Raw genomic sequence first — 134,456 nt, forward strand, 5'->3', positions numbered from 1 at the left:
TCGAGTGCTTCTCAATTCCGGCGAGTATGCACGTATATGTACGTTCGTTGTTCATTATTTTCACGCAAAAAAAAAAAAAAAGGAAAAAAAAAAAAAAAAAAGAAAGAAAGGAAAAGAACGAACGCCGTGTTTAAGTCTATTTAAACGTTCGATCGTTCCTCATTTTCATTCCATTTTACTCGCTAATTCCAAAGTTGTTTCAACGTTTGTCGAATTTTTTTATATACACAAAAGATGGAGTGGAGTATGACACGGATAGAAATTCCATTACTCGTGGAATTAATGATGAAATAATAAAGTGAAGCTTGTATTGTTTCGTAGCGAGATTTTACTATTTTATATTATAATTAATTCCAAATAATTGTTCAATAATTCTATTAACAATATTCCACAATGATAATAGAATATACTACGATATTTTATTGATATTGATATTCTATTTATTTAAAAAAAAAAAATTCCCTCGCTAGGGAACAATAAAAAAATCATACGATGTGTAAAAATGAAAATTACAGTTAAAAAGAGATTTTCATTAGATTGAACATTTACGAATAATCTTTTGAAACTTGAAACAACTCTTTCCCTCGTACTTCAGCATTTGGAGAAACATACATTAACAAAATTAAACAAAACAAAATTAAAATTATGCCACTATGGGTGGTGTACGATCTCCCACGAAACATTTCATCGAAATTCGACTGAAGTTCGTCGAATTCGGTCATTTCACGTTACGCGAACGAAATTCATTCAAAAATTGTCTTTCCGGCTTTTCGTTGTTGCTCGTCACTTTTCTCCCGGAGTTTCGCGTGCCACGCTCCAGCGCGAAAGTACGAGCCCAAAAACGCGAGAGCAAAGCCGCATAAATTTCGCCGGCCGGCTCCATTACGCCTGGCAAATGACCGCGCGACAAGCATTCCCGTATTTTACGCGCGATACGGGAAGCGCAAAGAAACACACCGGTCCACGACATTTGCATATTTCGTTCCCTAATATTACGTTGTGTCTTGTTCACGTCCGGCAGAATGACCATCTCTTGTTCCCCCGCGCTTCGAGAGAGATTTCGCCTGTTTGTTTTACCCGACTGATGCGCCTACAACGGAAAGAAACGGGGGACAAACGGTTGCGAATAATTCAACGCTTTAACTAAATACCCATGTTGAATAATTTGAATTGAAATAAACTAGCTGAAACAATTTTTCGAAAAATTAACATTTCTTAAATTCTTAAATCTCTACTCTCACCATTATTTGAAGCAGTTTTTTAAACCAGTATTTTGTGGAATTTTCATTTATTATTATTTGCTTCTCGATAGCTGTTATAAAAAAAAATTTTGCATTCGTTTTAAGAGTTGATTTCGAATTGAATTACAGCATGAACAAGAAACAGGTTTGTGTTATGCATAAATTACCGATGCGCAAAATTTTATAATTCTTTTTAATTAATTATATTTAAAAGAGAATTGTGATTGTAATGTTCTCGGAACTGTAACAGGAAGGATAGAGAGTGTTTCAAACTTTTTTTTTTTTTTTTGTCAAAAGAGAGCAAAACAAACGTGCAGAATTTCTTAATTCCCACTTTGGAATTTATAACGCGCCTGGGAACAGATTTATCACCATGTGATTTAAGTTTGCATCGAGATGAAAATTGGAATAAATAATCAGACATTCATCTTTCTTTTAGAAAAAAAGTGATACGCTCTAAATATATCGAATATTGCCCACGAATATTTCTACAAATATATCATAATGCGAACATTTTTATTTCATTGGTAATTTAATTTGGTAATTTTCAAAAATTAAACAGCCTTCGCAGTATTCAAGAAATCCAATCTGAACAAATGAATAATCACGATCCCTCGCGATTCTCGCTGAATATATTCAACCAACGACGAAACGGACATCGAGCCAAATACTCTGCGCGACAGGTGAAACGTTGAAATAATAATCGAGGCCATATTTCCACTGGCCGGTGGTCTGACCAAAGATTTACTCGCGCAACAACGAACAGACACCGGTCGTTGTTTGCTGGCGAAACAAAAGGCGAACAGTTTCAGAAGGACGTTCGTTCGGTTAATCCGATTACAGGAAGGATCGACCGGGGCACTCCTTGACTCCGTTGCGAAACACCGTCATTTATCGCCGAACGAACGCTTTACGTCACTTCCACCCACCTTTCCAGACAGACGGTTGCAAGGCCGTGGACCGGACACCGACGTCGGCCCGTTACAAAATCCGTTTTAATAATGCGGTTCCGTTTACGCGCCAGCCGAAGGAAAGTGAGTGACTCGACTTGTGGAGCGGCACAACGGTCCAGAGAGAGAGAGAGAGAGAGAGAGAGAGAGAGAGAGTTGTTGGATCAGTCGATCAATTTCGGTTGCATGAATCTTCATGTTTGCTTGGTAAATAATTCGAAAACACATCGTGGGGCTTAACTCTTGGAGCACTTGGCCCTCAACTGAGCAGTCTATGTAGATGATGCTCATTACTGTCAAAGTAGAGACAATTATGTCTCTACTCTATTTAATGTATAATATTCAAATAGAGACAAGAATATGGATTGAATGTAAGTAGAGACTTGATCACAATGAATTGTTTATAATATTGTTTATTATATTATGTATAATTATAATAGTATTTATAATTTTATTTATAACTACAAAAATACGAATAATAAACTTTTATGGGATATTATAATAATAGATTTTTATGGGAAACTCGAGGATGCGTGAAATATGTTACAGTATATTGAATATTTGAAAGAGTAGAGAGTATACAGAATACATTCGAGACATTTACGGTAACATTTATTATAATATAGGATAGTATAATTAGCATAGTATAATTAGTATAGTATAATTTCCATTTAGATGTAGAATATTTGATGACAGTCAGAAATATCAAAATCCATGCGAAAGACAAGCTGAATGTAAATGGAAATAATACGTACATCGAGGCTATTCCTTGATGAATCATTTCTAAAACACAAGAGTGATAAAAAAAGTTCCCACGTTATCAACAGATGCTGCAAATATCCAAAGAATGAATATTCGAAACGAATATACTTTATTGTAAAAAAGTTAAGAAAGAAAAAACGAGACTTTAATACCTGACCAAATGATTGATTCAACATTTCCAATAATGAAATTAAATTTTCATTGGTATCACCTAAAATCAAAACGTTGATGAGAGTGAGTGCTCAGACTGGATAAACATTTTTCAGCAGACATGCTCGCCCATGGTTCTCTTCGAGGGTTGAGCGACACGTCGACGATTTTACTTTCCAGGGAATTCGCGGTCGCGAGCTGAGAGCTCTACAAGGGGTCTAGGTTAGAGGGAAAAGCGTGATAAAGTGGGTGACGGATTTAAACTAGACACGAATACGTAATAAATGGGTTAATGGCACTTTCAGACATCGATCGTCGACGAGACGACGCTGTTCCTGTTTTAAGGCGATGGGATGGGTGGTGAAATTGTGTGTCAAGCAGCGAGGGAATCGGTCGTTGAAGATTTGGGATGTGCGATCGAATCGAGTTAAAGCGAGATCATCGTAGCGGTGGTGTGAAACCAGTAAACGCAAGTGTAAAAATACCTATTGGGAGTTTTTTCAATGAAAAATTTTCTCTCCTTCAATATAACAATCACAATGCTCCCCTTGTTTTTTTAGTATTTGTTAAAGTATTTTAACTATATTCGTAAAAGTATTTTAACTTTCAATTAAAAGATATTTGTGGATTCTTCCTATTTTGTTCTTTTTTTAGAAAATTGACAATGTCGATCTCTAAACTTGTGCATACAATATTTAATCATTAAACTGATTAAATAGATAAACAAGAATGTCATTTATATGCTATAAGATAAGATAACAAAATTTATAAAGATAATAAGATAACATATGTGTACGTACGTATGGATATATAAATATATAAATATATAAATATATATTGAATAAAATAAGAATTTACGTATGTATTTTAAAATTAAATACAACTATTCTTTTCTAGAAGAGAGATCTTCCTACCTTAAACTCCTACCTTAACTTTTATATATATATAGTATAAAATAAGAATTTACGTATGTATTTTAAAAATAAATACAACTATTCTCTTCTGGAAGAGAAATTTTCCTATCTTAAACTCTCCCTGTAAGAGATCTGCCAAATTCTTTCCTTTTAATCCTGTCTCTCCTCCAATTATAGTTCTATATTATCCTTTTGTTAATTCTCGTTTACAATAAATCCAGCGAACTATTAATAATAATTAGTAATAATTTTTCTCTCAAATTTATCAAATGTAGCCGTTATTGGGAATTTCAATGAAAGAAAAGTCTACAATTCCTCTCTCCAGACATTTCAAAATTTCAATAAACAAGAGTCTGCTGCACTTGCGAGTCCATCGTCTCGGAAACGATAAAATACTATATCCATATATAATCCAGAGATGCAAACACGCTTCTTTTCTCTCTCTCTCTCTCTCTCTCTCGATCGATGAACGTATGTACGTGCTCATGCTCGAACTCGACCAGAGAACTATCCGCCTATCGACACGATCTACTTGACAAAGGCAGAGTCGTTGCGAGTCCACGAAGATCGTCATCAACGAGATCGGTTTCCCGTGTTCTCTTCCCGTCGCGACGATACAAAGCATACACGCGTGCATGAGGCGGTCGCGTTTGGCCGAACAGATCGATAACGAGCGAAGCGTCTCGGCGCAAGACGTCGGGGAGGAAAGGTTACGGGTACGGAAATAATTCAATGATGTCCGGCAGGTCGCGTCCGCCGGTAGCAGCTAGATAAATCAAAGTGACTGGCGGTGATACCTTGAAGAAGATCCCCAGGTAGTATCTCTTCTCGCCGAGCTTCAACAACGGCATCGTCCATCTTGACGCGGCCAGGCTGCTGCTGTGCTCGTCCACGCAGTTCGGGCAGTCATCTGCGGAAACAATGGGCAAACATAAGCGTGAATCTTGACTCTTGGACAAACGAAACGTGATCACAAGAATACAGCACACTCTATTCAGATAACTGTAGACACTTAAGCCCGAGAAACTGATCGAATTTCGCATAATGAGCCGTGTTCGACAATTGACTGTAGATTGGTGGATAATAGCAATTGCTTGCCATTTAATGAGTGAGTAATTATAATTGTTCGAGCTATAGGAAACTAATTGTTGTTACAGAGAGTAATTTTTGGTAAAAGAAGTCGGAATTTTCTTTTTAACTTTGTTTTATTTAAAGTACCTCGCTTCGTTCAAATAGGAAATTTACTTGCACTTTCTTTTCGTACAAAATTTTCAAAGTACGTACGTTTTTATTAAACTATGTAACTTCGAAAGAATTTTTTTTGTCATCCATGATTCCCAAAATCATTATTTTTATTTAAAATATTTTTCGAAACAATGCAAACTTTTGTCTTAAATTCTATTGTTATAATAAATTCAATTGTAATCTTAATTCTTTTAAATAAATTTATTATTATTTAAAATTCCTTTTAATCCATTAAATCAATTTCTCGTATTATAATTAATTTTTGACTCGTCTTTACTGCTTTATTACACTGTCAAAGGCTGATCGGAATATGGAATGCTCCATTTCTGCGATTGCGAGCAACATTCTCACGTTCCTTTACAATTGAAATGATCAGATTATAAATGCATTTGCGAGAAATTTAGAGACGCGAGGATAAATATAAATCTAAAATGCAATAATCTAATCTTCACGCTCGTGAGACTGAAAACCGACGATCTAAAAATAAACCACGTTGTCGAAAAATAAACGAGTCACTTTCCATCCGCGACGGTTAACAAACAAGTTTACCAGTATTTACCATCTCAACTTCTCTCCTTTCTGGCGTTCCACTTAATTCACGTAACAGATTTCTCTGTCGATCGGCGCGGCGTCGCGAGGTTACAGGCGTTTCGTAGAGAACGACGACGTTCAAATCAACTTGCTTCACGTTTACGTAATACCGGGGAGTCGATGCTCGTCCGGTATGGTCGTCGGCGACGCGTAACGCGAACAGTTCGAGGAAAAACCGGCGGGCGAAAATTCTCTGTTGTTAAAAGGACGATCGTCGACGCTCGCCAGTTTTTCGGCCCGCTCGCTTTAACGAGCCATTATATCGCGGCGTAATTCCCGCTAAAGGCGAAAGTTTTAATGTACCCAACGATAAAACACGCCTACGGAAATGAGGAACTTAATGGGGAACTTCGGGATTATATAGACTGTAAAATGAACGTGATTCCGGCGGCGGCAGTCTCGCGTCGGTAAATAACACCGCCCCGAGCCCCTTCGCTGGATTCAATCGGGAATACGGCGTTGGCGAAACAACCAGAGAAAATAGTCACGCTCGTGAAATTTTGATCAGTTTGCTGATTAATTAGGTATTTCTCCAGTTCCTGCGCTGGGTTTTTTCCGCCTAGATTTGCGACAGCGAGCAGTATCTTTCGTCGCCGCGCGGAAATTAGTAAAGTTGAATGAAGTTACTCAACTAACTCGGATAGGAAATAGTTGCCGCCCTTGTGGACGAAATTTCTTGTAAGCGATACTGCGTTAAATAATTGTGGATATATTTAAAAGGTGTTGTTAGGTTATAATTTATATTCACTTACGTTTGAAAAATTGAAAAATTAAAATGAAATTGTTAAAATTCACAGCGTTCAATTTTATATCTCTTATATTCGCCGGATTAAAATAATTTAATTCGAATTCAGCGTCGCGAATCACTTATGACATGAAAATACCAAAAAAGTTTCGGGAGTGATATATTCTTTCTAGAATAAAGATGCAGTACACATATTTTCTGGCCTTATTTAGCATCCCAAAGATTTCAAAGAAGAAAAAGAATTTATTTATTTCGCTGTTATTTCTCTCTTTTTTCGAGAGGAACTGGTTTTAAGGGCGGTCTCGTTAACAAAAGAGAGGCGAACTTTTTAATTAGCACGGAGATACGAAGTTAATTAGTCGAGGCAATTAGGATAAGATAAAGACGCCGAATGTCTTCTTTAGAATTTTAAATCGCGCTGTTACGGTAGCGAGGGAAAATAATTATACGACCAGGAAGATTTACTCGTTACGAAAAATAAAGAAAAATAATTCCACCTGCAGGAATTTATACCCAATTTATAGAGAGAAAGAGAAAGAGAAAGAGAAAGAGAGAGAGAGAGAGAGAGAGAGAGAGAGAGAGAGGACAAGAAGAAATAAAAGAGGTTATGTAGTTTGTTTCACGTAATCTCGACGACAAATTTTCAGTGGCAGTTGTAATCGATCGAAATAAATTTCTCTCTTGGATCCTCTTCGAGGTTCTCCTACGTAATATCTCTTTATTAACGTTTAATGTTATGTAAATAACACGGTAAATTCACTCCTTCATTTTTCTTCCGTTCCTTCTACGTTTCGAGACATGCAGATTGCATGTCAAAATTATTACGGGAAGTATTCAAATGAGGGTTGACCTGATTCAATAAGTAAAGAAGAAGAATAAAAAAAAAAAAAGAAAAATTTCGTATTGTGAATAATTCGGAATGAATTGCGATCACACGAAGGAAAGAATTATTCTCATCAAAGTTCAATAGCTTTTCTGTAATTTAATTAAATATGAATAAACGTCAATATTAATACAATGATATTAATTCAAGTTTATTAATTCAAGTAACGAGTATTCAAGTATACAAAATATATTTATTAATTCGAGTATTATTTCAAGCAATATTAACTAAAAATTAATTTGAATTTGTTCACTATCTCCCTAGGAGACAATTTACGATTCCAAAGTAATTTTAAATTTTTAGATTTTATATTCACACCACAGTTAACATTCTTTATTATTCTTTCAATATTAATTTCTAGTATTCGTTTTAAGTTTAACATCCATCCTCAACATATCTCGCCATGTTTCAAGAATAAATTGACAATAACGTATAATATTGAAAATTTGAATTTAATTCGAGTTAAAGAGATTGTGCAGTGAAATGTATAAAGTAAATACACCGAACTGCGCAATTTCTTTTCTTTCCGAAATCCATAGAACTCTCCTGTCAAGCTGCTACTGCTACCTCATCCGCTACAGTCCACCACCAAAAAACGTCCGAATATTTCACAAAGACTCCTGGTCGCAAGAAACGGGTCGCGTGTCAGAGTGTCATAAGCGAAAAATCCAATTTCGGTAACGAGATCACGACGACGTCCATCGACCTAATGAATTCGCCGTGGCGGACGGACATTTCCAAATTCCCAAGGGGAGGGCGGAGAGGGACAGGAAGTCTCTTAGGGTCCGTAAGACAATTTCTCAACGAGAAGGTCGCCATGCATTTTAACAAGATCCCGCTCGATTCCGCCGCCGGTTGTACACGATCGAGCCGCTCATTAACCTTTCAGTTATCCTCTATCCGGCCCACCGTCGCGATTAATCCATCCAGCAGGAACTGCTTGGTAATTCCAAAATTCTCATCTTGGTCGGAACGAACAAAGAGAGGCCGATCGAACGTAATCAAGCAGCGTAAAATGGAGAAAAATCGACCAAAATCTCGTGTCTCGTGTACACGTGGTAAACGATGAAAAATTGTCAATACTTTCGAATGTTATACCTTCGTAAAGAAAAAAAGGAAATTGAAAAACAATTCAACTGTATGGTCTCGTTTTAAAGCACGAAACTTCTCTTACAGCGTCGCGTTCTTTTTTGAAAACGTTTTTACTACATTCTAAAAGAAATAGTACCGTTTCTCTCGAAAGTTTTGCAGATTTAAACCGAAAGAATTTTCTTTCTATTCTACGATCTCGAAGATCGAAGTCTTTTACACAGATCCCTCAAAGTTTGTCGTGTAATTTTCTTTTTTTCGCCAAGTCACAAGCTTCTGTAGGAGTTTAAAGAATCCGCAATTCATGCAATGTGAATTTCTGAGGACACTGGGACATCGAGCAAACATCTTGAAGGAATTGATCATGCCGAAAATGGCCTTTGATTGGTTCGTTGGTTTCTTGAAATTATTGAGAAATTATCAAGTAAACAGTTGTAGAAAAGAGTAATCTTCGATATTATTACTGTCGGAAATTCTGAAATTCTGAAATTTTTTTCTCAACCACAGTTTACTATAACGACGGGAGAGGATGAGAAAACTCAGCCCCCTTCTGTCGGGGAACTTAGACCCGAGCGTGATGTTCCTTGGCCCCTGCCGCTGAGAAAAGACACACAACGAGACGAGCAAAACCCGTTCTCGGTTTCGTCGACGGACTAATTAGGACGGTCGTTCTGCATATTTTAATAATCGCTTCGTTAATCGTCGTGCCGCGGCCCGCGACGTCCCGGAATACGTCTCCTGGCATTAATTATTCAACGGATCTCTTATAGGCACCAACTGTCTCTCATTCCCTCTGCCATTTCTCTTTTCTTCCCATTTTCTTTTTTTCTTTTTCCTTTTTTTGTTTCCTTCGACTTGGCGCGAAAACGCCTCCCCGGGGAGTCGTCTGCTTCCGCGGACTCTCCATAAAAATATGTAGCAAAGACGGGGCTGATAGAGGGAAGCTATTTAGCGAGACAATTTTTTTAAAAGGAAGGTCAAAAGGCCGAGGCTCGTTAGCGGTCGCTTAAAGCGGTTTTCCTAAGGATTCGCCCGTGCGATGGATGCTCGACTGTTTGATTAACATTACTTTAACGCGTTTGGTGTCGATGGTGTGAAACACTTTGGTTACTTTTGTCGAGCATCTTTGTCGTATCTTGACGTGTCAAGGTTGTAGATTTCTGAGATCAGTTTCTTTACCACGTGGGCATCTACGTGTCCCAGATTAATGTGTAAATTAGAATTGGAAATTCGTGATACCGCAACGTTATTTTAACTTTTATTTCATTGTTTATTAAAATATTTATTACATTTTAATAATCAAAAATATTGATTACATTTCAGTATTTCGCAATAAATAATATTATATTTTTAATATCGAGCGTTCATGGATCGTTCATTAATTTAACGTTTTCAGTCTCATTCAAGCAAGCTTTCTGTTCTTCCTCGTTTCTTAGAAACTTCAAACAATTATTAAACAGAAATTTCATTATTCATTACAGTGCTTTCAGTGGGTAATGGGTCGTTGTTATTCTGCACAGAAAGGTTTAAAAGGTTTTACTTTAAAAATTTCAAAAAGATTTTACCGCTGAGATGGAAGGTTCCGATACAAGAATTTGAAATAATTTTCTGTTCAATAATTACAGAGGAGAATTTGAATTGACTGAACGTCAATGGAAAAAAAGATATGAGAGATTTTAATTTCTCTCTTCTGCGCTGCAGCAATAAATTCAAAGTGTCACAATGGATCCTTGGATGCTTAATCGCTTTTGGAATTTCGTTTGAAAGATTTATTGGAATTAAAAACGACAGTATCTCACATGGACGGTTTCCGATGGAAAGATTCTGCAACAAATATTTGACCGACATTTGGCGCACCGTAATTGATCAAGTAAATATCGATTGTACGTAGTTTCCCGTTTTCATGTCCTGAATCTCCGATTTTTGATTGAATCGTCGGCGGAAACTACATTCTATCGTGCAGCAGTTGTTAACGCAATATCAAATGAAATTCTATTCTACACGAGACGCGTGTGTGTCCGAGAAACGTAACAAATACAGAAACAGCGGGGTCTTGAAGCGCCTTCAGGAGAATTAACGAGAACACCCGGCGCGATCATCTACGGAGAAATCGTGCTTCTGTCCACGTTTCACGTGGCCAATACACGACTCGCCTCTTCGACATAAAGTGAAATACGTGATGTGAAACAAGCTTGCGTCCCTCTCGCCGGGTTTGCGATCTTCACCGGCGAGGCATAATGGAATCGAGTATACGACCGGTGAAAATATTCGATACGCGTTACGTGAAGGGAAAATACCGCCGTAAAGTGGCGTAACGGGAAAACGAGGAAAAGTGAGAGGAGCCGGGGAGGTGGGGAGGGATGATTGCGTGATGCTCCAGGAAGATCGACTTCGAGGAGAAGGAAGAAAGTCTACGATGCACCCGCTGAGGAAGGGAACATTTTTAAGGAATTTCTATTATGCAAATGGCTCGACACGCGATAACAATGTCAATCTGTTCTTTCCCCCCCCCCCTTTCTTCTCTTCTTTCTTTCCGAAATTTATAATTCAAAATGAATCTGGAAGAATTCAATTCGGCGTTCAACGAATTTTCAATTTTCCTTCTTTTTCACTTTTTAATGAATTTGGATAGAAATTATATTGTCGGAATGAAAGCAATGGTAATAATTTACAAAGTAATGATAATAATGGTAATAATTTATAAAATTATGCAAAATTGTATGTTCGTTATAATATAACTAGTAATTGTATATCGTAATATACCAATTGTATAAATTATCGACTGTACTGCGAGGATGAAAACATCACTGATTTGTTATGAAATGAAACAAGTAGAAAATGATGTACTTGTCAATAAAATTGCTATAATTTGACAAAATTGGTATAATACAATACACACATGATAGTATATTATGTCAACTATATATTAATTATTGATTATACAAATATAAATAAAATATTGTCCTGATTATACGTGGCACAGAATATACTTCAGAATAAATTACTGTTACCAACTACTGGCAAAAAATATAATATAATTCTTATCGTAAACTTCCTTTTTTGTTCCCTATAAATAAAATTCCACCACAGATTTTGAAATAAAATATTGATCTAAAATTAACAATATTGTCAAACGAAACATTTCCAAATCACTTGTTTGTTCAAATTAAATTATCAATTTAATCCCGCCATTTCAAAGATATTTCTCTGCAACCTGCCACGGTCTTCAACTTCAATAAAAAAATAGAACCTATTGATTCGAATAAGGCCTAAGCTTTTTTCAAATCAAGCCTTAATAACGCTGTGTTTGAAAAAGGTATTTAAAAAACAACGTTCCCATCATTATTTCATATGCGATCAACAATCGGAACAATAAAAATTCTAGATTGTAATTAACGAAGCGCCAGTCAGGACAAAATCGTGGGATTTCGGTAGCTGGATGGTCGCGTTGTTTCGCACAATGCAGAATTCACGATACGCCAGATCGAAATCCATCGCATGAATTTACAAATCCACGGTCGGCCATTACCAAACATTAAAAGCAGCGTCGAACGTGTTTCCCTTTGTTGATCGAATTACGATGATCCACGGGAACAAAACGTCATATCGGCGACCGATTGAAGATATCGTTTTCCTTCTCCGTTTTTGATCTGCCAGTGACGCATCAGACATGGAAACTGGAAATTTTAACCATCTCCTGTCAAAGCGAATATTTACCAAAAGAAATTTGATATTCAAAGAACTATAAAATCAGTTGCTTCAACATAATATTTATTTTACGAAGAAAAACAAATGCTGTGTTAAAACATTTTTCGAAGATATTGACAATGATGAAACATCAAGACACATTATTGTACAAATATTTCCGATGATTACAAATTACAAATTGAGATCAATTTTGAGATAAAGTATACAAGCCATACGTAAACACAGGACGTAAATAAATTCTTGATAATATATTACTGATTTATGTTTGTCATGTATTACCACATAATCGAGATAACAGAATTTAATTAATACAGTTAATTCCATTTTAATTTTCATCCGTGAAAAGGTATCGCTTCATTGTTAAGGCGTGTAAGGAATTCATCTCGGCGGTAGATGGATAAGAAAATTTTCATTCATTAAAAGCTGAGAGATAACGTGCAAGACGTAACGCGTTAACGTCGCCATCGCGAGAATTACGCAACGCTAAATTTAGTTCAACTTTTGTCCGAGACAATGTTTCATAAAGTTTAAAGAAAGATCTAGAATTTAATGCTTCAACGAGGCAGACTTTGTTGGAGTGAGAATATAAGTTGAGAACACTTTGATCCTTTAACTTTAAGGACGGCGAGTTAACCTGTTATAGAATTTTAATGATCCAACGATTAACTAAATCATCGTCACTAGTTGAAGCAAGAAATAATAATAAACAATTTATTCTGATTCAGAATAATTTAATCCTTTAACCAGGGACGACAAGTTAACTTGTTGTAGAATTTCAAAGATCCAACGATTGATTTATCCATTGTCCCAAGAAGGATTGACATACTATGATAATTGCAAGAAATATAACAAACGATTTATTCAGATATAACAATGCAGATGAAAACGATGAAAACCAGTAATCAGTGAGAATATTTTAATCCTTTAATCAGACGACGACGAGTTAACTCGTCGAACTTCAAAGATATTCCAATGCTTCAACGATGACTTTCGTCTTTAATTAACCCTCGCGCAGCCGACACCGGGTCACCGTTGACCCAGAACTTGAGCCTAGCGAAAATCCAGATAGGGCAATGATAATAATATATGCCAAATGTTTACGATTTATATGCAAAGAATATGCAACAAAACACAATAACGTTGTATGTACGCAGTGCGCATAAATAAAAAGTATGTTGATAAAATTTCACATTTTTTAAACAAACTCCTCTCCTCCTCATATTATAAACATTATCAGATAACATCTTTCTGTACCAAACAGTTAGGTGCAAAGCAAGTATAGTAAAAATTCAGCCACGGGTCAAGAGTGACCCGGTGTCGGCTATTAAAGAATTGATACACTGTGACAACTACTACAAATTAATAATCCCCGACGAAACTGCTGCTTACGAGCGAGTAACTTATCGACGTAAATTTGTTCGAACGCGGTGCACGTTAATTAGAAACGGTTGCCCGATTATCGAGCAGCTATGTTTGTTGTTAAACGTCGGTATCTTCGCGTGTAACGTGATCATTAACGGTGTTAATACCACCGGAATCTCCGGATAATTGTCGTAATTAATGAACACGTTACAAAAGTTGGTCCGATGCCTCGGCGATCGGAACGATCGTTGGATCGTCCACGTTGGATTCCAACCTGCCTGTTAGCTATTTTGGAACGCGTCCAATCGGCCGGCCTATAATTTTATGAGCAATAATCAACCTAATTTACCGTTGATTACAGCGGGAGACGCGCGGGTGCCCGCGCTCGATAATTGGCTCGCGTTAAAAATCGCGATCGCGTCAATCGATCGTATTAACGACGACGGCGTTGATTTACGAAGTGAAAGCGGCCGTGATTATTAATCAACAGCGCATAACGGGCGGTAACCGTTTAGCGTTTAGTCGCACGTCCCATGTAATTCTACCGAAATTAGTTTAATTGCAGTTTAATTATAAGCGGCACGATAACGGAAGAAGCCCGGACGTTGGAAAGAAACTCAAACGCGCTCCATCGTGCTCGATGGGGGTGAAAGGGGGACACGAGGGATGTTTCGCATGACGGCGTAGAATCTCTGGAATTCGGGAAACGCCGGGAACTTTGGTGCCTCGAACCTTTCTAGACTCCAGACTGTTCTCCAAGTTCAACACGAACGTTGCCAGACGTTGTCAGAAAGTTGCCAGCGTCACGAAGTTGTAGACAATGGTCTTCAAGGCAAAATCACATGACGATCGGAACACATTTTCCCATCTGTATTATAGGGATACGATTGATAAGCTGGAGGAGGGAACACTGATAGAAGGGTGAGGGATGGAACATTGATAGAAGTTCGCTGTAATGCAACTTGTAGCTTGTTGCGGGTGCCTCGTATCGCGTCGAGTGATCGAAGACGTCCGGAGACGAAACAATTCTGGTTCAATTGAACCGGTGAACGAGAGAAAGCCGTAGGATCGCTTCATGGGAATGGAAAAGGCAGGTTTCCATCTGACGTTAAAGGAGCCGGAATTGAGTTACGGAATTGAGACGCAGAGAAACGTACGTAAGCGGTGTCACGTTCCTCTGTGAACGTTTCAGCATGTATACGTCGTCGTCCAGTCGCAAAACGTGAAAATGAAAATCTATCTGTCTACGGGCTTGCTCTGGATCGATAAACTGTCCTGCAAAATTATTCTGCGATGAAGCAATCCTTGTTGATTTGGAAAATTTGAGAAATTCTGCAGAATACTTCAGAACGTGACAATAAATCTAAAAATAAGGAGACACGTATGTGATAATTGATTATTATTATTTGTGAATTAAAATAATTTGTTTGTGAGCGAAAATTTGAGAAATTCTATAGTAGAACGTAAAGATAATTTTATGTAAATTCTAAAAATAAGGGAACACAGTCTTAAACATTACGTACGAAATTATTGTGAACAAAAATAATGTTTGTGAGTGAAAATATTTTAGACAATAAGATAGTTCTTTGTAAATTCTGAAGGTAAGAAAAATTGTGTGATAATTGATTGTTGTGAGTGAAATATTGTGAAATAAAATTTTAGAATAGAATAATATAATGACAATAAAATACATATAACAAAATAATACATTCTAATATAAAACAATTGTATTTAAAGTAAAATAAAATTCTACGTGAGTGAAAATTTGAGATACTCCGTACAAAATTGTATTACAAATTTGAAAGACAACAAAAACCTTCTTACTCTATGTGTTGATTCACTTACAACAATCAATTATCACAGATTGAAAACAAATTCAAGCGCACAAGTAAATATACAGCTTGCCTTCAAATCAATATTTACGATTCACATGACGAATTAATTCATCACCGCCACGACTACCATCTTAGAATGTAACGAACGAAACTCAGTTTATGTCGAGGCTCGACAAAGAAACTTCACAAGGAATTAAATAATACCGATTTACGCGGGTTTAATCGCAGGTCTCCGATAGAATGGTATTACATTAACCCGACCGCAGCTCAATTCCCCGTTCCTTTAACTTTCACCGAATATTTGCTTTTTCGATGCGGCAACGTCGTATCATTTCCACGCCAATTCACGAAAGATATCAGAAACGACGACCAGCGCTAAATAAGTAGGAGAAATCCGTCCCGTATTTCAACACCATAATCCTCTTGCGAAACGAGAGGCATTTCACAAATTGTTAGTTGAAGTTGAAATCAACGAACTATTTCACGTTGTAAAATCAACGCGGATAAGAAGAATCTCGCGTTTGAAACGCATTTATCACGACCGTGTTTCCTTTCGTTTCCGTCAAACGCTTCAGAGTTGTGTAACAGCGCGGCGAATTTCGCTCTGTTTCTTGATGAACAGTCGCGATACAACTAGCTGGTTGTGAGTTGACGAAGAAACACCAGCTGGCTTAACTGGCAAAAGTCGAGTTCGCCGTGGTGGTATTTATCCAGCTGTTTATCTCGATTCTTCGCGAGGCTAGCACGCCAGAGGACGCGCAAAATTGTGTTCTGACGACCACCGCTGGAAACGCTGCGGAAGATGGCGCAGACTTTTTACACGCGGCTCGAAAATCCGCTCGACGAGATCATTGAAGAAACTCGGAGAACGACGTTCAAAGTTACGGCCTTCCGAAAAAAAACCTCTTTACAGGAAAAAAACCTGCCTTTGTGCAACTTGGGACGATGTTTAAGTTTTGGCAGAATGGTGGAAACAGTGAGAATCATCGCGAGATGTACGCGTGGTTTACGAAAGAGTTAATTAACTGTTTAACTCAAACAGACGTTTATGAGTCAAGTGTTTAAATTAATGTAATCTTTCAAGTCATTCCTTGCGCTCGTGAAATTGTTGTGTCTAGCTTTGATGAATGAAAGTATAATTAAATTAATATTAACTGTGATTGAATTAAATATTAATATTAACATAAAAATATAATATTATTTGAATATAATCAATAATATAATATTAATTTGGAAACACGGTCGATAATGATTCGAAGAAAGGAAATAAATGTATATATTTTTATAACATTAAATAAATAAATATATATATATATAATATAATATATAATATATATATTAATATTTATTTAGAATTGAACATATATAGCTTTCTCAAATCATAATATAATTTTCAATTATTATTTCGATCAACTCAGAAAATCATACTCTAAACAGATTACACGCGATAAAGTCTTGGTTAATCGAGCAGATCAAGGAACAAAATAGTTTGGATAATGGATGTTCACTAGCTCTCCTAATTAGCTCAGATAATAGGAGCTGGGCCCTCTGGCTCAACTGAACTAACATCATTAGTGAAATTTTACGAGACACGTAATCTTAGTTTACCAATATTAATAGACGTCAATAGTACGTCTGACGATTTGCAATTAATTGTACAAATTATCTGATTCATCGTACTCGACGAGAAAGTTAGGGAACTGTAAAAGAAAATTGAGTCACGAAAGTTTGCAAATATCTTTAAATATTTTACTAATTTATTTACTTGTCAGCTGAAACTGTGAAAAATTGGAAAAATGACGCTATCTGTTTACTGGAATAGAAATAAATCGGAAGGAATGATTACGAAATCTAATGTACATTTGTTACAAGTATATTAAAGTATATCTTTGTTACACTATTAATCAGAATAAGATTCATTTTACTCTATAACAAGATTTCGTTCTCCATTTATCCGTATAGCACTTGAAAAAAAAAGGTTTCAGATACGGTTTAATTTTAATTAAAAAATTAATTAAAATTCGCAAAACGGTAAACACGTTTCTCTGTTTTAAATATTTGGGACGCAGATGCATCTGACTGTATATCCGTTGCAGGAACACGCGTTCGCACAACTGAAATTACGTTGAACCACGGTGGATAATGAACGCTCGGAATATGAATTCGTACATCCGAAACCGAGTATTAACTTGTTCGTACAAACAAAGTGCGGATAAACGATATTCTAGCGTGTAACTCCGCGCGCTTGAGAAATGCCTGCAATTACCGAACTATTCAAAACACGTTGCATTATCCGCGAAAGTAGTGATTTCAACGCGACTTAGAGCACAGCGACTTAGAGACAGCAGTTTATTCTTATCCTCGATCTTTCACGAGCGGCTCGCAAACACGTCGTTTCTCTCGTCGTTTCTTTCGTGTCATCGGTGACCCTCGGTTTGTTCCTCAAAGGAAGTTTAATTATCCCGTCTCGAGCGAAAGGTCGTCGAGGTTTGACGCACGGTGGCGCCTGCCTCGAAGGAAAGGACAGAGAAAGTTTCAAAACCGGTTGACGCTGATCCCGTCAATGAAAAAAGAAAAGAAAAAAAAAAGAAATGCGAAAAAATAAAAGGAAGTCGCACGAGCCGAGTGCCCGATTATTTCAAGCTTTCCTTTCCGGTATCGCGATGACGGAAAAGATGACACTGCATTCAGTAATTTTCATGGAATCTTGAGTAATTCTCACGAAAAGAATTGAGCAACTGATCTTAACACTGGCAGTGAAGTTCCAGCAAATGTAGAAATTCGGAAGAAATTGAAAGAAATTGAAGAAACGTTTGTTGACGATTCATGTCACTGATTAAACTGATTTTTGAAGAAGCAGAAACGTAAGTACATACACAAATATATCCAAAATATTCAAAGTAGAGACATATATTACAATTGTTAGTCGATGGAAAAAAACGTTTCTATTTAAATTTCATTTCTTCAGTCGTGCACATAAAAATACAAAAATGCAAAGAGAAACCCGCAATGTAAATGTCCCTCTTTTATATTAATATAACTGTTCTCTGTCATCAATCTTCGAGTAGTATCGCAAGATCATGACTGCAGTAATTTATATTACGTCACAATTGGCGATAAAATTAAATCAAATGAGAAATTCGAAAATTAAGCGAAACCGAAGTTTCTGTCATTTCCAATAATATCAGTCAGAGATTAAAGATCGCATTTTTCTTGTAATCGGGACCGAGAGACAAACCCTTATCGCGAAGCATTTGCAAAATTTGCCACGGAGGATGTCGCAAAATTAATATCACCGACGTAACGCCTCTTCTGAGAATCGATATATCGTTCGAGGTTGCTGGTTATTTTGCCTAGTTCTTCCATCGCTCTGTTCGTTTTCCAACCGTCAGTGCTACGCCGGCGACGTATTTTCCGTGACGTTTGCCGTGCAACGCGCGCCAGAGGGCCAACATTCTGCTCGGCGAAGCGTACCAGGCATACTAGATGCCAGAATGGGAATGCAAAGTCTCCGGGGACGCTCCACGAGGACCCGTGAAATGATATCGAGTTCGAGATACAACTTGAACGGATCGTGTCCCCGATAAACACGTGTCTTCTGCTCGCCGTGTCGGCGCTCGTCGATGATATCTCGAGTTTACCGCGGGAAATAAATCGATCCGTGGCAGGCAAAGAGGAACTGCCCGCCTGGTATAACCCTCTGATGAATTACGACTCCCCTCGCTTTCTTTCCTTTCTTTCAGTTTTATTTTTCAAGAGTGAAAGCGGACGGACGGTTTAATGGAAAATGTATTATAACGGCCACCGGGGAATGTTCGGGGTAAAAAATGTAGTTTGATGGTTTTTTTATGTGTTTGTTCCGCTTGACTCCGAGAGAGAAAGAGAGAGAGAGAGAGAAAAAGGGGGAGGGGAAATGGAAGTTGATGGTGGCTGTACAGATGTGCGGCAGCAAGGTAGTTAGGTGCTTCATTTTGCGTGGCAAAGTTGTATTGTACGAGCTGATTTAGGATGATGAACGCGGGAGTTAGTGGCAGTTGTTTTGGAGAAGTTTGATTCTTGCGGACGTGTACTGATTGGAGTGTGAAGCAGTGGTTCCGTAGCGAGTCGGACAGTCGACTGTCGAGTGTCTGGTTGACTTAATAAATCTTTGATCTGTCGACAATTGATTCTTGTCGATCGTTGATTGAGTGAAATTGTTGTGTGAAATAGCCGATGTGTTCGGAGACACATGTTTCGAACAAGTTAATAACGAATGAGGCAGAAAAGAAAGAATATGATGGAAAATAAAGAATTAAATTGCTATTACAGACATATACATTAAGTTTTCAATATAAATACTCATTAGAATTGAATTTCTATCATTCATTGTCCCTGTCTTTCGCTTGACATTCTCAATGAAACGAGAGGGAATTGAGCAAAGAGAATGAAGAAGTGAAACTAAAGCGTTTGTTTCTGTGACGTCTCGTCCTAATTGTCGATTCTCGTGTAAAAGAACGTCTCGCGACTCTCTACCCATTTTAAAAGTCATCAGAACTTGAACGAAAACATTCTAAGGAGTTGTAACTTGTTGAACTCATTCTTCGTTTAAAACTTCGTGCAACAGATTGAAACAAACATTTTAACAGAATTGAATTTCAATCCTGACGAAAAAAAGAATTTAGTTTCGAAAAGAACATTATAAATATTCATGCGAGAAATGGGAACTTCGTTTCAGAAGGAAAATCATAAATATTCATAGGTGAGAAGTAAGTTAGTATATTGAGATTATTAAACGGTTGAGAAACAGATTATCATGTTTAACAGATATTTAAAAAAAATTCCAAACTCTGGACAACGTCAAAGGGATTTCAATTCGTTTACGTTTGAAATTTTTCAGTAGATCATCCTGTAGGTACACAGACGTGCGAGCTGTTATATGGAATCCCTCAGTAGAATAGGTCGATCAACCAGTGCATACAGACGCTGTTGCATCTTTAAGGAATAAAATTTCACTTCAATCGATAGTTTCATCTCGTGTGTCATGTAATTAATTCTCAAATTCTCGTATGATAATTAAACTGCAATTCTATATTGTGTCCTTTTTAATTCTATTCTGCGAATAGAATTAAAGGAAATAAAGCCTGGACAGAAATTTGTTTTCGTTACTAAAATGCACTACTTTCGATATTTTATATATTTTTGTATGCATTCATTGCATTTTTGTATCCTCAATATTAAAATTGTCTCCGAATATTAAAATTGACCTACAAACAATTTACGTTCAATTATTAACATTTAGTATATTTCGTTTTAGTTTGTGGCCCGCATTCTTCTATGATAGAAATTAGGGGAAAAAATTAAGCAAAATCGAACGTTTCTAAGATAGATAATTTGTCTTTAAATGTAACATGCAATTGAGAAGTGAAATTTCATATAAAATGCAGTCTAATGATAAGATTATCTGAGAGTAACGAAATAATAGAGGGAGAATCTTGGAGTAATGCAGATGGAATTCAATAAGAAAGGATCAAAGAGCTGTGTAATCCGAGATTACGATATTTCAGTCGGAAATAAGCATGCACAATCATGCGCACGTGCCTCGAACTTTCCTCCGAGGCGTGAAATCCCAGTTACGAACGTTGGTTCGCAACTTTTCTCCCACCAAGCCCGAGATCATCGTCTGAAAGTGATTTATCGACGTCGTGGGAACAGCATAGATCTTCGTTATCTTCCAAAACCATATTTGCTCGACGATGTAAATGATCCATTTACAAAACGAACCATCGTTTTTCTATTCTTATAATATTATTTCATAATATCCATAGAATCTCCCGGACGTTAATTTTACAAATAATCTCATTCAATTGACTTAATTACGTAAATAATTATATAAATGATAATTATCTACATTATGTAGATAGAATAGATCTCGTTTAGAAAATTATATTCCTTTTTATTTAATTAGACTGCAGATTTTTATACACATTTGTGGAATATTTTTTTAAAAATTATTCCAATCTTTATTTAACTGAACATTTTTATTACCGATTTTTATACATTTATGGAATGTTCGAAGATGCATAAATTCTACTTTCTTACTTATATTAATAAAACTATAAAAACGTTCTTTTATATTTAGGCTAGGTATTTTAAAAACTAACAAAATAAATAACTGTTGCATCTTTACACCAATCAATTATATTCGATTGTAATAACGTTCCGTGTTTTGAACCTAACCCATCGTGTAGCTATAATTTAATTTGACAGGACTACCTGTCATTACTGTTACTGAAGTCACAACATATCGTTTTCAGTGTGCGTGCTCGTCAACTTCGTTTAGCTTCGAGCCACAATTAGTTTCGCAAATGAAACACGACACAGCACAAAATCCGCAACTGGCAGGCTATGTCCTCGAACGATTTTCTAGCAGAAACAAAAGAAACATCTCTATAATTCATTCCTTTTGAAAGAATGAACGGGAAATGACGCAAACGAAAATGCTTGAAACGATCGGAGAAAGGAATTAATTGACCGAAAAGTACCTCGTATCTCGTTCAAACGTTACCTAACGCTGAATTTACGTATATTATTATTTACGAAGCGCGCAACCACGAAAGTATGGCACCAATGCGTTGGATATTCCTTCGAAACCACGATCAGCTGCAGATTTACAGATGCAAAGTATTATACGTACGTGTAATTAACGCAAACACTGTGAACTCACGTGTTTTCAAAACTTTCGGTGACTTTTGCATAAAAATCGGCAATAAAAATTTCCAATTAAATAGAAATTGGAATAATTTTCAAAAATATTCTACCATCGCTGGGATAACATCGATTCAGAGTTCGATCGAATTTTAATAGACTCCACTTGCAGAACGATGTGTCTCATTGACATCGCGAAAGTACTTCCTTCGTACGATTAAAATTGCCGTACGTTCGCTGCTTCGTGACTCCTCGCCGGATAAAATATTGATGAGCTTTTAAGAGGGACTGCAAAGTGAAGTTGGAAATTATTAACGTCGAAAAAGCTGCAGCCCCGTATTCCTGTTTTCTGCGCGTATATTTTACATGATTACACGCCAACCGTGTGCGTATAAAAGCTTCGAAGAGGAGAGAACGAGGATAAAATATTCGATGCATGCTTGCTTCGCGTTCCGATATATATATATATTCGCGCGCCTACCATTATCCCTCGAGGCATGAAATTCGAAAATGTACATCGAAAATTCAAGGACTCCTACCCCGACGCATTTGTCCCAGCTATTCTGCATTCTCGTCGTCGTTCGGATCCGGCTCATTAAGAAATTACTCTTCTGGAGCGTAACGTCGGCAAGGAGTTTCGCAAGGAAACTCTTTGCCATGTGACTGGCTAATACGCGGATCGCGTTAGGAGATAATCAAGATGAGAACGATCAAACGATTAAACGAAAGAACTCGATCGATTCTTCATTAACTCTTTACTACTTGGATAGAATCAGATTATAGAGATTACAGAGTAAACAAAGTTGGAGAAATGTAATGGATAAAAGAAATTGTAGAGATATACACTCCAGCTTGGAAGTCCTTGGAAAATTTTTTCATTTTTGATCAGTCAATATTTTTATCGTAGATTAAGATTGTTTTCTGCGTGTTTTAAAATAAATTGTTGATATATTGATACAAATATTTTATTGTTAATGTATTACTTTTGAAATTAATTATTTGTATCAATATTTCCAGCAACTGGCAAAATGCCGCAGGAAATTAATTCCAAACCACTTCTTCTAGCATTTAGCAATGAGCTGATAATTTGCTTTTCGCGTACCGGTACATTCACTTCTATTTTTCATGTGACTTTTCTGCTCTTTTGCCTTCCTTTTCTATTATTGTTAATTTTTCTACGTAAAAAAAAATATTTACGTACTACATCACGTGTACTATGTTTCGCAACTAACGCGAATGATATGAAGGAGCATGTGGAAATAATCCATGGAAGACTATCGAATCCCCAAAAATTCTAATCGTAATAATTATAATTCCACATGAATAATTATTTACATCACTTGAATAATATTTCGCAATTGAACATGCGAAGTATAAACAATGAGAAAATAATCTAGACTAATCGAACCTCTAATTACGAAACTTCTGCATACTTGACCAATATAAGAAAAGCTCGATACTATTATTCCGATACACTTGTAATACGCGACTTGCTCAAAAAAAAAAAAAAAACTGTCAAAGTTTTTTCAATATATTGTCGATATCTGATCGGTATTTAAGCGGAAGAATTCAAGCAGCGTCAACTCGCCATTTGTCGCAGTCTAATTTTCAAATTAATCGTCTGAAGCGTGACGAGCGTTCACCGGGAGACTCTGGCGCGATACGGAGTCAAAGGACAGACGATCGAGCAAAGGGGAAATTTGATAAACGAAGGAGAGATGGGAACGTGGCTGTTAAGGACGTGCAGGACAAAAAGGGAAGAGGGAAACGCGAAAACGGGGGAGAAAGAGGCGTGCACAGGTGAGCGTTTCCGCTTCGTGAGCTAAATCGTGTGCACAAAGTGCGGTATGCCATGACTATCACCTGCGTGTTGTGTCACGTAATCTAGCAAGTTACGAAATTCGATGATGTAACGTTACTGCGACGCGAATTTCGAGGCAAAGAAGCGATTAAATAGTACCCTTCGTTAATGCTTACCTTGGATTTAGTATCGTCTTTCGAAATGCACAAGGTTCGTTGGACGAGAGAAAATGATTGGAAGAAATTAATATAACGCGGTGACAAAATAGTCAACGCCACGACAATTATGACTTGATATTTTCGAAAGGGAATTTTTTGGGGGATATTAGCATACTTGTACTACTCGTATGATGCTTATTATCCTTCTGTTAAATATAGATATATCTTTACACTGTTTCAAACAGGATATAGGGAAGTATACTGATTTTACATTTCATCTTCGGAATGCCGAATTTTTACTATCATTCGAACATATTTCTAAACGTAATGTAATATAAAAGTTATTAAATACAAAGTATAAAGGCATTTGGACCAAATTGAACAGTGGAAAATCCATTTATGTGAACCGCTTTTATTTGAATTAAATTCCAATCAATACCCGGTTAAATGAACTCTCGCCACTTATTTGAACCGTTATATATTACAAACGATTATACTAAAATCGTTGTCAGAGATGAGAACCAGTGAACTCCAATTGTGTAGACCATTCAACCCTCGACGAAAGTTCTTAATTAAAAATGGCGTTCTACAATGAATACAAGAAAGTATCAACAGTTATGATGAAAAATCAGAATTAAGAGTTAAAACACCGTACATGTGACAAATAAGTGAACAAGAAACGATAGTGGCAAAGTACTCTATATGTTCAATGACGCAAAATATAACATGTACATATTTTCTGTCGCCATGGTACGAAGACAATCAGAGTCGAAAGAGTTACCTAAAAAAAAAAGAAAAAGAAAAACACGATCGACGTACGAGTAACGTCAATGATCCAGCGTAATAACTTGGCAATGAGGAGACGAAGTGCACTCGGCAGTTTGCTACGACTGAATCAGAGGCTAACGACGTTACGCTCGAAATGTTGACGCCGGCCGACGTCGTCGAGTCGTTGCACCCGAGCATAATTCTACTGTTCGTCGAATCGAAACCGCGCAGTTCGCTCGATAGTAATTCTTCCTCTCCCCCTCCCGTTGCGAACCCCAGTTTCCTAATACCGTCAAACTAGTGTTCTTTGCTCACAATGGCTTCATTAATCTTTTTCAGTGTCCCGCTATCGCGAACCGTGATTTATGCCCTCCTGCAGTATGCTTTTCCTTTTCTCTCTCTCTCTCTCTCTCGCGCGAGTGCTTCGTAATCGTTCGAGAACCGAGCGGAAGTAACGAGCGAGAAAACGGGAAAGGAAACGGCCAGAAGAAACTCAGGGCAAATGGTGAATCGATCGGGAAACTCGATTTCGAATGCATCCGGCGGGTTCCGTTTGTTCCTAGCGAGCGAACCTCCGGCTAACGGGGGAAAATGCACGTTAATTGAACATTGCTGGGAAATCACGTACGATCGAAACGGAAACTTTCGGAGAATGTCGGAACGTACGTAAGTTCCCAAGTACAGGTCGCGGAATCCTACGCGCGTTGAGTTGCCTTTGAACGTTATTAATCAATTTCCCAGTTGAAATTCAACTTCAACGACGATAGAAACGTGTTTGATATTTTCATTGCGTGTCACGCGACTGACGTTCTCAACTATCGTGTTTTTTTGGTTGTTCGGCCGGTATGATAGCGTGGCGACGAATGACGTTTGTCGAATTTAAGAAACCTATGGAGCATTGCATATTGCGTGGAGAATTGCGCGCAATAATTTCTAGTCTCGGTGTTTCTACTGGCATTGGTCGTGCGCCGAATAATTGATAAATTTCAACCAAATTTACCCAACTTAATTAACAATGAAATTGCAAAATCGAAGGTCAAATATATTCAAGTTATGTCGTGTCATAAGTTTCGTGACAGCTAAAAATATACAAAATATTCGAGAAAAATTGTCTGTTTCTCACAAAAACGTGAATTTATATGGACAACTAAGAATGCGAAATATCGACATTTACAAAATTTACTACCTTTACTAACATAACTAAGAATGTTCTATAGACGATGTAGCGACCTGAAAATTCGCAGATCACTTGAACACCACAATGTTTTCTTATTTTAAATCGAAGACAGCGACAGAAATGATTCATTATTATCAAAGTAACCCTGAACTGGTCTATTCTGACAACCAAGAGATCGAGATCGATATCGGCAACATGAAATCGCCTTTACAAACCTGATAGTTACGAGAAACAAGATCGAACGAAAGGAATTCACCTCGGGCTACGTCCACGATTCATGTGCTAGTTCAATGAACATAGCTTCCAAGGTCAGTGAAGTGTTCGCGATCATGGCCGGCGAAAGGTGTCGACTCGAGGATGTGTCAAGGACGAAAGAGAATCGAAAAAAAGATTATTGGACTAAGGTTAGGTTAGGTTTAGGTTTGGCTGTTTAACCTAAGAATAGAATACACGATGTTTGAATAATCTGTAGGAATAACTTTTATTTTGCGAAAGAAGATTATTTACTCGGAATTGTCACGTAAAATAATAGTGTTAAAGAAAAATTTTCCGAATAAAAATTTAATATGTAATAAAGTGACGCTTATTCTCCAATTCTTTTTTTTTTTTTTTTTTAACCAAAGAACCACCCTCGAGATTTTTGAGAAAAGAAACAAGAAATCCATTGACTGGTCGGTACATCTTGATTTGATATTGTAGGAAATAGGATAATTTCTTTCACTGTTTTTCTAATCAAGATTCCACCGCGTTTGGAGTTAGAAAACTCTCGCATTTAGTTGTCGTTGTTGCTTTCTAGAAATTGGTGCGCGAACGTCCAGCCGCGATTTGAAATTTATCTGTTTTGTACGGGGATAGCCGCTAGAACGTAAATTACGATCTAGAAAATAGGGCGAATGTGTCATGAACCACGGGAAAAGTTTAATCGGTTATCGGCCGAGTTGCGGGGCGAATTTTTCACCGTGAAACGCTACGAGCAATCTTTCTGATTCAAATCAGCAGCTGTTTTGAAACAAACAAACTGCCTGGTGAAATATCGTTGGCCGATCGAGAAAAGTTGATCTCGATAATAGCGGTTTCGTTACATCGATCATCGTGCTGCGAAATGTTTCTATCACTCGCGATATTATCGCTGTTTATATCATATCGACAGTCTGTGGATAACGTCGTTCATTTTGTCTTGTGAACTTGTAAATCAGTTTGACGTGCGAATATCAGAAATGACGTTTCTCCTTTACTCATTTCAAATTAGTCAGTGATCACGGAAATAAAGAGAATGAGAAAGAAAATTTCCGATATCCACTTCCAAATTTCAAATTTACCACAAATTCATTGTAAATTTACTTCTAAATTCATTGTAAATTTAAATTTGGAAGTGGACGTTACTGTAGATAATTTTCGTTTCAGGTGAAAATCGACTTTATTACACAAATACTTTCAAAATAATTATAAATCTGGAAACTTCGTTCGAGGCAAACGGCACTTCGGTTTTCTTTTCTTTTCTCTTTGATATTTTGAAATCATCAAACACCAAATTATTGTTAACAAAGAGCATCATACAGCCCTGAGGCTGCAATAATGGCCATTTTCTAACTTCGAAACCGAGACACTGAGAACGAAAATGAATTGGCCAACATCTTTCTCGAAAATACCTCACCAAACATCAAACTATTTATTGCCAAACGCTTGATTCTCTTTAATACTTTAAACGACAAATTGCTCAGTTCGAAATTTGCTAAAGATCATCTCGCTCTCGTTCTCACTCGTCACGATTGGCCCGCTCGAGGAAAAAGGTCGCTCGTCGAGATGAAACGATTCGAGAAACAACGTCGAATACCGAACGTCTTCGAATAACGTTCCCTCGCGCAGAAAGCACTGAGCAACGACGTATATGAGCACCGGCTATGAGCACGGGACACTCGCGTATCACCGGGGTGAAATTAATCACGGAGAAATGGGTCGAGCTTATCTCCAGAACAGTCGGAGACACGTACCGTTCAGTCTCCCGGGGACAGCTTCCAAGGATCCCACGAACAGCAACGGAACGAACAGTAACAGCAACGACATCGTGTCCTCGATCTCTTCGACTCGTCGTTTCCGGCTAGATTTACCCTCGCCGGACCATAAGTCCCGATCCAGCAGTCCTCCGGTCGCTTCTGAACAAGATGGGCCACATGTAATCCGCAAGATCCGCCTATCTGTCTCGCGGCACGGTGTCACGATCGACGCGTAACGCGCGTGCAAAACACAACGATCGGGGATCGGCACGCTCGATGTTGCGGCTCCCGCTGCCAGAAAGTGAATGGAGAACTCGCACGTGCGTTCCGTTCCGTGGCAGCCTGTTCGCCGTGTTACCGAGCGAACTCGTGGTTCTACTGCGTGGAATGTCGCGGGCATCGGCGATCGGCCGATTCCAGCCGATTTTCCCCGTCGTTTCGCGCCGCGTTGGCTCTCCTTCGACGCTCGATAACTCGCCAGCTATTCGACGAACGCCAGCTTTCCAGTCGCGCGGTACCGATCCGCTGGCCGATCTCGATCTCCGCCGAGGGAGAAATTCACGGATCGAAGCGATTCGGTGAGTCACGCAGAAATGAATTAGAAGTTAGTCGGCGCGAGTCGAGTTTTGCGATGTATGTATGATCGGATAGAGAAGGGGAAGAATTTTCTTTATCGTAGATGTGGGAATTGGATAAAAGAGCTGAGATTGACTGTTGATAGAGTTGGATATATTGAAAGAAATGGATAGAGGATTTTTTTTCTTAATTATTATCGTGGAAAAGACACACTAAAGAAAGATCTTAAAATAATAATATATTATTATATTGATTATATATTATATTAATAATATATTATTATTATTAATAATATATTATTATACATTGAGAAATAATGATAATATATAAATGGCGATGTTAGAGAAATCTTTTTGTGTTACAAGTGCGAAGGAGATGCAGAGTTGAAGGTCTTAAACTATCGATTAGCGATTTCTGGTGAGTCACAGTATTAGATATTAACAGAGATTTAATGACGTTAGTATAGATGGATAGATACGTTAGAAAGTGTGAAGAAATTATAGGTAACTTTTTTGACTCATCACTGGTGAGTCAAAATTTGCTGTCATTGCTATACCATGACATAAATGGCGAAATGTTAGAGAAATTGGAAAAAAATTCGTTTCTCTCCGACATCATGCAACGAATGTTTCCTAGAAATGAGATGGTATAGTTTCGATCTTGATAATTCCCTTCGTATCTCGAAATTCTACCATAGAAAGCTGATTCTATAGGAGAAATTCAAGATGCCAAGTTACGCCGACCCCGATACATAGAAGTAGTTACGAATCAATTGGCGAATTATGGTAATAGAAGCAGAACAGGAAAGTCTTTAAGCTCGGAAGCTTACCATTTGCTCGAAATCAATTGGCCGCTCAATACTATTGAACAGCGATCCTTGCTATTCAATTACATTATCACTTCATCCCTTGTCTTTTCACTCTATTGTCTCGATCCGCAGACAGGATCACTATTGGTCAATGGATTTCGAACAATCGCCAGCTTAGCCAACGGTATCGGTGACTGTGTCGGAGTACTTCAACTTGGTATAAAGCAAACTTCATAGCGACAAAACACACTTCGTCTCGAAACGAATTTTCCAAAAATTCACATAAACATAATAATTTGCAGAACGCCTCTGTTAAAAAAAGAAGAGACGCGGAAGCGCTGTATCCTTTCCAAAGAAATTCGACAAAATTAATTTAACCTCTTGCGCTGGAACGACGTGACGCGCACGTCGAGAATTTCTTGTTACAAAATTGTAACATTCTCTCAGCTCGAGTATATTCAAGTAAAACAAAATAGGCAAAACAAATAATAAATTTTATTACTTCTCGATCATTTCTATCCAACGATATCACGCCGACGAGTTAAAAAAGAAAGCGTACGAATTATATCGTATACGCCTTGGTCACTCGTTATGGTCCGCAATCAGTTGCCCAGCGCAAGTGGTTAGAGTTAACAATATAACTCCTGCAGAAACGCTTGAAACAAGAAATTCTTCAGAAGTACTTACGCGTTGCAATGTTAATGTTACTAAATACGCTGATCCTTTCGTCAGCCTTTTCCTTCAAAGAACTACTCTCAACAGATACCATCTCTCTAAAACCCCTTGCAATCTTCTTAATACAAATAAACGTTCCCACTCCCTTCTCTCGAGGAGATATTTTCAACAACGAACCTCTCCCAGCGAAATCTCTCCACCGAAACCAAAAAGTTAGTCCGCGCGGGCAAACCTCAGTGTTACAAAGCTTGAGCAGCGAGCGACTAGTAAAAGCAGGCGGCCGTCGCTTCGGACAACGAGCGAGCGTGGAACGAGAGGATTTTCGGATACCTCAGTTAGCGGAGAAGGCACAAGAGCCAGCTGTGGTAAAGCCCGTTGGCCAAACAACGACGAACTGAACGGCAACCGGCGTCTACGTTCGCTTTTCAATCGGATTCCACGACGGACGGCCTTCACCGGTCGCCGCTGGTCTCGAGATGGGCGCGAGACCACCACCACGGATTACCATGGGAGAAATGGGTGCCCGCGTGCCGGACGATGGTACGTGTCGTAAAGCAACCGATCGAGGGTCCTCCATACCTCGAAGGAATTTCAAAGCGGAGCTCTATCCGCGTCGAACGTCCGGACGAAGTCGAGGACGAAAGGAGACCGCCAGCTGTCTGCGAACAATAGCAGCCGGACATCGTTTCGAGCCGAAACAGGCTCTTCGCGGGGGCGTGAAAACGGATCCAAGTGAAAGGAAGCATTTGCGTCAGCGAATATCCAGGCGACGGAGATTGTTTTAATATTTCTTCGTACGTTTCTTCTCTTTCGTGTAGGTTTGAAGTCGCATCGATTGATCGAGGTCATTAGCGACTAGGTACTTATATGGTGGTATTCATATTCTGTGGTATACATGTTAAGAATTGGAGTGTTTACCTCGGATGATTTTTGGAAAGTCAGAACGGTGGTCGGGTTAATCCTATGGAGTATTCTCTGTTCGAAATTTGTGAATTCATATAAGAGATGTCTTTTTTTTAGAGATTTCTAGATTTGATTGAATGCGAAAGTGAAATTTTTCTTACACGTAGAGATACTGTTTTTTAATACTTTCTTCTGAATAGTTTGTTACATTACTTGATATAAAATACTAATAGGAGTTTCATTCGAAAAGAGCCTTGGCATCCTAAGACCATTCTTGCGCTCAACAATACCATTTTTGTTGACGATTTCTTTTGATGAAAATTTCGTGAAATTTTGTTCTAAATTATTGTACAAATTGTAATACAACATTGATTCTTGAATAATAACGTTTAGCTTCGAGGATAATTTGGAAATTGTACGAATAATTTTTGGAGTTGATTGAAATTTTAGACGATCGTCGTTAAGTGACATCGAGAATTTTCAATGGGCGTTCCTTGCAACTGTTCTGAGTTATCGTATAAATTAAATATTTATATTTATATATAATATACTCACGTAAATTTAATTTCATAAACCTAATTTTATATATTTACGTCAATGCTTTCTTTTTTTTTGTATAATAAATCTTAATACGCAAGCTACACGAAAGTCAAAGTGATCAAGAGTCAATTGGGGTTAATTGCTCGATGTTTTTCTAAATTACATACCAATTACACGTTCTGATATTAAATACGAGAAACCTTTAAGAAATGAAAATGATTAGTCTCAATTGAATGATGATCAGTTCAATGGAGACTGATTTCAAATTTATGAGATAGAAATTTATAAGCGGTGGAAAGTGAGAACTAATTTTAAAACGAGCAAACGAGACGAGGCGTGGAAAAGAATTTCATTAAAATCCCTAGCGTGAAAATTTCTTTTTCTTAGACATCGTTGAAATCTAAGAAGAAAAAGCCACGTTGGATTATGCAAAAACAGGTCTGACGAAGTTTCCAGAAAAGTGTCTTTGAATCGTAAGACATATTATGTTTACTTGAAAAGCCTTGTCTCGAAACCCCAGTTATACTTTCTTTCGTACCTTATGTACTAATTACCAGTAATTTCCCAAAATTCGTTCACAACGAGTGGACTGCTCTCTCAATTTATAATTGAATATTTTAAATCTCACATTAGCACAATTAAATATTTCACAGTCGAATTTACAATTGAACGTCTGATATATTTTAAAACTGGTTCCTTTTGCTTGCTCCAAAAATAATGCAGCCGACAAAGATCATAAATATTCTACGAGAACTAAAATTTTCAACGAGAGGAACGAAACAGGATCGGTTCGTAATCTTCATCATCTCACATTGCCCAATATTTGTCGTTCGCGTGATCGCAAAAGAATCACGAGAAAAGTGTCTAATAAGGTTGTACCATTTTTGCACGAGATCCAGCTTGCAACTTGCTCGCAACTTCCTCCTCGGTCTCTGAACTTCGAAATTTCACGAAATCCCTCGCTCGAACGAACTTGATACGCGATACCGCGTCCCCGGCATCACAGTTTCCGCACATTCGCCGGAAGATCCTCGGCTAACGTCTACGGTGAACTTTGGGGGAGAGGAGGAGGAACCGCGGCAACGAGAATTCGAGTCAGTTTTCCGAGTAGTCGTGGCTCGTACGCCGCGAAATTACTCGTTCGCGTGCGATCGTTCGAGCGCGAACGATTCCGCGGTCTGCGGAAGGATCGACGGCTGTGATATTACAATATGTTAAAGCGCCACGTCCTGGAAAACTCTCTTTCTCTCTTTCCCCTGTTAATCCCACCGTGTAACGACAGCGAGAATCCGCGGCGCGAGTCGTGCGTAACAACTTTCGAAATTGCTCGACAAGCTGTCCCCGCGGCTCTCAAGTTCAGTCGCCGTGTGTTAAGAAGTTGGAGCACGGTTAAGCCGAACGAAACGTCAAGTACAACGTTGGAGTCTCGTAGACACACGTCTGTTGATCGATTGTTCTCGAAACGAACTGGTTCGGATGGTCGATCGTTTGTTAACTAGAGAAATGATCGATCCGTACGTAATTTTTGTTAGAGACTTTGTAGACGTGAAACATTTCTCAGTGTATTTTCAGAGATTCAAATGACTTCTCCAGATACTTTTACTTTAACGTCTCTGATGGAAATTTTATGCTCGGGTCAGTTGTTTTCATGATCATTGTCGGTGGACGTTTCAACTCGTGTTATTTATGTCGTACATGGTGAACGAGAAACGAGGCTGCACGAATTTCTTATTCAGACAAATGTTACGAACTTGTTGTAGAATAGAAATTTAAGTCGTCTACAGGTGAATAATTTTGTCGATAATTTCTGGATACAAAACAAGTTTTATGTGTATGTATATTACGTATATACATTATATAAAATATTTTAAAACTTTATTGACACTGGCAATGAACTACAATTGTCACGATTATATCAATTCGAGAATTTTTATAGGAATTATGAAATACTTAATAAAAAATTAACGTGCAAGATGAACAGCCATCTTAAACATATAACAAGTGTAATTAATTACAGTTTAAATATTTTTAAGATATTTGCAAAGCATACGTCTGTATCAAACATCTTGTAATTTCTACGTATATATTTTTCGTGTAATTTGTATTATTTGTACAATCATAACAGTCACGTCTCGTTACGCTATCAATGAAATCTCAAAACTTATATAACACGCGGTTCGTTCATAAAAAAATGTTTCTACAAATGAGAAACTGCGAGTCGCATAGAAATGAGAAACTACATAACGAGAAATTGATAAACATCTTAACATTATAAATGAGACACACAAAAATGTTTTCCTCTACAAAGGAGAAGCTGTAAAATTCTATTGTACGAGTGACACGATTAAATGAAAAGGTCTTTAAAAAAAAAAAAATCTTCAGAATTATAAACGTCGCGAATTAGAATTTAAAATGCTCGCGATATACGAATCCTTTGCATTGTTAAAAGGGGTAAGCACTATATTACGGCCCCGGCTTATTAAAATATCTGGCACGCGTATACGTATACGTATGTACGCTCGTGCAAGCCGAGCCTGACTTGAAATTTTTTAATAAAAGCACCTGCCTCGTAAACGAAAGAAAACACGCCTAGCCTTTTACACTCAACTCGTTGCGTTACATATATAACCAACAAATGTCCAAATATGAAACATTCTGGGACAACGTGGAGCAAGTATCCAACGGTCATAAAAAAGCAGACCAAGCAACAACCTAAATTCGTCAGAGAGGAAGAAAGAAAAGATACTAACTAAAGGCTTTCATAAAGGAACCACTCTTTCATCCGTATACAAAAATATGAATACGAATAATTCTTCAAAACTCTGTTCAAAACGCTGTTCGTTTCTTTACAAAATTCCTTTGGAGTCCAAAAGACCGGGTAAAATTCAAAATTCCTTTCTTCATTCATCAATTCTATTATTCATTTGTTCTTTTCGAGCGATATCTTTTTGAAATCGAAATTCTTTTTCTACGACTGAGAGAATTACAAACGTGAAAGGTCGAGGGTGTCTCTTTAATCTTCACGGGGGTCATTCACCTCGCGCGAATTTCGTTTTGATATTACCACGTGTAATACCATCACACTGTCTGTGATGATACAATATTATTATTGCAATGCTATATGATATTATTATTCGAGGCCATTGTAAACAGCAGTTTCTTTACTCTTCCTACTCGTATTGATCATAGTACCCAATATTAATACAAACTGCAATAATATTGATAGTAACAACAGTAAAACATTTGATTATCCAACTCACACAATTAATTTTGAGAACGTGTGAAAAAGCGTCGGATTAAATTAACTGGGCAACTGATTGCGGACCATAACGAGTGACCGAACCGTATACAATAATTCGTCGCTTTCTTTTCGAACTCTCTCGTCGACGTGATAATCACTGGATAGAAATTATCGAGAAGTAACAAATTTATTACTCGTTTTGCCCATTTTGTTTCACTTAAATATACTTAAATATACTGAGCAAATGTCACAATTTTGGAGCAAAAAGTTGCGTGGCACGTCATTTCGGCGCAAGAGGTTAAATCGAAAGATTAGTTAAATTAAAGATGAATTTAATTGCTCAATAGCCAACGCCAATCCAAAAGGAAACTCTCTCTCTCTCTCTCTCTCTCTCTCTCTCTCTCTCTCTCTCTCTCGCTAAACAAAACCAGCTTGCCAATTGGTTTCTCCAAGAATATCCCGTACGGGATACCAATCGATTGTTTCTCGGAAGGTACGCGACAGAAACATCCGGGATGGAAGTGGCTGACGTATCTGAAGCGTGACGAAGCGTTTCGTTGGAAAATGGAGCGGAGGGGCTGCGAACTTCGTCGCAGCAACGATATTTACAGATCGTTTCGAGTCGCGCGCGCTTGCGACGAGCAAATACACGAGTATCGACGCGCTCGCCGCGCGCACGAATTATTCATGAGAGAGATTTCTAGCGAGATTATTCGACGACGTTCGACGCTCGAGTTTCGTGAATCGATTGAGAATCCAATTCCCCGCGCGCTTTCGATCGGGACACGACGAGGCGTCACCGTGCCAATACAATAAATCACCCCCGCCAATATCACAGAAACGTCGAAATAAAATACGAGACGGCCGGGCTGAGACTGATGCGCGCATTGTCCCGCGTTTGGCCTCGAAGCGCGCGAGCGACGATCGATCGACAACGCGCTCGTAACGGCGCGAAATCCTTGTTCGAGCGTCGTTCGCACGCAGGCTGCGAAAAGACCGATCGCGAGTGGCGATTGTTCGCATCTTTCGCGAGTCGAATAAATAACCCGGTTGATTGCGACTCGTACCGTCGATTGTTAAGATTTGTCGCGCCCGGCCGAATCCGCGACTGCGATCGATACGAAACGTGAACGATTCGCTCGTTCGTTCGTTCTTCGCGATTAAATTGTCTCGCGTGCGCGCGATCATCCGACCGGAGAACGTTCGCATGTTAACGCGACGTAACGATCGATTATCCCCTGACGGTACTTTCATCGGCAGCAACTAAATTTCGTTGAATATTTGCGAAGTGTAGATTATTTGCGAAGGAATAGTTAGTAACTGTGAATCTGCAGTGACGAGAGAAACAGTGTCTGACTAGAGACAAAGAATAGGTAAATGAATATAAAGAAGAGAAAATAGCGAAGGAATAAAATTGACCGAGTTGCGGAAAGTTTTTGAATGAATATGGATGAAACGTTTTTTTTTACTTTATACTTCTCAAATTATTTATTAGAGTTAATATTAATTTATATTAATTAATATTGGAACTAATAGTAATATTATGTAGAAATTCTGAAAGGATCAATTTTATAGAAAATAAACACATTTCTCGCTTAACTTGTTCAAATATTATACTGTGCGTGTAAATAATATCAGAAATAAAAAACTTAATTACTCAAGAGAAATTCATAAGATTTATATATATATATATATGAATGAAACGTTTTTTTTATATTTCTCAAATTATTTATTAGATTAATATCAGATTTATATTAATTAATATTAGAACTAATAGTAATATTAGAAATTCTGAAGGAAACGCAGGAGCAATTCTAGATAATAAATACATTTCTCGCTTAACTTGCTCAAATATTATACTGTGCGTATAAATAATATCAGAAATAAAAAACTTAATTACTAATCAAGAGGAATATATATATATGAAGAAATTGCACATTTCCTGATTTTAATCGACCGTGCACGTTGCTCGAAGAAAATTACTCGCACAACAGAGAATTTCTACGTATGTACGTTCCACTTCCTCTTGTAACGAAATCATTTCACAGAGATTGGCGTGCAGTGTACGATACCCCGATGTCGTCAGAACGGAAACTATGCACAAGATAATTAGGGAACCTGAGAAAGGCGCGACTGACATTAGCCAACGAACATTGCCCCGTTGGTAAATCGACAGACACGGACACTGACTAATGGAAAAGCGCGTTATTGAACGTTACAATCGAGATGGAAAAGTAGATCTTCGAACGTTATTCTGTGATTTGCTCAGGATCTAGTTTCCGACGCTACAGTATAGTTGCAGCAAGTTGCTAGATTTATACACGCCGTCGCGGAACTGAACCGAGCGATCATTCACAACTTTAGAAAAAAAAAAAAAAAAAAAAACGGGAAAAAAAGCGCAAATTAAACTGCATCGCGAATGCAACTCTGATTTCGTTTCGGAAACAAGACTCGACATCGAGGGAAGCAATAAATTAACCTCGTTCCCCATCCCTATTTCATAATCGTGATTATTCGACCGACACGGTATCTCTTCAAACTTCCACGCCGCAACAGAATTTCATGCAACTTTTCCAAATGTGAAATATCATTTTCGTTATGTGTTACAACTTTCGTGAAATCGCAAGTCTGTTACGAGGCAAGCCACGGTCCGCGAAGTTTTCACAGAGGGTGAAACTCTCGCTGAGAAAACAAAGATAACTTTTTCTTACTGTATCACGTTATTTATTTATTACTTTTTGTCACGTTTGTGTTAAATTGTTGCATCGAAATACGGGAAAACTCTTGATAAATATTCCCAATGTTTTTTCGTTCAAATTCGAAACTTTATCGAAACTTCTACTTTCCCTCCTCTTCTTTAATACGAAACTTTTTATCGAACGAATAAATTCTATTTTCTGTTACATCGTCCGAGTGGGTCATTTTAATTGGAAGAAAGAATTGAAATACAGAGAATTCATGTTAAATATTTAAACATTCATAGATTTAGAGTTATACCAAAACTGTTACTATTTCTTTTTCTTTCTTAGTACCAAAATTTTTCTTTCTTTCTTCCTTTTTTCTTTTTTCTTTTTTTTTTTTTTGATATAAAACTTTTATTGAGCAAAGATATTTCCTATTATATCGTTCCAGTAAATTATTTTAAATGGAAGAAAAAAAGAAGACATATATGAGTACTCGCGAAATATTTAAACATTCTCCATTCAAATTTATCAGGTCTTCTACTACTTGCAAAACTATGACCGAATAAACACACGTACAATCTATCATATTGTTCGATTAAGTTATCGCAAATGCAAACAGAAAATTCAATTGTAACGAGCGAAGGAAACGAAACAAAATAAATTGTTGGACAAATGCAAGAAAAATATTTTGATCCAACATTTCGCCTTTCAACCACAAACAAACGAAACAAATTGTCATAAATGCAAGAACGAAGTTCGATCAAATATATTTCAACTTCTTCTCCCCACTAAAATTTAAAGTTAAACTCGCAAGAGTCACATTTGCAGTGAGATTCGAATGCAAACGAACGAATGTGAATTACCAGATTACTCGTGACTCACTGGCAGCTCGATACTTTTTACGACTCGATAAATTCTGTATTCGTTCGTACGGAAATTATTAACCGGACAAAGTGAAGAAACTGTTCCCTGTTTCTTTCTCGATTTCGACATATTAATCCCTTTGGCTATTACAAATCATGTTTTCATAGATCGATGTCAATGAGATGATTATTTACTTGATTTATTTACGTGCACAGCGATCAACAGAATGAAGCGGCTGAATTCTTTCGCAACGCCTTTTACCAGTGAACACACGTCGCAGGAATGTAGGCCTCGGTCAGACTGTCAGGATCAGGTCAGCGTGATTTGAAAACAAATTCCAGAGGACTGGAAGTAGGCAGCGACGAAAAGAAGAGTGCCCGCCAATTTGTTTTTCTAAAATATAGATTCCAGCTGAAATCCTCTGTCTCCTTTGTCTGTTTATTCGAGAACCAGCAGCTTCTCTGCATACAAATGTACATTTCGTACTACAGTCGTCAAAATTTGGCAGACGAAAGCTTGGATTTATGAGTATGATTTAAGATAAAAGTATTTCATGTAGTTCACTTGAAATAAATATCAATCAAATTTCGATTCATCGATATTGGTCGATAGGCTCTGATCATAACACGGTGTTGATATTACTAATTGGATTAATTCGAATCTCTGCTCGATTACTTCTGAATTGCTTCTTTTGACGTCATTTCTTTTCGAAACGATACAACATATCGTTGCTGACTTTTATGTCACTTAGACATAATATCGAAATTCTAAACTTGAAAAACGTGAAAAAGCTGCTTGGTCACGGCCTCGAGTCAAGGACTTGGCTTTCAAAATTAAATTCCGAATGACCGAAATCATTCCGCGTGTAGCAATCGAATTGAAAATGATTACGAAACGAATCATAGATTTACTGAAGAACCTTTGAAGAATCTCCTCGCTGTGCTAATGCGAGGTAAAGTAAACATACTTTTGAAACTCTTCACCACGCATCAGCAAGAAAAAGAGGGAAAGGAAATTCGTCTTTGACGCTTGCGTCATCATCGCCTTTCAATTTCCCTCGTTATTTCCATATATGATAATTTAACATTTGCTAACATCATCTCTGATCGTTTCACCACCAACGCCTCATAAATCGCTCGTCATACACTCTACTTCCTTAAATGCCAACCTCCAATGTGCTCAACATTATCACGCTATCACGCCGCCATCAAAATGCACGAGTTCTATGAAAATTAATGAGTCACACAGATAACTTGTACTTTCATTGAATATTGGACAGAATGATGTATACAGGCTGACTTTCGGAACTTGAATCGGAACTTAAATGTCACGAGTGTTTGTTGGTTTTGAAAGGTTATAAACAGATTTTTGGATTTTTATTTCTGTTTATGAAAAATACGCAGGATACGTAAGATGAAAGGCACTTGCATACTATCTTGAAAGTTTTAGAACAGAAGAAGTTACGTTTGTTTTCAAATAGAAGAAGATATTGATAATATCTCATGCAACAAATTAGTACCGATTTTAATATATTAACGTTAAAGCTGCCGGCGATTGAAATACAAAATTTTTGATTGAGAAACGTTGAAGTAAAAAAAAAATAGAAAAGATTTATAATACAACAAATTACACAAGCTTTTATAATGATTTAAAAATCATTTAAATCTCTAGAAATATACCTGTTTTATACCTGAAATGAAATTTCTAATGTTCTAAATTTCTAAAATTATAAATTGGCCATTTTGGTCACTTTGGTCGTTTTAATATTAATATTATTATAAAACACGCGTGAATTTTCAATATACCAAATATTAAAACTAAGTGTCCTAACTTAGCGAATGATAAAAATATTACAAATTTTTGAGAGAAAGAGAGAGAGTTCTAAGCTAGAATTCATCGCATAAAACAGCGACAAAGTAATCGACAACATTCCATACAAGAGTAATCAATAACGAATTCTTAGAATACAGGGGGGAAAGATTCGCTCGCCTCTCGAGCAGCCTTTTTATTTGGTCCTCCTTAATGGTCCTGCTTATGCAGTTTCCACGCATGGACACACGCTTGTATGCACGTGCACCGGCGGCGCGTGTCACGTGCAGCAGCATGCACGCCGTGAGGAGGTACGAGAAAATGAAAGTTAAGATTCCACGGTGGCTCGTTTCGTAACCAGGGTCACGCTTAGAAAGGAACGCAAGACGTACAGCCCACCGGCTGTTTACGAGCTCTAAAATGGTACGTGGCCAACGCGAGAGAAGATGCTAATCAACTGTTAATTATTGTACGTATTGTTGTTGGTGTAACAATAATCGGGAAAGCAGAAATGTGTACAGAGGAGCAAATTTAAATGTCAAAACTTTAGGAGCATGTAGAGAATATACTAACGATTAAAAAAAAAGTCCCTTAGATATCTGCTCGTCTCTGCTCCATTTTGGAGAAAATCGCGAAAAAGGGAACAAAGATTTCGTTTTCGTTTTTCCTGCTTTCTTCGTACTCATATTTATTTATATATTTATTAATTATTTTATCATTTATATTATCGTCTATTTAATGTATCTAATTATGGTGTTCAGAATGCTAGTCTTTCGCAGTAATGCGAACATTACAACATTTCAGTGCTCTGACATTGACAGCTAGACATTGTTTCAATGATGTTTGATATACCAAACTACGGTTTGGTCTCTCATGGGTAGATCGACATTGAACAAACTTACTGAATAAGTGAGAGAATGAAATTTTGCTTCCTTCTCCCGCGATTAAAGGACTTTCTTTCTCTAGTTTATCGACTTTCTACACATTCCCGACATTTCTGGCATTTAAATTCGCGACACCCTGCATATAATTAATAATACAAATAATAATCAATAATAACATATAAACAATAATTTTCTACAGAAATATCTAAATGAATTGTACTATTGTACCGTGCTGTAAAATATGAAATAAATATATATTAGGTATATTTACTGGGAATGAAAAGATAACAATAACTCTTTGGTTGCATTAAGATCGCTAAACTCTCTCTCGAAACTCTCACTCTCACCTGCTCGCTTTCGACGGCCATTTTTCCCTGCACACGCTCGCTCGTTACTGACATTTTTAGAAAACATTCCAACACATCCAAACATACCAAATCTTGATAATTCGTTGAGGTAACAATTTTCGTTGAACGTGAAATGATTCATGGATCAACGGCTATTAAGTACAATCGTTGGATCACGTCTATCGGGTGTATTTAATCATACGTTGTATTTTAAATTATCCGCAATAGAGATTAGTACCAAAATTCAATTAAAAAATTAAATTGAAAACTCTACATCTACTATCATTTAATTTGAAATTGTTTCAGTCGCTCCATCTGTTGAAATATGATTATTTATCTGACATGCTTCATATCGATTCATTCAGAATCAGTCGGAATATTAAGATGCATCCAGGGAAATTCACGAAAATTTCTTTTCTAGAATATAGGAAATTCTCTTGTACATTCTTGCATTCACGTCCAAGTTTCAGATACTAAATTCAACCTCACGCCCCACGTTACAACATTCACGACTGAGTCACTTTTCACTGAAATATTTATCGCTTCGATCCAATCATTTTCCATTCATTCGACGAAAATTCTGCCTATCTCCAAATGTGGACGGTCCTTCAAAAACCAAAGATATTCACACCGAGATAGCAAGCCATTGCTTGATCATACTATTCATACGAGTAAAAGTCCTTTAACTTGATCCACGCTCGGAGACTCGGTATCTAAGACACCGGTCTGCCTAGAAAGCCTTTCGAATGAGTTCATTAGCAGGCTCCAGACGAAATTCATCTCCCCTTTCTTTCTTTTCCTTTTGTCCTTCGTTAGATCATTGTGCCGCTGGTTGAAATTTTAGTGGAATTAGTTACGAAATCGAGAAATTTTGTTTTAAAAGAACATAATTTGTACGTAATCTCATATTGTCAAAGGAAAGCGATATTTAAGTGTCCTTTTTCAATTCTCTAAGAAGTCACATTCTGTCGTCATACTTTACGAAGAATATATCTGAGCGAGATTTACAAACAAAATTAAAAACCGAATGTTTTAGAGAACCCATTTTATTCTAATCCCATCTTCCTTTATAAATCAAATCATAGTCAAATTATAGTCATCAGCAATTTGTAGAAGATTTAAAGATACAAAATTATGCAGAATATATTCTAATTACAGCCAAGTGTATTCTATTCTTGTATTTTTTCAAAAATATGAATTTGTTTAGTTAATGATGAAACTCTAATTATTCACAAAAAAGCTTGATTTTCTTTTCGACCAAACCTCTCCACAAAATATACCTAAATTCCTTCCTTCCTCCTGAAGTATAAAACGTCAAAAACTCCAATTTAAAAGAAAGAGAATCCCCCTAGAAAATTTCCTCAAATATTCCAAAACTTGACTGACTGATCTTTCAACAAAATTCCTCCGCAAAATATAAAACTCCTCCAGTATCAAAATCTCCTAATTTCACTGTCAGAAATTTACGACACTCTAATTGCGAGGAAGGATTTTTACAGAGAATTTCTCAAAATATTCCACCTCTCGACTTCCAAATCTCCCCGCAAAATCTGAACTCTCTCTTTCTCTCGGCGATTTCCACTTCGATTGATGCATACGCTTCGCTGCAAAGCGTTCGAGAACTTGTCAAAATTCGCGACAACCGGATGGTTTTATCGTTCGGCGTATTCGGAGGACGTATTTCTAAAATCTTCGTCGCTGGAGTCGTCGTTCAATCGATCGGAAAATCCAGGATCCTCGGATTACGAGCTCGCGATCTTGACAAGGACGAGACGCAGCAGTCGAAACAGCGCGCGACACGCTCGCCGATTCAAGGTTGTACAACTCGAACGGCCGTGGCGAGAGCAGCGCCATGGAAATTTCAATCGTTTCGCTGTTTAAATATGAAATGAAAGTCGTCCAGTTTCTGGTGACATGGCGGCTGTTGAGCTGGACGTCGCTCGAAAAAACGAAATCGAGCGGAATAATTGAAGTGTGACGAAATCACGCTTGCGTCTGACTGCGTCGAACTTGCATCGCGTGCAATTGCGATGTCGTATGGAGCCAATGAACTCCAAGTATGGAGAAAAGAAGACTTCAGAGCGAAAGAGAGAGGCTCTGGACCATAGATTGTTAATTGGATCTAGCTGTACAGTACATCGAAAAATACACACACGTATTTTAATAATTTGTTGGAGGTTTAATGCAAGATTATTCAAATATCACCTTAGATCCTAAAAACAGTATATTATACCTATTCTACAATATATATACATTAGATACACTACATATATATGTATATAAGATACTTATATATATAAAATAGATACTATATATAAAGATGTACAAAACAGTTTATACATTTATTCCCATTTTACTACGATTTTACTACGAAGCGCAAGATTAGGCATATAATAATGAGATAAAATAAGATTTGTGATAAATATAAATCCAATGTACAAATAAAATAAATGAAAATATGTAAATAAGTAAATGAATAGAAGAAAAAAAATCAATCAAGTTTAATGGAGATGTAGGTAAATTTTCGAAGGAATTGAATTTTTATAATTAGACTGGAGATATTTATGCAATACAATAAGTACATATTGAACCGAGTATTATATATAAATATTTTTTGCTCGATTAAAGGAATAAAGTCTATGTAAAAGTGTAGTTCACCCATTAAATATTGTAACAGGTTTACATTCCATTTTTAATCATTTAGTTGTATGAAAGTTTTGTGTAACATCACTATGAAGATCTATATATTTTATTATTGCATATTAATTAAATCAGTCGAGATTAAAATAATCTAGAATAACATATATATTACAAATGTCTAACAATAACTTTCGTTCCTAAACTTTACTCGAAATTTCAGCCAAATGTTCAATAAAACTTTGATAATTTATTAAAGTGTATTTACTATTGATGATAAAAATTTCCTAATATGAGATTATATTGATACAAAAGGATCCAACATCTTTAGAAAAGATTCGACAAATTTTGAAGTTCAAATAATTATTTAAAAAAAAAAAGCAATCCAATTTAACTACTCTCACCACAGAAGTGAAAAATTTTAATCCCCCGCTTGCGAAAGTCCTTAAAACAGAATTGCGTTTGCGAGTCGAAGCATTAATTGCAAAGCCAAAGGATCAAAGAAAGCCAATTATCTTGAAATTCTCGACTTCACGGGAGATTCGTTTCAAAATTTATTGCATTCACATTTCGCAAAATGTCGCGCCTCTGAAAATGTCAACGATCACGTTCTCGAGTTCTCGAGTTCTTCGAACGGGTAGATTCGTCACTCTCGCCGTATCTTGATTAATTTGTTGTTTCCACCCAGCGTTTCGTAATTAAACAATAACTCAACGTCTTAACGACGTGAGAAAGGTAGAAACGGAGCATTTACGTGACGACCGTGACGTACCAAGCCACAATTGAATGCAACACGGTGTTTACGTCATTTCTAACAATTAGCGCTTCTTCATTAAATTCAAGCGTCTCTCTTAGACCAGCCGGGGCGAAGACAAACGTGCCACTTCCCTCTCGGAACAAATGAAAACACACACAGAATATAATTCACCAGGGCACTCGTCCCATTGTTCCGCAAGTGAAAACTCGTCGAAAGAAATGTTACACGCACGTACAGTGTTGAATGACCACGGTGGAACAAAAAATGAAGTATCACGCGACTTTATTTGTAAATAATGCGTTTATAAATTTATCATATTACATATAGTAAGTATTAAATTTAGAAAAAATAAATTTTTTGATTATTGAAATTTTAAATGTATTAAATTTAATTATATATATAATAAATTTATTGTTAACTCGATATATTTGAATGTAAAAAAAAATCAATCAAGTTTCATGGAAGTTTAGGTAAATTTTCGAAGGAACTGATATTTATATGTATACTATAATATTATATATTTATATATATATATTAAATTTAAAAAAATTAAATTTTTTAATGATCAAAATTTTAAATGTACTAAATTTAATTAATACATATAATAGATTTATTGTTAACTCGATACACATTTGAATGTAGAATTTTTAATCTTTCGGTTGTTTATTAAAAATTTTAAACGTGGAAATTTAGAAATTAGATATTATACCAAAGATCTTTCACACGACGAATTTGCGGGCGTACGCTTCAATGTCGGAAATGTAGCTTGTAATATTTTTAATACTTCTTCTTTGGAATCATCTTGCAGTTTAATGAACAAATTTTACGTAACTCGAAGAAGGGGAAAAAATCCATTTAATGCACAGAATTTTATATAACTACCGCTAGATAATTTTTTACATCGATCTTTTGCGATTTGTTAAATATTGCAAGTCCATTGTAATTATTGTATTAGCAAAAAATCGAAGTTGTATAAAGTATTTAGGAATATATAAGATACATGAAATACCTAAAATATCTGTTTAAAATAGTTTTACAGCTAGTTCTCGTTTTTTTTTTTTTTTTTTTTTTTTTAAATTCCATTCATATAAATATGAATGTGCATAAATCCACGCACGCGTAAAAATAACGACGATTATAAAACCACAAATTAAATAAAATCACAATCATAATGCTGTCTGTCTAATTAGGCAGTAGACTGCGTATGCGTAAAAAGTACCCAATGCAGGCAATATATAAAATATTCAAAGTATCACTATATTTGCCTTATTATATTTGGCATATAAAATAATTATCTGTGTAGGTTTCATTTCATCAATCATCTTCATAGAAATATAAAATTGCATATAAAATAGTCTGTCAATTGCCTTCACTTCGTAGGATTTTTAATATTTCATTTACAACCGACGTATGTAACTTCTGTAATAAAATTCTAATAATGTGTCTTCGACGACGAAATATATTGATTTACGTTAGGAAAATTCTACGAGACAAAAATAGCTATTGATCTTAGCTCTCTTAGAACGTTTATCGACACAGAGTGCCTGGTTCCTCTCGGTCCTTTCGGGAAATTAGGGTCAATCGATTTTCCTAATTAAAATTATTGACGTCCCGTGTCACGGCTGCCGTGTACCCGGAAGCGAAAATATCGATATTCAATTTAATAATCGACCCATTAATGAACTATGCCTCGCTTCTTGTTATCGTCGATCAAATTTCCCAGCGACGATCGGTTATTGACAGTTAATTAACCGATTCGTACCAAGAGTTTCACGATCTTCAGCGATATCGACGACGCGATCTTCGACGATAATCTAGAAACGTCGTTCAAGTCTAATCCAGATGGCTTTTTCATTCCCACTCGAAGACAGACATCGAACGGAATGATAGGAAAAAATCTGGCTCGTGTTTTCAAAGATAAATGTCAATTGCACGTTAATTAATCAGAGATAAATGTTCATTACGAGTAGTATTTCTTCTTGCCATTAAAAAGACTTCCTTTACGTTTAACCTTTTACATTTGAAAACTTTTCTATATTTAAAATTTTTTAAATTCTATATTTAACCTTTCAATTATTCTACTATTCGTAACTAAAGAGGAAAATATATTTACAAATGTTATTGATTTTGCTAACAATTATTTATTTTAAAATTTAATTGAAGAATATTAATTATAAATATATTCGTATTGTAACAGGGACTATCAAACGATTTAAGGTATAAGATTTTTTTAGAAAAAAAATGTCACTACGTTGGTGCTTGCAAACTCTTGATTACAACGTAGACATCAAGGTAACAGAAATTGATTATGGCAAGCTTTTAAAGTATGGTTTTTTTTTTAAATATCTACATGTTTTTCTAAACGAAGTTGGCAATTAGGAGAATGTGGACGTTCACAGTATTAAAAAAACTCACTTCATCAGCGCAGTTTTGTAAAGTAGATTTAGGCCATTATATTTTCGAAATAATCGATTATAAAAAGCTATGTATTTAATCTTGTGTAAAAAAACATTTTTTATTTTCTTTCTGAAACAGCTGCCATTTCTTGAATTGAGAAATCCCTCCTGAGTTTGAAATAACATTACATGTGTTTAAAAAGAAGAAAATATGTATAAAATAGTATAAAAATAATATGTAATATATACATTATATTTCCACATTTTTATCAAATAGAAGTATTGACAAAAAGCAATGAACAGACGATTATTGTTATTAACACTGACGTTGAATGTTAAAATTTTAATAAACCATGGAAACATAAAACACAAAGAATTTAAAATTTTCTTTACAATAGCCTGAACTTTCATTATCACTGCCATGTATCAAATTCATCATATGTACAAACCTCCGTGTACCAAAACTATCATACTCAAACCCATTCACACTATACCGAAACCTATCTCAAACTACCTTCGTTCTCTGTTCAAGATCAAAGGTTCAAAATAAAGCAAACACGAGCAAACACTTACACGAACGTTGCAGGCGAAGCGATATCGCGCGAAACAGCATGGTCTACGTATCGGCCATCGAACAGGGTACTAGTCACGAAGTGACTTTCTCCAAAGTGGACCGGCCTTGGCAGAGTGAGCTGGACAACACTTCGCGATACATTTCTCTCGATCGAACGCGTGCACACTGCCGGCTCGTGGCCGGTTCAATTACAACGAAACCTGCCGTCTTACGTAAACGTTCGTTACGAGTTGTAAACTGTAGCTTTCACGAACGATTGGAAATTCCGATGGCGGCGGCTACGGTTCTCCACCAGCTCGTCACTCGGTGATCTCGACCTCAGGCAACCTGACGCCAATTAAGTCAAATATAATTAATCAAGGGACGCGAAACTGCTGCCGAGGCCCGACAAACTTCTTCGATCGTCGCCGATAATTCGATTCTACGCCCGAGTCCAATCTTGTATCGATTTCTCGCGCGCTTGTAAATCCACGTATCTACACCCTGTATCTACTTTCTACTAGAGTATCTTTGAATTCAAACGAATTCTATAGTTGTCTTGTGAGTACTGGTTTCAAGCTGCTAACGACCAATTATAATTTAATTTAACTCGTTGAGCGTACAATCTCGTGATTGTTAATAAAATAATTGATTTAAATTATTGGAAGTTTAAACATGTATAATGTATCGAGTACATATGTCAGAAAGCATCTTAAAATTAATAACAAAAGAGCAGAGGGATTTCCTTTTGTTACAGGTAATTTTATAATCGATAATAAAATAATTGGTTTATTTGTTATACGTTGGAAGTTTAAACATGTATAATGTATCGAGTCTATATGTCAGAAAGCATCTTAAAATTAATAACAAAAGAGCAGAGGAATTTCCTTTTGTTACAGGTAATTTTATAATCGATAATAAAATAATTGGTTTATTTGTTATACGTTGGAAGTTTAAACATGAATAATGTATCGAGTCTATATGTCAGAAAGCATCTTAAAATTAATAACGAAGGAGCAGAAGGATTTCCTTTTGTTACAGATAATTTTATAATCGATAATAAAATAATTGGTTTATTTGTTATACGTTGGAAGTTTAAACATGTATAATGTATCGAGTCTATATGTCAGAAAGCATCTTAAAATTAATAACAAAAGAGCAGAGGGATTTCCTTTTGTTACAGATAATTTTATAATCGATAATAAAATAATTGGTTTATTTGTTATACGTTGGAAGTTTAAACATGTATAATGTATCGAGTCTATATGTCAGAAAGCATCTTAAAATTAATAACAAAAGAGCAAAGGGATTTCCTTTTGTTACAGATAATTTTATAATCGATAATTAAATAATCGTTTATTTGTTACACGTTTGAAAGGGATAAAGATTACAATATATCGAATAAATGTGTCAAAAGATACAAGTATGGTTAAAGATTTTTCATTTGTTACATACATCTCGTTTAGTGTTAAGCTGTTAGACTTTCGACAATTTTGAACTGTCAAAGAACTATCGTAGAATCTAGCTAGAAGACGTAACGATGAAAAAATATCAAGCGACTCTTTGGAATTTATTCGTAGTGTCAATGGTAAGCTAAAAAAGTTGACAACATAAAGTATCATATTTAAATAATAAGTAAAATTAAAATATAAAACTTGATTGATTGAAAAGAAATTTTAAACGAAGAATTACAAGCGTATGTGCGATCTTCGATAAATTAATAAAAGAGTAAATTAATGAAAAAGTAATTTAAAATAATAAATAGATTGAAATTTAATTTTCTCTTCGCGTAAGGGACATTGAAAAATCTGCAAATTATGTGTAATAAAATTCTCGTTGAAACTATATTATTTAACCTGATACTAATGATTCTGTAATAACAATAGTAATGATTCTATAGTAATAGCGTGTGTTAATAATAATTGGCAAAATTTCTGTCATAATAATCAACTGATTGTTGAAAAAAAGTTTCAACGAAAAGAAATTAAACGGTCGAGTGTTTGAATTAGGTCAACGGCGATTCAAATTCTTGGAAAACGGCGATTCTTTAGATTTCGCGGGAGTTCGAGCAGAACCAAGCAGGATTGTAAAAAAACGTATGTCGATAAAAATGACAGTGAAACCGTAAAAGAACATGTGGAAGCGAGGCTATCGAAATTTGGAAGTACAATGAGACCGGTATATTGCCACAGCGGTGAAGACATTTGCTGTCGACTTCTTCTAGCGTGAGCGAAAACCGTTTGAAAGTTTATAGCTTCCAGAAGTCTTGCTCTACGCAACTTTCGCAATTTACAACAAATAATTTTCAACCCATTAAATTCAACGTACGAGAATTCCAATGGACGATCGTACGTTTCGACTTCGATCTGTTTTCGAAGTAACAATTTTCCGAGGCACGCTACGAATCCCTGCTACAAAATTTATCAATAATTTTATAATCCTCACATCTCGTTCCAATCTGTGATTTTTCTATATTTCCGGCGAAATTACTAAAAATTCCATATACTCTTTACATTAGTATCTTTAATCTCGTTTTAACCTCGTTTTCACTACGTTTTAAATTCCGCGAGATTTATCAAGATTTTAGGATCATCGCATAATCGTCACCCGGTATCTTTCACATTTTTCTATATTTCCATCGAAATTGCTAAAGTTCTACACTCTTTTTGTTAGTAATCTCTCTCCAAAGTAAGACTATTTTCACTATTTTCGTTCTCATTTCACGTTCAAAATTTCAAATTTATCAAGATTTAATATCTGCATCATCGTTTATTATATATCCATCGAAATTGCTAAAATTCTATTTCACATTCGGTACAAGTGTCTTTAAACTTTTTCCACGCTAGAGCTAGAGATTGCTTTCAGCACTCATTTCCTAAACTATTTCCATCGAAATGATCAAAATTCTATAATCGTTATATTTTTTCAATTATTTTAAATTATTTTTAAATCAAGTACTTTATTTTGGTATCCCATATACCCACTATTTTCAGTGAAATTATCAAAATTCTATTCCTGATCCTTCGTCATCGTTTGACCGAGAATACTGCGAGTATTTTACATTTCCAAACTATTCCCATCGGAGTCGCGAAAAATTCCACGATCTTCATATTTCTGGCGTTTTACTTTCTTCCCGAAGCTTTCGAAAGTTTCAATCCTTCCATTTACAGTCCCTCAATCCTTACGTTTCAAAACCACAATCCTTTGGTTTCACAGTGAACCTCGAAGCCACTCCGGAAGATTTTCGAAATCGTCAAATTTCTCCCTCGTCGAATTTACCTAGGAAAGTTCGGCGACGATACGCGCGTTTTTTCGTCGTTTCCGAAAGTTTCGTTTCCACTACAACTTCCGAGTATTAAACGCGAGGGATGTTTAATTAAGGGACAGAATTCGAGGCAACGGGGCAGAGTGGAAGCCCTGTCTTCGAAGCATAATGCCGAGAGAAAGCGGGTCCTCCTCGAGGAGGCTCGATCTACAGGCTTGCAGACTCGGAAACGATAGCGCAATAATGCCTCGTTCTGTCTCCAGCTGCTTATCAACGTCGTGCAGATCCTCATAACCTTCCGCCCCGGTCTTCCAAGAACGCTCGGCTCTCCTCGAAACACCGTGTAATAGCTCGCTCTTAACACAGGTGTTGGCTGTTCTCTCTGAGAGATCGCCAAGAGGATCTCTGTCGATCACTGCGACGATCGTGAAAAATCGGAAAAAGCGGACACACTCGGAAGACGATTATTTGGCAGGAAAGATTTAGCGACGAAAGTGTATGAACGTATTAGCATTACGTCACAGAAAATATATACAGGGTGTTCTAGTGGGAATTGAGTGGAAAAGGTAAATCGAATAAATAAAAGATAAATTATTTTTCACTCACAAAGCTCGGTTTGAGAAGAAGAAAATGACGTTTGCGAGAATTAATTAAAATAACTTGAATCCGATGAATTCTGAATTCTGATCAGGAACAAATAATCAACTCTGTTGTATATGTTTCACGTTTAATTTGTGAAAACTTTGCCAAAATTTTTCTCCTTCTATATAATTACTTTTGAAGTAACAAACTATCTAATTGCAAGTTGATAAGGTATAAATAAGGAGAAAGTTCTGTCTAATAAAAAATGGAACGTCCTCAAAAATCTCTCTGAAACACTGATGAAATTATTTAACAATTAATAAGTAGCGCTGTTGAAAATGTCCAATGTTTATCTGATAATATTTATCTCGTTTAAAATTTTTCTTCCTCGTGTAATTACTTTTTTATTAATTTATTCTTGGACTTAAAAATTTCTTCTGTCTACTTGTCATCTGAATGGAAAATACGTTAGCTGCTATTGACATACTGTCGATGTCGTAATTATTTAACAACAAATAATCCACGCTAACTCGTGCGTCGTATTTTTACATTTATCCAGTCGAAAGGAGAGGAACAGAAAAGGAGAAACGGCGAACGTGCAAAAATTTGCAACAGTGGAAAAAAATAGTGTCCGTGCGATAAAGTCGCAAGGCTGACACGGACAGGCTCATTCTACTTCGTGCCCGATAGCCACGTTCAGTTTTTCTTCGCGAACGAAGATAAAATTTTTATAAGCGCGCGCCGGTTTTTGTTGGTTTTCCGGCTAGGCAAACGTTGAATGCAGCTACCAGTTGCAGGTTTTAGCCAGACGTCGGTGAAAGCGAACGTTTTTTCGTGATTTTTCAGCGATCGGCGCGAGCTTGGACGTTGCTTTTTTTCTTCTTTCCTTTTTTTTTTTTTTTCCAGCGATGCTGATTTCACTCCTGGGAAGAGGAACAGATATAAATGCGAAGAGATTGTAAATTTAAACGCGTAATCGAGGAACGCGTGGTTCGTTGAGTCGATCAAATTCGGAGAAAAGATTTCTAATGGCGTGTTCTATCGAGTGGTGAGGTTTCTGCGCAGTTTCTTTCAATTAACTACGTTATGGAAATATTTTTCTGGATAGAGCGCGCATCGGGTTGGAATTTTTATAGTCTTTGTAGAACTTTTGATCTTTGGCTGTATTTTGAGGATAAAATGTCTCGATTTCTTTGTTTTCCATTGATATCATTAAAATATCGTAGTCGTATGTTTAACCAATTACCATTTACCGAAACTTGAGTATTTCGCGTATATACTTTGAAACTATTTCCATCGGAATATTTTTATACGATATTCAATCATTGATTCGTTACTACAGCCTCCGTGTTTTCGACTTTTTTAAGAAACTTCGATGCACTGAAACGTCGAAAAAAATTTAATAAATTGAATATCAAGACGTTGCTATAATTCGAAATTAAAATTAACATTCTCACGTGCATTCTCGTTGCAACGAGGAAGTGGGTCGAAATTATCGAGCAGTAAAATGCGTGAAACGTAGAATTACATTACGAGTATCAATAGGAAACAAATAATTTTGTTAAATTCACTTGCAGTACAAATATCACAGCATGAACGAAACAGAGAAAAAAATCTTTTCTCGGAAAAGAAAGATGCCAATGGCCAAGAGAACACAGGACGATATCATTCGCAAGAATTGCAAAGTATCTGGTTGGCAAAATGGTCCCGGCGGACGTCGTCGAAATGGAAGAAGTTGAAATATATTCGGAGGGGGAAAAAAAAGAGTAGACAGGGAGAGTGCACGAGGAAGCTGCGTTACCCTAAACAAACTCCAGGCACGTTGCGTAACAAAATTTCCATACTTTGGTTACAGTTCAGCCGGAGGAGAGGGGCGGAAGTAGTCGAGCCGCGAAACTACGCGGGAAAACTCGCAACATTGCCACCGCCTTTGGAAATATCGAAATGCTCTCACGCGAACAAAGAACCAAGCCGAAACGGGTGAAATACGAATCTAACCGGGGGAAAGAATGGCTTTATCATTACGTTTCGTTGAAACGAGGCTTTCGAGAGAGTGCTCCCCCAGCGAGAAACGTGTCGCCTCTCTCTTTCTCTCTCTCGTTTTCCGCTTCTTCGAATTTTTTTACCAACGAGCTTCTAAGCGAGCGTGCCCGGAATTTTACGCGAATTTTCTTTCTCCCACCTGCACCGCGAAAGTTCTCTGTCCGAGCTAACGAAACTCGAAGTAATCATCGGAGTTTTTAGAAGAACGGGCAGTTGGCCGAACGTTCGAAAAAACCGGAAGCAAGTTCCAAGGAAAGTAGTCGCAATTTTCTTTAAATTTAATCTCTACCGAAGTTTTAATTAAACTCACTCGAAGAGAGAGAGGGAGGGGGGGGGGCAATTAAAATTTGGGAGGCTCAAAAGAAATAAAACCAGAGTTACTTTTCACTGATTATTATTAATTTTAGAAGCTCGAAGGAACTTTTGTGAACTGGTAGTTGAATGTCATATTTAAAATTTAATCGAAGTATATATATATATCTCTTTTTTTTTTTAAATTGCTAAAATTCTACACTTTTGGTAAGTGTCTTTAAACTTTTTCCACGCTAGAGCTAGAGATTGCTTTCAGTACTCGTTTTCTGAACTATTCCCATCGAAATGATCAAAATTCTATAATCGTTATATTTTTTAAATCAAGTACTTCATTTTGATATCCTATATACCCAAACTATTTCAGTGAAATATTATCAAAATTCTATTCCTGAACTGAGAATGCTGCGAGTATTTTACATTTCCGAACTATTTCCATCGAACTTTTGTGAACTCGTAGTTGATCCAATATCATAGTTAATCCAAGTATCTGTCTAATTTTTTTTTCAATTTTGTTTCTTTTTTAATCTACAGGTCCGACAGGTGTGATTAAATTGTTTCTCGCAAAAGAAACACTCGTTTCAAATGATGCAAATTAATATTAAGGTTAAAAATTTTGAAAAAACGATATTTGTAACACTATTACACTTTCCAATTTATATTGAAATTGATCAATGTCTTTCCAACCGACTCAATCATTCACGTTCACGCTCGACTCGACGTTTCGTTTAAGAAACAAAAATCTCAAATTATAAATTTCACGATTGCAACGATACAATTGTTTTCAAAGTCGAAGCATTTCTCGCGAAGCGAACATCTAACGATATTCTTACATTTCCTAATCGACGTACCAATTACTGGCATACATTCTCGTTATAGTTAGTCGAGCCGATGGAACGTTGAGCACACTTAACCGAAAACAGAGGATACGCTAATGGAAGCGATAGGGATCACTGTGCGCAACACTTGCGCATTCGCATGAATTATCATCGGGAGAAACGCATCGAGTGCGACGAAGACGGAGCAACAGTCGAAATTATGTTACTCGTGCATAGGCGCACGAGTGCAAAAAGCGCAATTAAGAACGGATCTGGCTGCCGTGTTCCTTGTTTTGCCGTCTGCCGCTCGTAAAATCCGAGTTAACTGCCAGACGTAAATACCAGCCGCTATAAATCGCGAGTCTCGCATTCTAGAATCGCCGATAGAACGAACGTTGTACCAACGGGGCTGGCATAGAACCCGATTCGTGATAGTTCGATTCTGTTTCGCACCACTCCCGGCTTTTCACTGCCATCAATGGAATCTATTGTTCGGTGTGAATATAGCTCTCTGGTTTCCCGAAGGTGTCGAAGAAGCTGTGAATTTGATGGATCGCTGCGAGCGAGTTTCCTTGGAACTATTTCATTTCGTTGGAACGATCACGGATTACGAATTATCCTCGCGAGTAAATTGCGAGAAGCTCCAAGATGCAGAAATGATCTCGAAGTAATTGGACAACGTGCAAAAATATAAAAGGAGAGTAGCGATTGTGAAAATTGTTGAAAAGGAGAGTAGTCGAAGAGAGAGAGACACGTAGAAGAAACGATTCTCTTGTTCAAATGCCAGTTCTTTAATCGCGTACGAGAGAATTTCAAAACTCGCAGTCTAGTAATTACTGAATGAAAAGTCCGAATTACTTCCGAGGTATGTAAATGTGATTTTCACCATTGTATTTTAATTTTTTTTTCAGGTTGAAGCGACAAAGTCATTAACAACTATAATTATCGATCATCTTTGTTACAATAAGTGTAAGAAATTTGTAAACAGCGTAAGAAAGGTATGAAATAAAAGATTATTATTGATTTGCAAATAGAAATATAATTATTTTTACGTAATAATTTTCTTTCAATTTTTTTTTTCTTTTTTTTAGAAGAGAAATTCGCGAAACTTTTGGACGATTCAAACGGATTTCAAAAATCGAAAGTTCACTCGCACGTCATACGAATATAATAATGTTACAATATTAAAAATGATTTCTGTCACTTTCCACTCGACAAACGAGATAATACTTTGCACGGTGTCAATACCCAACAGAGAAGGTGGCAATGTCGACCGTTAGCAATCATGAAAATTGTAAAATACGCGCGCGAATTAACAATTTTATTTAGCCGCGATAAACACCGAAACTTTGTCGTAATAACCGAGGCATTTCAACGGGGGGACATAGATGTATTCAGCCAGAGCAGCGACTTTGTGGCGCAACGTTCTCGCTAATACAAAGTGTCGTAATTTTAATAATAACGCGTCAGTTCCGCGGGTCTTTGTGCACGGCGTGAGCCGCGCTAATTTTCAACAGGCAAACCCCTAATTATAGCCGGCGCCGTTTAAATTCCGCGATTACGGCGCAAAAGCGACAATGCATCCTAGCCTGGTGAAACGGCTTAATTAGCGTTTATAGCGGCCCGTGGAAATTTCAGCCCCTCTCTCTGAAATCGTACGAACTGATTAAAAGTTCGAAATCCGGCCTCGGCCGGATGTCAAGAACTCACCCCCTAAGGGTGGACGCTTCGGAGCGAAGCTCGTCAACTGGCAATCGAGCAATCGAATCGCTGCCCGCTTCGCAACCACGTAATTTAAATCGTGCGTTTATTACAAAAATTTGAATCTACATAATTTATGGACGATTATCGAAGCTTCTTTTCCTAGTTCAATAATTTTAGCTTCAGTTATACGTAAATTAGAAAATTATGGAATTTTAATTCTTTCAAATATATATATATATATATATATATATACACATATATATAATAAATTTAATAATAATATTTAAAATAAATTTAAACACACATACACACACATACACACACACACACACACATATGTTTAAATTTATTAATTTTTAATTTTAAATTCTATATTTATTTGATGATAATTGATTTATTTGTAAAAGAATTGTAAAAGAATTCTTAAGAATAATGTGTATGTCAATTAGCTATTTTTTTGTTCGTAGAGGAATTATATATTATTTAAGATACGTTTGATGTAATACATAATAAAATATTGAATATAATCTACATATATATACAAAATCTAGTATATTACGGATAATAAGGTATTAAAGTGGTCAATTGGATTTGAAAGCATTAAATATTATATTTCTGAAAATTACGAAATCAGAAATTGTAAGAATTGAAAGGACAGTTTCAAATATTATGAAATTAAAAATTGAACATTAGGAACATTAACATTATAAATATTAATATTACAACACGAAAAATTTAACGTTATAAATATTGATGTTATAACATCAAAAATTACAACGTTTTCGATATAAAATAAATCACGGAAATGTTATCAGTCATACACTCTGAACATACACTTTGAATTTAAAAAATTTTTAAATTCTAAGAACTTTATCAACGATAACATACAGATTGTTTTCTTTAACTGGAAATGTACAATCGAAAAGAAAAACAAAATGTATAAAAGTTGTTCAATGCCTAAGGAGATCATCAGATGGAATAAATAATTTTTCAGTCACACGTCAAAGTGTTTAAATTTCCTTTATTCGTGCTACGATAGCATTTGATACGATTCCGCGTAATATAATATCACAAACAAGGTCCAAGGAAGTCAGATCAGCACACACGTCTGTTCATATTCTTTCATTTGAAATATTCCATATTAAATATTCCGCGTACAGAAATAATATCGTAACTAATTCATAAACTCTTGTTATAACAGGTAAACTCCTTCATAGATGTAATTTACATAATTTACGACGTTATACTTCGTGGAACCACATCAATCGTTAAATTTCATTTTATCCGTCGTGAGACGTTAAATAAAATAAAACGCCCTTCTATTTCATGGGAATAAAGTTTAATTAACCATCGATAAGAATTTTAAGAATTTTCCGCGCAAGGAAAATAACATGAATCATTCGCTCGTGCAGACTGCACGTCCGGATATTCGAAGCGCAACAGGAACTTAACGAGCGTGCATATTCAATCGTAGCCTGACTACGAGTTGCCTAGCGCGGCACCGTTTTGCACTAAATAATTCGCCCGGGCATTTACAATGCCCAGGGGATTAACCGTGGAAATAGAAACTCGGTCGAACGTACGAAACGATCGGAATATCGGCGAACGAATTTCATTGCGTCGCGTTTGGATAAATAATCGGTTGTCACGGGTCGTTGTAGCGCCAGCGTTCGATCTCGGCAACTGCCCGGTCGGCCAAAGCTCTGCACGCTTTCATCAGCAAGTCGGCGAATGTAAGAACGACAAACGCGAGATTTCTATCTCAATATCGCACGCGGAAGCCTGTAAACAGCCGGTCAACGAATTTCACCTCGTTCCATTTCCTTTCTCCTTTTCCACGTCTCTCTCTCTCTCTCTCTTTCTTTCTCTCTTTCTCTCTTCTTTTCCCTCGGTCTGAACCTCGAAAACTCGCAAGGTACGTTCATTTCCTCGAAGAACGCCGAAGAAAACCTTCTTCAACTTTCGAGATCTCAAGTATTTTGGAAACCCTTCGCAATCTCGGACTTCTTCACCGAGGAACTTCTTACTTCTCGGTTTCGAAGCCCTGTTGACGGAAAGGGTAACCACCGGCGAAACGTTTCTGTTACCTCGTCGTAGACAAAAATCACGTTCAACTCGGTTACGATCAGATTACTTTTCTTTTTTTTTTTTTTTCGAGAGTGGGGATTTTTCAATCGATTGCCTTCCTCTCGTCGTTTCACAAAACTGAACGTCGTAGAACGTTCGTGGTTTTTTTTTTTAATTGCAACACGTGGGATATCTCGTTTCTTCTTCTCTCTTTATTGTATTTTCATCTCTTTCTTTTTAATTACGTTATAATTAAAAAGAACGAGTAAAATTACTCTCGTCATTTCTGGTTCCATCTGGTTTGTACAACAGACTCGGTTCTGTATAAAATTTGCTTCGTTGAACGTGCTTTATAACGGTCGATGAAAGCACAGTTGAAAACAGTGAAGAGAAAGTCAAAATTAAAAGGTACATTCATAAATAAGACTCATGTTACATTTGTATTATCATTTCGTTCCTTTCCTTTTTATATTTCTCCTCTTTCTATTGCATCCCTACCTTCTTCTTTTTTTAATTACGTTATAATTAACTCTCGACATTTCTGGTTCCATCTGGTTTGCACGACAGGCACGATTTGTGTGACAAAGTTTACGTTGACAAAGAGTCGAAGAAGATATTCGAAAAAGTCAGAAAGATACATTCATATATGAGAATTACATTATATTCATATTATTATTACACGTTATATTTGAGAATTATATTTATAATTATATTATATTATATTTATAATATAATAATATATTATATTATATTTATAACATAATAATATATTATATTATATTTGTATTTATAATTATATGAGAGGCACATGTATAAATTTTACATACGAGAATTACGTACGAACGAAGCTATTACTGAAAGAGAATAAAAATAGTTTCTTCTCCGTAGCACAACGCACAAAACCGTTTTGTCAGAACCATTTGCTACAAACCGTCCGAGTTTGAAAAGAGTTGAGCATATCCCAGCGAAATATCACGGAGCGCATAGCAAACGAAACAGCACAGCGCCGTGATAAAAAAAAAAAAATTTCTTCGTACCGGCGATAATCAAACAGACTAATACGATTAAATCTGATCGAACGCGCTGTCGTCGAAATATCTCTCGCAGTGTAAATTGGATCAGACGACGAACGATATATTGGGACAACAGAAAATGGCTATAATTTGGGACAGGTGAATGGCGAACGAGCGCATCGGAGCGCATTATGCGCCCGAATGGACAATTATTAATCCCTGCCAAGTGTCGAGGAAACGACGAAACGATATGGTAGCTCTGCCAGCCTGACAGGTGATGAGCAGATATCGGCTCTATTCGCAATTTCATCGCTATTTTATGCGATCGGATTGCCCGCGGCGGTGTGCGTGCCTCGTGCATCGCTAAATGTAATTCAACTGACTCGCGAAATTACGCCGTTGCTTCGTAAATGGCCGTACCGGTTACGGAAATGCATCTTCAGTGAAGTTATTTATTTACTGGCTGCTCGTTTCGTGGTTATTTACGCCGATTCTTATATTAACGCCGGTGCACGAGCCGACAATGGTGTGCAAAAACGAGCGAAGAAACGCGAGGGAGAGACAAAGAACAAGCTGCACGAGAGTGTATTAAATCTTGCCCATTTTTCACTTTTCTGTATTATTTCACTGCCGATATATATCATAACGGATGAGTCGACGAAATTCTTGTTGTATGCATCATGGAATAATTGTCTTTTGAAGTGCAGTGACCTTTTCTATTTTTTAACAAGTTTTTCTACAGTCTTTATTTGAAGCTTTTATAAATTTTTGCTTAAAACTTTTATAATTCCTTCCTCGAGCTTTCTGATAAAACTATAATATTATACGTCAATTTGGTCTGGCATATTTCGCTCGGAATTATTTCTTTTTTCTTTTTTCGTCAACACAAAATGGTAAAAGATTAATACAATGACAAATTTGTGAATTCTTTTACGAACAACAAATGGACTAAATCTTGAGGTTCAGTAAGATTAACGAATCCTGTTAAATAACCACGTATAAAAATGTTCGATTTCAGTTCATCGTGACCTTATTTTCTCTAGTTTTATTACAACAACTATGTCACAATTATATCCAAAGCAACAAGCAAGATTGAATAGTTAGATTATAGAATAATTCTATATATTTTGGTGACGTATTTTGTTATCCAGTCTGAATATTATTTGATAATATATGCTCTGGTGGCTCATTTCGCAGTTATCAAAAATGTCAAAAATATATGTTAGAGAAATAGGTGTCGCAGAATCCCATTTATATATCTGTACTTATTTGTTGCAAAATAATATAATATTCTGTAAGAAAAATGTGTCAAATTGACACAGGGGATGAATGAGAATTAAAGATATCTTGATAAAACTCGGAGGTAACAATTTTAATACCTCTACGTTAAATTATTTATACTATTATCTCCAAAGTAATTCATGCAGAATGTATGTAAAATTTCAAATGTAGAAATCTAAATTAGATTACAATTATATTAAAATTAATTTGTAGCTCGAACTGCAGTGCATCGCGGGAGTTAAAAATTAAATTACACATTGAAAATGTTCTTCACGTGGTACGAAAAATATTTTTTGAAACTTTCGACATTAATTTTCGCAATCGTGACGATCTCGACGGAGAAATATTCTCGCGAATATTGGAAAATAGACAAGAAAGAAGGAACGAAATGAAACCTTCGTACGAGACGAAAGCAAAGGATGAAATTTTACCGAAACGAATGGAAATTACATAATATAACGTTACGAATTCACGAAACCATATTGTTCCACATACTGTTCTGTTACTCTATATTACAACTGGGACCTGTCAAAAATTTTCAAAACTATTCGATTTCATTCCTGTCACTTTGATCGAACAATAAGCAACATATCAAATATGTCAACGAGGCACAACAATGAAAACACATTGTCGTTGATGGCGTCGATCGAGATGAAGTTTCGTGGTGATAACAACGAGCAACTTGTTCCGCAATGTTATCCAAGCGAAATACCGTGAACGGTACATCAATTTCATGCTCCATTATGCAATATATTATCTCACACATAATAAACAGTGAAATGTCATTTTATAAATACGTAATTTCCGTGATGCTCTGGCGTATAATTAATGCGACGCGATAATGCAATAAACAGCAGCGTTTTGTTGGATGACAACGAGTATCTTCGACGTGCTTATGAACCAAGCTATTCCAAAGATACTGTCAGCCATTTAGGTTAAACGTTATACATGTATCAGCTGTTTCATCAACAATGCAGTCACGGTGCACCCGTGGTGTGACGAACAAATACTGCAAAATGTAATGATTAATGAAATACTGAAGTTGTTTCGTTTAACCAGATCTACGAATATATATTAATTAATATAGAGAGTACGTATCTTCGTGCAATCTCAGTATATCAGATATACAATAGTTTACATTAATTAATATAAAAAGTAAAATTAATTGATTTTGGACGTACATGTGTAAAAGAATCGTGAAAATTGTTATTAATAGCGTTAGATATGAAATTACTTTCGCAACGCCATAGCATCGTGGAAATGTGCATGACTGAAACGAAGGTTTCGAAAAGAATCCTGAAAGATCCTTCCAATTTGGAAAAATGTGAATATAATTCAACTTTAATAGATAGATCTGTATGTTTCAAAATTGAAACGATACCTTAGAAAAGAGAGATATGACTAAAAGTTTGCAACAAAATCTAAATAAATGCGTACGTATTACGTTGTATATCATTTTCCATGAAATGCAATCGCATTTCATGCAACTTCCTGAGAATCGAACCGATATATAATTCACACGATCTCAATATTAAGGAGATCAAACATTAAGGAGATGGAGCATCTGTAATGAATTAGCGTACAAGTGTATCTACCGTTCAGAATTGGAAATCAATGGAGGCTATACGTAAACAAGGATTGCACACACGTAGTTCCATATGTACTTGTGTACGTATTATTGAAGAATAATCGACTCGGGCGCAAATGGTACTTCAAAGCATCTGATAAATAATTCAATTAATTTCCAACTCGATTCCACTGTGTTATCAAATATCTGAATTTGCAACCGTGTTTCGCGGAGTATTCAACGGCGTCAGATTAGAAATCTAACAATGGCGACTTTAGGTGGAATGGAGTTGTCGAAACTTTGATGCGATACGCGCGAACTGTGCACACATATTCGATCGGTAATATCGATTGCGTAGTTTACCGAGGAACTTGTCAAACATTATCAAAGAGAAAAGGACAATTTCCTTTAAAAATCGTCCCGCGCGATATTCGAACGTCATTAACATAAAAAAAAAATATTTACAAGATATAATAACGTATTTGAAATATACACTTGCGAATAAAAGTATATTTAAAATTAAAAAGTTTCTTCTATAAAAGAAATGATAAAATATTACGGTGTCTCTCAAAAAAAAAAAAACTATATGAAAGAAGTTAGTTTCGTCTAGAGAGAAAATAGCGTTCCAAACTTTCAAGAAAATGTAGCGGAATTGCAAATGGTCAAAGTCTAGATGAGAATTTTTTTTTTTTTTTTTAGATTTCGTCCCTCAATATTGTTTGAAGATGTTTGCACGAGCTGGAAAGTGCCTTTGCCAGAGATTCTAAGATATAAGTTGATGTCAACGCAAATTGAACGCGGTGGATGCCTCCAATCATTCCCGAAAGTAAAGGTTAAACGTTCTTTGAAATTTCATGCTTCCTCCGCGCGTTTCGTCGTCGCGACTTTTACCCGCTCGAACCTCGGCAAACACGCCTACATATCTGTTAATTTCCAAGCCGCCGCGGGCCAAAGGAAAACTTTCAAACGATGGAGGACGAAATGCGGCAAACACTTTTGACACACTTCTTTTGCCCGCCGCCGAGAGAACGAAGAATTTTGCGATCCGCCAGTGAATCTTTCTTACCTTTCGTTTAACCTCTGTGCACAATGGCCTCTGCGTTTTGTTGAAGTTGCATTTTCAAAAATTACATTCTCGGCTTCGAATCTCGTTAATTAATTAATCTCGGGATTAATTTGATTGAGAATTGCTCGAAACTATTCTCTGTTGGAAATTCTCAAATGGATTTTTGTGAGATACGACCGGTACATCGACTTTAAACGAAAGGGAAATTATTTTTAATAAAGGAGAGGAATTTACCGATATTTCCGTTGAAGAATTTATTAATTAACGTAACGAAATTAAAAGACACACTTTTCTAGAATCTCAACACGTTTGGAAAACCAAGTTTCTCAAAGAGATTCTGTCGTCAGAATTCATTTTTTCTCGTTTATCTATGTATCGGCTTCTTCCGTTGCTTGAATAAAATAATTTTTCTCGACACACACGAAATTCATGCGGTACAGGATGTCCCATTTTAATCTATAAATGCAATTATCTCCGAAACTGCCAAATACACTTTTCCTGCTTTGAGATGGCAGTAATTTCATACACTTAGTTTGTCTCTAGATAGACTAATATTCCTTCAAGTATAATTATGTAAATTTTCTGCATCAATCGATGCAGCAAATCGTTTTTTATTACAAAAAAAAAGTATAAACCTGTTTTTTACAAAAACAAAAGTATTAACCTACATCTAAAATCCATTAGTTTAGAAGATATTTTTATCTCAGTCTTGCGAGTATACATGTACCAATATCTCCCATTACTTAATTTTTATGGAATTCAATTCAATCAAATTCCAGAAGTTCACAAATCTAACGTAATCTGAAATCTCGTCAATGTTTCCGATATTATCGTGAAACACGCATCGAATTTGTATTAACACATCGTTAATCGGCGATTTATGCACAAATTAACGCACAAATTTGGTCGGTCACTTTGTACCACCTCTAAAAACGTATCCGTGAACGATCGTATTGATAACGTATTAACGTATCAACAAACGTATTAACAAACGTCTAGGCGTAATTAAACAATTTGTCGCAGTGAATTCGATAGATAAATCGCGACACGATAGTTCACGAGCGGGAAGTAGTCCGCGAACGTTTAATCGAACGGACGTGAGCCAATTGGAAGACGAGGCACAAAGAAAAGAAGGGTTGGAGGGAGGGTGAACAAGAGAGGTGACAAGCAACAAATAAAACTTATCAACAAGTCGAACCTGGCTGTCGTTGCATCGCCGATGCAATCGACGGCCAGCGACCATTCGATTGGACGGCTCGCTCGATTGCATATTGCATCCGACGAATATCGAAATCCCTTGCGCTCAATTAAAAGCACGACAAGGCTTTCGGCCTCGGAATATCGAGCTCGCGGACTTTGAATCGCTCGACAGGAGTCGAGGGTGAGGGGCGACCGTAGAAAAAACGTTTTCGTTAATAGAAAAAAAAACACAGAGAGAGAGAGAGAGAGAGAGAGAGAGAGAGAGAGAGAATGGATCCAACATGTCGCGTGTCAATCTATGTCGTGGAATTTTTGTTTCTATTCAGTTTCTGTACACCGATTATTCGATCAACTCTCGCAGCTTTTCGACGGGTGGCGCCGAATCGAGTTTTCATCCGAACAGATTTTTATTCATGCAATTAGGATTGCCCGGTTCCTTTTTTCTTTTTTTTTTTTTTTTTTTTTTTGTTTTCAGAGATTCTACGGTTAACTAATTAATTTCGCGTAATAAATTCAAAAGTCTACGGGCCGTGGAATTTTTGTTTCTGAATTTTTTTCTGTACACTGACTGTTCGATCAGATCACTGCGCTCGGTTGTCTGTCTCGATGGAGTCTAGCTTCCACTGAAAAACATTTTCATTCCTGCGATTACAATGACTGGATCAATGTGTTTCTAGATCGTTTCACTTCCGAAGATTCGACGATTTGGACCGTTGAAAATTTTCGACAGTTTTCATGAAATTACTCCTCTCGTTTGTACAATTGACAAGCACGAGCGAATTTCGAAAATGATATTTTACTTACGCGTGCAACGTGTTACATAAATGTATTCTTTTTCTTGCTTGATTTCCCAAGTCGTTCAATTTTCCGTGTGTTTCATCGACTTTTGAATTTTCCTCTTCAAATCAGGCAATATATTATAATAATCAAAGATACGTGCACAAATAATTTCATACATTCTGAATAACGTCAAACGTCGGCGAATTGCTTGGATTACAAAGATAACAAAAATTCGATGAAAAAAAAATTTAACTCAATGACGTAGTGTTCAATAAATTAATCACACGTAAATTTGTATGTAGAAAATTTTGTAAAAAAATTATTGTGCAATTTTCACTTGTTTCGAAAGCAACGATGACTGAGCATCAAGTGGTTTCAATAGAGCCTCCACGCGTTTAATAAAAATCATCATTTAAAGTTCTCGCAGTGAAAGTCCATGTTCCACGAGATTCAAGACGCGACGTGAATTTCGACGCGAAGTTTAGCACGACGATCGCGAACTTTCGGGACAGTCTGAGATTTGAAAGACAAACAGGAATTTTCAATCCTCATTTCAACGACGGCGTCGTTCGCCTTGACGAGAACTTCGAAAGGCGCCTTGTGAAAACTGAACGAGAACAGTGGCTACGAAACAAAATGCTATTGGAATTAACCTCTTAGCTATGGTGCCGTTTTTTAAACTTATGTATCGAGATCGTATCACTGGAACGATGTGATGACGAACACAAAATACATGCAGTTTAAAATTGAATTAAATTATAAGAATATAAATTAAATTAAATAAATTGAATAGTAAGAAAATAAATTAAATTCAATAAATTGAATTATAAGGAAATAAATTAAATTCAGAAATTGAATTATAAGGAAATAAATTAAATTAAATAAATTGAATTATAAGGAAAGAAATTAAATTAAATAAATTGAATTATAAGGAAATAAATTAAATTAAATTATAAGAAAATAAAGTACATTAAATTAAATAAATTACATTAAATTAGAGTATAAGTTTTTTTTTTTGAAAAATCAATAGTTTTATTACATAGAAAGATACGTAGAAATGATGTAAAAAGAACTAGTCAAGTCTAGTCTCAAAATATTCTAAAATTTACCTCATTTTCCACAAAAAGTTCAATTTAAGTAATAAACTGTAATTACACGAGTACACTCGCCACTACACAAAAAAAATTGCCATTTCTTCGTGACGAATATACTCGTCATTCACAGCTAACAATAAGAGGTTAACGTGCAACATTTTTCGCGAAAACGAGAAACGCGGCTGAACGCATAAAAACGCGGATTACACGAATGAATGTTCGCTAGAATGTAATTAAAACTGTGTACAATTTGTTCGTCGAGCTCGTAAACAATGATAGTAATTGTACAATTTTGCTTCTAACACGCACGTAAAATCGAGTATGACATTTTAAACGTTTCTACAAATTACAATTTACCTCCACGAAACGGAATGCAAATTAAAGGGACAGTCGATTAACTTCACGGTGCGTGACGTTATACTACTGCCTATAAAACATGCCCCGTACGCATTCTGTTACTCGTATTATCGTTATTGTTATCATTGTTTATTGCAAAGATGTGTATAACATTTTGTTATTATTCTATTGTAATTAATTGTTATAGAGGTGTGTATAACATTTTGTTATTATTCTGCTATTGTAATTAATTGTAACTTCAATTAGTCTGTTGGAGAAGATAAACCGATCATTCGGAGTTGAAAACATAAGAACGGATATCAAAGAAACAAAATCCTAAATATTTCGTGTTTCTATTGAAAAAAAACTTTTGCTCGTGTCAATACAAATTTCACGTTAATTGCTGGTATTCCAAATAAATTTAAAAAAATATTGTAGTATAGATATATTTGAGAGAGTATAGATATATTTTGTATATCGTAGGATATATTTAATTATCAAAAAGTTGTGTAATTGATGATAGATTTAATTTACCCTTCCCCCGCAACAAAGTCTTTTCGAGTTACCTATTTTTGACTAAAGTATCATTGAGTTAATTTATGATTCCGTTCACTGGAGTAATTTAATCCTAAATTTTAATAACCAGTTGAAGCTTGATACTAGGTATTGAGCAAATTGTTCACCACAATGTTTTGGATAATATCATATTACAGATCAGAAACATGAAATTTAATTCCTACAACCATATCTCGCTGTCTCCAACTTCGAACACTGCTCACTTTGGAAATTCGTGAGAGTCGCGAGACAGACTTTTCAATCCTCGTGCGGATCGAGATCGTGATCCGACGGAAAATCCGATCTGCTCGCTCCAGACGGATACGTCGCGAGGCGAAGAACAAACGGTACCTGCGGACGAATGCATCGAGACGACACGCCATATCCGAAGCGTGCGCAACTAACAGGACAAACAGACGTGTTTCAACGATCGTACGATCCGACACGGTCCAAAGTAGTTCGAGACAGAAACTCGCGACGTCGAACGATTTTCTGTAGACTTGTCAACGTGTTATGTTGCAGCGAGTGAGTCAGTGAACGAATTTCGAGACGCTGGACAGCGGTAATAATAAAATATTGCCAAAATTTACCTCTTTGCCTGTTCATAATAAAATAAATTGCCAAAATTTCGAGTTTGGAGTTTCGTTAACATGGAGAATATCTATGAATCAATTCGTTGCACAAAATTTTTGCGTCCGATAGGAATAATTTTAAAAAGCAACCATAAAGAGGAGAAAGTAAAAGCACGTGCATGTACGATAAAGCAATTGAGTGAACAGAAGTGACATGGAAAATATCTATGAACAAATTGATTGCAGAAAATCTTTCTGTCCCAGAAAAATAATTTCTTTTCTTAATTCCTTTTTTACACGGATAAGGAAAAGCAATCGTGAAGAAGAAAAAAAAAGAAAGTACGTACGCGTACAATAAATCAATTGAATGTTAGAAATGATTTATATCCAGTATATTTCATTTTCGTTTCTTCTAAAAGCTTTTTGATAATTAACACCAAACTCGTCGGTATGACGGATTTCATTAGAAAAAGAAACGAAAATATTAGAAAAGCTAAAAGGATGCGAGTATTTTTGTCAAACTTAATATTGACTTCTACTCAAACGGAGACACAATTATATGGAACAAACATTTCTATTTATTTCAATTATCGTTACTCAAATTGTGGAATAATTTTACAGATACTAAAGCGTTACGAGAAACCTTCCGACAAAATGAACTTTAAAAAGCGACACATTAAATAGACACGCACGTGCAAGAGAAACGAAACGAAAACCTAATTCGCTTAAACAAAACGCCCGGAGTAAAATTTCGATCGTTCGTGAAACTGTGTTTGGCCACGATCGACAAGTTTCCAAAGTCCCCGTTCTCACTGGATAAAATTTCTTTCTACCGATGCAAATCGACAGGCCAATTTTGTTTTCAATCGAATAAGCCCGTATCAGGAATAGAACAAACGAATACAGATGAACAGTGAGCGAAGAATCGGTCATGCCAGGCGATCGGAAAGAATTATTCCGCCGTCTAGTAACAGGCCTGCTCGCTAATATCGTGATATTAACAGCGGCGGTGTCTGCGTCGTTGGATCGATACCGGCCGCGTTATCTTCGATTGTCCGATTAGCCGTCGTTTTATTTGATTATCCATGCTGCATGGCCGCCGCTCGTCCGATAATCCGTCCGTCCTTGTATTTTACGTGTAATAACAGGAATGGCTGGCTAAATAACAGGATAACCGGATTAAACCGTGGTAATTGCAGAAGAGTAATCACGCGGCGATGCAGGGACTTCAAACTTGGCACACACGGATCCGTGAATGAATCCGCAATAACTCCAAGCAACGTGGCAAGTGTAGCATTTATCAAGAGGAACTCGCAGACAGATAATAGAGAAGGTGAGTTGCACAATCTCTCACGAGTGATTTTTACGCGCGTTTTTACACAGAGTGATCCATTTAAGCCAGGTCGCCTATACATCTCTTCGACTTGCAAATACTTTTCGCCTAACAACGAATGGTAAGGCCAATGAATAATTGATAAAAAGACCGATCGAAAGGCGAATGTAGAATTGGTAAAAATATCTTTTTTTTCCCAGAGACATTCTTTTTCTGAGTTTTTAAAGTTATTGATGTTTCCTTTTTCATACAACTATATATATATATATTTTTTTATTGTGTCGTGTAGTTGATAAAAAAAGACATTCAAGTATATATAAAGAACATGACCTTGAACTGACACCGATGTTTAGAAATTCTGAATGCACGTAGCTAAAGAAATGGGCATACAGAGAAATTTGTTTCATCTACTGAATACTTCACTGTACGGATTTCTGCACTTTCACATTGACAGTGAATGCACGAACATCTTCAGTTGATATAAAATCATTAAATTGTGAATTTTCGTTGAATTGTTTCATTTGCCAACAATCATACGAAAGTTTCATCTTTAGATGCTTTGTAAATATTTTGCATATTTTGCATGAGTTCATAAATATCAGTCTGATTATCATAGTAAATTTACATTAATTGTTATCGATTAACAGTTGAATATCAGTCTGATTATCAGTAATTGTACATTAATTGTTATCGGTTAACAGTTAAATTAATAAGAAGTTTGAACGAAAAAATAAAATTCTGCTGATTACAAATATTTGTGTGTGTTTCTACAAAAAATGAAAAATTTGAGGGCCAGTTTCTTGCAGTTATTGATCCGCTAATGGATCTCTGTTAACGCAGACAATTAGCAGAAATTTAGGTCACGAAAAACTAAAAGCTCTCTAACGACCATTTTACTGCACGTTATTTCTCCACTAGTACCGACTACTTTCTATTCGAAGTTCCACGTTCACGTGCAAACCGAGTTTCTTCTCATTCAAGTGCTAATGTGATTATGCCCCTTCAACTAAATGCTACGAAATACACAGAAAACCTTTCCTTCAACTTTCGGCTATTATTTTCCGTGTATCCTATGTAAATTATCAACACTACAACTAACTATATATTACGAGAGAGATGATTGTAAACAGACCGTAGATTTTTACTAGAAATTTAAAAATTCAAGATTATGAGGAATTCGCTCATAGTACGTTAAACGTGTCCAAAGTACAAGTTTCTATAAAATTTACTGGATGAGACAATTTCCGGTTGAAAACAAAGACACGAGTTTGCATCAAAATCCACGATCTAACAAATCAAGCAATTACGATAAAAATTTAACCAATTTAACCGAACAAATCACCAATTTTACCAAAGGCACTTTTACCAATCGCAAACGAACCAATTAATTCAAATCGTAGAATAAAAATTCCTTCCTTCAACCATCAGATTTACCGATTTGTCTCATCAAGAGACGATAACTGTCGAACAAACTTTTTCAATTAGCCGTTGCAATGGTTTGTTTGGGAGATCGAAAACGACAAAACACACGATCGAGATACGTGGATCGACGCGGAAGAAGACGAAATATGAGCGAGGTTGAAGGATTTACCGGCGAAGAGATCGAATCTGGTCCTGCTCCTCTCACTGTCCTCGAAGCCCTCAAGGTCGTCCTCGTAATCCTCGTAATCCTCCACGCGCTCCCTCCTCTCTTTCTCGCTGACATTCCTCGGCAACGCATTGCTAGTGGCCCTCTGCGCTTGCCTCGCTCTGGCCTGGTTATTACTACTGAAGAGGACAGCCGGCGGAGGCGGCGTCGACAGCTGCGAGCCCTGAAGACGCCTCTGAAGGTATCTGGCCAAGATCGCCTGTACCGCGTCTGTCTCCGCGCCGCCTGCAAGACAGAAATCACGTTGCTCTCGTAATCAGGCCGATAATTTGTGTTTTTCTACAGTTTCTTTTATTTTTTTATATTTTTTTTTTTTTTTTTATTTCTTTAATGTCACTCCACTTTTATACAAGATAATTCTCGCTACTGTTCTTCCCAGACTTGGTAATTTCCATTGGATCAGCGTCTAAGATTCAGGGATTTGTTAGATTAGTTGTTAGCGTGGTTCCTTTATTTCTCTTCCTCTTCCTTTCGTCACGCTTTTCTTCGTCACAGCTGTACTTTTACTTCGTGGAAGTTTATGTCGAAGGTAGTTGAAGGAAAATTGATTCGCTCCAACATTTGAACTGAAAGTCGTGATATCTGCCAATTATAAGTTCGAACGAAACTTCGTAGAAACTTTTTTCACCATCCTTGCGCGTTCCATGTACATTTTTGATAAAATTTTACCAAAGGACAGAGAGCTAGTAATAAAGGAAATAATATTATGTATTATACTACGATATTATTTCACCTTCTTTCCTTGTTCTTCCATTTATTTCAATTCTCTCTTTCTCTTTCTCTCTTTCTCTTTTTCTCTCTGTCTGCCGTTAATTCCAAACCCGTCGTGAAACGCTGTGCATCCAAAGTTTCTCGCACATTCGTATGCATGAAACTTTTCGTACGATCCGCTAAGAGCTCCTAAGAGAGCCACGAAACAGCAGAAATACGCTGTTGCGCGCCTCACCCCTTCTTCATTTCTTTCACGCCAGGTTTTTGACCAGATGAGGGAACCATTCTGAGAAAATGTCGCCACTCGGAGAACGCTTTTCCCTCGTCGGTCGCTTGGTTCATATATCGTTCCTCGTTTCTTTAACACCTTCTTCTTCTCGTGTCCCTCGGTATAATCAGTAGGAAGATGACAAAGAATAATCGTAGTCTTATCATGCAGATTTCCCTTCGCATCAGTTGAAGCGATCGTGTGTTTCACAATAGTTTGTTTTCTAGCTATGCAAGCACGTGCAAGCCGCCAAATGACAGAATCAGAGAAAGCTATTCCTTATATTATTTTTTGATTGGCCATCTGCGTGACATATGCAGACGACGCGTGCTTAGTTTCACTTTCAGTTACTTTCCAATTCTTTTGTCAACAGCGTTACCCTCACACGATCTCAAGTACGACTTGACAGCGACGAGCCCTTAACCATTTGCGCTGGGCAGCTGATTGCGGACCATAACGAGTGACCAAATCGTGTACAATAATTCGTCCCTTTCTTTTTAAACTCGTCGGTATGATTTCTATCCATCACTGGATAGAAATGATTGAGAAATTATTAACAAATTTATTATTTGTTTGTGCCTATTAAATATATTTAAAACTGAAGAAATATTGCAATTTTGGAGGAAAAGATTCTCAATGTGCGTGGCACGTCATTCCAGCGCAAGAGCAAACAAAGAAGTGCATTTTGAGAGAAATGCAAAAGGGAATTTGAAAAAGTTAATCGTTCAGAAAGGACAGAATCCTAGAGTCAGCCTTCTATTACAGTAGATCAGAGAATCATGTGGTAGGCCTAAGAGTTAGAGAATTCCTCGTTTCTACACGGAGTTTCGTAGAGACAATTAATCTGTCAGTTGTAGACCGAGTAAAATCTGTTGGAAGAAGTTTCTTTTGTCAAAGTATTTATTTTGTTCAGCACTTTGTTGTTGGATTGATACGAGAATTGGCGACTGAATTATTCACTCTCTACATTTTCACAAATACTTGTATAGAGTGGCCACCGAAATACAGGACGGTCACTGAATGATACAAAACAAAGATAACTTTCACAAACACATGTTTTTAAAATTTTTTATTATTTTATTTGGAAATATAATTAACGGGTTTTTTTTAAGTATTACAAGTGAATTTTTATGAATTAAAATTCTCTTTTATGAATTATCTCAAACTCTTCAGTTTTTCAGTGACCACTCTATACTTTGTGGAAACACGAGTGATGCATTTCATGAATTTTATCATGAAATTTGTACTCTAATTAAGCAATCTGATCTACTGTTTGTTAGGACACTCTTAGGTAACCATGTGAGACAAATTATACACGAAAATGACTCGAAAATGATAGATCGTTAGAAATTAGACGAATCACTTTACACACACTCTCTCTCACACACACTGATCGATAAAACAAGCAATCAAAATCCGTAGTTTTCCGCTTGGTCCCAAGCCATACTTGGGCGGTCCAACATTGTACATGGCACTCTTGTGCAATAGCCAGGGTCAACGAGGCGACACCCAAACTGGTTTCTCAACTCCGGGTTCATACGGGCGCAAACATAAAATTTATCGAAGTTGAAGTGGTACGTATCAATTCGACGTTCGTTGTTGCGCCATCATCTTTTCCCTGGTCATTTTGAAATCGCTTGTCGTCCAGTTCGAAACAATAATACAGCTTCTTCTCCGAGTGAAAACCAGCAGGAGCTTACAGAAGCCTCGAAGGTAAGGAGCTTACGTAAGCAGCGACCGTTTCGACGTTAGGGTAAAAGGATGTTGTTAAGTAGAGCATGAAAACACTCGAGAAAATACACGGTTGTCTATACTGGCTTCAAAACCGTGTCTGATTTGATCTCGCAGACTCATCTGCCACATTTTTTAACGTACCGTTAATATTTTCAATTTTTAAATGTCACTTAAAGAGTCGTCGCTCACCGTAATCGTACTCGTTATGGTAGCCACGCGATTTCTATTTGCATTATAAATAATCTATGCGGCGTGTCGTTCCGTGGAAAGCGTGATTCTACTTGAAGAGGATATTTCATGCCGCTGTTGACCTATTACGAGGACAGTTATGAGCGACGCTATAAATAGACTTATTTAACTTTTCTTGTGACAACGTCTCGAGATCCTCAAACGTCAAATTAGGGCACAACTTTCACCAAGTTTCCCAGATACGTCATCGTCCGAAGGGAAAGCACCGCGTGACTCGATCGCGATCTCAGTTTCATCACAGAGTCGTGTGGTAAAAAAATTTTCGGACGAGTGAATAACTTCACCTTCGCACAAAGACAAATTTTCGATTACTTGCTAGTATCATTAATAACAATAGTAAAAAATAGTAAAAAATTGTTTCAACAAATTTTTTAACTAGTTTCCTCTATCTCCCGTGGAAATATTCAGTTTCAGTTTTATCGAATGAAGCGAGTTCTTTTTAATGTTCGTTTCGTCGAACAATTGGATCGCAGTTTCGAAAGGATATATGGAACATGTACACAAAATCCGCAGTTCTTGCGAATTTTCTGTACATATTCCCCAAACAAATCTTTGTTTTGTTACGAGCATTCCTTCAATTATTTTCCAAATAATAGTATCATTAATAATAATCTTTTTTCATCTCCTGTAGAAACTTTCAATTTCAATTTCATCGACTGAACTTTCTTTTAATTTTTCTGCTTTATCAAGCAATGATTATGGTACTTTACAGTTACGAAAGGATACACGGAATATGTCCGCAGTCTGCAAAAATATACACGATATTCAAAATCCGAAGTTCTTGTTACAACATTTAAATATTAATTATTATTAAATGATACATACTAGCAATCATAATAAATTTATAATAAACTAATAACAATATTTATGATAAATATTAATAATCATTAAATATAAGTTATTTAAATTTAGTGTTCCGCTTTGTCACAAGTCTCGTTCCTTCAATCATCTTCTGCGTAAATATCCGCAGTCTAATCAAAGACACTTGCATAACTAAAGAGTACATCGGAGAATATCATATAATACCAAAGCTATCGACAGTCTGGTAATGTCACGATAATGTCTGGTCGAGCGTAAATCTGGCCGAGTCCAATGACAGCGAGATCGGCTGGCAACGGAGCATAAAAATCGTCGGGGACTTTATTTATAGAGGATCCCGCGGGGATGAACGTGGGATTAAGCGGTGACTTACGAGCCGCGTTGCGTCTCGTCCCAGGGTGGGATTCCTCGAAACCTGGCCGAAGTAACCGGCCCGTCAGGATCACGATGGTTAAAAGCATCGACGTTATGCCAAGTGCGTAGTCCGCGTTTGCTCGTAAAGGTAAATGATATGCAACGGAGCCACTCGACCCGGCAGGACACTCCATTAGAGAGTCCTCGCAGCGTGGGCATGCGTTTGACGTTCAACAGCGTCCTCGAATCGTCAACGTCCCGTGTATACGTGCGATGCGTGCGAATTAAAGGGTGAAGCCGGATACTCGATACACGCCACTCGTGGATAGGAAGCGGGTGAAAAACCAGTGCTCGAACGCTGGTCACCAGGTTTCATTCGGATTCAATTCTCCGCCACCGAGAGAAGGAACGATAACGTTTGATCGATGAACAAACGCGATGTTAAACACGTTTCCAATCTTGGTTTCAATCTTCGCCGATGGACACATTTACACAGTTACAGATACAGTTTTTGAAACGTGTTCGAAACGTCAAACGTGGTGTTGGAATGTCGACGTTGGAGTGCTTCGTCTAACTCTTTCGGGTGATGAAATAGGAGATTGTGGCAGAGATTGCTGATAAATGTAGATAGATTTATCTTTTTAAATGGGATTGCAGATGAATTTTTTAACTTTTTTTTCAAGAGGTTTCGTTTATTAATTTATACTCCGGGCGCAATTTCCATTTACTTGCAACCGGACTGTTCAAAGTTCATAAATGGATGTTGTTGACTGTGCTCAGGTTCTCAGCTTAATTAATTCTAGGTTTCCTCTTCTTTTTATTCCCCCGTATTCCATGTCCCATTCTTCCAGATTTAATCACACTAACACGATCGTACGCGACCTGTGTAACACTAATACCTGTGCATTACAATAAAATTAACTGAATTTATTAGCTTCAAAAGAGAGACGTATAAAGCCCTGGTCAACCTCAGCATAATTCATTCCCTTTATCCCTTATCACACTTTATTGTACATTTTTTTGTTCTATCTGCTATTTTATTGCATTTTTTTTACTGTATTCATTAAGTTCATCTGTTACTGTAACTACTATATTTATTATTCATTACTATCTTATCTTATTACCTATCACTAATTTTATTTCACGGTAATTTCATCGTATTTTTATCTCTGTATCATAATACTGTCCTCGATCTTGTTTTCCTTGTTCTTGATTCTTTTTATACATATAATGTCTTCGTTCTCACCTTGACGCTTGCTCTCGTCACTTTCTCTTTTTTCCTTCCTGTATGACGAGAGATCTCTCCCGTTTATTGAAATAAATTATTATCTTCAAACCGGAGGCAAAATATCGAAGTGGTTGAAATGGTTACGCGACGACAGGTTTTACTCAACTTTCTCAGATCTTCGTTAAAATTATGTAAAATATAATATTTCATGCAAGACTATCAGTTTGTAATTTTTGCTGGAAATTTTACACACGTGAGACAGTGTATTTTTGGAGATTTAAAATTTATAATGTAAAGTTTCCTATTTTCTTCTTCTTTTTTCTACTTTAATGTCTTCGATGAGAATCTCATGCTTCGGCGTGCAAGTTCATGACCTCGAGTATTTTAACACTGAGTCCATTAATACGTCACGGTTGCCGGCAATGGATCAGGTTGATCACGATCCGATCGTATCTACCGTAAAATCATCGCGAAACGACATATTAAATTCCGCGATGCCATACATATTAATCGTCGTGCGCGATTTGCAATTCCAAAGACTCGCTCGTTTAATATTTGAGGCGAGACACCGTTTGCATAAAATTGTATCTTACAATTTATCGAACGCATATTCGCGTGCATACTCGTCGAAAAGATATATTCGCGCCGGAAATGCATCTGCAATGGTTCGGTTTGGAAATTAATTCCAAACTACGGGCATTTAATTTTCATTTTCTGGTTTCAGGATCGATTCTATTTGATTTTGTTTAAAGTTGCATCGACCTCGCTGTAAGCGATTTAGAATTTATAATTCACGGTTTTAGCACTATAGTAATTATAGTACAGTTATTACAATGTGAGGTAGATTTACACGATTTAAATATGGTTTCGGATATCTAAATCATTGATAAACAATTTTCATGCAATTTAAGTGGCAATTTATGTTTGTCCCTAAAACGAAAACTACAGCGTTCTAGTAAAATATAATTAATTGCAAAAATATTTGTAATATTATTGTTATTATTATATCAATTTCAATATTACTTTGATCCTTAAATTGATGAAAAATCTCAGTATTGTAAAGAGATCATCTTGAAATTTAACAATATAGTCAAAATGATCAATTTGTAATTTGCAATTCTTCATAGAAATTTTGTAGAATCATTAGAAATTATATATTTTTATATACTATACTCTACTACAGTTTGAATAATTTTTCGGAAAACATATTAACAAAAGTTTGTGTTCTATGTCGCAGTGAAAACTTTTCCCTCTGTTCTTTGCACTTAACTTTCACTGATGTATAAATCTCATAGTTTTATCACTGGTAATTCTAGTGTTAAACAGACGAGATTTCAAGCATCTCCAAATTTACGAAACGAGACATATTCGGGTACATATTCGGGTTGTTGCATTTGCCAGAAGTGGAAAAACTACCGAACGATCGGGAAAGTTCGAAATGAACGACAACTTCGCGTGTACCTAAACGATACAGGGCAAACAAGCGGAAACAATAGCAAATCGTCGGTCACATTGGCAAAATTCGGATCTATCCTTCCCTGGATAACCTAAATCCTCCAGTGAGAAAAATTACGCGCTAATTTAAAGAGAAAGAAAAAAATCGGGATTAATTAACATGGACGAACTCTCGCGTTCGTGATCGCGATGATCTACCGTGCAAATATCAAGTGCTCCGGGAGAAGTGATCACGATATTGTCGTTGATCCGCGTCAGTTTGCTCGCATGGAATCTTCTTCACGTCGCGTCGAGCGTTTCGAGACTGCTGTGTCGATCTACCGGTCGAGAAGGAGTTGGGAAAAAATCGAACGCGGGGCAGCGGCTCGTGGCAAATCAATTTTCGGCCAGCCCACCTGTCGAGGACGAGTGTAATTGCGCCGATTTTCGTCCTGTAAGCTTGTCCGTGCGCGCGACTACCTCGTAATTGAATTTAATTGATTGTATCGCGCCGATTGCGCTCTCCCTCTCTCCCCTGTGGCCGCCTCCGGCCGTCTCCCAATGAATTTTCGTACGCGAAATCCGTTGTCGTTAGTTTCGCAACCGTGGTAAAAAGAGAGAGAGAGAGAGAGAGAGAAATTAAATCGCGGTTCGTCAAATCGAATAATCGCAAACGGTCAATCGATTCGATTCAATTTTCCCCGAGTTCGACTGTTGACTTTCGCTCTACGTACGTCGTATATCCGCGCACCGTTCGCGAGTCGTTGCTTTGTCGGCGAATCGGTGACTTTTGCTGAAACGATTTGTCTTCTGATCCGATGGTTTTTAATTATACGATTGGATACACGCGTTTCCAATCTTCTTTTTTCGTTTTCAACCGCGTGTAGAAGCTCGTTCGTATCGGTAAGATTGGATCGAATGATCTTTGGATAGCGTAACGAAAGAATTGGATCTTTCTTTTTTTAATCTCTCTCTCTCTTTTGATTGTTTTAAGCGAACGCTGGTTTCGATGGATGGTTGATATTGTAAAATTGGATTGAATGGTCTTTGGATAGTGTAACGAAACTATCTCTGGATTGTCTCTTTTCTTTTTTTCTTTTTTTTTTTTTTTTTTGACTGATCTAAGCGAACGCTGGTTTTGATAGATTAATGGTCCCTGTGTACATACGTATGGAGAATATTTTTATCTCTCTTTTCACTAGATTAGAAACTTCGTAGAATTCATTTTTAAATGCTTTGTGAGATGCTTCTCTTGTTTTATTAATTTAATATATATATATATATATTTTATAATTTAATTTTCTCAGGCATTTTGTGATCCAGCTTGAAAATTTGATTTCGATTTAAATATCAAATATTTGTCTACGGTTACTTTATTTAATTAAAGTTCTGATGAAAATGAATCGCACAGTTTCCAAATGTCATAAGATCGAATATTTACGTATATTTACTTCTGTACTAACTTAAAAAGATATTGTTACCGTGAAAGGAATAAATTCGACTCTTAAATATACTATACGTACAATATCCAGTGTGCTCATTTTTCTTTTCTTTTTCTTTTTCATTACTTTAAAAGACAATTAACCTCTTTCTCATTACTTTGAAAATCAACTAATTCTAATAAAAATAGTAACTTTTTCAAAAAAGATCTGCTTTCAGCGTGTAGAGACGTTGCTTCACGTTTCCAAGCAATATTCGTAAGTGTCTCTTCAACGATAAAACAAAAAACTCACCTCCAACACTCGGAGAAGCGTCGTGACGATTATTATCAACAAAAATCGCCAAACCTGAGACACACGTCAAACGACGAAATGAACGAGCACCTGAACGAAACTTCCAACGACATCGTGAGAAAAGTGAACGTAGATGCGTCGGACGAATCGCAGAACGTCGTACCGTTTTCGAACGAAGAAACGATTCCGAGATACGACACGACGTTCCGAGAAGCCGGCGCAGCGTGTCCGACGAAATTTATGGATTGGTCCGAGGAGAAATTCACCGACGACGCCGTGATGAAGAGGGTTCCCGCGGTGGAAAGACACGCGGAGGACGACGCGTTCGCTCGTGAAAACGACAACGAAGCTCGAGCGTCGCGCGAACTCGAGGCGCATTTGAAGATTGAAAGAGACGGCGAACGTTCGCGGGAAACGGGGAATTTCGAAATGAAAGCCGAGGAACCATCGCCGGAGATGTTTCTGGTCTCAGTTTTGCAGGGGAGCGCTGTGAAAAATTCGAAGGAACGTTTCGTCGAGAAGATAGTCGATCTCACGATGGTGGATCGGGAAGAAAATCGAAATCCTTCGAGCGTGGCTGATACGCTCGAGGAGGAGTCTTCTGCTTCGAAGGGAACGCAGAGGCAAGAGAGTTTCGGAACGGTCTCAACAATTCGGGAAATTTCCACGGGAGGTGAACTCGCGACGCAATCTCGACGCGAAGAAACAAGGAAGGACGTTGGACTGTCTCCAGAGAAGGATTCAACGCTTGAGTCAACAGTTTTCCCAACGAGATCGTAAGTTAATTAAGATGTGAATACTCGATGTATTTTTGCCAGACTTGTTGGATATTCTGTGGCAATCGAATTGCAAAAATTTTGATCGAAAACTTTCGGTCGTTTCGGATAGAAGTAGTTTGAAAATGAATGGACTTGTTTGAAGAAGTCGATCTTGCGAAAGTTATTCCAGCAATCAGGCTTACAATTACATTGATAAAATTTAGAATCAATTTGAAAACGTACTTAAACTTCAAAATATATATTCATTGTAGAAATTCTGATTCTAAATGGCACTTAATCGAAGATTCATGTTCTTATTACGTATAGCACGTGAATCGTGTATATTAAATATTATATGCTGATAACATTAAATGTAATTAAATTATATCATATGCATCGTATACGTACATTTGTTGATTTACATCGAATCATGTAATTTTCATCGAGCTCGCGACTTTTTTTATTTCCAACGAGCTGTCGAGTCGAGATACACGGTTGTAAACGTATACTCAAACATACGCGAACACGTTTTGTCAATCAAGAAAGTTGTCAACTTCAATTCGAACGTTATCGATTATTTTTAAATCCTGTGACATTTCATTAATTTCAAATTTTAACACGACAGAACGAATCGTAATTCGTTCGTTACGTGCGTTATCGCGCGTAAAATAAGGATCTCTGATTTCTGCGGGACCTCCACCTACGATCGGATTGTAACTTCAGTTCCAACCTTTCGATGATTTAATCCGTAACTGTCACGAACACGCGACGGTCATTGCCCCTCCCCCTCCTCCTGTATTATTTAACGCTTTCTAGTCCATCGGATTGATTTCGATCGGGTAGTAATTCAGTGACCGTGCATTTTCTCGCGAGGGAAAAGCTAACTGTGTACGAGTGTCGTCGACCTCTGCCATTAAATTTCTAAGAACAGTACGCTCTCGTTCGTCCCCTCGTGCCCCGTGTATTATAATCGCACGCGTTCACTCATTTGTGAAAGTTTCTTATGAAAAACAGACGCTGCGACAAGGAGGAGGAGGAATTGAACACGATCATTCGACGTATGATAATCATGGAGCTGAACAGGCATCGGAAGAGGGAGCAGACAATGCTGAAGAGAGCTCACTCTGACACAGAGAACGTGCTCGCGAGAAAAAGGCACAACGACGGAAGCAGGTATTATCGTTTGCTCGTTTTGTTCCTTCCGATCAGTGTCGGACTTTCGAGAGTATCTTTGAAATAAATTGTTCGAAGTAGTCGACCTTACGAAAGCATATTCGAACAGATATTGTTAGAGTATGATATAAATGTATTTATTTCAATTCTTCAAAAAATTTCGGATTAATTAACGCTAGAACTATCGACGACTAAAATATAATAGAGTCGGTAAATAAATCCGTAATTTTTTATTATATATTCCTTCAATTTTTTTTTTTTTTTCGTTGCAGATTAAATTCATGTTTGAACTCAAATTTAATTTAAAATTAATAAAATTAGTCTTCTCTCATATTTTGATGTTATATTGAAAAGAAGAAGAAGAGAAGAAACTTTTGGCCCACTCTATGTTTGTAGTAAAGAAGTTGAAATGTAAGAGAAAATTAATAATACAATAAAGAGCACTATATTAACCACTGTATTAAGAGAAATATATCAAAATATTAATATATTTTGTTAAAATATGTTAAAAATCACTCGAGTGTCTAAAAATACACCGACATAAATATATAAAGTTTCCATAGCAGAATTAATACAAATCGTTTTGTCCATTTTTGGCAGTTCTAGCGTTAAAAAGAGAAATCTCCATCGTATCTCGTAATTAATTTCCAAGTCAAATTTTCGAACGATTCCTCTGAAAAAGAAAAATCGCTTTCAAGGAATATAAATGTGAAATTTCACGTAGATACACGCGTTGTGAAAAGTTTCACCGTAGCCTATATATGTATTTTTGCAGTTCAGCATGTTTTAGCCTCCACCGTCCGATAGACACGCGCAATTGTTTCAGAACAGGTCCGTTCGGCGGCGAAGGCCAAACGTTTCTCCGCGATTTGCCGGAGCTGGAGGAAAGCCTGCGTAAAAGCGTCGGCAGCCAAGCGGATGGGCGATCAGCCGCAGTCGAGATCGACGGGACGACGAAGACGAAGACGAAGACGAAACAAGCCGGGAATCGCTCGGATTCGAGGGAAGATCGCGAACGCGAGTCGATCGATCCGACGACGACGAACACGTGCCGCAACGTGGGCTCGGATATTCGACTGGAAAGAAAAGTCAACGCCTCTTGCCTGAGGGACACCGAGGAAGCGGAACGATCGATCGCCCCGAGGAAGTACGTGTTGTTCTTGGCGAATTATTTAAATGGCACGTTGGAATTTGCCAAACTCGCGTCACCGCTCCGAGGAGCCTTAAAATTACGCGCTCGTGTGCAGGCGCGAGTTCGATGTCGCTGCCGGAGAAAACAGAGGAAACATTGTTTCGATCCGCGCGAGGCGCGCTGCTTTCATTATTCAGCGACTTCCGACACGCCCCCGCCGACACACCCGGCACTCTGACAAATTTTCTACGCTCTATGCGTTCTCGCGTTAAACGTGATTCCTATCTTCTACTTCTGTTCGGTGAAAAATTTCACTATCGGCTGGACTGCGAGATTTTCCGAGATTTCGAGGAACTTCCTTGTGAAACAATATGTATATATATATACATATATGATATAGTACGATACTATATATAATATTAGTATCATAGTATAACATATAAAATATAATTATCATATAATTATATTATATCATATATAAATTTTTGTTCAATCGATATATATTGAACAAAAAATTCCGAAATTACATGATATAAACTACTCTGCAGTGTAAATATATATATATATATATATATCATATAATACGATACTATATATAATATTAATATTATATTATAGTATTACTATATATAATATTAGTATTATATTATAGTATTATTATAATATTAGTATCATAGTATAACATATAAAATATAATTATCATATAATTATATTATATCATATATAAATTTTTGTTCAATCGATATATATTGAACAAAAAATTCCGAAATTACATGATATAAACTACTCTGCAGTGTAAATATATATATATATATATATATCATATAATACGATACTATATATAATATTAATATTATATTATAGTATTACTATATATAATATTAGTATTATATTATAGTATTACTATATATAATATTAGTATTATACTATGACATATAAAATATAATTATCAAATAATTATATTATATCATATATAATTTTTTGTTCAATCGATATATATTAAACAAAAAATTCTAAAATTACATGGTATAAAGTACTCTGCTGTGTGTGTGTATATATATATATATATATCATATAATACGATACTATATATAATATTAGTATCGTGCTATAACATATAAAATATAATTATCATATAATTATATTATATCATATATAATTTTTTGTTCAATCGATATATATTGAACAAAAGATTCCAAAATTACATGATACAAAGTACTCTGCAGTACCAAATATCCGATAATATTAGTCAGAGCTTAAACTATATATATATATATATGTATTTATATGTAGTATTTGTCTCGCGCGAGAGGAGACCGGAAGTATACGATGAGGTATATGGAACTACAGAATATGGAACTACCCTGTTCTTCTTCCAAGATTTTCCTCCACGGGAAAAAATAATGTTATACGTAGTGTATAACTCTTGCAAGATCGAGTTTAACTTCTGACTGGTATTGTCGAACATTTGGTTCTTTCTCCACAGAGTACTTTATATTATATTATGTATATATTATATTATATATATATTGTAATATAATTTTGGAACTTTTGTTCGATCGAATTTTATTGCTTCTCTCAGTTTTAGTTATGGTGGTCTAATAGAAGATCGTCCAGTTAGAATATCGTCATTTATAATCGAGTGACGATTTAATTATTTAATGGTTAAAGTAAATGGTTTCAAGTAACTAGAAAAAATTGTATTTAAACTGACTCGTTGATTGCTAACATTAATTGCTGTTCAAATGTTTAAACTGAATTATCTCGTATTTAATTTAATATTCAGTTATACGTCAAATCATTCACACGTTTCATTTTAATTTTCATTTTAAAAATATTTAACCAATAATATACACACGTGACTAAATCGAATTTTTGTGCATAGTAAAATGTCTCAGAAATATTCTACACTATCATCCTCTCCAATTATCCATATCGTTTAACAATTTGTATAATTTTCAAAATTTTTATTAAACTTACTTATTCCGCACATAACACATGGTCACTGATAAGAATTTCGATAAGATAAATTTCAATCGTTCAAAGACAACACTTATAAAGAGAAATTCTGAAAATTTCTACAGTCTAGTCTTGCAATCCCAGTTGCGCATTGTTTAACGCTTCATTATTTATATTATTTGTATTCTCCAGAGTATTGACGACCGATCGACAGAGTCAGGCGAGCAAATCGACGCAGACGAAGCACGTGTACGTGATTCGAGCAGTAAGAAGTTGCCCCCTTCGAAAGAGACGTCTTCCGACGTACCTGCAACTACATCGATTGGCATCAGGTCGCGATACAGTCTGTTCGAAAACGGTTTACGCGAGTGCGGATCTCTCGACATTCGTCTTTCGAAAAGCCTCGGATAATCTCATCTACGAAAAAGGTAAAGCCAGTCGCAGTCCCAGTTACATACCAAATCCGGAGAGACACCGATGGAGATACATTACACCGAGGAAAATCAATTGAAAGTGGACGAAACACAGATTTCACTGAATATTAACTGTCACAGAAGACTTTCATTGGCAATAATTTTCATATTATACGTATAAAATATTTTGAAATTTAATTGGTATCATGACACGCGTTACTGATATTATAATTCGAATTCAATTTAAAAGTGTGTGTGTGTATATATATTTAGTAAAATTTATATAAAGCACTAATAATAATTTTTAATATACAACAAGCTTTAAAAATAGCGACAATGTTGAAACTTATTAACGTAATGGACAATTAACTGTTTGTGATTTCTGTGTGTGAACTGCTCAAAGACCTTTGGACATTTTGTTTTTAATATTTAGTACCTGTCGCCGATGATGTAATATTTAAATTGCACCGTGTATTTTATAATAAAATCGTCAATTGTTAATTGTCACTAAAATTTTTTATATACTCTTCACAAATACAAAGTGTTGTTTCATTTTTTTCAATCGAAGTCTTGTACCTCTATATGTACTGTACAGAATCGTAAAAAAATTCCACCGATACAACCGTGATTTACTAAATACATTATAACACTGTTGAAATTTCGAAATGCACAAATATAAAATATGTCGAAAGATATATTCGAATATCTTCGCGTGCCCTCCTGTAATCCCCTGCATGCACGCTTCCACTGTCAGACGTTAGAATTAGCATAAAGCGTACGTCGAATGAGAGAAATCGTGTCCAAATATTCGTTGGCGAAATAAAACGATGAATATTCAAAACCATCGTTGCCAAGTACGACGTCGACAACGTCCCAACTTTCCTTTAATCCGAAGCTTACAGGGTTGGCTGACAACCGTGACATCAGAGACCACGTGCATTTCTGATTAGAAATCAAGCGATTCGCAACGAAACTCCGTGATTTTTTGCAAATCTGAGTTTATAAGGCTTTCGACACGGTCACGATGGAAAGTCCGGGGCGTTCTAATTAGAAACTGGCCGTCGTCGTCGTTTGGAATCACAGCCTTTTAATTACCAATTCCATTTACTCGTGAAAGTCGAGTCGATCGTTTCTTTCCATTGTTTTCTCGAGACGCGCAAACACGTTAGAAATTTTTATGCCGGACGAGACAAGGTGTTTACTCGGATAAACCGCCATGGCGAGTGTTTCCGACGTTTCCAATTCGGTTTCCAATTCGGTGTCGTACTATTTCCTGTGACTCCTTTCTTTTCTTTTTTCTTTTTTTCTTTCTCGAAAGAAATTTCGAGGATTCTCCTGTAATCCCTCTTCGTCGATTCATATTATCAAATTCCACTTTGTAATATGATAGTAATGCAGTAGCAACATAACAATAAATAATAATAGTGCAATGTGAATGGAAATTCCTGACTCGTAAATCATCAAAGTTCCAACATAATCGAATAGTTGAAATTCTATATTGGTAATGATCTTGATAATATAATAATGATACAATAATAATTATCTTGTATCGTTAAAATTCCAGTATTCTACATTTTAATATTACCCTGTAATATAATAATGTTGCAGTAATAATATGCAGTAACGATAAATAATAACTAAATAACAGTAAATAACAATCAACGAACAATAAATGATAATAATGTAACACGAATGGAAAATTATGTTCAGTCATTAAAGTTGCATGGTAATCGGACAATTGAAAAATTCTAGTACTTCAGTATTGCTAAGTTTTACAATTTGTGAAATTTAAGGAAATTAGAGCGTTTTGTATTCTAAGTAATCACTGAATCGCTGCTGGCTCTCTAGCTAAAGTCCAACAAAGTTCAACACCGACAAGTTAACTGAACTAAAACCAAGACCGAAATACATCGTTGCTAACAAACGAGAAATCCAAGATGAAAAGGAGAGAGAGAGAGAGGAAAAAGTATATACGCAGAAATGGAGAAGTGTTCCTCGAGGAAACAAGAAGACAAGCATTTTCAGACAAGTGCTCAAGACATCCGATCGCTTCTCGTTGTTTAACGACAAGCATTCGACAAGCTTGTTTTCACCAGAAAAATGCGAAGCGACCCGAGTCGCGAGATTCATACCGCACGAGCAAATACGGCCAGGATCCAGTGCAAACTCTTAAAGGCGGTACACGAGGCCTGTCGTACGTGACGAGCGGCTTGAGTAATTGTAAACAGAGGCTAAAGACAGCGAGAACATCGGGCGACGATCGCCTCGAGCATGTCTCGGCCTTGTCAAATTGACCAGCCAGCTCAGAAACACGTCTCGGTGGAAAAAAAAAGAAAAATTTATCCATCGTCAACTTGCTGAGAAACATGCGACATTGGACGAAACTGTCAACCTTTTGCGCTGAAATGACCACGCCGAGAATTCTCTGTCCCAACATTGCAACATTTTCTCAGTTTCAAGAGGTCAGGACAGTTTGAAATTTTCAAAAAATCGATTTGTTTGTTTGTTTGTTTGTTTGTTTTAAATGGTAGTTTGAAGTCTTAGAAAGAAGATACAAAAGATCCTAGCCTTTGAAACGACTTCTATATCTTGGGGTATAATAATAAATCCGTGGATGCAGAACAATTGAATTTGTATCACTTGAAGCAGTTATTATAAAGTGTAAATCGTGTGATTCAAATATTACGTTTTGGTGAATCGATTATTAGGGGACTTGGATTCAATTTAGTTGTAAGAATTGTAAGAACTGTGAACCGCGATATATAAGTAAAAAACGTAAGTAAAGGATACATATGAAAAATGACGTTCTGAAACTTTAAACGCGTTTTTCTCGAAACTAGGTTTTTAGAAACGGTTTGCAAGATATCTCGGAATCTAATCAATCGATTACTGTGAAACTTGATACGTATCTTTAGCGTAACATTTACTAGGGATTGACGATCGAACATTTTTTAACTTTTTATAATTTCGGAAAATATAAACAAGAAAGTAGAAATTTTTGGCATAAATTCGATACATCGAAAACAAATAGCTGCTATTTTCATAATTTTCACAAAAATGAAAATGTTGGATCGTCAATCCCTAGAGAATATTATTTACTTTTGAACTTTTTCTGCCTTTTTGTTGCAGCTAATCTGGTTTGGCTGGAATCATGCACGCCGATAGGCATTGTAAAAAAAAGTTATGTAAAAGGATGCCGTTAAAAAGCTAAACAAGATCCCTCTTTTTCTCTTTTTTAATGTTGCTTCTCACAGTTCATTATATGTTAAAATAAACCACAAAAGCTCATGTCAGTCTAATATGTCGACTTTCGTTTTACTAGCCCTCCAAAGTGTTCGTAATTTTTAGTCAAACTGCCCCCTTAAGTATATATAAATGTAACTCAGGCAAAACAAATGATAAGTTTATTGCTTCTTAATAACTTCTATCCAGTGATAGAAATCATACCGACGAGTTCAAAAGAAAAAGAAAGGACGAATTATTGTATACGGTTTCGGTCACTCGTTATGGTCCGCGAATCAGTTGCCAGCGGGAGCGGTTAATTGCAAAACGTCAACAAAACACGTTGCCAATAATAGAAAAATGACCGTCCATAAATTAATTATTAATGAATTTCGTTTTGACGCGACTTTTTCGCCTCTTTTCCCCTATCTGGAAGTTTACTACGACGATCCTGCTAGTGAGCGCGATAATTTTAATTTATGCATAGTGTACGCGTGCAGAGTTTGTCCTGGAGATAGTTAATTTGACTTTTAGATACCGGGACAAAGTATGTTGTTAATATTCCGCATTTTGCACAGCCGCGTGGTGACTCTTTGATAAATATAACGTTCTCGCGAGGGACTGTGAGATAACGTAACGTCGTTGTAATAAAGAGAAAACGAAGCAGCGAGCGAATTTTTAATTGGAAAATCACGCGAACGTAGAATTTCACGTTGCGTGATATTCATACGTTGGTGATTCTTCTATCATGCGTTTGTTCCACGGCCTGAAAACCAAACTGTGTTCTGGCGCAGAACAGAACCCTCCGAGGCGTCAGTCAGGTCAATTCCTACAAAGCCTCGGCCCTGCCGAGAATTGCCAGATGTGCTAACATACCTCTCATCTAAGGACACTTTCTCTGGCCTTGGAGAGAGAGACAGTATGTGGAANATACATTCATTTTCATTTACACCAAATCAGTCAGAGGAGTGATTCCGCGTCGGTCACTCATTCACTCACTCAATTCAGTCACTTTGTATTAGTTGAGAAATAAAAATATTTATTCCACATAACGTCTCATTCATTCCATAAAACATCTCTCCGGAGGCTGTAAAAGGCACGACGAGAGAGCGACGAGCGAAGCGGGCAGCAACCAACGTTCACCGTCGAGCTTGCCGTAACAAACTGCGTTGTATCTGTATCGTAGCAAACCATTGTGCAATTAGTCTTTAGTCTTCTCAGCGCGTAACAAACAAGTCGGAGACCGACAACAACTGCCGAATTCTGACAACGTCGACGAGTCACTGTCGTCGTCGAGCTGTCGTGCAATTTCTTTTCGCTGAAGACGGGCGAACGAAACGGATGACACCGGCGAAACAAGCGAACGGCTGTCTCCTCTTCGCGGAACGATTGCTCAGCAAGAAATTGGACGAGTCTCGTTTGACGTTGCTTTCGCGCGATATTTTTCATTTCACCGACGCTGGGAATTATCGTTATCCTTTCAGATAATTTGTTGCACGTTTGTTTCGTAATCGAATGCTCAAATGAGTCAGACGCAGAGAGAGAAATTTAATGCGAGAACGATAGGTTATTGACCATCACAGTGCTTGTTAACTTTCTCTCAATCGCAAACTACTTTTTTCGAAGCATTGTTGCGTGTAAGGAGGTTCTTAACGGATGAGTGCCAAAAAAAAAATTGGCAACCTTGTGAAATTTTTAATCTTGCTCCATTTTTTCATCGAGTTTCTTTTTGAAGATATTCTGCTCGCAGAATGCACAAGGTTGCACGAAAGTTAATAAAATTTTGTCAAGTAATAAAATTAAATATTTAAGAATTATCCATATTTAATTACCGTTCTATCTGTAAATTACGAAAATCTATTTTCTCGTTAAGTTTTACAATATATACCGGTTACTTTTCGAGTCACGAATTAGAATTTCATTTCAAATTACACGGAATAAATTCTGGAGGAAATGCAATACGTGCACGCGTATGATAATTAAGACAGACTGGACGAAAATTTTATTTGAACCTGGGACGACGTAGTAATTAAACATAATGCACTTATTGTTAGACGAAATGAAATATTATATATCTTTCGTCTGATATTAAATTAATTCAATTTTACCGTTCAATTAGTTTCTCTATAAATTCCGCGAAAGTAGATTTGAAGTCAGATTAAGAGAGAGAGAGAGAGAGAGAGTGAAATATAAAAACCCTACGCAGATAAGTTTTTCCTTTTTCTGCCTTCCTTTTATCCTTTCTTGCTACTGAGCCTCGTTTTCCCTCCATTCTTTCATACTTCCAATATTATTTTCTTCCACCTCTTCATCTTTCTTTCTTTTCATCGCCTCTGTTCTCTCTCCCTCTTCTCTTGTTTCTCATTTCTTCCAGCAAGAGAAATCGCATACAGCGCGCAAACACTGGATAATTAGAATTTTGCAACAGGGAAAACGAATTCCGTTAATGAAATTCCAACCGTGAGCTTCGCGAGACTCCGCCGTGAAATTTCCATGCCGCGTCGCGCGATATCAAGGGATTGAGACGCGAAACGCGTTGCCAAAGAAAGAAAAGAAAAACAGGAAGCAGACGCGTTCCGTAGGTAGGATGCAATTAGCTGTAATTACAAGAGCAAATTCGCATACAGACAGGCGACGGTGACGGTCGATAGAGTTCTCAACAGCATCGCCGAGTCGATACGCGACGCGTTGTTACCACGTCCGTAATCAGGCTATCTTCATCATCGCGCGCAGAGTGTAGCTGCCGTTCGAAATGTGAATTATTCGACAGTGGACAAACAACGGAATCTACGATCTACGCGGTGCGAGCTAGGTCGTTTTATCGATTCACGCCTTGTCGTTAACGCGCGACTGTATATTTCAATATGTCGCGATATCGCGTCAACGCACGTTCGAGACGATCCGACGAATGTTATCCCGGCGGTGAGACACGTGTCAAGAGCGAATACGTCCATCAATGTCGATTTGCAAGCGCCTGTTACAACGCTTGCAGGCTCGCTTCCGATTGTCTATGCGTAAACAGCGTACCACGAACTTTCAGTTCGAAAGTTAAAAATGCATTCAACTCGTACGCTCGACTTGCATTTGACTTGCGTTCGTTTCAGGAAGAAATTTCTTACCCGCGGGGAATAATCGGGAACATTCAATTTATTTCTCCCTGTAACTGCCCATTTAATGGCAAATTTTGGAAGTTTTCTGGGAAACCGAGTGTCTTAAAATTTTCAGACAGCCACGTGAGATGGAGAAGGACTGACTGTCTTCGGAAACACCGATAATCGAGTTAAATATTCCACCGTTTAATTTACTGATTTGAAAACTTGTGATTTTCAACAGCGAAATTTGTACGACTCGACGTTGTATGAGTTTAAAAAAAAAAAAAATATCATCCTAGCTCTGACAATTTATTCGTTTGATAAAATTAAAATACTGATAGCGAGATTGACAAAATAGTCTTTGATTTAGTACTTGGTTCTTCTAAAAATATTGTCTCGGTTAATTAATAAACAAGTGAAATTAAATCACTTCGATAATTTGCTCATTTGAAGAACAGAAGCATTTACAGAGAAAGCCTTTAAAGTAATCCGATGCTTACATACATCGTTCGGTAACATGATCGATAACGCAATCTGCTGTAAAACAAAGTATTACGTAACAATTTAAATTAAATCGTTTGAAAAGATTGTAATAAATGTGCAGGTATTACGGTAATTTCGATCACGATAATAACACGAACGACATATTTAATACACGATGAAGAAACTACCTAATGGGCGTGAAAACCCTGAAGATTAAGTTATTCGGAAAATTGTTGTTTGATATTGTTAAACAGCTGGAAAATTATGCACTTGAGTAATTAAAGGACGTTGCCATCACGAAATGCTTAATAATTGTAACTGCGTGTTTTACCGTTTTACTGCCTCCGTGATTTAATGAGTCTCTTCGTTAATCGTACGACACACACACGTACGTCACGTTTCGCGCAGAATTGCAAAGATAATAATTTCTCTCCGCCTTAAAAAGAAAAAAAAAAGAAAGAAAGAAACAAAGGCACGAAATCGAAGCGTATTTTCTCGTTAATATTTTTCTCTCTCAAAAGAGAGCATTTCACGACGAATCTTTTAAATTAATTCATCAATTCATTGAAGAGTTTCATTAAACCTTTCACGATAAAATATTTTTTCGACTATGGAGGGAGTTCTCTCTGATCGATTATTTCTAATGGAAATACATTTCGCTTTATATTTATGTAAAGGAGACGCCGATTTTACCAAAAGAGTGACGCATTTTTTAAATCGAATTTTAATTAAATATGCAACATTCAGAAGTCAATATGCGATACCCGGATAAAAAGAACAACTCGGCTTCCCCGCGGCAAAAATTTTTCAATATAAAACGTGCGTCATGAATAAAAAGCATCGAACATAATCCATAGAATTTAAAACTTTAAACAGAAGCTTGCAATGTTTTTATTTTGGGAATTTCTATGATCAAAAATTTCATCAAATGCAAATACCACTGTTTATATTTATAGTACCAATTTTGAATTAATAACGCAGATGTGCAATGTAATGATACACAATGTAATTAAAAGAGGTGATGTTATTAATTGGAAAAGTTTTCAGTGTAAATATTTCATGAATTTTAAACGAAATTTTTGAATGAAATACAATCCACAGTACCTAAAATTTTCAACAGAAGCTTTCGATATTGTTAACACGAAAAATTTTACCAAAACAAATGAAATAAATTTATTTTTACCAAAATAAAGAAAAGTTTGCTAAAATAAAGAAATTAACATTAATCTTTACAGTATGAATTTCACCTCACCAAACTAAACAGGGGGCTCGAAATTAACATTAAATTTCTTTTCGTTTCTTAAAAAAATTCTGTTCGAATTCACATATGTATTTCGTACAAAATCTGTTTCGTACAATATCTGTTTTTGTGGAATTTCTTTTAAATGAAATGACTTAAACGGAACAGATATTTTAAGAGGATCTGTAGAACAAAGGTTCCATGGAAACGAGTTAATTTAGAATATTTAATTGTCCATTCTTACATTCGAGTACTATTCACATTCAATAATATTCAGCGTTAGTACTTGCTACAAATACCGAGAGGTTTTCTTCAACGCCAAAAAAAAAAAAAAAAATATCTGTTCCACCGATAGAATCATTTTCATCTTTATACTTCCACCCCGTCTGAGACTTTCATTTCCAGAAACATATTTATTTAACCTCTTCTCACCGCGAGACACTTCTCACTAACGTAAGAAAAACATTTTTCGAAAAAAGTTCTACGTTTCAAACGAGAACCAATTTAAATGTCGTCCCGAACATTTCCCAAACGATGGTTCCAAACGAAATTTCTCCCTGTTGCAAGTGTTACTCCGGAAACGGAAGCGGATCGTCGTCAGAGGCAAATATACACATCGAGCAATCGTAAACGTTTCTCCGTTAATTTCCGTCTCGGCCAGACGAAACGGGGGGGAAAAGGCCGAAACCTTCGAGGCAGCTAGGACACGAGGGACGAAAAAGACGGAAGAAGGATAAGGAGGTAAAAGGGGCGATTCATTCAAACGCAAATTACCGCCCGGGCTCCATTACCATTTTACGAACAATGCACAATGAACCGCGCCGGAAATAAGAACGAGCTTTCGCCCATTCATGCGTATGTACCCTTCTTCGACTTCTCAACCTTTCTCTCCTGCTTCTTCTTCGTTCTCCTCCTCCTCTTCCTTTTCTTCTTCTTCTTCTTCTTCTTCTTATTCCTCTTTTCTTTTTTCTTCCCCCCCTCTTCACGATCAGAAGCACTTACCTACGGTGCCACGGGGAGAATCGGGTTTCCTTGATGACAGAGAATTGTCTTGCACTTTGCGCACGCTCCCCGAGATTCTGCAGAAGCCCATTTACGAATGCATTCGAGGAATAACTCTCACTCTACGGCCCTTTTCTCACAGGGCATTGCGTTCATATTGTACGATAATACCGGGGAGAACCTTGCATTCCAGTACATAATATCTGCGTCTTTTGTACGGGAGTAATGTAGTAAAAGGATGTTGCATGAACAGTAATCAGTGCTCGATATTTTTTTTTTTTTTTGTACAAAATATTTTCTATACATGTACATATGTAATAACTGCGTCATTTCTTTTTCTATCTTGGTCATCATCTATCCAGAATATTTTTCGTATTCTTGCGTTCGTAACAAATGAAATATTGTGGTTATCTTGTACGTAATATGTTTCATTCTCTCAGTTATCGTTTGTAGATAATATCTGCATCTTTCGTGAAGAAACAATGTAATGAAAGCGTGTATGATGGATAAACATTAAAAGAATGAAAGATTCGTTTATTTCATCGTTTGTTAATAATATTTCGTACATTGTCGATCATTGTTTGCCGATAATACCTTGTATGCAAGTCTCCACGTCTTTTGTAGAAAGACAATATAATATTATTGCAATATGGTAAGGGGTATTGAACAATAGGGGGGTGAAGACTATGGTGTGCACAGTTGGTTAGGAATATACATTTTTGTCAAAATTTGACGAACGACAGATTTTAATAACGAAAATTGCCAGAAATTGTTCAACCAACTGTCTTCAAATTGATGTAATTTCAATTGACGCGTTTGCGTTAAACGATATTATATTTCTGTGACGATGTATTCTTTAAAAAAACGTGCAGAGGAACGAAAATTCTGTCTCTTCAGAGATAGATATTTGCTTTGATATTCGTGTCCATATTGTTGAAACATTGACAACTCTGGACTCGCGTGCTTTCTAATTTCAACTAAAATCACCCTAACGTCGCGCGAGGGAAGTTTCTTTCGTCGAAAGATCCACCGACGACAGCGAAGAATTTTTCGCCCAGCCGTGAACGACGTCTCCCCGACTCGTGAGGTTTCTCTTGGCAAACCTCCGATCTGAAATTGTCCGGTGTCTTCGCAGGAAAAAGGAAAAACCATCGAGAAAAGACAAGCCAGACAACGGTATCCCACGGTCTTTACGCACCGTGTGACGTCAAGCCGAGAAACGGCTCGTTTCATCGAGATCTAATCGCAGCTAATACGTATTCTGCCAAAAATTTCGTCCACCCCTCGTTCGTGGATTATTCCGTCGGTTGATCGTCGAACGTCCTTGGCAATCGTCCGATCTTTTTCTCTCCTCGCGGAACCCTCACGGCCAGGAAAAACTGGGGGGAAAGAGAGAGAAAGAGAAACAGCTTCCTTCCATCTTCATCCGTTGCGTTTCTTGCCTGTCTGTCTGCTTTTACTCTTTTGGAAACGTTCTTGCTTCGCTTTTTCCTGTGCACCGTTGTTTCTTCCTTCTGATCTCTTATCCACTCTTTGTTTCGTCTTCCCTCTTTTCCCTGAATTTTTGCGAAGAGTGCACGACAGATACGTCTAGGGGATCGATTCTAAATTGAGAGATGCACTGAGAGACGTTTACGTGCAGAAATTACCCTCTGAAATTTCGTACACGACAAATCAACTTTTAAATCAGAATTCCTTATCTCCTAATTGTAGGATGTTTCGTCGACTATCGAGGAGAAGTATGTAATATAGAATGTAATATATATTCTGTTGTTATAAGTTCTGGAGATTAATTAATAATTTTACAAAGAATATCTACGTCTTTCTCAATTGAAATTCCTCCTGTAACATCTGGTACTACTACTTGATCTTTTTTTGGAAATACAGTTTTCAAAATTCTGCGTATATCGTACAATGTTTCTGAATTAATTCGTCAATTATCAAAGACAAGAATGCACATATTGTCAGAAATTTTGGAGATAAATCAAGTACTTGCAGGATTAATGATTTTACAAATCACATCTATATATTAAATTAAATTTATTTAAAAAAAACTAGATATTAATAAATACGACAAACATTTTTAATATTTACTTTTTTTATTTTACAAAAAAAATAATATATATATATATATTTAGATCATTTACTTTCGAGATAATTAAAATTATTAAAATAAATTAATTAACCCTGATAGGTACAAAAGGTACAAAATAAATTTTACTTATTTATTTTTAAAAAAATTCATTTTCATTACTTTAAACTATTAATAATGTCATTAATTTAAAATTATTATTAAAATATACTATATTTTTGTCATAAAACTTTATTTAATTATATTAATTTTAAATCACATATATATATATATATAAATTTATATTTTAATTATACACATCTATATGTTACTCAATTGAAATTCCTCCTGTAATCCTCCATCTGGTACTACTGCTTAACCTCAATTTGAAAATACAGTATTCGGTGCAACTTTTGTTAAACTGTCAAGTGCTCTTAGCGACTCTCGGTACCTGAATATTATAGATTTTAGGATTCCCGACTCAACCTAAGCACTACCTGACCCGACTTCGATGTCGTGTACCCGAAATTTTCGGGTATCACAAGCTTTCAAATCCCAATCCGACTCGACCCGAGTCACTAGAGTACCCGACATTTTCGAATACCCTCCTACCCTCTACCCTTTACCAGACGAGATAGATAACACGTGTCTTCCTCTTTTATAATTTCGACTTTCCTTCGACTTTCATCCTCTCTGTTGTCTACTACCGTTCTTTTTCTTCTTTGCGCTCGTTCGACTCGATGGCAAATCAGGCAAATAACTTCGATAAAGCTTGCTCAAGGCAAAGCATCGTCCCAAGAGATATCGTCTCGTCGCTAGTTCAACGTTGCAACGGAGGAATCGTTATAAGAAAATCATGGGAACGAGTCGTCTCGTTCGCAACGAGCTCCAATCCGCGAGAATGCGCGAGAACTCGGACTCACTGCTCTTCAAGTGGAGACAATATCATTTGGGTTTTGATACGGCGGAGTGTCGTTCGAGAGATTGTCGATCGATAGACGTCGAATGGTAATGGGTTTCCAGCCTTGTCGACATTTTTAGAGATTGCGATAACAAGGAGCGATTCGAGCAGAATTAGTCCATTCCGGTCCATTTTTCAGCTTCAGTCTCGCGTTGAATTAGAAAATAATTATTTCGACTCGTAAAGGCGCGAATTTTTTTTTCAACTTGCGCGTATTTGGAATTAATAATATGGAACTTGGCTAATTTGACATATTTTTCGTATTTTGAAAATCGATTTTCACGCAAATCTTGATTAAAATATGCTTTGTCCTTTGAAATTTTTTCAACTCGTGCATATTTAGAATCGATAATATAGAGCGTTGCCAAATTGACACTCGTATTTTTAAATTTCTACAAATTTCCCGCAAAACCTCAGTCAAGATTACCAACATATGCTTTGTTCTTCGAAATTTTTTGAACTCGTGCATACTTAGAATCAATAATACACAGCTAATTAACAATTTAACACTCGTACTTTAAAAATTCGCCGATAATTTTCTCGCAAATTTTAATCGAGGTTGCGAAAATATGCTTTGTCCTTTGAAATTTTTTCAACTCGTGCATATTTAGAATCAATAATATATATAGAGCTAATTGGAACACGCGTATTTTAAAAATCCACTGACAATTTTATGTACCAAAATACTCTTTGTACATACCTTCGATATATATCTTATGTTCACGCACGTATATATTTTAGGTAATATATTTCACTCTTAGGTATACGAACGTTCTTTCATTGCAATTAAACTCCGATCCACGAGATAGAAACAAATAAGCCGATGGATATTTCTGGAGATGGTTTCAATGCAATAAGCAAACGAGTCAACAGTCACCGAACTGAGAGGCAAATTTCGATAATACAGACTGGTGAATAGAAGAAGGGAGAGATCGATTCGTCAAACGATCAATTACCGCCATCAATCGTTCGTTACGCGAACGCGAGTACTTTCCCTCCCTAATGCCGTCAAGTGTCCTTCAATCAACGAAGTATTCCTTCGTTCCTCGTCGGCAAGTATCGCGCATCCTCTTCAACTCAATCGCGCGCACACGCGCGCGGAGCAATTAAACTCGCGCTGTAAATCATTTTACTCTCAACAATCGTTTCTTCTTCCCTCGGCGAGCGAGTCTCCCAACTCGTGATTTTGCGTGACACGCCGATCTCTCTCGTAGCCTGAATTGCGTTTCCTAATTGGTAGCTTTTTCCTGGCGGTAATTGGAGGCAGCATCCTCGCAACGATCTCGAATCGAAGAGGACGAAGGTGGGAGACTTGACCGAAAACGACCGAGGCGGAGGTAGCATGGCAAACGGAACGAAACGACTTTTTATCGTTTGGAATTGGAAACGGCCAGAGAGGGCTTCGTTCGATTTCACGGCGAGCCATTCGCCGAGATTCGACGAGATCGTGAAATGGTGAAAGGAAACGTCGCGACAATGCCTAATGTCGGAGGTTTAACGCCGGAATTGTTGGGTCAGGTGAAACGATTTCAGATCCTTCGGTTTATTAACTTCGTTGAAAATACGTGAGAACTTCTGGCTTTTGATTTAATTAATATTAATGATTGATAAATGATATTCGTTTCATTTCCAATGAAATGAAAATTGCCGTCTATTGCTATTATTATTATTGTTAGCTATATTACTAATTATTAATATTTATAATGTAAATTATTGTCACAATATACGTATGTAATACACGTGTAATTATTATTTATTATTTGGTTATTAAAAACGAATAACAATAATAAGTAGCAAATAAACAACGAGCAATAGCAATGAAATAAATAGTGAATTTCAGATTTTTCTATTCATGTACGTACACAGGCTCTTATTTCACACAAAAGAAGACTTTGCAAAACTATAATAGAAATTGCAATTAGGAATTAACGAACAGAAATTCGTGAAATTGAAACAAGTCGAACAATCAGTTTAATAAAAATAACTTTCTTTGGATGAATGTTCTGTTATCGTTAAGACTGTATAATTAGAAATATTTTTCATATTTCGTCTAATATAATATATGCAATATAACTATATAACATATTATATAAATACTTTTAATAGTACATTATATTAGTATATAGTAAGTTTAATATTATATTATATTATATAGTATAATATATAATATATTATATTTATTATATAGTAATAATATAATAAAAATATAAATACTTTTAATATATTATATAGTAATAATATAATAAAAATATAAGTACTTTTAATATATTTTAACTTCACTCAAACACGAATGATACTTTCGATGTCAAGATTCAATTCAACAAACCGTTCGAACGAATTCTATCGCTGCCCATGCTATTCCACCGAGTGCCATTTTCTCCGTTTCACTTACAAAAGTTCCCAAGAATTTTCTTTGACCCAGCTGGAAACGAGAGAGTTTAACCCCTTTGTTGTCCAGATTTTCAACAATTTCACGGCGTGTTCCATTCCGTGACAATTGGAAACGATTTTATCAGAAATCCCGGAATCGATGCGAGGGAGAAGAAGTTTTCGATGGGTATTAAAGGATCGGATCGCCATAGTTTCTTCGCCACACAGCTGAGCTCGGTCGTGTAACTGGGACCGTTTTCATTTAACGACCGACCGTTCCACGATTGCAAAATGTCGCGGATAATTCTAGAGGTATTTATACGAGATTTCGCACACCCTCAACGAGATCGACAAGTGGCGAAAAGGCTGAGCAAAGACTATCGTCCACCGTGCTCGGTCCAACGAACCAGTCCGCCCTTTCTCGATCACTATCTGGATTCAATTAAACCCCTTTATCGAAGCGGCACGCGATTTAAAAGATACACATCTGTCAGATAATGAAATTATAATCACACCTTTGTGACTTCAAGAACATCTTACGTTTAACACTAGAAAACTGATAAATCTATCATTTTCGTTACTATGGTACTATGTAGAAAACAAGTGTACCGACTTAAATAATTCTTTTTTTAACATTCTATCGTGCTATCAAGTTTTTCTACTTACTTTTATATTTCTGATGCAAGTTTTATGCTTAAATCATCGGTAATTCCAGTGAGTTTTCACGTATTTCTCCAACGATCAACTAATTTTATTGTATTCAACATTTACAAAAAGTAATCAGTTCAATAATTAGAAACGCTATATAGTTAGCTTCATTTAGCTCATTTCTGTGTAATTTCTGATTAGTCATCTAATGTGGAATAAAAAATACTAAATTTACATTTCCAGACTATTTCGTTGCTCCCTTTTCAAATTTATATTCACGTAGAAAGAAATCGCAAGAATATATTAATCATCTACAGTAATCAACAATAAATTCTCGACATTTTTATTGCAAATCGTCCTAATATTGCGTGTATTTATAAAATTATACCGAGTGTGATTTATCAAAACATATTTTCGTTAATACGAATGATAATTAAACAATAAAGCAAAATTTAATGAATTTCATAAAATTTTAAGAAAACAACGTTCTTACCACATCTGCAAAATTTTTCACGTCATTTGTAAATCATTTATCCCCTCTTTTGAATGATTTTTCTTTTCCTGACACAGATCACCCAATTTTCTATCGACCGAATGGAACTACAACTGAATATTTTTCGTTACGAGAATCAGCTTTGTACGAACTTCACACATATAGAAGCGAACATGAAACATAATTAAACCGGTTGCGATGAAAACACTCGCGTAAATGGCTCTAGTTGTGTCCGACAGATTTGAAAATTAATTATTCACAGAGACGAACGAGAAACAGAGAGAAACGATTTACCATAAAGACAACATTACCTCTCGTTTCAAATCAATTTTAGCTCTCATCACTAAAGAACCTAGCCACGAGCAATGCTGTGTAATCCTGCTGTAATGCAATTATCGTTTCATTATTAACGCGTGTATTTAAACTAGCAAAAATGAAATGAAACGTAAATGAACTTTATTACATGTACCATCATAGGTTACGTATTTTTATAAAAATCTATACTTTTGTAAACTACTGCTCAAATTAAAAGTCATTTCATTTGATAAATATTATAACAAGTCTATTTTAGTTTGGTTTCTGGTTTTACTTTGGCTTTCATTTCTATTTTACATATAATTCATTTTATTTCTAAAATGAAATCAAATCAAATATTTTATATATTTTTTACGTTCCATTTGTGTATCTTAAAATTTAGCATCAAATATACTTAAATTACTTTATCTGAAAGAGAATCAAGTGACTTCAAAGTTGCGAGGTTACGAAGAATTTATAAAAAAACATTCCAAAGTAGTCGAGGTCCTGATCTACGGATTCCAGGAGTATGAGACCTCGAGAGTCAGACAACCTTTCAGTTCTGGAAGCTTAGAATCACTACAAAAACTTTGATTACCGCAAGATCTTGGGGCTTCCACTGGATAACACTGAGAATGGAGGACTTCAACTTGATCACCACGGATCTCTGAGTATTTAATCAGACTAGGATCCGATTCAACAAAGATCATCGTGCAGAAGTATTTTAATAAACTGATATAAGAATAGGAAAAAGGAAGACTAGACTGATTAAATCTGGAATTTTATGACTCTGTAGTGGTCAAGTCGTTGTCTGACAACTGGAAATAAATGAAAACAAAAGTACCACAGATTTCGAATTTCTTCGATTCGAGAATCTGATATCTACCAACTTTTAAAACAAAGATTTTCGACCTAACTGGACATTTCATTCTTTAAAAATTTCTAAAGTTATTTCTAAATTTTTATTCCTTAAAAATTTCTAAACCACTTTTAAATCTCTTCGACTCGAGATCTGACATCTAAAATCCGAACTTTCGAGCCAAAGATTTCAACAATATTTACAGATACCTAATTTCATTGATTAATTTCAATTTTTCTCATTGTTCCAATGTAGAGATGCCCCATTTCGTTAAAAATTTCCGAACTGAAACGTCTCGACTTTCAAAAATCTTGTGTCTGAAGTTATCTGTTTATAAATTTTCAATTAGAAGCGCGCGTATCGATTTTTAATCTTGAACAAAATCTACGATCACACTTAAAATTTGCGATCGTACGTATCAGTTTGCCAGATTTTTCGTTTTATTTTCGGAAACAATTCAGAAAATTCTAACTTGTACGTCGAACGAGTACGCTCGGTGACCATTTTTCTTGGACGTAGAGTGTCACGTCGGAGGAAGTCAGAAAACGTAACAAGAAATTGAGGGAACCGCGTTGTTATGATCACTTCGCCATTTGTCTTTGCCAAACAATTGGAGCTTCTTGCGATGGCCAGCAACGGAAAGAGGATCTTTATAAAGTTGTACACAGCTGTCGACAACCGTGATAAATTCCATTTACCGTTTTTATCTCCTGGCGAGCCATTTTTCTTACGGTCTCAAAACTGTCAAACCACTTGCGAGTTGCAAGTTCAGCGCTTGTGCCACATAATGTCTGTATACAAATCGCGTTACCGTTTAAGAACACAAAGATCGGACGAAATAATTGAATCTTTCTCAAAGCGACGTTTTATTCAGACAATATGATTTCGCTCGAAATATTGTTGTCTCTGTGGTAAACTTTCTGTGGAAAGAATAACATGATGTAACAAGGGAATTTGACTGACGCAATGCGGGAATAATCTTCGAGTTTTGAGAGTTTTTTTTTTACAAAATATGCTTCTTAATTGTTTACAATCTTTGCAAGACAATAAAAATTTTTCAATTTTTACGTCTTCAGAAACGTTTGGATTTTTACAATCTCGGAGAAAAAAATTTGTCTTTACCACCTGCTGCACGATGTGAAATCATCTTTGGGAAAAACAAACTCAAGAGATTGGAGCATTTTAAAATGAGATCAAATGAATTGATTTTCTTTTATAAAATTGTAACAGTTTAAATCTTTCATTGTTATTGGTTCAGTTATGCTTTTCGTTGTCTGTACATATCCGAATATTTAAACATTCGTACACTAGACATTAAAATCGTCATAATTTTGTAAAAAGAAATCGTAAACTTGAACTTTACTATTTCAAAGCTTCAAGCCGGTACTTCCAAATTACATCGTTCATTTTATTTCAAAATATTTTTTGAAATTTGCTACATAACTGATGGCAAAATGAAGAAAATGCTAGAAATTATCATAGCGAGCGAAAACATTCCAACAATCTTCCTCACAAATTGAATTTACAATTGGTTTCAAAGATTGAAGCCTCTCCTTTACAATCTCAAAAATTCAAAGCCTAACATTCAAAGTTCAATAAACGAACCAAAATACAAACAAGTTTTTGGAGGTTGTTCCTTCCGTCCACTGTAGCTTTAGTTCTAAGAAAAATTTTTCTAATATTTTTGCATACTACGACAATTTGTAACATTGAAAATCAAGAAAAGAAAAGGTATCTTCACGTATTTTGTATCATACCTGTTACGCGAAACGAACAAAATAAGCAACATGTTTCGAAAGTGAAACTTAGCCATGTCTATCGGTTTCGCACGGTCTGTTTTAAAGAAAAAAATTAAAACTAGTTTCAGTACTCAGTGCCCGAATATTAATTCTCTCTTCCAGCGTGCAACGATAATAATATCGAAGGGATTAAAAGGATTGTTTCGCGGCGAAGAGGAGGGTAAGGACGACGACGGTGCACGGCGAAGGGAAATTTTCACCCGCCGGAGAAAATCACCGTTACTCCCACCATCGGTCCGAAACTTTTCTTCAATTCTCCGAGCAATTATCTAAAGTTTCGCCGGCCGACGCTTTTCATTCTTATTCGGAGATATTTGCTACGTTAAACTTCTCTCTGTACAATGATCTCCGGCGACCTCGTTCCGTTTATTGCTCGCATCGCAAATCGACGGGGCGAAGAGTTTCGCGGAAAGTTTCATTTAAAACCCGGCCGGCCTTTAACCCGCGAGTACACCGCGATATCGAGAGAGAGAGAGAGAGAGAGAGAGAGAGAACGAACAATCTGTCCATTCTGTCTTCCAGGCGAAGAACGATAATAAATTACGAGTCTCGCGTTGAAATCATCGGTCGACCGAACCCGGGCGGAATCAATTCCATTCTGCGTTGCTTTGCCTCTCTGCGAATTCATCAACGCGCATGGATTTCAACCTCTTCCGCTGGAATGACGTGCCACGCACACCGAGAACATTTTCTTCCAAAATTGTATTATTTTCTCAGTTTCAAGTATATTTAAGTAAAACGAATAATAAATTTATTACCTCTCGGCAATTTCTCGACGAGTTCGAAAAGAAACGAATTATTGTATACGGTTCGGTCGCTCGTTATGGTCCGCAATCCAGTTGCCAGCGCAAGCAGGTTAAAGAGTGACCGAGAGACTCGCTTTAACACCGAATTTCATTCTGCTTAAGTAGAGTACCTTATTAGTCTTTCGTTTATTATTTAATATACTATTTAAGTAGAGTACCTTATTAATCTTTCGTTTATTAGCTAATTAGATCAGTTTGGTCGCGATTTACGATTTCCTACGGTCGTTGTTTTCGACGAGTATAATGTTTTTTTACGGAGTGACGTTGACTATGGTAACTAAGTTAGTTAATTGCAATGGTTTTAAAAAATTTCTAGTTATTTTCAGTGCAGTTAACTACTGTTTGTAGAGGAAGGAGAGAAAAGTCAATGCACGCGAAATTTCATTTGCTGCAATGGTAGACGAATGGAGGAAAAGAGAGAAAGAAGTTCGTTAAAGAAGTCCAGGTGTTCTAATGAAAATTCCGAGTTTCAGATGGAACTGCAGAAAGAAACACGAACGAACGAAGTAATACGACGCTGAAGTTCACGAAAGAAGGAAAATTTTGTTAAAAAGTGATCAACTTCAGTTCAAAATTTTGTCAAAACATCCACGACTTCATCGGACATCCTTCTCACCGCTGAACCAAAAAATAAATGGATCACTGAATTCTGGATTCTTAAACATTTATTGAAAAAAATAAGAAATGGAAAAACATTTATCGAAGAAATAAAAAAGTGACTCCTATTAATATTCAAATACTAAATACTGAAACTGTTACAATTTTGTTAAAAAAAAGAAAGAACGAAAGAAAGAAATCGTACAGCAATGAACTTGAGCTCGTCTTCAAGTAATTTCAAAACGTATTGTTCATTTTATTCTAAACTTTTATTCTTTTTCATGCTACATAGATGACAAAGTGAACTTGATGACTTTTTTTCTCGAAAATACCACAGTCACGAAACATCAAAATTATAATTTCATAGTACATAGTAAAGTGATAATGTCGTGGTACGCTGAAAAAAATTTTTTCATTACTTAATTCACAATGAATCTGAAGATTGAAGCCTCGCCTTTGCAACGACCTCACAAAACTTACTGTACAATTATTTTTTGCCAGTTTATTGAATTTTTAATATCAAGCAAAAACGAATATAAACGATTTCTCGAATTTATCTATTCGATAGTAAAAATCCAACGAAACGACGAAGAAATCACGCACAAGATTTTCAAATCTCTTCATTGTACGATACCTTCAATATTCAACTTTATAATACCTTCAATTCTCATTAATTATTCATTCTTATTCAAATTACAGATCCAGTGACGAAATTATAGAAACTATATTATAGAAATATATTATAGAAACTATAAATTATATAACTATATTATAGAAACTATAAATTATAAAACTATATTATAAAAACTATATATTATAGAAACTATAAATTATAAAACTATATTATAGAAACTATAAATTATACAACTATATTATACAAACTATAAATTATAAAACTATATTATAAAAACTATAAATTATGAAACTATATTATAGAAACTATAAATTATAAAACTATAAATTATAAAACTATATTATAGAAACTATAAATTATATAACTATATTATAGAAACTATAAATTGTACAACTATATTATAGAAACTATAAATTACATAACTATATTATAGAAACTATAAATTATAGATCCAGTCAGGAAATAAATTTTCCAATCTCTCTAACGTTTACGTTCCACTTCAGTTTCCAGTCGCTTTCAGTGAAGTTCGCGAAGATTTAGAAACGCGTAAAAATCCGTTTCTCTGCCTCTCCCCTTATCTCGAGCTGTAACGAACGAACGTGGCAAATTCCACCCGACACCACATCTGCTTGTGCAGACTCCGCGCGACTCTAATTGCACGATCAACGTGAAAGAAGTGGAACATGCCAGTCGGGGGATACGCAGCCCGGGCAAAATCCGAGATATCGCGGCGTCGCGCGGTATTTGCATACAATGCGCCGCGATGCGTCGGCCAGACAATGCCGGATCGCTCGTCCTTTTTTCTCTCTTTTTTTTGTTTTTTTCTTTTTTTTTGTTTTTCTCCCCCACTCCCTACTGTTCGGTTCGAACGAGACAACAAGAAAGGCAGATGGAGAGAGGAGAGCGGCGTGTGTTCGCGGTGGCGTGACGTAAATCATATCTGGAAATAGATTCGGATCCGGCCCGTGGTGGAGTCGACTGGGGGCCGCCATAAACGGCAGAACGGATCCAATCTGACCTGGAATCTTATCTGGACGAGCAACACGGGATCGCGTGTGCCGTGTCGGCCAATTTTGCAACATAATTACTCCGATCCTCGATCCGTGGCGACTCTTTCCATCTTGCGATCGCTCTCGATTTCTCTGATCTCTGAGTCCGTGTCAACTTGAACTTTTATTAAGTCTAAAAGCTACTGTTTCCTTTTCTTATTTTTTTCTTTTTTTCTTTTTTTCTTTTTTTGTACACGTGTAAATAAAAGGTGTATTTTTCGTGAAAAGAAAAGACGATGTACGTTAATTTTGTTCGATTATGGAATCTTTCAGGCAACTGCGTGATACCGCGTTTGAGAAAGACTCTTCGATCAGATTTTGCGTGTAAAATTGAAATATGAAAATTTAAGGATCACAGCAGGGTTTAGGGTTACTGTCGCGTAACGTGAAATGTATTATCACGTTTCACACGATAACACGTGACATCACAAGTGGGATTTATATTAAATTAACAATCGACGATTAATACCATTCGTTGGATTCGAATCGATCAGTCGTCGATTTTTCGACGACTAATTTTATTAATCGTAAATGTTAACCTACTCCGAGATTTTTCGGGAAGTTACATTTCTGTGTGGCCAAGGCCTGACGCAAGCTACGCATAAAAGTGTAATAATGAAATTTGCTTATATCCGGCGGTGTTTTTAAACTTTAATTAAATTTTTAATTATTAACTCTACTTTAATTACTAGTTATTTAATTATTAACTCTAGTTTAATTACCAGTTATTTAATTATTAACTCTAGCTTAATTACTAGTTACTAAATTAACTATTTAGTTAATTAACTGTTATATTAATTCAATTTAATTATTAAATTGAAAGTTAAAATTCGTTTTATAAAGCATTTGAAAGATCGTAACATAACATACAACTCTTTTCAACTGTTTAGTTATTTGCATTAGTACTCTGCTTTGTAGGTGCAGCGAGAAAGATTTGAAAATAGCGAATCTTTTCCGTAATGCAAAAATTGAGGTTCCAATTTGTCTTTGAATATATATAGTTTTCATAAACAAATATTCAAAAGAATGTATCAACATTTGAAAAAATCATCAAAAAATGATAGAAAATATACAGTTCTTTCAATACACTGTTTAACTATATGATTTTCTCGCAAATGGTATCACTAAAGAAACACTAATTTCATCAATTTACACAGAAACTGTAAATCTTCGGTAATTTCCGAGATATTTGTCAAAATACGTACTCCCAACTTTAAAGGTAGTTTTCACACCTTCAACATCGACAATTGCCGATTAAAAAAAAAAGAAAAGAAAAAAGTACGCGTCAAATATTTTCTCGGAAACTAGATTTATCAGCCACTACAGAGGTTACAATCGACTAACCAAAACCAAACTAAATATCCTAATCGATTAATCCTCTGCCGTCAGTGGATCGCGAGTCAACAATGGTGAAACACGATTTAATCTACCAAAAGTGTCCCTACCGAAAATGTCTTTAATTACGCGTCGATGTTCGCGTAAATTCGTTTACAATTTCTCTATCGATGGCGATGGAGTTCGCTGCCACAGCACCGAACGTTCAATCGGCGGCGGTACATGGACGAAGGAGAAGCGACGAGAAGGGGCGAGCAGAGGCTAATTTTTATTCGAGCAAAAAGCTTAATCGACGTGTGCAGGATGGCCCAATAAAATCGCAATCACGGCGCGCCGTTCGTTTGCCGGTGGAACGCTTGGTAATCATTGCAATTGCGATTCGTTTGTTAAACGAATTTGGAAAGAGAATACGCCGGGACCAATTGTTCGCCGCTGCTCACGTTAAATACGCCAGCTAATTACCAATTAAGCGCTGTACACAAAGCACCGTGGCGCGCGGCAGATGTTGCTGCTCCCCACGATCGATTCATTTACTCTGTATGCGCATAAATTACGAAAAAAAAAAACGTAATTCCGCGATCGCCACGCGATCCACCGGTTCCAATCGTATCGTCAAATCTCGAATCTCAATTTCTCCTCGATCGAAAAACATTTGCCCTGATTTACACTGATTTTTTACAGCTCGTTCTCAGACTCGAAATTTTTCTGGAGTATATTCTCCGTTTGTTTGATGGTGTTTGATGTTGTTTGATGGTCACGTAAATCGTGAAATCTCGATTTGAACTGCGAGTGTTCTGCGATTATTTAACGTTTTCTGCGCGTAGTAAACGTTCGCAAACATCAGTATTTTCATTCCATATTGAGAATGTTTGAGAATGTTTGAAAATCAAACATCTGTTGTAGAAAAGACATATGACATCGTGTCGTAAGATATTATGAGAAGTAACGATACTCAAAGAAACGTGACAATTACGTCGATCGTTCGATAGCTAGATAAAAGCACTTTAATTTCGTATCGGTATAATTTTTAATCATACTTTAGTGGTAATGAAATTATCGCGAGATGATTAAAAACATTGCGAAAAACAAGCGACGATGCTATTCAAAAACAAACGTTTTCTGCCGAAGTAAGAGAAATATAGAAATGAGGGAACTGAGATTCAAGAAAATCAGAAAAATTTGTGCAAATGACAAAATGAAAACTACTCGCGTTCGAATACTCTTCGACAATTTTCTGAAATGTGTTCATTAATAGCTGAAAAATATTTAGAATCAGACACAGGATTTTGGTTGGTTCTGGCATAAGAGACATTTATTATGAACAAATTTGCTGTACAAATTCTTGTTGATGGCATCATATAAAAATGATGATATGAACTGATCTCATTGGGCGAGCTTAGAACAATTGAGGAACATGGAGATTGAAATGTCTCTTTAAACTAATCTTTACATCAATTGCAGTTGAGTTCGCAGTCCATTATTATTGTTACGATATTCGTTGCTAGTATTTATGTTATTCGTGAAGTTAAATCTACATCAGATACTCGATCTTTGAATCATTTACAATGCCGAGTTATGCTTGTGTTATGATTTGAAAGGAAAACCAAATCGTGGTCCTACGGAATTTGAACTCGAAATTTTCAATCTCGATTCTCTGAATTGGAGTGATTAAGCGTGTTTAACATGATCGTGCAATTCTACTTCTGTTACCAAAATAACCTCGATATCGCTAAGTCGTATCAAAAGTAGACGCATTACAACAATTGAAAACTCAAAACAATAACGTGAATTCACATTTCCACGATTTGATCGCGATCTAATGGCATTAAATTTCCCTTAATAACAGAAGTGAAATCGGGAATCGTATACCCTACATTTAATTTCGCAAGCTCTGAAAACGCCAAACGTCAAAACTATTTCGACGAACAACGAAGTTCCCTCGGAAGAGTCCCCGGAAGAGCGAGTCTGGAAAATTTTCAGACCCACGGAGATATGTCGGAGACGGTACGAATGTTTTTGGAATTCAGCTATCTTGGACGTCTAGCGGATTCTAGATGATCTCAAGAATTTGGCCAATGCGAGCCAGGCTCGGAGAAGATTCCGAGGATCTTTGCGATCCTGATGACCCCAAATATCTCTGGGAACAGTACGATCTTGAGGTTTGAGGGTTCCTTGGGTTCCCAGGCGGTTATCGGATTTTCAGAGGTTTGGATAGAACTGGAGTTATCTACATCGGATTACGCGGACGTGCAAGCATTTATATTGTATAGCACGTGCCGGGAAGCTTCTGCGTCGAGTTACACGAGTCTCAGAAACGTGGAAACCGCTCTGTTGCCTCGCAAACATTTTGAAAACATTCATGACAAATGTCTGAGGATGAAGAACGTAGAATTTCCAAGGGAGTTTGTGTACATTGAGCGAGTTGCCAGTTTAAATCGGAAATCCTAACATATCGTTATGTTACATATCGAGTTTCGAGAGTCGAAGTGCCAATTAAATTAAAACTTGTATCAGTGATTGAAGTGACAGAAGTGTTGTATTAGATTTTTATGAAATGTAAAATATGCTTCAGAGTAGATTCTTGTCACTAATTCAAAGACGTCAAGAATAAAATAACTTTAAAATGTAACATTGATGTGGTAAATGAACGTGATATTAATTTTCATATTTTGTTAGTTTCTATAATTTTACAATCTTGTTCAAACACGTACTTTCAATCTGTAAAAAAAAAAAAAAATTAAAGAGAAACATAATTAAATAATTACGAATTTATTTCAGTGCGAAGTGATTTTTGACACAACCTGTTTAATTCGTCGTACAATGTTGGAATAAATTTCAAAAAAGAAGAGTTATTAATGTCAGTTAACTCTTTCTGTGCGTGTAGGAAAATTCCTTTCTTTTTTTTTTTACGACGCAAAATATCTCGAAAACACCATCAAACGGCACTCGCGGACGCGGTCTGCCATGAATTATCATCCGCCGCTTCCTTTTTGCGCCAGTAAAACACGATTTAAACACCGGGAAGAATTTCCTGCTGGATTCTCAAAGTAGACGCGTCCGTGGTGGCGCCAAGTCTCCCGACGAGACTCGTTTACGAGATGATCTCGCCGGCACGCAGCGTGACAAATACTTGAGGCAAGTGAAAAAAGAAAAACAGAAAAAAAAGAACGACGGCCTAAAGTCTTTTTCGGGAATTGAATTCGAACCGGGAGCGCGTGAACCGAGCAGGCCGCAGGCTGGGACCGGAACAGTTTCAAGGGAAACGGGTTTCGAGATTTTTTACGAGTTTCTCCCCGACGCTGAAACTCCCCTCGGGAATTCTTTTGTTACAACTTGATACATTATCGACCTTTTCCTTCGTATAAATTTAAGAGCGGGAAATTTATTAAACCGAGGGTGCTTCGCCGAGAATGAAGAACTGCAATTGTTCGTTCGGCGATATTTTCAATAAAAACGAAGTCTCGTGGGAATTCCTTATGCTTTTGAAATCCTCAGATTCTGTATTACGGTAACGTGGATTTTATACAGGTACGTGTTCGTTGTCACTGTTTGAATGTTAATTATAGGATATTTCCTAAATGGTAATATTTATTTTTAATTTCTATCTTTCAATTATTTCAGTCTGAACGCGAATAGATTATTATTCCAGATAGACCGAAATATCTACGACTATTTTTTCTTTTCTTTAGACAGATTGTAAAAAATGAATGAAAAGTTTCAATTTAGATATACATGTAGATAGAATTGTTACAACTGTTTTAATTTGTTATGAGATATTTCTGATTGAAACGGCGATGCTATTTATTTATTTATTTTTCAATTATTTTAGTCGGAACGCGAATCGATTATTTTAGATAAATTACAAAAATAATTGTTTTAGACAGATTGTAAAATAAAATGTTTCGATTCAATTGATACGTCGACGAAACAGTTCATTGATTGTTATTTAGTTGTTTATATATTTTAATCTCTAACATTTGTCAACTTGTATTGTGTTTGAATTATTGTTAATTTTATTACTTTTAAATGTATAGGAATACAAGGAACGAAATGGAATGTGATGTTCGTTCGCCGGGATTGCAGCATTAATGACCCCTATTAAAATACTCTATTGATCGTGCGGGATATCGTTTTATTATTTCTGTCAGCGGGTAATAAAATTTCACGCAGCTTATGGCAAATTACCTTAATGGTCGTAATTCCGATTACCGACGATGAAAATATCGGGCCCGATGAAACCCTCTTTAACGCGGACAAAACGCAGCACGATCCCCGATATATCGCGAAAATTCTGCGAAAGTAAAATCGATGAAAGGACGCTTGAAATTACGCTTCAATTATTTTTTCTAGCAATTATATACTTACTTACGCTTCTCGTTTCGATGCTCCACTTTCGCAGGAAATTTACATTTACACATTTCCAATTACAGTTGGAACTCAAACGGCAGTAAATGAGCACAAACAGTATGAGCATTACAAATTTATGTACGTAATTGAGGAAATAGTCGTGATTGCTCAAAGAACTTGGAAGGGCAAAAATGACTGACGTAACTTGTTATTTCTACGCGTCACAAGTGAAATATTTAGAAACACAAACGAAATAAGAAGTCGCGGATCTTTGTGCATTTTCATTTATGCATTTTTATTTATACATGAGTAAAATTTAGTAAACATTAGTAAAGATTATTAAAATTTGTTTCATCGATAATAAATGTTATAGAAGTTTCTTGCCTCGAACATTCTCTAAATTTTTAATTATTTTCTACATTTATCGCAAATAAAGAATCTGCGATCTACTAACATCAAACGAAATTGAAATGAAGATCAAATGAATTTGACCAATCTACCACTTTCAAACCTAGTTTCAAACAGTGTCAAACATGATCGATCAACATCAAACATCAAACTTTAACAAAATTCGGTATAGTACAAATCTATATACCAAAATAACTTTAGAGGATCAAGAGTAATCGGATTTCGAGGAAAATTTCAATCTCTCTCCACACGACAATCTCGCAAAGTAGTAGTTTGATAACATCATTGCTCGTTTGGCAAAGTAACGCAACACTAAGCATCAAAAGTAATAGGATTATTCCACGTTTGGCCAGGGCACGAAAGACATCGAGCTTTTCATTTCAATAGAAGGATTATGCAGTTGTACCACTGATTAAATAAACCAGTAAAGTTTCTACCAAGCACCATTTCAATCGAAAACACTTGCATTTCATTCTCGCTCGTGAAACGTAAACTAAGTCGAGCTATTTTCGTGAAACGATCTAAAGTCTAAGACGATAGTCCAAAGAGACTCTGCTTTGGAACCTATTTTGCTGTTTCACTTTGATTGACCATAATGTGGCTTCTGAAACAAATTCCAGGAGATTATTTAGAGAGAAAATACTTCATTCCTGATCGAAATCAGCTTGTTCTGCTTGACTGGAGAATAGAAGATATCGGAGATGGAATTTTCTTGAGAACTTTTGTGGACTTGGATTGATGCTTTCTTTGGGCAAGGAAATATGTTTGCCGGTTGTTTTATTCTTTGAATCTGATGACGCTTCGAGACGTCGGAAGCTGCTTTTCTTCAAATAACACTTTCATAATTGTTTCAGAAATAGAATTAGGTTTTTGAAGATTTTTAGTAATCGAAAAAGAATGTTTGGTTACTTACAAATCAAGTTAATTCCGGTTTGAAACACAAGTTTCAATAATATTTTACAACACTTTCTCGACTGATATTTTATTGCCGACGAATTTCACAATTATTTCAGAAACAAAATTTAATTTCTGAATATTTCAACAAGAAGAGTGTTTGATTATTTGAAAATCAAGTTAATCTTGGTTCGATTGGCTATTTGATAGATTAAAGTCCAAACACAAGATAATATTTTTTCGATTGATACTTTATTATCGACGAATGATTCGATATCCATTTAAAACTCCTCGTTTTTTGAGCTTATTTTGACCAAATTTTCGAGACTAAACTAAAATTTATAACTTCACGTAGTGTGAATTGATGACTCTTTAAGCCTGGTGTCAATCATGAAAGCATATGGCAAATATATTCATAAAAACAATTCTTTTTCAAGCGTAAATAGTGAAACTTCTATATATTCAAACACAGAATAATTCATTGCCATTTAGCATAAAGCTTGCACAATCTATCACAAGCCGCAAATTACAAATCATGGATCATCATCTATAAATTGTTCCTTGTTCAATCGACTCTCTTCGCACCCTGTACTCCCATTACAAACCGTACGTGTCCGTAGGTGCCCCGAACAACCTTTGACCCTTTTCTAATTTAACGTACGACCCGGACACGAATCGAAAATGGTAATCCATACCAGCGGTGCTTAACCTCGTTCCACTGTCATCTCGGTGCGATGCTTCAAAAAGTGAAAAGAGGGAGAAAAAGAATGCTCCGAAAATAGAAGAAAAGAGGGAGGAGAGGGGACGAAGTGAAAATAAAAAAAAAAAAAGGGGAGGGGGCGGGAAAGGAAGGGGAAAATAGAGACTCGCTTTGAGGGCGACCGGCTGGTTTTTCCGCTTACGTGGCCACACTTAATTTGCCCTTTTTACTATCCGACCGTCTTGTCCGCGGCAAAAGCCGCCACGGGAATCGGGAGTGAACTTTTCAATCTCGCGGCGGATTCTTGGCTTCCAATCTGCTCCCAATATCACCGGGTATTCGTCGAGCTTTTGAGTTCCGCCGAGTGAATTCCAAAGCCCCCTTCCCTCCCTGCCCTCTTGATTTCGATGCGTTCGTCGAGTTTATCGAGCGGATAGAGAATCTCGTTCATGCCACGTCCCATATGCGTCCCCCTCTCTCCCTCTCTCACTCGCTCTTTCTGTTTGTCCTCTTTCCTCATGCACGTACATCGAAGCACACATCGCGCGAAGTTTGCGAGTGCTGCGTGAATTAGACATTTGATTGACCCGTATTGACAATGCGCGAAAGTTATTGAGACGTGTGAATTAATATCTCGAACAGAGTCGTATAATCGTAACAATTGTAAAATAAATGAAATCGGAGAGTGCTGTGGAACTTATAATTATGATGAGTTATCGACACTTGGAAAGGCAACAGCGAGTTCTGGACACGATCGACGACCTTGAAACTTCAGGAGAGGAAATTTTATTAGAAGAAAGTCGATCGAAGTCCATCGCGAACGTGTTAAGTGGAATTATGAAATCAAATAAGCAGAGTCGTATACGATGATAAAATAAATATATATACAGCGGAAGAAAGTTTAGAAAGTAAACGGTAGGAGTAGTTTATAAATTTCGCTGTCGATTGTATATTATACGGGATATTATTCATTTAAAACTCGACAAATTGTGTATTAAACTCGCATAAAAAAACGTCCAAGTTTTAACAAATTTAAATACGTTGTCACGTAAATTTTATGGTACATTATTTCTGTCTCAGAACTAGGCAAATTTTAAAATATACTACATCAGAGCATCTAATTTTTGTAAAATATTATACTACATTTGCTTGTATCTTTCATCGACAATACTATTCAATTACAAGTCGTCCACAATGTTGAATATCGATAAAATTTATTTCATCTCAAATTCTAAAAAATTTAGAACTTTTAACTCTTCGTTATTATATGCTAACTTTCGAAAATAAGCTTTGTCAGGCTACAGTATACTATGATAACTTCGCCCCAATTTCCTGCTTTTTCTAATCACAATTTTAAAGATACATTATTAATATGCAATACGTAAAATTGTCCTCAACTATTCTTCCCATTTGTAATTTTAGAAGTATGTTAAACGTTCTGTCAAAAATCTGCAAACGCGTGATATATATTTCTGGACGATACAAAAACAAAAAATAAAAAAATACAACTCACGTTGAACACAGGTCTTATCGCGAGCCATCGACGAACGAAAATTTCACACGGTGAAACTTTGCTCGTCGAGCTTTCGATCGTACAGCGGTTGTAAATTCATTTATACACTCTGGCCGAGCAGTCGAGGAAGGATAACTTTCTGACAGTGTATTGTGATTGGCAAGCATGGCCCGTGGTATCGTGCTGCGGTGATTTTCTCGAATTTTTTTCAGAACGTTCGTTTCCAACGGATTTATAGTTATGACACGGAGCGATAGGGATACGCTATCTCCGTTTTCCCATCTTTCTTTTTTTTTTTTTTTCTTTTTCCCCAGTGGTTTCGATACTAGAAGGAAATATGCTTCGCAAAGAGAAATATGACGTAGGATTTTTCGCTATAGATTTCTCGTTGTCACGGCGAGCGTAAATGGCACTTCGTACGCTTTCGAAGAGAATTTTTGATACAACAGTTCGACCATCGTAGTAACATTGATCGTGATAATTTAGATTTCATCGCTCCGTGATGAAATACCTCGTTTCAGTGTGATTTTAATTCCCAAAGTATCGAATCTCACTCCACACGATGCAAATCGTTGATCGATCATTTCGTCCCGCGTAAACCCCGAGGTGGAATATAAATCGAAATTAAACGACCCAGTCTAAAATTATTGCGATCACTCGCGGATCCAATTTCTTTCCTGACGAGCGATACTCGACGATCGACATCCAAGAACGTAACAAATAACAAATGGGTAGCTTCGATTCGCGTCACGCGGTGAAACACGTAACGGACAACGTGGTAACGCGGACCATAACGAGTGACCGAACCGTATAGAATAATTCGTCGCTTTTTCTTTTCTTTTTTTACACGTCGGTATGACATCACTGGATAGAAATTATTAAGAAGTGACGAACTCATCGTCTGTTTTGCCCGGATTACGTTTAAACATACTTAGAACTGAGAATATGTTGCAATTTGAGACGTCATTCCAGCGCAATAGGTCAACATCCGCCTCGATCAATTTCCTCTCGTCTGGCAGAAAATACTTTCGCTGTGAATCATTTATAAGATGCCTGTATCTTCATTAAAAAAACATCAGTTACACACGAACACGATGAATAATTCACCGGGCGAGATAATTCCGAAACGTCTGCGCTATCAAATAAAAATTTAAATTAGAAAATTCCATTAGCACGGGCGGATAAACGGCGAGCGACGAGCCGATTCGAACGGAGGTGAGATCGTCCGAGGAACGAGGGAGAGATTGGAGACTCCGACTGATTAACGAGATTAAGAATTGAATTCGACGATCCCCGACCTAATTTTTGGTAACGACTCGGCCGCAGGATAGGGAAGAGCTTACGTGCAAGAAGAGGAACGTTGTAACTCTTGTTGGCGGGGAGACACACGTGGTTCTAATTGACTTGGTACCGTCTCCAGAGATTTAATCCCGCGGAGGATCGTTTCACCGAACGAGTGGTAGAAAACGTCGAGACTCTGCATCTTTCGCGATCGTCGTCGAGCAAAATTGAAGCTGCTCGAAATAAATCAGCCAGTTCCCTTTCCTCTGTCACACGTGTATTGACGTTAAAATACTATAGAGTGAAAGGTATTGGAGTTTAGTTTCAGATATTGTTACGTGCGGATAACATTTTTTTTTTTTTTTTGTAATTCTTTGGTTACAAAATTGATTTAAAAATTTATTAAAACACTGGATTACTAGAAGCTGGTGTAAATATTTCAATACATTCACTGGTCATTAAATTTCAATTCCAATTTAATCCAATTAAGTCAGAATAATACAAGTTACTCGTATTCACAAAAATAATACGACGTCATCCGATTTTCCATCGCATTTAAAATTTGAACGATTACGATCCCACAACAGATCGATGAATAATTTTCGATATGAATTAATTTTCACAAAAAACATGAACTTCTTCCGTTTCGAATAAATTCGAAAGCTTGCTCGTTTACACTATGACAATTTAAATATACGTACGTTTACTTTATTCTAAAAGCTTGCCGAAAAAAATTTACGTAAAAAAACAGCGAACACGTTAAGCCTCTCGATATCATAAATATCTCGCTCGTGAATTATTCATGTCTCTCCTGTCGTCGAATCAACTTGAATTTCTAATTTTTCATAGCTTTCGTCACTTTTTCGCTCTGGCAGCTCTTTGAGGGGACAATTTCGAAATGCAAATGTGGGTGGCGTTAATTAAATGAAATAATAAGAGAGATGGTATCACTCACTGATGTTCTTTTCTCTGTACTGTTGCAACGCGTCGCTGGTGAGGCAGGCGAGGACCAACCACACAACGAAGCCGCACCTTCTCATTTCGACCTGCAAGGAAAACGCGTGAATTAATTATAACCAGTTTGAGAACATGCAGAAACCGCAACGATCCGCCAATCCGTGCAATTGTCTCGTGTGATGAAATACACGTACGCTCATCGAATTTTCTTAATAACACATGTATGTATTATAATAAATTCATTATACTGAATTATTATATTTATTACATTATACTATTTATTACATTAAAGTGATTTGAAACTGTTTGTTGAGAATGTGGTACAGAATTAATAAATAATTGAAATCGATTGCGAGCAAAGTTGGAAACTGTTTATAAAATTACAAGTACGAATCGTTCTATGTTGTCAAATGAATGACAATAATTAATAAACGTAATTAAAGTACACAGATTTTATCAAGATTCATCCAGCGATTCGTATTTCTAGAAAAAATTTCTGTAATCGCTGAAGCTGGAAAAAATTATGAAAACAAATTAATATTATTTAATTCTTGCTGATCTAATTATTCTCGACAGAACGAGCAGCGAATAAAAAAAAAAAGTCGCAAAATTTCAGAAAACATTTCCAACCTCAAATAAACAGCTAACCCCCATCGTACCTGAATAAAAAGATTATCGTATCCAGAGAACAATCGAGCCGAGCAATAGACTGACTCGTCTTCGCCGATTGAACCAACTGAAATTAAAAGAAACGCGACGTACAGCAAACTGAGTAAAAGATACGCGCAACCGTGCAGATTTGCCACGGCAAGTCGCTCGCAATCTACAAGTCAATTTCGCCATAACGCCGAAATCGTGAATCTCTTTCGACAATGGAACAATAGTGAAACACGTTCACGCGTCTATCTACATCTCGACATTGTCGCGGAAACCGGCGACTCGCCACTGCGAGTCCAACGAAACGGCCCCCAACGTCCAACAATTTGACTTTGAACGATCAGATGACCGCGAACAGATGTTAGTATTAACAGGCAGCGTACGAAATGGAACGAGGGGAAAGGGACGATCATCGACGCCGCTGCCGTACAGTAATCAATCGCCATAATGCTTTCATGTCATTGACAACTGTCGAGCTGTTGGAAGCGGTCCCTGCGGCACTCTGGCCTGTCACGAGTCCGAAGCGAGTCGGTTCCGACGAGATTCTGTCTGCCAATTGCTAGGCATCGATTGCCCCCTCATTAACGCATAGCCCGAGTTCCATCGTGGCTGCTAGTCAACGTCTCGTTAACAGCCGAACGTTTGACGCAGTGTCGAACAGCAAAATGTCGAAATGGTAACTCGGATTGGTCACTAAATTTGGTCGTTTTTTTTCTTAATTTCGATTAAATTCTCTTTCTTTCGTTGATTATTATTACTTGTCACTTTGTGTCATTTCTGCGACACTTTTAACACTGGAACTAGCAAAATGGTCAAAATGGTAAAAGTCAGAAATTTCGTCAGACACGAAAGAAAGTATGTTTTTAGAGATTCAGACGATATGCAAGTAAGAGTTTCTGTAATTTATTGCGTTACAAAGGTTTTCCATTTTCCTTTATTACAATATGTTTGATGGAAATTTTGTGGTTTAGTAGGTTGTAGTGTGTTGTAGGTAGTTGGTTGATAGTTCCAATATTGGGTAACGAATCGAGACTAAACTGCTGTATGACGAATTTGCTACAACTTTCTATGAGAAAACGATGAAACAGAACTAAGATACAGAGAATATAAACAGTATAAATATACATGTCTCAATATTGGTAACAAGATGCAAAATATCTCGTCAAAAATGTCAAATGATTTGAAAATTGCAAAATTTCTCATCCAGGGTTATAATGTCTGGTTATAACTTTCATCAGTGTCCGAATTTTTTTTTCAGCATTTACAACTGCTGAAAACTATACCGACATGATGTTACAATCACGTCACTGATTGTTAATCACTAAATATAACGTCATACACGCGTCATCGATCACTAAGCGTTGAAAATTTCACCATAGTAACATGATCGATCACTAGCTATTGAAAATTACACAACGTCAAAATACTGTCATCACTTATATATGATTACATTGTTTCGTATGACTATATCATGTAAACCAAGATTTAGAATTTAGATTTGTCTGTATGAATTACACGTGCTCGATTTGATCATTTCGAAGATTTCTAGGAATGTTATATATTTTTAACAAGTATTTTAAGAGCAAAATTAAACTGCAATAGCTGTGTATATTTATCAACGATTAAATTATAATATACATATGAAACACATCTATAATATGCATAGATAGAGGAATATAGCCTGTTAATTTCATTACTGTTGCATTCTAGTCTTCCTATTATCCGTGCACATTATAAATACATAGTCCATTAACGATAATTTTGAACGCTCGTTAAAATTACCAAAGGTCTGAAAATCTAACACCGAAAAAAAATTCATTCATCTCTAAATATATAACACTTTTGATATATTTATTCGACGTATTGAAATCCTCCAACGAGACAATTATTTTAAAAATAATACTTATATGATGTTCGAAGGATTAATTATGTTAAATAACATCGTCCGAAACAAAGGAACAATAATTCGTATCGTTCGCTATTTTGAGAAATCAACAAAAACCAACGAGAAAGTGTGATTTGACACTTGAAGACCAAAGTCAATCGCATACTGCCCCCAAAAAAACGTGAGATAATGTAGGAACACGTAATTCAATCAATTAAGCTAACACTATTTAGTTCAGACTCGGCTGACTGGCGGTCCATGAGCCCTTCGCCCCTACTTTCCTGATCGCTAACACTCTTCCCTCCGCCGCATCGATCACGCCACTTGCTTGGGGAAATTAACAAAAACTGAGAGAGTGGGGAGGCTCACGGACGTGGCGAGAAGATTTCTATGTAGTGAAGAGATGGATGCAGTGGAGGGGGAAGTGCTAGCGACTAGGAAAGTGGTGGCAAGGACCGCCAGTTAACCACCTCTTTAATTGGTCATTCGTCGTCCGCGAAATTTCCGTGCTTAGAGCCAAGAGCCGAGATGCAACATTTCGCGAAATCAACGCCATCCATCCGTTAATTTCGCGAATAAAGAGCCCACCATCGTGGGATCGAAACTTCCTGCTGGATCGCATTTGCGCAAAGCTGACGCAAAGACCTTGAACGTTGTACACGCGGCGTTCGTGGCGCTTGGCACCGAACGAAACGCTTTTCCACCGTTCCGGTCGTGCTTCGAAATCCTCAAAGAAATATTTTATAATATCCCCGCGCGAGCGTTCCATCCATACAGTCTACGACTGCAACCATAGTACCGGGGCTGTTGCCTCGTCGAATCATCCAGCTGCTGAATTCTTCTCGTTCGTGATTATCCGCGGCGTATGCGTGCGCGATTCCTTTGAGAGTAGAAAGTTTCTTATCCATCTGACGGCTACTTATATATGTAGCGGTGGACAGAAGAAAGTTTAACGCTGGAACTCTCAAAGTGCTCGAAACAATCAATTTAATAATTTTGCGGACTTACTTGATATTGCGTTTTTTTTTTTTTTTCTTCAGAAAACTCGAGTGATTTGTGTAAAATATGCGAATAAAAGTTCGCGTTCACTATCGTGTCATAAACTAGTCCTTGTATTCTAATTCCTTTGACTCAATTTTTATAATACTTTTCTCGGTAGTTCTAGCGTAAGAAAAACTGGTGCCAGAATTATATTCGCGACAAGAGTGGTAGGTTCCTTTCGTTTTCTTTTCTTTTCTATTTAATTTTTCCTAGAGAAATGTAAGTAATTAGGGTAACGTGATGTACAATGGCATGGAAGTGTAATTTGTTGTCATATAATGTTGATTTGAGCGGACGAACGTTCTATTTTAACTAAATCTACTATGCACTTTTTCCTCGAGAGGGCAAAAGTCGTTTCAATCTACGAATGTGATCTGTTTCGTCCAGTTTCATAGTTAAGTGACCAAAGAATTCAGACGATTGCTATTGTATCTGTAACATTTATACTCTAGCTTTATTCTGAGAATCTTGAGGTCGCGGTGGATTATGTCGTTGGTTACATACACAAATGCACTAGCAATGGCTCTTATGGTTTCGCTTTGAGGATATATCGTTGGTGAATTATTTGGTGGCAGTTGGATCCAACATAGGACCATATGGATTTCAGAATAACTTTAGTTTCAAGCGATAAACAAACGTAAAATATACTTCAGAACGAATGATTGTCGCGAATATGGCAAAGAAGATGCGATATATAGCTCAAAGTATCCTTACTGTAAACTTTCTTTCGTCCATCATTGCAAATATTTGCGGTCACTCGATATCGGTAATTATTTGCCAATATGTAAAACGAAGGTACAGAATATTCTTCGTTCTCTCTGTTTGTACAGCGGTGTTTCGTACGACACACGTTTAGCAATGGAGATTTGTTCGGATTTGGCAGGAATTGCGGTTTGAATGGCGCGCGGTGTGTAGGATTCGGTCGAAATGGACGTTTATACGACTTCTTGGCATAATTTTCTCGGGTACATTACGTGCGAGGAATTCCACACTTTTTCGAAAATTTGTGTCCTTATTATTTGGGAAGATAGATACCCGATGAACTCTAAATTTTGAAATACGCAGAATGCAGATCTTTATATTTTCAATAATAATACAATTATTATAATCACTAATACAATAGTAATAATGCAATAAAAATAAAAAAACACAATAAAATAAAATATAATAATAATACAATTTAACTACTGTATCATCGATTTAATTTAATTATGTCTTCGTGGTTTTGAAGAAGTAACCGAAACACATCGGAAGCGGAACGCTTGTGGTAAAATTTACAGAATTATAAAAGGCATACAGCAAAAAAAAATTGTTTCGCCCATTTCCTCTGTTTAATTACATTTACTTTATTTGGTACTTCGCGAATGGAACAACAGATTTACAATAGAAATAAAAACGAAATTCACACCAAAGGCCGGAGTTACTCCAAATCACTGAAAATCCCAGTGCAAAACCAACCTAAACGAAACAAATCAAGCGGTGTCTCGAGTATTCGGAAAATGAAACTATTCAAAGAACAGAAATAGAGAGAGAGAGAGAGAGAGAGAGAGAAACCCATAAAGTGACAAGATAAAGAGGGATGGACAACGTCGTGCTCCATATCCGTCACGTTCGCGCTTATTTCGCGAGCGAAAGAGCCCGGGGGGGCTTTGATCGCGTCCGTCGAAGAATAGACGGCTCCGTCAGCAGTAGCCTATATTTCTCACCGGGGCTTATCCCCTTCCCTTCCACCGGGCTATTCCACGAGAGAAAATCCTCCGGCGAGCAGCACGAGAGAAAGTTTCTATTTTTCCCTGAGGAGAAACATCGTCCACCGGATGGACGATGGAAGCTCCGAGCCGGCTCGAGTCCTCGAGCTTTAGGCTATCAGAGGATCTAACGCGTGCTCGATGCAACGTACAGCAAGGGTAAGCTCCGAGACGCGACCAACCGAGTCTCTCTCGGAGACGAAGTACGTTACAGGCTGCACGCCCGAAGCGGAACAGCACCTTCGAGGATCCTTCGCTTCGTACGTTTCATCGATCACCGGAGGGCCGGTGGAGCCGGCTGCTCGCACGTATCTCGTTTCACGGTTAGCCGGATCTAAAATATTCGCCGGCCCTTTTCATCGGCTGCGGGGAGAGACCTCCGGGCAATCTCTATGTCCAGGACCTTGATCCGCCGCGTGAATAAACACGGCAGACTGCGGAAGGGAGAGGGGGACGAAGGCAAACAGGATGCATTTCGATTTCGGTGCCGATCGATCTAGCCAGATATAGCCCGTTTCGACTAACGTTGCGTGTTATGAGCAACTCTCGCTCGACGAAAGGGCGCTTAAACAGGAGAAGGGCCGGGAAACGGATCCTGCAAAACGGGGGAAAATTGATTCCGGGACAACGGGTCCACGCTCGCGTATTAAGCTCGAGGAAAGGGAAAAGGGAAGGCTGCGGGTCGGTTGCGTGCTACGTAATAATAACGATTTTATTACTGTTCGACGGTAAAATATTGGATTCTCAGGAGGGTGGAAAGTGGGAGGAGAAATATTACGTTTCTTTTTTTTTTCTTTTTTTTTCTCGCCCGGATACATTGTGTCGATGTAGCGTTCAGAGGTTTATGGTTACACTTTTATAACCACGAAGGTATTGCATCGTTGTGAAATGAGAAAAACAAACAAGTCGACGCTTTCAAACTATTTCCTGGTTTCTTTTAGAAGAGAATCCATCATGAATCAGTTAGTAAATGATTTTTCTAATTGTATAATATAGAGATAGATTGTGTATAATAGAAATTATGCGTGATTTAAAGAATCGTGCCAGGTGAATGTAAAATAAAACGTAGCGACAAATGATTATCAATAAACGATGAATTGTAGAGACAAAGTGGTCGAGAATTTTTGACACTTTCGGCTTCTACGTTAAGAAAACGAATGAGAAATAATAATTATTTAAACAAAAACTCTAGGACAATCCTTTAGGATTGCTAGATATGGAAAACGAGAGAAAACTTAAAATTTGTATCAAAAAGTTGTCAAAGGTTTCACACCAACCTATGTGAGTGCATGGAAATCTATGGCATTTAATTATGGTATTTAATTTTTTTGGCTGAAAATTGGAAATAAATTGTAAAATTGTATCTTCGAGAATCAGAAAATGTTTCTTTGTCTCTACACGAGGGTACGAACTTTACTCACATTTTCAATTGTTAGAACGAAGAGGTTGAAATGATCTCTTTAACAAACCGAGAAATGTATTTAATATGAATGAGACAGCCTACTAAAAATTAAACTCAATATATATATTTTCTACCTGGGACAATCTGAGATTTTGCATAAGATGTCATTTCTTTTGTTTTGTAAATCTACGTGGATTTGTTGACTTTCCGCTTGTAACATTATAAATTTGCGTATATCCATTTCCTACAAATGTATATAAAAAATCAACTGTCAATCGATTTAACATGTAATAACTCTCACTTCCCGACTAATTTTCAATCAGAAAATGTTTCTTTGTCGAGAACGAACCTTATGAGAAAATGATCTCTTTAACAAACCGAGAAATTTATTTACTACGAACGAGACGTCCTGCTACAGTGGGACAGTAGGAGAAAAAGTTACAGAGGCAACATTTTCTGCAAAGAACGAGATTCGAGTTTAGAGGCAACGTGAGAGCAAGCCTTAAATTATTTCAAAATTCCCTGGATACACAAACTGGAACTATGTAATTCTCCGTGTTAATACTACCACGGCGTAGATACTCCGGGCGACAGTACAGGCTAACTTAACCTACAACCCGGAGAATTCAGCCGGGACCCTACCAAGTATTCGGCATAACCCCCGTTGCATCCTCCGGCATTCCGCCGAATGTTTTTGGAGAACTTCCATCCCCCAACTGTCCGATCCACCCCCTTTCGAAATTCGTTCCTCCCTCCAACTCGAGCAAAGTTCCTCGGCTCCAAAAATTTCTCCCCGGCGAAGGAAGAAAGAAAACAATTTCTCAAGACGGTGCTGGCCGTTCTTCAATGCTCCCGCATCCGCTGTTTCCCGCCCCGTTGAGCGAGAAATCTCGGGATTATCGAAGCGGGAACAGTCGGATGGTTTTTACGGGCGCGAGATGCTCGCTCATTTCTCAGACGTCGCCGCGAAAAAGAGAGAGGCGTAGACGTTAACCACGGCCGGGGAACGAAGGCGGAAGAACATCGCGACGGCTTCTTCCTCCAACCGTTCCCGTGTTGAATCTCGCGAGGAAAAATGAGCGGAATCCCTGACTAGAATCGAAAGGATTTGCGAGGGAATTTCCGACGGCGTTCCGGCCACATCCGACCGAGTGATAATTAAGGCTGTTCGTCACGGGACCGGGGGCAAGGCAAGAAGGGGCCAAGGAAACGTTTCCCCGCAAGAAAAGCCACTGATCGAACAAACTTCCTCGCTAAGTATCTCTCCAGTAGAGATGTGCGAGAACCTGAAATATCGGGTCGAGTCGAAAACACGAAAATTTCTGCGGGATCGGTATCCCGAAAATTCCGGGATTCTCGAATTTATCAGGATTGCCGAAAGAGTTGGAAGAAATAATTCGTTGAAGCCCACGTTCTTCAACTATATCGAAAGATCGCAGATCTAGAACCATCGTTCGAGCAATTCCTTCTGTTATATCATTTGGTTTAACAATCTTTCGCGTGTCATTTTGTACATACGACAAATTTTATATCGATTCAGTTTCTTTTCTAGTACATGCACTTGCGTTTGGATGCATATGATTCTAATGGCGTGATAAATCAGTAGTATTTGCGTACTTAGTATTAAATTCGTGGTGACGATGCGTGGATTCCGCCTTTGTATCATCTTTTCCTTGAAAATGTTCCCCAAACAGAGCTTCTCTTTACCTTCTTCTTTTGCACGATATCTTCTTGCACTAGTTCCTGCTGCCACAACTTTAACATTGTCGAGTCCTCTGACGACATTACGCGGTTTTCATCCCCGAGACAAATTGTCGTAAAATATTTCCTCAACCATTTAGGTTCAAGACCAATGTGGTTTCATACCTGTTTCACTTGGAATTTAATGTTTAATATTCGATTTATGATGAAAGAAAATATGTCGAATTAAAAATAAAAGACGAACTTGGACATTTCAACACACGCAAAGAATTGACACGTCACATGTTGCCTCCCTTAAAATCATGCAACTTTTTTGTATTAAACAATCTTTCGTTGCATGCATAATTTAAAAGTTACTTTCAGGTATGCAAGTTACGTGAATCCTGTATAAACTCGGCTTGTCTGAATCAAATTTTGCAACCACTGCTCCATCAAACGAACGAACTGCTGGTTCAATCTATCTATTTGAATCAGAATTCCTGCTGTATGAATGGAAAATTACTGCTAAAAAAAAATCGATGAACTTTTATTATATAACCTCCAATTCTATAAGTTATTCTATTTTCTTTCTTCGCTGTTTGCTTCTTCAAATGAATTAGAAACGAATTAATAAAAATTGAAAACGATATCAAGTAATAATCGGCTTGTAATTTCATTTGTTCCTCGAATTTTCTACTCTTGATTAATTGTTTCATTATCTCTTTCTATCCACTTTCCTCCGTTTGTTAATAATTATGTAAGGATTGGGAGAAACATTTCTCCGATGTCTATTTGCTTTTTACAATTTTTAGAAACGCCAGTCAAGATTGAAAGTGAAATTGACGGATAAAGAGTTCGTGAAATGGTGCTTCGAATCAAGATTGCCAGAACGGAAACACACAATTTGCATGTTACGTTGATTGTCGATATGATTAAGGAGCGAGGTATTGTCTCTCCTGTTAGACAAGAAGGTGTTCAGAATTACGTTGAACCTTCTCGGAGCTAATGAAATTATTTTAGAAAGTTACAAGGTCTTTGACGATTACAATTCCGCGAACTTTGCTGATTACGTTACACTAGAACAACTATTCTGGTCACGGGGTAGCCTCGCCTCGAGATAATCGCTTCACGAAATATTTTAAACACGTCTTTCGACTGCGTCAACGCGCGTCATTTAACCACATGACCAATCAATCAACCAGATCCAAGTCAAAATTGCGGGAAATGAAATCATTGTATGAAATTCGACCGGTTTCATCGTAAAGCAAACAAAAAAAATTTCGATGTCAGTTTCGTAGACGTCTAATTAAATGAAATGATCGACCAACTCTTATCCAAAATCAAACAAATGACAACCTCGTCGAACCAAACTCGCTGCGCAATATGAAAATTGACGAAATTGTTACATGGATTGGCCAAAAGGTAATTGCGTTTTTTTTTTCGAACAGATATTAAAATGTAACTATCAACTTTATTTTCAAACCAGATTGAGCTTGCAGATTCATTGTCAAACAATCTGACAACCGACTATTTTAGAAAAAGGAAATGCACGACCACGTTAACAACTATTTGCTCGACATTGATTGATTATCAAAGTGGAAAATCAAAAAGAACTGTACTACTTTCGGAAAAGGAAAAAAACGCTGCGAGCTCACAGAGAAATATATATAATGTTACTAAATTTCACTGCTGGCGATATCAAATCGTTCTTGGAACTTTCTTTTCTCGACAAAAGGTGGCATGAAACAGGTCAACAAAATGATCAATACATCGTCTAGCGCGAAGTTTCTATTTCTCGTGCAAAAAAAAAAAAAAAAAAAAAAAAAAAACGCTTTTGAGCCAGCTTAGCATACACCACGCAAGAGTCATTCGCTACTAATATGTAATCTTCGTTGGTCTACAAGAGCGGGAAAACTTTAGCGTTTGGCATATCAATTTGTATCTCGAAGCATCGACCAAACTACAAGAGAACTCCGCAATCTTGCAGCCGTGAATCCGCATAGTCGCTGCGAAATGGAACTCGAGGGAAATTACTTGGCTCGCGTTGGAAACCGCGGTCAAATGAAAATCCAAGAATCCCGCGATCAGCCTTTCGTCGAGAGGAACCCGCCAACAGCGGGCGCCGCATCCCTTCCAATTCGCGTCATCTCGCTCCCGTGGCCGAACGACGAGCTGAATAATGAAAGCAATCCAGCAGAAGAGGCCGGGCTCTGAAATTACCTCTGAAATTTCTGACACCGTCGTCGTCTCCTCCAACGACTTATCCTCTCGCTTACGCTTCTTTACGACCGCCAGTTCTCCAGTCTTGTCCAGGAGAGTGAAACCAATCGTTAAATCCCCATTGACAGGCAATCGTTCACAGACAAACGCACGACGAAAGGCATTCGACAATCCGCAGAAAGACATTTCGGTGGGAACGAAAAAACACAGGCAAATTGGATTTTCGAACGACCCAGATAGTGTTTCAAATTTCATTTCACGCTTGAGCTTCTCTCGTTAATTGGCCTTTGCTTCGAATGACTATGAACTTGAACGTCGAACGTCTGTTCTCTGTCTTTCATTCGTGTGCCGCGCGACGTATCTCCTGCGCCGATAGTACTAATTTTTAATTAATATTAATTATTCTTCTAGTTTCTTTCTCCTTTGGGAAGGAAATATCCTGATGCGGCACTATGCGTGGATTGTCCGCAAAAATCTTTGAATACTTTTTATTTCTAGCGACAGGTGTTTCTAACAGATGACGTCATTTCGAAAATTATTTTAAACTAATTAATCTTCTGGAAAAGTGTTAATCTTCTCTCAGGCAGAAGTACAATCGTCCATTATTCTGCACTAAATTTAAAAAAAAAAATCGATTTGCAAGCAACTAACGGACAATTAAAAAAAAAGAAAAGAAGAAAAAGCACCAGAGAATAAAGAAAAAAAAAAAAAAAAAACGAAGATTAAACGCTGTTTAATCCGACGATATTGTAAGGTCGCGAAACAAGTTTCCAGGACTAAGCAACGATACCAGAGGGTTATTAATGGCAAGCTGAGCAACCCTCATTTCGCCCCGTCCTCGGCTCTCGCTCAGGCGAGAATTAAAGGGAGCCGAGGTCGAAAGGAGAGGGGGAATGAAGCCGGAAGAAGATGAAGGCTCAACCCGTTCCCGGGATCGCCGAGATGAAGCACCTGTACGCTGCGTCGCTGCTTCGTTTTCCGCGGTATGTTTCGAGTCTTAATATTACCTCGCCGTTCTTATTGCTGTCGTCTCCGGCACGATCTCACCATTCCCCTTCGCGTTACGTATTGTGGTCCGATGCTTGTCGCGCACGCGAGAAGCAATAAAGCAACACCGGCTCGTCGTCCCGCTGATAAAGGGAACGAACGCGGCGAGAAACGCGAAACGAACGAGATATTTCCAACCACGACGCGTATTCTATTACTTTAATCGCGTTATCGTTACGTGTGGTCATATACCGTTGCCCGAGTTCAACTCGGGATTAAGTTGGAACGGTCTCCGTTTCTGCTTGGGAAAACGTTCGTTCATGATCGTTGAAAACGATCGCGACGATTCGAGCGAACCTGATAAACCACAAGCTGGCAGCTAGATGTACCAAATTGCTCTGCGTAATTTAAATTTCAATCAAGCTGGTGTTTGTCAATGACTGACAGCAGGATCAAATCCGTTCTAGCTTGTCGTGTAAAATTTCGAGGTGGGGAGACCTCTTTAAACCTCTTTTTGCTCTGGAATATTTTCTTCAGTTTTAAGTATATTTAAGTAAAACGAAATAGGCGAAACAAATAACAAATTCATCGCTTCTCAATAATTTCTATCCGGCGACATATCATACCGACAAGTTCGAAAAGAAAGCGACGAATTGTTGTATACGGTTTGGTCACTCGTTACGGTCCGCAATCAGTTGCCAAGCGCGAGCGATTAATATAACTTAAAAGGGACTTTTGTGTTAAATTTTCGTAAGAATGGTGTGCAGTCTATGTTGAAGTTTTCGCTAGATAATGGAAAATATATTTGATAGTAATAATTGTGTCAGAAAGTATTCGTATTTTTCATATTATTTTGATAACGTGATACGTCAGAAAGTATGAAGATTCAAGGTCTCGGAATGATCGATTCGGTTTTACAATCTAGAATCTAGACAAATTGGTGTCATAAGTTAGTCAACTTCGAACTCGAGAATCTACAAATTTATCTCGCACGAACGATAATCCTTTAAATTCTCATTCTCCGAGCTTCGCGAAGTTCAAACTTCACGTTTGTACTTGGAATCGGATTTCGCTCGCATAACCTGCACTATTCTCGCGCGTAAAGCTAAATACCCACTTGGGGATTCTCGCTTCTCGCAAGCGTTCAATTCAACGTCAAACAACAGCACGAGACGAAAGAAAACGATGTTCGAAACGTTCTTACACGTACTCGCAGCTGGTACTTACGTAACACCAAGAGTTTCAGCCTCTATTCTCGGCTCTCGCTACGAAAGCAACAAATTAAGCCGTTGCCTAGATACAGCATTCCCCGGGATAGCTGCTCTTGACAAAAACCTTTCTTGATTTTCCTCGAGATCCTCTCGCTAAAGACTGCTACTTAACCCAGATTGCTCGCCCCAAAGAGGATTCGCTCCGACACACGTAAACGCACGCTACCTGAATTCAATGGTTTCCCAGACACTCTGTCGTTTCTCAGCTAATTATCGCTTCGTCAATCGGAGAAAAAAAAAAAAAAAGAGAAGACTCGTTGCTTTCCAAAGGCCAGTTTAAACTCTCCTTTCCAAATCCGGAGGTTCGTCGATAGTTTCCAGATTGATTAAACGAGGACCAGAGTATCCAGCGACAGAGCTACAAAATTTGCACGGAATATCGTTTCATGCGAATGAAAATCGCCTGAATAGAGTTTATCAAATTCAACGAAAGAAAAGAAAATATTGGAAAGAGAAGCTGATACATATTTGTCTTACGTGAAATAATTAAAAACGTAATGATAATAACAATAATGACATTTTAGAAAACAAAAATAAATTTTATGTCGTGTCGCTTGAAATATTTGCAAGTTCGACTGCAGGTTTTCATTGTTAACGGATGATTTGTTCCGAGACACATCTTTTGCCAAGTTTTTATACAGATTTATTAATACTCGCTGCGACGTTTCTTCAAATTTTGTTGAAGTTTCAATCATCCCTTTTCATTTGACTGTCGCTTCTGAGGAATCCAACAGCTCGGACTTCTTCTTTTTATAATCTGTCGATAATTATAACGAATATATTTGGTGTTGTATAGTAGTATGATATCCGAACAGACGTCTAAAGTGAAAACTATAACAAGAAGAACAGAAGAATTTCAGAAGAAAAAATTTCTCAAGACAGTTCCGAGTCAATTGACAGTCAACAATTCACATAATTCAAAACAATTTAAATAAATTAGACTTCTTGTTGCTTCTTACAAAAGTTTAAAACGAAGTGGAGGATATTATTTTAGAAATTGAAACTGTGTATTATGAACTCTTACATATTATACTGGCGATTGTTTTAAATTTACTTTTTGCACTCCAAGCTATTTTTCCATTTTTCTTCTTTTTGCAATTTAACTCGGCAAGTTAAAGATATCGAGTGCGACTTGTAACATGAGAGTTCCTGTGATAAAAAACTTGACGTTGAGTCACAAAGAAGTGCAAAGGGTTAAACGATATCGCATGTCAGAGAAATGTAATCAACAAAATTTCGTGTTAAATGCTACATCATTTTTATTTGACGTGACGCTTCGTAAATATAAATTGCTGATAAATAACAGAGAAAGGGTTAAAGCTCGTTGAACGTTCGGATCAATGTTTATAATATATTATACTCTCTGGCCGTGCAAATTGATATCTTTTTATATTAATAAATTGTAGTATCGGTTATTGTAATTAATCTGTAGTTATAAAAAAAATTTTAGTTATATTCAAATATAACAGATGGCCTGTTTGTTGATCATAGTGTAGCAACGTCTGCTTTAAAGAGTTTAGATCAACGACATTCATTAAATCGTTCCGTCGAGATGTGTATTTAATATAAACAATAGAATATTCAAAAATTGTTAGTAATTTTATTATCACCATGGAAATATTTAGAGAAACTTATATATACTGCAATTATCATGTTAATTATTCGTTCGTTATTTAACTTTCACTATTTAATCTTCGTTATTTGATATTTATTATTAGTAATTATATATTTTGTTATATTGATAATATTTTTATATAAATAAAATTAATTACAGAGTGATTATTTATTTGTAGTATTGTGATATTATTTTATTTATCATCATAGTTACTACAATAGAAATACGATAAAATATGAATGTGATGCGAGAAGCGTTTTACTTTTTAAAAAGAGCAAAATCGAGTTGAGAAATCGAGTCGTGAGAGAGCGTTGAGAGAGAGAGAGAGAGCTGTTGAAAGTGTCAATTGTGATCTCAAAAGAGTTTATTTGAATTGTTAATTCGTGCTGTTTGAATCTTATTTATCTTGTTCAATTATTTATTATTCTACTATCATCACTTTTATTAAATAAACATTATTTATATTACACCTCCGCAAAATTATTGCGTAAAAGTACCAAATAAATAGTGTTATTATTTACCGTGTAAAAAGAAATGCCGCGCAAACGAAGGGATGAAAGTGTCTACGACAGAGAAGGACGACGAAGAACGAAGAAGAAGCTTCGCTGCAGATTGCGTGTACGTACATTTTTACAGGGCAACTTGGTCTCTTATTTACCGCGAGCGACGAGATTGCCGTACCACGAGGGATCTATTGGGGTAGAAGAAGAATCTCGACGAGAAACGTTCGGTCGAACGAAGAGACGCTTAAAGCATTATCCTTCTCGCTCGTCGAGCCACCTCCACGCGAATAGAACGATATTCCTTATTAGTTCCAGATGCCCGGTAGTAGCTCCGGTGAAAGAGGCCGCGTCAACGTGTACTTCTCGAAGACACCTCCGGGCGGGGGTATGAAGGAATGGGATAATGGAAAGAGGGATGAAAGCCAGCGGAGCGAGACGAACGAACGTAAAACGAAGTGGAAACGTTGCTTCGACGTGGCCGGGCAAACCTCGATATTTCATCCATTTTCTGTTTCCCTTCGCGGAAATAGACGGCGAGGACGTGGCCACGAGGCCGTTGTTCGAGACGTGGCGAGATTCGAACGTTCGCTGGGGTAAATAGTCCGCGTTGGTGAACACATCGACACGCGTGCCGTAGCCTTGTGTTCCACGACCAACGTTCGGGGAAACGTCGTGACGATCGTTGCTTTTCGAGCGTAACCGGCCGAACGAAAGCTTGTCTCGCGTGTGCACGCTTTGCCCAGGTGAAAACGTCCGATAGGAACGTAGCTCGTTCTCCTACTCGTTTTCGTCTATTTCCACTTGCTCGTTCCGTAAGAGGTGCGCTCCGTGCTTTTGTGGTGACGATCGTGGCGAATAAAATTGTCGACGCATCTTTTTAACGTATCACGAACTTTATGCTCGATTAATTTCTCTTTGATGCTGCGAGCTTCTAGCGAAATGTTCAATCTCTTAGCTGTGCTGCCTTTAAGTGTCTACGTTCTGCCGCTAGTGTCGCCTGATGACGATTATACTCGTCAAACAGACGCGCATCTGCTGTAAAATTACGGAAGGAAGTGGCACTAACTATTTTTAAAAGATCAACTTAATTGATATTAATAGCAAGGAAATACTTGGAAACGATGTGGAACTAGTCAGATCTACTCTCGAAATATTCTGAAATGTCCGAAATTTACAAATATGTCTTATTTTCCATAAAATTTAATTTAACCTAAGTAACAAATTGTAATTATTAATTACGGAAGGAAGTAGAATTAACTATTTTTAAAAGACCAACTTAACTGATATCAATAGCAAGGAAATACTTGGAAACGATGTGGAACTAGTCAGATCTACTCTCGAAATATTCTGAAATGTCCGAAATTTACAAATATGTCTTATTTTCCATAAAATTTAATTTAACCTAAGTAACAAATTGTAATTATTAATTACGGAAGGAAGTAGAATTAACTATTTTTAAAAGA

At 36.8% G+C, this 134,456-nt stretch overlaps 1 protein-coding gene across 1 annotated transcript; it reads right to left on the bottom strand.

Moving 5' to 3' along the window:
• Positions 1-4,101: 4,101 nt before the first annotated feature.
• LOC122531427 lies at positions 4,102-118,072 on the bottom strand. Its single transcript, XM_043659348.1, has 3 exons — positions 117,983-118,072; positions 70,908-71,189; positions 4,102-4,927 (listed from the first exon to the last, which is right to left on the bottom strand). The coding sequence occupies exons 1-3, from the start codon at positions 118,065-118,067 to the stop codon at positions 4,728-4,730; spliced, it is 567 nt and encodes a 188-aa protein (XP_043515283.1). The 5' UTR covers positions 118,068-118,072; the 3' UTR covers positions 4,102-4,727.
• Positions 118,073-134,456: the final 16,384 nt, after the last annotated feature.

The sequence above is a fragment of the Frieseomelitta varia genome, unplaced genomic scaffold (genome assembly GCF_011392965.1).
Source record: "Frieseomelitta varia isolate USP_RPSP 00005682 unplaced genomic scaffold, Fvar_1.2 scaffold_4, whole genome shotgun sequence".
NCBI lineage: Eukaryota > Metazoa > Arthropoda > Insecta > Hymenoptera > Apidae > Frieseomelitta > Frieseomelitta varia.

Coding starts and splice junctions, on each gene's coding strand:
- LOC122531427 (XM_043659348.1), bottom strand. CDS start 118,067: ATGAGAAGGTGCGGCTTCGTTGTGTGGTTGGTCCTCGCCTGCCTCACC. Junction 71,190..117,982: donor GTACAGAGAAAAGAACATCA/GTGAGTGATACC, acceptor TCTGTCTTGCAG/GCGGCGCGGAGACAGACGCG. Junction 4,928..70,907: donor CAGATTCGATCTCTTCGCCG/GTAAATCCTTCA, acceptor TTGTTTCCGCAG/ATGACTGCCCGAACTGCGTG.